Source organism: Barbus barbus (assembly GCF_936440315.1).
Source record: "Barbus barbus genome assembly, chromosome: 6".
Lineage (NCBI taxonomy): Eukaryota > Metazoa > Chordata > Actinopteri > Cypriniformes > Cyprinidae > Barbus > Barbus barbus.
The window spans coordinates 9,473,696-9,595,853 of NC_136734.1; the positions used below are offsets into that span (position 1 = coordinate 9,473,696).

Sequence of the window (122,158 nt, forward strand, 5' to 3'; positions counted from 1 at the left end):
ATGTAATAATATTTCACAATATTACTGTTTTTCCTGCTTTTTTTGTTTGTTTGTTTTGTTTTACAATTTGTACAATTGTACATTACCAACAAAACTGCTCAGAAGGCAAGTTTTCGTCTGAAGCAGAACTGTGTACATTGTGTTACTGCCTACAGAGAAAGACAGTAACACAATATCTGTACACGTTCAATCAAAGTGAAGTTAACCAAAGGCTTGTCTTCTGCTATGCAAAAAAAAAAAAAAAGTAACGGTTTGGGTTTGAAAAGTTTAGAATCTACCTTGTCCCTTGGATCATGAAAGTTTTGCAACAACCTTTATAAATGAATACCTCCTAAAATTGTATTACACCAATGGCACCAAAGAACGAGCCTTTTGGATGTATAAACTGTTTTAACATTGTAGAAGACAGATTCTCCTATACTTGGTGGCTCTTTTGTGTTGATTATGTCAAGGTTACCACTTATGCTTCCATGACCAAGTTTATCAGCATATACTGTCCTTGATCCTTCATACTTCCTTCCTTTTAGATCACAGCGAAATGACTCCACACTAGCTTCACACTGATTTCTTTAACACTGATGTGTGTTTTTTTTTCTGAGCAGCTAAAATTTTACACACAATATTTTTTTAATTATTTGACAATTTGGTTGTGATGTACAATAAAATTACTCTTTTCACAAATATGATTTTTTTTCTTTTTTTCAAACATCACATCTCATGTTTCATCTCAAGAATGTTGTTCATTGATATACTTGACTCCTTGTACATAAAGACCAAGTACACTAACTTTTGAAAATAACTTGTAAGAGGCTAAAATTTTGACCATGATTGTCATCGTACTGAGGGAGCAAACTGTAAAAACTGATATAAAATGAATTTCATATGATAAATATCGAAATGGTCTGATGGATTCTACATGTTAATGCTGAAAGTCTGGGACAAAGATAAAGCAAGAAAATCTATAAGTAGGGCATTTGAAAAATAAAATGATGAAAGTATGTTAAAAAAAAACATTTTCCAAGACTGTTTTAATGTGACATTTAAACAAAACAAAATCTGGAAAATGGAATCTGTAATAAAAATCAGCCCCTGCACATAAAAGTGCCTGCAGTTGAAGAAACATTCAAAATGGCTAACAAGCCGTGGTTAACGGAAACCTTGTGTTTTCCCCTCTCTCATCTGCCCTGTTCTCCAGTTTTTTCCATGTCCTCTCTGTCCATCTCTTTCTGCCTTTCTCTCTGCCCGACGTCCTTCTCTCGTCTGTTTTTGTTTTCCAAACAAGGTTCCCTTTACAGGAAATTGTGTATTCTGGAAGCATTCAGGAAGGCAGAGAGCAAGTTTCCTGTTGGAGCTATGGTCACAAAAAAGAAAAAGAAAAGGAGAGAGGAAGAGAGAAAGCAGGGTTGGGAGGGGGGGTAGGGTGAAAGGGGTTCAGTAATGTCCGAACTGCTGAAGAAAAAGCAGACACTTATTCCTCTCCCCTCCCCTCGCTCCTCTGCCCTCCCCTTTGCAAAAAGTTCTGACATTTCAAGCTTCCACTCAACAGCAGCACTATGACCTCCTGAACAACGTGGAGCAAAAAGCATAGATAGATAGACAGAGAACAGGAAACAGGTCTTCTTGGTGGGACAGAGGCTTTGTGTCATAACCTTTTCTGTCAGACGCTACACAGACTCTCACCTCACGGTCTGTACAAGGGAACGAGGGAGGAGAGACCCTGATGATGAAGTGACGTTGGGCGTGTACCGCGCTCCAGAATTCTTCGCCCACACTAGCTCTTTGGTGGCTCGGTCAAGATGTGAGTGGATGATTTCTTTTGTTTAACACCGTGGACTTCCTGATTTGGGGGTTTTCTTTCATTTTTTTTTACTTTGACCACATTTCCTACTTCCCATCCCATGCGTTGTGGGGCCAATGGTTGATTTGAAGGTGTATTTGCTCTGATCTGGATAAGTTACTGAAGCCTGATGAAGAATAAGGCTGCCAAGCTGAAGTTCAAAAGGAAAGGAACTGAAAATGCATTCGGCTGTGACTTGAATGAACATCTGCAGAATTCAGGACAAGACGGTAAATTCCTCTTTTCCATACTCACTCCTCCTCTTGCCATTCATATAACGGCTGCCCCTTCTTTCAAAGCCCTAGCAGTCATAATAAGTTTTCTTTATTACGAACCCACACCAGAGCAGCAGCCTGGGCCTCTGCGTAAACATTAGCTACGTGTAATAAACCAACACCCATTTCCAGTGCTGCTTGGGTGATGTGTCTATGCTTTTTGTGCTATTGAAACAGAAGATACTTTATGTTACAAACTTTTGAGTCCTTAGGGTGGACGCTTATCCTCATGCTTAAAACGTGTTACTTTAACTTTTAGGTGTTGTCTAATATATCTCCACTTGGAAATAAATCTGAATGTAATCTTAGCCTGACTAGTTATGTAGCGCTTTGATTTACCAAATACACATGAAGCCATAGAAGAAAATCAAGAGCAAAGGAAATGTTCAGAGGAAGAGGAAGGGGGAAAAGAGGAGGAGAAAGGGGGAGGACTAGATTTTAAAGATATACTGTTCATGGTAAATGCTGACATACTGTTTATGAAATATCATCAAAAAAGTAAGGAGCACATTCAAGGCAGTTCGTCTCAAAGTGAGTGTGTGTTATTGAGGATAATTATCACAGTAAATGCAGTATTTTGATAAACCATTGGACTTTCTGTATTTGTTTGCTCAGAGCAGATTTGTTCCCAACATAAATTCCAAAGTGTGTTAAGATGATGAATTTTGATGGATATTAACCACGACGGATCACATCTTTATGCAGATTTTCCACTCAATACCCTAAGCCTTAACATTACAAAAGACATCACAATACTGATCTCAAAACAGTGTGATGCCACCCATAGTTTAACAGATCCATGTGACTTAACCGAGTTCATCTGAAGTCTCTAACTGTGAAACAGACTTTTGTTTTAGATCCTGTATGCTCACGTTTTCATCATTGTGACAGACACAATTACCATAAATGCTCTCAAAATATTTTTCAGAAAGAATTTGGTTCATTTTCTGTGTTGAAGTAAAATTATACTATTTTTAAATATTCTAATACAGTTTTTTTAAACTAAGAAAACCCTATTTTTAACAATTAATTAATTTGTACATAATTCTTTATTGTGACAAATCAGTTATTAAAAAAAAATAAACACAATTAAACAATTGATTCCTCCATTACTTAAACATCTTGTGGAGACACCTTTGGTTTACTCACTGGCAACTTTTATACATTATATGAACATTAACCATTGTGTGATATCAAACCGTGTTTCCAAAAGCACTTTCAGGAGTGAATACAAGTCAGAATACATTTTGAATAAATTCACCCCGCTGAAAGGCCTGCTTATTCCACGCATTTCTAAGACAGTTTTGCAGGTATTGCTAAAGAAGCCATGTGTAGACACCAGTAACAAACCAATCTTGAAGACTAGCATCCAAAACATATGATAGTGTTTACAGTGAGATTTTCATGTCAGATGCCAGCATCTTACTAAACTAAAGCAAAATTGATCAATAACTGGAAGACATCTCTGCCGGCAAGTCAAAATGAGAGCTTTCCTCATTCGTCTTGGTCTCAGAGAACAATCATTCATTCATCCATCCTGTTGGAGGTCTACACTGCATCCTAAGCAGAATTTCTGAATAGCAAATGATCTGGGTTTTCCCTAAATCCCCCTTTTTTTTCTTCTACTTTATTTAAAATCTCTTTAATGTTTTTTTGCTTCGTTTAATTTTCTTTTAAAAAATTTTATGCTTTTGCTGAAGTATGTACTGTATTGTGTGTGTATGTGAGGATTTTCAATTACTAGACTGATCTCTCTAGTTATAGTTGATTGATTGATAATGAAAAGTATGAAAAGTTGTGAAAGTTCTTTTATACATATCTCTATGATACATTTAGATGAAAGCTTTGTGCTTCAGCTTTTAGATAAGGGTAGACTTCCTCAGACTCTGGATGGTTTATTGGTTCAGAGGTGCTGGCTGCTAATGTTTTGGTTACATTTTATTTTACAGTATGTGTACCTACAGTGTTTTACCCAAGAACTGGGTACTGGGTACTGGGTAGTATAAGGTAACCATATGGGGTAGGGTTAGGTTTAGGGTCAGTGCCTAGTATTTACCCAGTTATTGTAAATGCTATAATAAGTACATAATATGTACATGCGGTACAGGACTGTAAAATGTAAAAAACTGTAAAAAACGTGCTCCCAATGTTTTTTTCCTAAGAAGGCTATTTCATTACTTTAAATTAGTAGGAATACATTTTTTATAGTGAAGCACTTGTATTAGCCTACTTTCATTTCTTTTGCAAATGGATTATGACTCAGTGGTGCTCGGTAATTTAGAATTGAGACTACTACTCTATTTACCGTACTGTACATGTCCACATCTACCAAGCAAGAGAAACACCCTTTCTGAAATCCAGTCACATGTTATGAGAGCAAAATTTTATTGACCATCGCCAATAAAATACTAAAATGAAGTATCCGCTGTGGTCTAGTGTTTAGTGCACATGCTCTGATATATGGTGCTCAAGTAGGCAAGATGAGTTCTAATTTGGCTTCCATAATTTCCTGATCCTGTATCCTCCCCCAAAACAAAAACGGAACAACAAACCCAAGAAGCCGTGGTTTACAGTGAATTTATAACAGCTAAGTGGCGTTGATAGGCATGATGCGAAGTGGAGACAAAACAAAACAAAGCAAATATAATATAATGATCTTAATAAAAATATTATTCTTCCACCAAACAATGTAGTTCTTCAGAAATGGTTGTTGTTTCAATCATAGATATGTAGATGCCTCATTAGTGACTGTTTCTATGGGCCGTGATACATTAAATCGATTCAAAATTTAGTGTTTAAACCCTTTTTGAGCACTCCCGAACACTGTACAGTAACTGTTGTACTTCGGTGTAATTTGCATACATATTTAATTCTGAAATGCTGGAAGGTATTTAAAAGAACAATACTTCATAACTGCTCCACCACAGCGACTGGGAGCAGAAAGAGAAGCAAAGCACGTAAACATTCGAAATGGGTCTTTATTATGGAGGCAGCAGGTATGCAATGCAATTTTAAAATGTGTATTATCATAAACAGATATATACATAACTATATCGTGTATAATTATATATACAACTATAGCGCAACTATTTTCCTAATTTTAAACAGGAGAATAAAAATAATTAGGATTAAAAATGATAAAATATGCTTGGAATAGTAAAAATACATTTTTCATAATAACTATTTTTAAATACATTTTCCACAATAATAAGAATAAATTTGTAAATAAAATTTATTTTAATTACAGTAGACAATTATGCGACTGGCCACGTGAGCAGCGTGTTCCCGGGTTTGTAGGATCACAGATCTCGCTCCTCCACTGTGAATAAATTGCCGTCCGAATCCATGAGTTTTATCACTGAGGTGATATGTAAATGTATTTTTACAGACGTCCATATGAGAAACAATTACTGTCCGAATCGGGCTAAAGTCAATGGGGTCTAAAGTTTCAAGGTCCAAAAAGGACACAAGGGTAGTGTGAAAGTAATCCATACAGCTCCAATGGGTTCTGAACTGATAAAATGACTTTATCTAACGAACAGGCCAATATTTGATTATTCCCTTTAAAATCAAATCAAATGGCATTGCATTGATAACATCAAACCTCATTGGTTCTTACCTGCTGGGACGTCATGACACAACCCTACCAGAGAAACTACTGACATCACCGTGTTTGATTAGGGAAATAAGCTGATTGGAAAATGGATAGATGGATGGATGTACAGTATACTGTACACAGTGAGGCCCTCAACTCAAATAGTCTGTTTTCCTTTGTTTCCTTCAGTTTCATGTCATGACATGGTAGAAAGAAGCAAGTAATTTAAAGTGATAAATATCAGGGTTAACAATGTATAGGCTGTTGTGATATACCTTAAATACGTTAGCTCACTGTGATTATTTCTAAACCTAAACATATTAACAAATATATCTAAAGTTTAAAGATATCATGGCTAAAGGTATGGCAAGGAAGTGATGAAGTTGGGTGGGAACTTTCCAAAGGGCTTTTAGAATAAGAGGAAGTGTCATAAGTAATACCAGCTGCAAGGCCTGGGTGTGTCAGGTTTCCTCTGAAACAAACAAACCATTTTTAACTTCCTGCCCAGGCCCACCTTCTCCACAATAAGCGGCCTGACAGGATAAAGGAAGGACGGTGTAATAGTACTGTAGTCTACATGAAACACTACTGTTGCAAAGAGACAACAGAAATGTACATACAGATTATTTAAAAGGTTAATGCACAAAGAATACAGACTTTAGTAAATATGTTTCATATTTTGAAAAAAAAAAAATATAACAATTGATGACTTTCTGTATGATACGGAACTGTAAAAAATATCATAGAAAAGAAGTTCAAATTTAGGGTAGTTATAAGTCTCTCTTTTGCTCCTGGGTACATAAAATTGATATTTGCTTCAAAGTATTACCTTTAGGGTAAATGGAGTTGGTTTTTATTGTCCTTTTCTTTTTTCAGTCATCAAATACAATATCAAATGTGTCTCCTCTAGAGTTTTTCAACATTGTCTCAAACTGTGCTCAGATTCTATAAGCAACAGTAACAGATTTCATTATGTATAACTCCAAAACTGTCGCCCAAATGGTTCCAAATAATCTGAGATATCTTATACATATTAATTGTGTATAGCTAGCTAGCCTGTTCTTGTATGCCAATTGTAACTGGATTTGTGAAATTTTGCACACAGTTAGAAAGCAGTCTTTTTAAATTTTCATAAAAAATACTTTTCCATAAAGCTCATCGAGTCTGGAACTGATGATGATACACCAAACCGTTCACATTAAGTGCATCAAATAAAATATCTCCTTACATTTGTTGGGACTTGCAAAGTACAACAATACCAAACATAAACTACTTCAGCCAAATGTCGTTCGTCAGATCATAACAAAACCATTGAATTAATAACGTTTTCTGTACAATGAAGTAATGTTGAATTATTAAAGTTCATTTACACAAACAACAGAAAGCTGGTAATATTTTAATCATCATTAAGCATATGTTTTACTCCTGTTTACATGTGGTTCATTCAGTCATTCAGTTTTCTCTGAGACACTGCTGTATGGCATCTGAGGCTTATATTTCAATTTTTTCATTGCCCATCATTTTGCTGTATTTGATGTTTGACTCATCGCAGGTTACGTCATAAACCAGGGTCCTTTATGCATTTATGCACATGCACACTCTTTAAAAACAGGTCTGATTGTTGAGAGTTAAAATATAAAGAATGAAATGCATATATTTTTAAATGGAATTTAAGAATGAAATAGAATGCACTCATGTAAGCTTGCTTATTTTGCTCAAGAACATGATCTATTTAAGTCCACGCCTTATGCTAACAAGAAAATATGCATCCACGGGCTGAGACCTGTAGTTGCAGCTACACAACTTTGCGAATGTACGTATAGTTTCAGGGAACGACAATACATTAACTATTACACTAATAATGCTTCTGAGAAACGCACGCCTCAAAGGCTGATTCATATCGTAGGGAAAATTAAGATTTTTTGGGGGGTTTCTGCATACTGAAGGAATGCCGCCAAATGAAATATGAATATCCATTCATATTTTTATGAATTGGTTCAGTCTGAGGACACAAAGAAAAACTGGCAGGATTAGGCCATGCACTTGCAGCACAACAAAATATGAAAATGGCTACATTTTACAGTTGTTCCAGTTGACTTCAAAATGGACATGCGATTCTTTTAGTTGCTATCATATCATTGAACTTTTACGTATGTATATATACATAATAATACTCAATCATTAAACAATCATTTAAAAGAATAGTTTATAATTTACTCAGCCTCATGCTATTCTTAACTCAAATGACCTTCTTCCTTCTGAGGAACACAAAAAAATATATTTAGCCTGATCAAAATTTAAGCAATTATTCACTTGAAAACTGAAGAAAGTGTATCCAAATCTCACTAATGACCCCTATATTCAAACTTGGTGCATGTAGAGGTGTCAGGTGCTAAACACCACTGGTTTTTAGGTGTCTTGACTGATCATGACACTGTTGCCGATACTGTTATTTAGGGTAACACTTTAGAATAGGGAACGCTTATTCACTATTAACTATGACTTTACCCTCAATAAATTCCTAATTTGCTGTAGTTGGTAAGGTAGTTGTTAAGTTTAGGTATTGGGTAGGATTAGGGATGTAGAATAAGGCATAAAGATGTACTTAATTAGTACTAATAAATGCTAATATTTTAGTAATATGCATGCTAATAAGCAACTAGTTAAGAGACCTTAAAATAAAGTGTTACCTTATTTTGTTATTTTATTTATCATGTGGGCTCAGAAGACTTGGGATGTAGTGCACAAGACATATATGCTTCTATGATTTTTTTTCCCAGACATATATACTGCTAAATAACTTTGATTCTAATACTTTAACGGTATTGTATTTTTTTCCACTTATGTTTAATTTTGGGTGATTCATTTTAATACTTTTAATAAATACATTTTTATTGCTGAATCATGAATTTGTCCTTTCTTTCTTTTTGTCTAGTTCCTTATGTTCTGAAGATGTGTGCAGAGTTCATAGAGAAACATGGGATTGTGGATGGAATCTACAGACTCTCAGGAATCACATCCAACATTCAAAAACTCAGGTGGGCCGATTTTTAGACTCACCATATCAAACATTATACAATAATGTTGCATAAAGGGAACTGTTTCCTATAATACCTGAACTTGTGTAAACTCTTGCTTAAATCATTTATACAATCGTGTCTTTGTAGTTAATATGTGTATCTCTGTGTGTGCATACAGACAGGAGTTTTGCTCTGAATCCTGTCCTGACCTCACTAAAGAAGTGTATCTTCAGGATATCCACTGCGTAGGCTCTTTATGTAAGCTGTACTTCAGAGAGCTCCCCAACCCTCTCCTCACCTATGAACTCTACAAGAAATTCACAGTAAGTTTGTAAGATAAAAAAGGGATGGGCTAAACTAGAATAGCAGAATAACAGATTGCATATAATACAATAGCCTAGGATTTTAAATAAAAAGTTATTTTTAATCCCCCCTCAGATTATTTGGATATAATGTTTTCCCCCCCACAACAAAAACTACAGATTTATGTATCATCTTACTAAGACATTTAAATATTATTGGGAGATACTGTATATAGTAACAACTGATATTTATGTGCATTTTATGTAAGTCGTCTGTTATACTGTTATAAAGATCTCACTGATTTAAATTACAAGCTATCACAATTTCATCTTACATTTTGGTAATATAAATATCAGCATCTGCACCAAATTGCATATTTTTGCTATGTTTGAGCCTCTGAATAAGACTGAGGTGTTTCATGTAGTTGTACAAATAATAGTAAACAAGTTTAAGATTAGCTCCATCTGGACCACTACAACCACCAACTTAAGACAGTTATTAGCTTCCAGGTAATCTGTAGTGACCATAGTGATCCATAGACATTCATTAAAAAAATGTACCCATGGATCCAGGAAATAATGATCCTCCATTTGTATTTTCGTTCAAAGGATGCAGTGTCAGTTAAAGAGGAGCAGGAGCAACTCCGAAACATCAGGAGTGTCATAAAAGAACTTCCTGTTTCACACTTGAGGTATAGCTGACATTACTGAGGTTATTTTCTTCCATGGCTTTATTCTGTAAGCTTTATCTTTCTTTATTTACTGACATGCCATTCCATGTCACTCCCACGACTTTCTATCATGGAACACAAATGGTAAAAGTTTGAAGATCTATCTATCTATAACCTGAATTCCGGAAATGTTGGGACTTTGAATAAAATGAAAACTAAAGGAATTTCAAATCACATGAGCCAATAGTTTATTCACAATAGAACATTGATAACATAACAGATGTTTAATGTGAGAAATTTTAAAATTTTATGGACAAAATGAGTTTATTTCAAATTTGATGCCTACTACAGGTCTCAAAATAGTTGGGACAGGGGCATGTTTACCATGGTGTGCCATCTCCTCTTCTTTTCAAAACAGTTTGAAGACATCTGGGCATCGAGGTTATGAGTTTCTGGAGTTTTGGTGTTGGAATTTGGCCTTATTCTTGCCTGATATTGCTGAAGAGTTTGTGGTCGTCTTTGATGTATTTTTCATTTTTTGATGCACCAAAAGTTCTCTATAGGTGAAAGATCTGTACTGCAGGCAGGCCAATTCAGCACCCAGACTCTTCTACTACGAATCCATGCTGTTGTAATAGCTGCAGTATGTGGTTTTGCATTGTCCTGCTGAAATATACAAGGCCTTCTCTGAAATAGACGTCGTCTGGAGGGGAGCATATGTTACTCTAAAACCTTTATAGTTTCAGCATTCATAGTGCCTTCCAAAACATGCAATCTGCCCATACCGTATGCACTTATGCACACCCATACCATCAGAGATGCTGGCTTTTGAACTGAATGCTGATAACACGCTGGAAGGTGTCCCTCCTCTTTAACCCGGTGGACACGGCGTCTGTGATTCCCAACTAGAATGTCAAATTTGGACTCATCACGGGTATCCAACAAAGTTCTTCATCCTTGTCCCTTACGCACAGATTTCTCCAGTTTCTCTGAATCTTTTGATGATGTTATGCACTGTAGATGATGAGATTTGCAAAGCCTTTGCAATTTGACATTGAGGAACTTTAGTTTTAAAGTATTCCACAATGTTTTTCCGCACTCTTTCACAGATTGGAGAGCCTCTGCCCATCTTTACTTCTGAGAGACATCTTTTTTATAGCTAATCATGTTACAGACCTGAAGTCAATTAACTTAATTAGTTGCTAGATGTTCTCCCAGCTGAATCTTTTCAAAATTTCTTGCTTTTTCAGCCCTTTGTTGCCCCCGTGCCAATTTGTTTGAGATCTGTAGCAGGCATAACATTTGAAATGAGCTCATTTAGTGGATAAAAGTGTAACATTTCTCCATTTAAACATTTGTTATGTTCTCTATGTTCTATTGTAAATAAAATATTGGCTCATGTGATTTGAAAGTCTTTTAGTTTTCATTTTATTCAAATTTAAAAAAGCGTCCCAACATTTCCGTAATTTGGGTTCTATCTATCTATCTATCTATCTATCTATCTATCTATCTATCTATCTATCTATCTATCTATCTATCTATCTATCTATCTATCTGTCTGTCTGTCTGTCTGTCTGTCTGTCTGTCTGTCTGTCTGTCTGTCTGTCTGTCTATCTGTCTATCTATCTATCTATCTATCTATCTATCTATCTATCTATCTATCTATCTATCTATCTAAGAGCACATGCACACTCCTCAAAAACAGTGCTTTCATTCTCTTGACAAACTAACAGATGTTAGACCACATGCTCCAACCACAGGTCAAGAGCTCTAGTTCCAACCACACATCACATGCTGTTTGCAAATGTTCATTGGAACTGTGATTTCAGGAAAAATTATGGAAAAAATGGATCTTCGCCAGTTTATAGTTGGCTAGTGATACTTTTGGGAAATGAACCCCTGAACGAATCATTCACAAATGAGTCTGATCCGGTTCTGCAGGGGAAGATTATTACTGTATAATGATTTACATTTCAGTCTGTTAACCAGGAAAAGGTACCTGATGACTGAAAACTTGGAAAAAAAGACATTTTAACTACTTTTATTGTGCTTGCTTGAAAGCTCTATTCATTGTAATTGCATAGGAAAGAGTGATCAGTACATTAGCCAGATTGTCTCCTGTTTTCCACAGAAAAAAGTCATAGAGATTTAAACTTTACAATAAGGTGTTACATTATTTAACACAAACTAACTTCTACTGAACTAACATGAATATGAACATTTTTAATAACAAATGATGTAAAAATATATTGTTCATCGTTAGTTAATGAATTAACTAATGGTAATACATTTGCCTTTATTGTAAAGTGTTAATGAGTAAGTGACAAGATCTTAATTTCTGGTTCAAAAGGTTGAAATTTATTGTAATAAAAAAACATATCAAAGAAACTACATTAACTTACCTTATCTGAAATGAACAAATGATGTGAATTACTCTGAAGTAATAAGATTAAATATTAAGAGATTTGTTTCTATCTATCTATCTATCTATAGAACTTTGGAATACCTCACCAAACATTTGGCACATTTAGCTACCCTCAGTCACCAAACCAACATGCATGCTCGCAATCTTGCTCTGGTGTGGGCTCCAAATCTACTTCGGTGAGTCTTGCAATGGTTTTACTTTCATTTTATAAACCAGTTGTCCATTGTCTTCATAATTCTGTTCTCAAACATGATTTTAGTGATAAAAGTGATTATACAGTATATGACGTCTACAGTGAACTTGCAAAAGGTTAAACTATATACAATTATATAATTTTTATATTCATGCTATTATTATACTTACATGCGATCTGTTGCTGATTATTGATGATGAATGGGATATTTTCTTTAACGGCATTCATGCTACATGCTATAATTCCTCACAAAAAATGATTATTTTATCTATCACCATAAATCATTTTCTAAGTGCTCTCTTTTCATTTTGGTATAGCTCCAAGGAGGTAGAGGTGCCCTCCTGCAATGGTGATATAGCATTTCTGGAGGTGCGGGTCCAGCAGTCAATTGTGGAGTTCATTCTCAACCATACTGAGCAAATCTTCAACCAGGATGTTCAGCCATCCAAGTCCAGAGAAGGTATGGCTTGCAAGTAACTGGAGCAATGTAGTCACAGTAAACACAGACAATGCACTGTATCTCTAAACAAACTCAGTGGTTGGTAAAGATGCCAGATGTTGTTCATTTAGCCATAAAAACTTTATTAAAAAAGTGAAGCCTGTAATTTTTGAATGACAAGGGAAATAGTAGCAAGAAAAATTCTCATTTTTATTGTACATCTGGGCATATTCTGTAACCATGCTGTACAAATCAAAATAAAATACAGTAAGGTGAATTAGCATACAGTTGAGCAGAGCGTAGCTTATGCTCAGTCGAAAGCCATCCAGTCTTACACAGCTTGTGATGATTTGATCAGGGGATGTGTGTTTGGTTTAGCCCAGCCTCCTAAAGCTCCTGCTTTTACTCATGTTCCTAATTAGAAATCTGCCTAGGAGTGTGGTAAACAGAAATGAAGTATGCAATATTAGTATGAAAGCAAGTCAAATTTCTGAACTGCTACACTATAACATTTTCCTCTTTGCATAAATTAATAATAACTTGAAAATTTGTTTGACTGTGCTATTCGTGACAGCTGTGATGATAAAGTCAGGAAATGGGTCTTACAATTGGAGTAGGTGTGTACAATAGCATGAGATCTGTATCCAAAAATGTAACAACAAAACAATAGGCAAGACGTACAAAAAAAAAAAAAGCAAACAGCTCATGTCTGCACACACACATACTTGTTGATCACAGTGTTAAAGGTGTATTCAGTACATTAATTCTACCCAATGTGTTTTGAAAATTTTGAGTAGTGCAGTTTTATGATCAACTAATACTAAAACTATTAAAAAACTTTAATTTTTTTAAATAAAGCTGAAATATATAAATATTCATACATTAGAACTGAAATAAGCTTATGTTGAAGGACTAAAACTGTAAATAAATTAAAACTTAAAAAAGTAAAATACAAACCCATTTCCAAAAAAGTCGGGACATTTTTGTATAGAACAAGAATAAAACCAAGAAACTAATTTGTTAATATTCTTTCACATTTATTTAACTGGCAAAGTTAAATACAAAGTAACATTACTTTGTAGTAAAACTACAAAGTAATGATTTTCAAAAAAACTGTTGGGACAGAGTCAAAACATAAGTGAAAAGATTATAGAATTTTAAAGTTAAACTGTTTGAAACATTCCGCAATAAGCTGTGAATTGGTAATATGTGAGGGTATCATGATTGGGCAAAAAAAAAAAAAAAAGCATCCACCAAAATCTCTGTCTTTGCAAGCAAAGATGGGTTGTGGCTTACTGAACTTAATGAAAACCACTGAAAAATATTTCTCAATGCAAGATTGCAAAGGATTGAGGTCTTTCAACATCTACAGTACCGTAGGGAATCTGACAAAATCTCAGTCCATACAAGGAAAGGCAGGAAACCTCTGCTGAATGTGCGTAACCTTCAAACCTCAGATGGCAGTGCATAAAAAACCATCATAGCACTGTGTTAAATATAGCCACGTGGGCTCAGGAGTACTTCAGAAAACCATTGCCACTTAACACAGTCCATCGTTGCATCAAGAAATGTGACTGTAACATCTGTTAGGGAAGGAGAAAGCTGTACATCAATTCTATCCAGAGAAGCTGTCAAGTTCTCTGGGCCCAAACTCATCTCAGATGGTCTGAAAGCCAGTGGAAATGTGTGCTCTGGTCAGATGAGTCCATGTTTCAGTTTGTATTTGGGAAAAACAAACATTGTGTTCTACATGCCAATGACAGGTACCATCCAGACTTTTATCAGGTGCACAAGCCAACATCTGTCATAGTAGCCCCAGAACATTAGTGTCCACAGCGTGGATGATATGTGTGAAGATACCATTGGTACAGGCATATAGGGACTGTAAAGAAGACATATGCTGCCATCAAAATGACATCTTTTCCTGGAAAGTCCATGGTTATTACAGCAAGACAATGCCAAGCTTCATTCTGCAAATGCAACAACAGTGTGGTTTCGTAGACAGAGTGAATGCAATTGACTGGCCTGCAGTCCAGATCTGTCTGCTATTGAAAGTATATGGTAAGTCATGAAAAAGAGAATCAGACAGCGACGACCACAGACTGTTGAGCAGCTGAAGTCTTGTATCAAGCAAAATTGGGAAAATATTCCACTTGCAAATTAGCAGGTCAAAAGTGATTAAAAAGTGTAAGTTAATGCAACACACCTGTAAACATGCCTCTGTCCCAACTTTTTTGAAGTGTGTTGTAGCCATTAAAATCGTAATGTATTTACAAAATACAATTAAGTTGGTCGGTGGAGATATTTTATTAAATTTTTTGTTAGTTAAACAGAGGTTAAAGAGAATTAACAAAGCACAGATTTTAGTTTTGATTGCATTGTACAAAATGTCCCAACTTTTCTGGAAATGGGGTTGTAAAACAAACAAACCAACAAAAAAGACAAATACACAACAAAATGACTAAAAGTCTAACTAAAATTAAGACTGAAAATATAAAACAAAAATATTAATAAAAAAGTATATAAAGTATATGAATGAAAGTACATTAAGAAACGTATGCAGTCATTACTTGTTCAATCACTTATAAATGAAGTGTTCAGATGTAAAAGCCTCTAAGTGCCATTTGAAATGTTCGATTTTTTATTGTATTTCTTTATATTGTTATCAGGCTTCTATGTGTAGGTTCAGTAATTTCAATTTATTGGCAATGAATAGGTTCTTTTCATGGCCATTAAAGTGAAATAACTGAACGTAAACATAGGAACTTGAGAAAAATGCTAATTTTAGAAGAACATTTCAAACGGCACTGTAGAGGCTTTTGCATCTGAACTATTCATATACTGATAGAATGAGGTTTTGGCCTCTTTTAGTGATGCAACGTATGTTACTCTCAAGACAAGTTACATCTAACTGGTTTTTATGGTTTTGTAGGCCCTAGCATGGCTTGTGGGGAGAAGTACGCCACCTTGCCTGCCAGCACACAGTGTGGCCCCATGAAGCTCATGAGTCTCGAAGAGGCGCAGGCTCGCTCTCTCAGTCCCAACCACCCAGCAATGAGAGAGAGGCAAAGAGAGAACAGCCTTCCAGATACCAGCACTGCTGCAATGTATCATACAGTAATAGATCTGTCTGACAGCAGGTGTGATTTATGCAAGCCTACACACACTCAATATGTAACCCAGTATTGCTTGACCCAGAAAACAACATATCTAAAAGATTTTTCATTTTATTAAATTTAAATTTTAACATTTTCATGACACTGCCAAACATTCATTAACCTTCTCACAATACAGAAGAAAATTTTCAGGGAAATCTAAAAAGTGGAAGTCCATCTTCAGTCTTGGACGATCTGTCATCGACTCTAAAGGGAAGCTGAGTCGCAACGGGAGTGTGTTTATGAGAGCCCAAAATCCCTCAGGTAAGAAAGAGACAGAAAGGAACTTTCTAGTGTCTAGAAACACAAGTTCCTAAAAAAGGGAAGACACAAATGAGGAGGTGCAGCCAGAAATAAAATGCCACATCATGACATTTCGGGCCATCTACAGACATCAGAGCAACAATAATAGCACAACGTTGCTCTTGATGTCTAATGAAAGCCTTACAGATGGCCAAAGCATCATGAAGTTAAAACTATATTTTCACCTAGAGAATGAGTAATGCTGAAGGTAAAACACTGAATGACTGTCATTTAATTAAATGGATTTTCATATTGGTCTGTTTCTGCAAAACAGATGACTTTTTTTTTTTCTTTTTGCTTAAATAGCATTTTTACTTGTTGCTAGAGTCAGAAAACATGATGCATATTTTAAAAAGGCATCACCATAATAATGATGCATTACAGTAAGTTAAAAGAGAAAAATAAAGTAACATTTTGGCTTATGTCTAAAGAAATCGATTATGGTAATATTTACAATAAATAATCTTTTGACTTTGTATAAATGCTTTTAGTATTAGGAAAATAAATATCTTTTATTAACATTAAATCAAAATTTGAAGTTTGAACCAAAACTCTAACTACAATTTGAGAAAAACTAATGCATTTTACTGTAACACTTTACAGTTTTTTTCTTTTATTTAGTCCAAAGTATCTTTTTTTCAGTGCAGAGTAAAGAAGAATAACAAATAGTATGACAAGTTTTATGTTTGTTCTCTCTCTTAAACAGAAAAACCTGCTATACGGCCATCCAAAAGCATGGACTCTCTCTGTTCCTTCCAGGCAGCAGGTGGGGCTAGATCTCAATATCTACAGTACACTTACTTTACTATGCTGTCATTTTGCAGTTGGAGCTTTTTCTGTCTTCTTTTTTTTCTAAAAAGATTTAAAACTATTTTAATATATAATAAATGTATACAAGTATATATTTATATATAGATACATTACATATTAAGAAACAGTAAATTAATACTTATATAAAAAAAAAACAGCTACATCATCAAATTAACGAATTGCTTTAGAAAGAAAGTTTAATGCTTGATATGATTAATTCTACTAAAAAAAATTGTTTAATATTGTCTTATATCATACAAACACATTCATAATTTTTTATCTTTGGCTAACGAGTGAAAATACTTTTTGGGGCCGCAGTAAATTTGTGGCTTTTAGGTGTCACCACCAGTTTTCTCTTTTTCATTCCCATTTAGATGACGACAAAGCACCAACAGAAGGAAGCAATGGCATCTTTGTCCCAGTTCTAAAATCTCGAACCCTGGACTCAGATATCGACTACGATCTGAACAAGAAGGATCAAAAATGGGACTTAGATCCTCATACTGCATCCGGAGGATCCCTGAATGAGAAAAGAGAAGGAGCATCAAATGCCTCCTCTTCATCTCCATCTTTATCCCCACTGCAGAAAACTCTTCCAGAACAGCTGAAAGTTTTCAAAGGTGATGACCGCAGCGGCTGCCAGCCCACATCTCCCAAAAATCGTCGGATGCTGTATTCTGCATCTGCCAGTAATGGATCTAGACCGTCTTTTCCTGGCAGCCTGTTTCCAGAGTCATCGCCACGGCACCAACGGAAGGCCCTCAACATTTCTGAACCCTTCGCAGTGTCTGTACCTTTGCGTGTGTCTGCAGTTATTAACTCTAACAGCACCCCCTGCAGGGCACCAGGGAAAGAGCGGGACAGGGGTTTGGGGGGACTCTTTAAGCCCACTAAGGAGGCTGGACCTCTGGAACCCCATCGCAGTGAAAGTATTGGCACTGCTGGATTGCGAGTCCCCAGCAGTGGGAACTTCACATTCACAGACTGGGAGACTGGACTAGCAGGTCACACCAGCAGTACTGGGTACAGAGAGAACCCGCTCAGTGACAGCAGTGGAGGCAGCGGATGCAGTATCTATAGCAACAGCAGCTCTTTCCCCGTGGAAAATGAGGATCAGACTGGGGAAAGAGATACTACAGATGCGCTCACTCAGGGGACAACAAAGAGTATGACAATTGTAGTGTGTGCATGTGTGTGTGTGTGTGAACATGAAAGTATATTTTGATTTAGTGAGAATTATTTTAAATCTTCTTCTTTTGAACAATCAAAGTTAATCGCTGACATATTCTTTCATTATCATATTATCAGATTTACTAAGCAATCGCATAAAGTAGAAAATAATTCAAATCAAATTTGCATTTGCAAGTTGATTAATTAAATGTATCATTGACATTAATTAAATGTCAATGATACATTTAAAAAAACAAAGTTAATCACTCACATACTCTTTAATTATCATATATTATCAGATTTACTGAGGAATCAGATTAAGTAGAAGATATTTCAAAACTACATTTTTGAAGCAATAATGTAAAGGTGAAGTGTGTAAGGTTGTAAATACCGTGGTGCTTTCAGACATTGCTTTGTTTTAAATCAACCAGTGGTATGTGTGTTTGAGCAGGGACTAGATTTTTCAGTAATGGCATATTGGGGGAAGTGTTCGGGAATCACATTATTTTTGCAATTCTGTCTGGTGATGCTACTGCTGCAGAAATCATACACGGCACACTTAATTCTGCTACCCTAACTGATAATATTATATTGATTTCTCTGAATCCTCTCAGGCAAGGATGCAGAAGTGAGAGAGCTGATAGCCAGTGTGGAGAATTTTGAACCTCAGGTGTCATCTGAGACTAAAGAAATTAAGGAAGAACTGGAAACTACATCAGTGCAACAAGATATGGAAAAATTGGACAAACTGGTATGATTTGAATTGGTAAAACACATGGATTGTGCCCATGTAATTTTAAAAAGATTGAAATACTATAGTAGTACAATGGTTCCCAATGGGACCCACTTGGAAGCCTCAGAAAATGTCCAAGGGATCTAAGGCAGGATGATTTCCAATTGAATATATTCAAATGTATATTACATCAAAAGTCGGGGGAAAGCTGAATGGCCAAATAAGGGCCTTGAAAGTTAAGAACCACTGAGATTTATACATCATCTGAAAGCTGAATCAATAAGCTTTCTATTGGTGTATGGTTATGTTAGGATATGACAATATTTGGCTGAGATACAACTATTTGAAAATCTGGAATCTGAGGGTGCAAAAAAAAAAAAATCTAAATATTGAGAAAATCACCTTTAAAGTTGTCCAAATTAAGTTTTTAGCAATGCATATTACTAATTAAAAATTAAGTTTTGATATATTTACAGTAGGAAATTTACAAAATATCTTCATGAAACATGATCTTTGCTTAATGTCCTAATGATTTTTGGCATTAAAGAAAAATCAACCATTTTTAAATCAACCCATACAATTTATTTTTGGATATTGCTACATATATACCCCAGTGACTTCAGACCGGTTTATATATATATATATATATATAAGGGCCATTCTACAGAATTGGTCCAAAGTCAAGAAACATCTTGAATTGTTTTTTCCAAATTGTATAATATACAAGGTACACATTTCTATTGTGTGTACAATTTGGGGAGAGAAGTATTTGTCCTCTCCCCAAATTTGTCACTACTGAAACACAGTAATAATAATTTAATTAGAAGGGTCATATTGACCTATTAAGATTTTGCTTACACCTAGATTGTACTTTTTTTTTGTTGCTATTTTATAAAAAAAAAAAAAAAAAAAAACAGAGGTAAATCCATAACACTTACATTTTTAACAATATTTCAAGTGCAATTTATGAGACTTGTTGTATCTTGAATACATTTTTTCTTTGTAAAAGGCAAAAAGTTGATCATACTGATTTCAAAGCTAAGGATTCATTAGTTTGAATATACATTGAACCAAAAACTATCATAACATCTTAGCTGATAATTGAGTATACTTCTGAGCCTAGCTCAAAGATGCTAATCAACACATGGTTAGCCAGCACAGTTCTGAGCAGTGGTATACATATAAAAACTAAATGTAATGGAATAACTCCCAAAGAAATGTGCTTAATTGCAGAAAAAGGTGTTCTGTAGTGACGTTCTTTAAAGTTACACAGACATTTTAGACATTTGAACACATTTACCTCAAAATGTGGGTGGCACAATGGACAATGGAGGGCCTTGAAAATTAAGAACCACTGTACTATTACTAACTCCCAAGAAAAAAATAAGAAACTATTCTTGAATAGAACTACTGTTCTATTCAAGTCCATTCATTCCTAATAGGAATAAATTCAGAATTTATGAAACTACTTAAACTACTTTCTTGAAAATACATAATTTTTACCTTGGAAATATTATTGGAACAAATGTCTGTAACCAGACCCCACTTTTTTTCTCATTTTGGTTCTTTCTTTGTGTTTCACAGGAAGTAATCAAAAAGGTGCCATCATCTGGCATGCATCAAAAAGTTTCAGTCACTGAGGCTGAAACAAACATGCCAGATGAACAGGTAAAGCCCAGCTTCACCAAGATTACTGGAAACGAGGACTCTTGCAAGCTAAGTGCCCAAGCACAGAGAAGAAGTAGTTTGCCTACCAACACTGCAGCATCAAAGGGACTCTTTATAGACCTTACCAAAAATGTAATGTTTGATCATTCTGGTGCTACTACATTTAATTCTGTCATGAAGCATTTCCCTGAAAGATTGTTGTCATGTGATGGTAGCTGGAATTACTTGGATAATGATGTTGACAGGACAGACCACAAGAGCCTAGGGTTGCAAACCATAATAACAACCAATCTAGAACTTTCCCCATTTCTACACCTAAAGGAAACAGATATTCTCCAAGATGCAGAGCCATGCAGCGAAGAGGAACTAAGAACAGATCCTGGTAAGAAAGAAAACACTTCCAAAAGTGACTTGTCGGATAATTCAAGCTGCTATGCAAAATCGGATGTTCACACATCTCGTCAAGCGGGCACAAAAGAATCATTAGTATCAAAGGACATTTGTGAAAAAGAAAAGGAGGTTAGTGATGAACCCCAGAAACGTGACTTAGCAGGAAGAATCAAGGGAAGTTTAGAAAGACTCTCAACTTGTCCGAATGAACATCACCACACACTGGAAAGTTTTTATCAAGATGATGTAGACACATGGGGGAGTCATTTGGGTGGTTTGGATCAGGTTGAACCATGGGAGGACTTTTGTTCTGCCAAGCAGTGGGTAACCAGCCCTTTGCACTCACCAAAACTTGAGGATCACTTACCTACGCCAAGACAGACCATGCCATGTCTAGCAATTCACAGCCAAGTTCATGACAATCCAAAAGTGGATGACTTGCCCGTCAGCAAGAAGGCTGAAGCTAAAGAACCAGCTGTGCTTAATGACATTACATCATCTCAAACAGAGGGTGCTGTGACAGCTGCCTGTGAACTTGGAAACTCTGACTTCCCAACAGGAAGCAAAAATGCAGGCACAGATGTAGCTTGTTTTGCACAGATAACAGAGCATTTTGACAGTGATAACCTCAAGTGGATGGGAGACAAAGATGACAGCAAACTGGAGATTCCACAGGTTAAGATATTGAAGACATTCACCGATCCAGATGATACTACTGGACTGCAAAACATGAGCAAAGCAAAACGCTCTTCTCCATCTCAGAGGTTTCATCGACAAACATCCCATGAGTCCTGGATTGTGGAGAGAAGTCACGAAAACATTAAACCCAAACTCAGGCCATGCTCCCTTAACCTTGATTTAGGACACCAAGGTGTCAGAGACATTTCAAATAGTCAGTATCTGAAAAGTGCAAAACATTCAAATGCACAGGAATGGTTGACACCTGAAGCCAAGCATAGTAGCTCATCTCTAGAGTTGGAGCTATTCCTCAGTGGCTCCAAGGCCCCTGTGCGACGCAACTCGGCACCAGTTAGCGTGTCATCAGTTCGTACTGCATTCATGATCAAAACTTGCAAAGCCAAAGCTGTTCCTGTTATTCCACCAAAAATTCAGTATAGCCACATACCTCATGCTCTACCTGAGGGGAGCACTGATCAAGTCAGTAAAAGTACATCTGAAAAGAAACTTGCTAAGAGCAAGTTGGGAAAAGCAGGTTCTGCACTTCCCCTCCAGAAAGTCAGAGACCACAAGGAGGATGTGCCAAGCAGTGAACCACCATCAGCAATCCAAAGACAGATTCCCATGAGAAATGCAACATGCAATGAGAATTACAAACCAACCTCCATTCCAGACCTTCCAGTGTTGAGAAGGAAGCGATCGGCAAATGGGGACACATTTATGGATCGTCCTAGACCTGAGCGCTCATCGCTTCTTCAGAGATCGTCCTTCAGAAATCGTCCAAGACCTCAAAGTCTCATCCTGTTCAGCCCTCCATTTCCAATCATGGACTACCCTCCAGTAGGGGATGATGGTAAACTAGTCCTATCTCCTATTAAAGCTGAAGCGTCACCATTTGACGTCTATTCAAATGAACTAGCGGAAAACCTCAAAACTACTGAGGGGGTAACCTTGCGTAATAAAATGACTTTGCCAAAGAGTGGACAAAGGCTCGAGACCTCAACCAGTTGCTTTTACCAGCCACAAAGGAGGTCAATGATATTCGAAAACAGAAGTAACAGGCAAATTGAATGAGATAAGACTGATCCATTACTGGCCATCATGCAATAACTAGCAAATTCTTGCTTATTAATTGTGACCGAGTGTCAGTATACCTAAAAACACACAATGATGCTTGGAAATCAAGGTGCCGTTAATCCTGATAATACAGATTTATAAGTATTAAGCTTTGTGTAAAATGCTGCTGCTAAGGATTTATATCAGAGATTTTTTCTATATTTGCAAGGAAAACTGAAACATGTCTTAGGATAAACCTGGGAAACTCAGCAGGCTCCTCCTGTCTATGTAAATACAGACTGTACACGCATGTCTCAGTTTAAATTTACTTCATTTCCTTCATGTGGAACGCAAGGTCTTAGTGTCTGTTATTACTTTATCATGATCAGAAATATTTTGTTCACAACTGGAGTGATTTATAAATGATCTACAAATCCGCATGATAAGAAAAAAAAAGCAGTTTCAAAAAATGACAAAAAAATATATATATACTTTTATTTATTCCTTATTGTCTTGTTTTGTCATTGTCATACAAATCTGTACTTATGTAAGTCCATCAAGAGTAAAAATCAATTTGTACAAATGTTTAAAGTAAAATTCCAGTGGTTTGAAGATAGTTTAAGGTCAATGTTCTTGAATAATTCAAATGTTGTTTCAAGCTGTGTTTTCTCTTTTGTAGATACATTATTATATATTTTCAAATCTCCTGATTACTTGGTTAACAGAAATGTATGAAAAAAAAAACATACTGAGGTCTCAAAAAAATAAGAATATAAAAAAATGTCCATGTTTTATAGAAACTGTAAAGCATAGAAGTCTTGACCATGTATTTTGAAGAAAGGCAGAGACGAGGATGAAAGATCATGATGATGACATTGTCAGTTGTGTAATCAGACAACACTAACCTTGTAATATGCTCTTTTTGTATTCAATCAAATTGGATTTATTGTATGTATACTATTCTAAACAAAATAATAAAAGTATTTCACATGTAATGTGCACACTGTGACAAACACTTAAGCATTTCAAATGACAAATGAAGTTATTTCTGTATAGAATTGTTTAAAATTATAATGTCATTTATAATGCATATTCCTATTTACTTAATTTTCTGTAATAAAGGTAAGATAAGAATAAAGTAGTTCCTACATATACAGAGTAGGTTGTGCCACTTACAGTTGTCTAGTAGTCAAATATAAATCATACAAAACTGAAGCAATCATCTATAATACAGAGTCACAGAAATGTATAATTATATAAAATGTATATAATAAAACTAGTATATAAGTAAAGTGGTCCAGGGAACCAACTTGCCTCATGTTGTAGCTGTTTCGTGTCAAGGGTAAGTTGAGTCACTGGGGAATATAGAACAATTTACATTTGAAATTAAACAGTGGGCATACTGTCTATGACAATAAGAATCACGTTCATGTTATGCTGCAGAACAATATTCACATTTTCATAAACTAGCTAGGAAATACTTTAATATTCATAATATTTATAGTGAAACAATTTTCAACATTTTAATAGTATTTGCTGTAGTTTTAGCATTTCCCACAGTTGGAGGCAATGCTCAGTTATTACTAGATAAGTCACTGACACAAAAAATTATATATACCCTGAATATGTTGTAAGTCAAACTGAATAAGCGTCTGACTTTCTAAATGTATGATCATAGTCTTAGCTTTCTAATATGCAAAATATGAATGCAAATGAATGCAAATAGACAATGTTGCTGTGAAGATATTTTGAACTTATTTTTATTTACAAATGAAATGACTGCATGAGATACACCCGTCTTGAAACACCAGATGTTGCTCTAGAGTAAATATACAGTAGATAACTATAGAAACACACTGTAATAAGACCCTACTATAAACAAAGACTTCCTTTACTTATGCATCCAAAATCCACCATTGAAATTCAAGTACAGTGCAAAAGCCAGCTACTTTTGTCTAGCTAGCATTTTATTGATTTATTTTGGAGAAGACTTGCATAATGTCTTATACATTCATGTCTTATGTCTTATACAGAAGTTGCTTTATCTTATAAAACATAGTTAATTCATAAAACAGTAACAATCTGAGAATTATAATTCTCAGATTCTGTGTCTCCAAAATCCAGAGAAAGCCTGTCAGTAATTCCTCTGGTAAATATGTTTTTTTCACATTTAATAGCTCCAAATTGCCACTTGAGTACGTTCATTGAGATATTTAGGTCAAAGACAAAAACAAACTACATTATTAAGATTTCAGCATTGTTTCACTGAAAATTTATGCTTTTAGATATAAAAATTGTGACAAAACATGGTAAATTTGGAGAAAAAAAATCTGAAGACAGTTGCTTGGAAACAACCATGTAGTCACGGAATGACCTGCAGCAACCAATACACCTTATTTAAACAAATATATAAATAAAAGACTATACTTGGATTCAATTTGTTGCAAAGCCATTGTTAGTTTGCTTTAGAATTCATTATGATTTCACAAATGTGTTTCTTGACTCATCGCGGATTTTGATCTTCATTTGCACCTGCAAAAGTTTTTGTAAAATCAACTGTGATTAGGATGTTTTACAGCTATTCAAAAATGTCACTTCTTATTATTAAACATAATTTATTTAGAAAATTAAACCTGTTTATAGGGCCAGGTAAATCAGTATGCATTATATTTCACAAGCTCTTTCTCTTAAATCAGACAGTCATATGGTCATATGCCTCTTCAATATACTTTCAGCAAGAATTATTCATAAAAAACCCACAATTTCTCAAGTCAGACAAGACTTTGGATATCTATATAAAATAATCTATATAATGACAATGTGTTGGAAAGTGCAAAAACAAATCTTATTAAAAATACCTGTTCTAACATGAACTGAAGTGGATCGTCTGGTCTATCAAAAACCAGTTTCTCTGTGATGTCCTGAAATAGCACAAATGAGACTATGAGTGAAAAATACAACGAAGAGTCGTTTTTTGTCCTGGATGTCTCTTTTGTTGCTAAAATAACATTTGTAGTTAGTCAGAGCTCTTTTTGTTTTCGTAATACTCATAAAACAATATGTAGTTTTATTAAATAAACCGGAACAATGCAATATTAGCATGCTAAGTCTTTTTTTTTGGGAGGGGGGGAACTTCTATTAGTGCTCTGAATTGTCCTTCGCCATTTTGTGCTAAGCAATTCATCACTGTCTCCCATTTTCTTCGTAAGAAAAATATATCAGTAACTGTTGCTTTGTTCTTTCTCACCTGGAAGATCTGAAGAATACTGTGAGTCTCCATATAGTTAACAGAGCGTTCATAAGGGTCCGTGAACACTGAGCTAGTACGAATGGTCTCCGCACTCTCGGTGATAAGCGCTTTTTCTGATAGACCTGAATCTGCCATCTCATAAAGTTTATACTGTTGTAGTATAGCCTACAAAAAACGATATACACCAAAGGTGAGTTGCGACGTGTACTTTCTCGCAGTATTATTACTCAAATAGCCTAGTCAGCGTTCGCTCTTTAAGAAAGGATTTCAAGTGCATTACCTCTGTTTAAAATAAATACCAAACTTTGTCTTTAATCCGTTTTGTGTTAATACAGAAATTGGACCGCATATCTCGAACACATCTAGAGCAGGACTGTTTGAAATGTCACCCTGTAACCCCTAGCAACTGTATACAAAGGCGGGGATGATGTCATTGGGCACAGTTCCCCGGGACAGCGCCTTTGATAAAGAATCGTGAGGGGTCTCAAAAAGGTTTGTTGGAAAAGAAGAAAACTCCGTTCGCTTTGTTGAAACACCGCTTCTGCAGTTAATGCCAATTTTGCTATCTATTTTTTGAGAAAAGCAGACCTCAGAAGACCTCGGACTAACGTTTACAATAGTACTGACAAAGGGAAGGAGGGGCAAACCGCCGTTTCTAGGTTGCAAGTCGTCCTCAGCTGACACCTCGGCCTACAATGGGTGCATTTTATGTAGGGCAGACGGTGTTCGTGTCCCCCGGTGAACCTCTCGGTTAAACGTTGCTGTTCATGTTTATAACCGAAAGGGGGAACTCAATATCAAGAAAAGCGTGCTACCAAACCGGAAACCTCATACTAGGAGGAATGATATTATGGAGGCGAGGGATTGTTACATGTGACGAAATATTTACGTGAGCCAAGGTCGAGCAGCTTTTAACAAAATAATATATACGCAAGAAATGGCTTATTGCTTGTAAATGTGTCGCTTTGAACTTTTAACATCACAAAATCTGAGTGGGACGTCCTAAATTATAATTACATCGCTGCCAATATCCGGACACGAGAAACAGTATTCAAGATTCACTGTTCATCATAACACGATCAATCGTTTGAAGGATTGGTTTCTTCATATATATATATATATATATATATATATATATATATATATATACTGTCTCACACACACACACACACATATACACACAGAATTTAACAAAAGCAGCGCGCCTGAAAAAAATTACTTAGTCTCGAAGGTTGATTATTCCTCGTCTAGACTACAGAAGACCGCGCGCACGCGCACGCACACACCTGTCATTGTCTAGACTGGGGGGAGTCGGGGGAGGGGGTGCTCAGTGTAGCTGGGGACTCCTGAGCCACTATTGCATTATTTTGTGTCAGTCACAACGGCTCTGTCAACGTATTGGTGAAGAAAAAAGTTCGGTGTCACTTTTCACGATCTGATTGGCCAGCAATACCGTCAGCAACTCTCCTTACGTTTCATTGAGGTCAGCTAGGGACGTTAAAAAATAAATAAATGAGAAAATAGAAATGCGTAGAAAGTAAAAGGCACGGTGAACAATCTAGCTTGTTGGTCTTCCAACTGACAGACAGCGTCATCGTCCAATGTGGGACCAGATAGGATTTTGAGAAATGTATTGACATCGTCCCTAACCAATCTAAAGTAGGCTATCTATAAATGATCAACATGCAGGATTCTCGGATGACTGCCCTTTTGATTGAGGATGGGACATGGATTTCAGCGAGTTTAATTCGCGCTCATAACACCAAATAACATTAATGTCTTGGCAATGTATGCATTTGTTTATGCTCAAGAAGCAGCGCGTACAAGCAGAAACTCCTCAAAAGGGGACCACAACAAGCGCATCGAAATACTCAACAGAAAACGGTGCACTTGTACAGTGACCGATAATTAAGAAACTGAGGATGCACAGTGTCCATGCTGGTTCAAACACAACAATTGCGATCAGGCAGAATAGTTTCACTTTCAGAGCCACAATGGAGCCAGTTTCGACGTTCCTCGACGCGCGGAAGGGAGGGCGTGCGGCTCACCGATTGGGGTAAAGTCATGTTGAACGATTTATATCACAACCTACGTGCATCAAGAAAGTCCATTCTGTTCCAATCGCCAGTAGAAAGGCGTGGCTGCCCAAAATCTTCGACGAATAGTGAAAAAATGGGAGGGCACGAGTGAGCTGCGTGATGTCCTCTCAGAAGGTAGGCTGCAGCGTGTGTTTATTGATGAGATGAAAGAAGATGGAAGTGAGAAATGAAACAAAGTAAGGGACAATATTAATAAACTCAGTCCTTGCCTGGGGAAAACCGGGGAAGCTGTGAAGCGCTGTAGCCACTGGAGAAGAAAGACCCTTAAAGCAGCAGGTAAGAAATAGGGAGAGGGAAGGGAGGGGGATGATACTTATACTATTTATGTTAGGCTATTTATAAGAGTAATAGCAGTCATTCCCTTGATATGAGGTGAAAAAAAAAACTTAAGCATGAAGCATATACGAATAGCTCAAATACAAGACTTTAGTCCTTGTTCATCAATATCTTATACATAAACCAGCTTTGAAGAAGATACAGAAAACTTGTGAAATTACATGTAGTTGAAAAAGAACTGCCACTCCGGATTATAGGATCTGTAGCTGAGTTCTCTCAAAACAGCCAGTGTTTGTCTGATATTAAACAAAAAACACTCGTGGTTGCCCGAAGTGACGTCTCAGGTAAAATGACCATATAATGCCTTGCTTCTTGTAGTTTAACTGTTGGCAGGCTATGGAGACTTTGTCGGTAGTTTTTATAAGTTGTATTATTTTTATTTTGCGAAGTGTTAGACGTTACAGTGAACCATGACACGAGAAGCACAATACGACTCCACAGAGCCGCTAGGGACTTCCCTACGTACGACCAAAATATTTGATAGAATAACACCGTGTGTTAAGTGTCAAGTATCAGCGATTAAAGCCCGTCAGGGCTCCGACACGAAATGCTCTGTTCAGCTAGAGGAATAGACGAGATAGAAATGATGATTTGAACATTTCAGCCGCTTATCCGGAATCCCAGTATTTTCCAGGCTATTGCTAATATTTTATTGACCCCGGTAGATTTGCTCTCGGGATATCTGAGACAAACATAATGGTTACGCATGTTGTTGTTTTGTGTAGATGTTCTTAGCAGCTCGGACAAATTCTATAGAAACTATGGAGTTTTGTAGGGAGTGTTTCGGGCGCTTTAACATGTCCGTTATTTGTCATCATTAAATTAGGATACGCAGCCTAACCAAGTGACCGGAATTTTAGCCCTCGCTCTAAGTACGTAAAGAAGCCGAAATGTAGTTTTAGTTACAAAAGATAAATGGCCATCTGTTCCGTATTCTAATGCCTGTACTTACTGAATGACCTCTTTTTGACTCCGTGTTGTGAAGTGCCAGCTTGTTGCCTATAACGCACTCGTTTGTAGGCTAAGCAAACAATAAATCACTCGGCCATTTTAACACAAAAAAACTTCATATGGCAAAACATAGAGCGGCTCGTCTTCAGTTTTTGGAGGCAACGGGGCCTTCGAGCAGCGGTCCGATCACAGCGCTGATTGTATTGTTATCTCTAGTACGACACGGCGGGTATGGGGACCATGGCATTGGCCCGTAGTGGAAAAAACACCACAGACACATTTTTTCATTAATTTATCATATGCCCTCTGTTTCCCGACGCTGTGTTATAAAATGTCTGTCTTATATAATCTGTTTATTTATAGCAAATGACATGAAAAGGTTGTCATTTTTGTGAGGAGATTCTATTCGTTGTTGGCTACTTTGATTTTTGGAGTGTTTTATCTGAACGAATGTGCTGAAAGAAGGAAACCTTGTTATTTTACGATATAAACAAAATGTTTTTTTTATTTTTATTTTTTTTACACTGAGCACCAGTCTCTCAGACGGGTGGCAGTGCGGCCTTGGAAGTTTGATGGACTCCTTTACTTATTGATAAAAAACACACAAATTATATTTTAACGGTCAAATATTACTTCATTAAACGTTAAGGACTTTTTTTTTTTTTAAGTGAAGTGCGGGCGTATACAAGCGAATTGTTATTATTAAATAAATCTTGACCTCTGTCCTGGTAACCCTGTGTGCTGCTCTGCGTTAATGTATTTGTTGCTAGCTTTGCTGTTAGCCAGTCGTAAGTCTTCTAAACCTGTGGATGTCTGAATAACCACTTTTTGCCTTAGTCCATTTAATTCATTACTTCAATCCATGTCAAATGTCGTCAGTTTTGCGTTGAAAACTTGAATCTCTACCTCTGTATTTCTTTGTGTTTCAGACAGTTTTACGCCGCAATAAAGAGAGTAATGTATAGGCTAAGCATAGTCTTACTATAAATCATCATACATTATTACATTCTCAAGTCATTTTTAATTTAAATATTATTACAAATATATAGGCTATGCCAGAAACAGTATTTATGCGTTTTTATTTATTTATTTATTTTTTCACTGCATTTTTCTAAAGCTGATACTGGCCTCCTGTCATATAACTGTTTTGTAAAATTCTTCGTGGGTCTGCAGGGAAGGCAACGTCGAGTAAATTAACTCTTTCTATATTTATAGCTAACTATGTTTTCATTTCAGCACAATTAAGAAAAATACATATAGGCCTATTAGTCTATGGATCAAGCTTTTTTCCCCACACGACTGCTTTGCATACATTTGAACACGTTGGTCATTATGCACCTGTTTAATTCAGTTAGAAACTGTGTTTAGTCGTGTACAGTATGCGTTTCAATTAAAAACGTGTGTAGTTTTATGGCTGATTTGGACAGTAGTTAGAATAGGGAGGAGGGCCTTGGCTGTGTGAAGGGTGTTTGTCTGTCAGCTTTACCGACTTGAAAGTTACTGTATGTGTGAACAAGACCTTGAGAATGATGTTTTACGTTAGTTTACGACTGTGTATACCAAAACCGAAAATAAACTTTTTAGTTATACTTGAATGTATTGCAATACAAATACATATTTTGGAAGTCTCAACAGTCGCACTATGTCCGTGCCTCCTGCAATTGGTTTTCACGTGTTAATGCACTATAGTTTACTAAACAAGATTTTTCTTATTAGTACTTTTCTGTAATGAGCTACGTCAGTTATGTGATGCTTAAAAATATGTGACACTTCTGTCTGTAAAGACGTTAAACTTTTAAGACGTTATGTACCTAGACCAACCAGTGAGAGTTGTACATTCTTGAGTTGCTTTATGTTTCTTGAAGTTTTGAGGTATTACAATAAGGTATTGTTAGTAAGTGATATCACATAAACATTAACTAGGGGGACTCTAGTTTTAGAACAAAATGTGTAGGAGCTTTTCCCAACATTAGACTAATATTAATAAGAATGTATTTTTATTTAGCTTATCTTTCTTAACTTTTTTTTACTTATTTGTTTGCACTAAAGAGTAATGCGTTTATTGGTGTGATTATTGATCTAAGGTGTATATTGATTGTTGCTTATTTAACGATCAGCTCATTGAGTTTAACTATATTGTGCAGTATAAGAGGTCGTGATCATGTTTTCATACACATTCATGCCCCATCACTTTTGAATATTGTTTGCGGATGTTTATTGATACACCAAAGTTGTTTAATTTCTGTGCATGGTTATTTATTTCTTCATTTTGCTTATGATAGATGCGATATTAATACATATAGACTTAGGGTTAGTGTGTCTTAGGGTTAATATGAATTTATAATCCTATTCTTAATGTTTACTATAGTTTTAAAGAAATGTTAAACATATTCTTTTGTCTATTTTTGGTGAGATGGAAATGATAAATGTGACCAAAAAACAACAAATGAATCGTGATCTTAGGAATATTGGTATTCGTAGATCAAAAGGAGGCATTGTGTGCTGTTTATTTTGGAAACATCAAACCCTCTTAGTGCTTCAAACGTAATGCTCACATGCCACTGCGAGACACTTTTAAAGAGTTTCTCAGTTGGTTTGCAATTGATTATTTGACAGAATGACGTTTTAACAATGCTAAATTACAATTAATCAATTACAGGTCTACAGAATTACAATAATTTTGTAAGATGATTTGTCACAGTGGAAGGGCTGCACTAATTATTCTTAAATCGGTACTTGATAGCATTGTTTACTGTTATGCTATTTGCTGTACCGTTAGATTAGAGGTAACTAAGTCAGATTACAGGGATATCTTAACCATCTCACTAGTTTGGATGGTGACCTTTACTAATGTAATTAAATGTCAAGGTCAGAGTCAGTTAATTCCTCTTATGATCAGACAATGCTGTTTATTTCAGTACAACACATGTTGCATTTCATCGAAGTCCAAGGGTAAACCGTAATGATAGCAAAAATTTCAACTGTGGTTCAAACAGGAGAACAAGAAAATAAAACAGCCAAATGCACGTCCATATTAAGTGCATTACCTAGATATAGAGAGAATATATATAAACCTAGGTATGAGTGTTGACCGACATGCAGTGCAAGGGTGAATGTGCATGAGCCAAGCACTGGCAGGAATTGAAAATATTACATTTATGGTACCTCAGCTCAGAAGAATTTCCTAATACCCATTCTTATGCAATGTAGTATTGACAGTAGGGGAGGGTATTCATATTTTACGCATTATAGGCATTTGACCTTTTGGCTTTGCTTTCTTTATGATGTAGTTGCAAGACTTACATTTCAGCCTGTCATGTGCTATAATATTTCATTTCATAATGATCATCATTTTGATTATTCAGTTTTTTATTGCTTGGTATCCTGCATCAGGGGGCCTTCACATGGTTTGAGGAATTCCTTGACTATAGAATGTCCAATAGCACTCCATCCTGAACTGACATTGTGTAACCTATTATTTTGATATAATGTAGATTCTGGGGTTTTAATTACGTGAACATGCCTGACAATAATTCTTTATTTATTCTGATGTTCTGGGCCTAACCAGTAGGAGGAGTCATTTTACTTTAGGGCTGTTTATATTGGTTTCTGTTGTTTCCCAAAATAGATTACACTGTTCACTGGTATCATGTAAATATGGCAAAAGTTAATATGCATTAATATGTACCTAAAAAATACACACACACACACACACACACACACACAAATAAACAAAGAAAAACAATAGTCATTAAAACTAAAACTCTAGAACTAAGAGTCGGGACATGAAAGTGCTAACAAGATTCCATATTGAGTTGAGAATCATGGCTTATGTAGATCCATTCAAATATTATAACTCACTATAAGACTTTTAGTACATGATGATGTTTCTCTTACGTAGAGGAACAATTTTACATCAGAACTCATGACATAGCCTGAGGGGAAACCATGGTAACAATGGTCAGACACAGATGCAGGCAATTTGTTCACACTTTGATTTTCTCCTTTAAGGGTCTACAACAATAAAAATATGTGACTCTTCTATTCAGCCATTTTACAAAATGTAAAATTGATCAATATTTTAGTTTGCTTGTATGTAATGTAAAAATGGCTTGAGTTTGTTAAAGATAAGAAATGTCCCATGAAGACATAAAATATAGAGAGATATTATTCTCCATATAAACCTGGAAGGTACACTCAACCAAGTTAAAAATATATAAATAATAAATACAATGGCTATTTGCATTTCACACTGATCTCAGAACAGTTTTTGAGATCTCAGTTTCTGTTGATGAAACTTATGCATATGTTAACCCTTGAGAAAACTAGGTTAAAGAAAATTAGGTTGTAGAGTTTTTTAGTGAATGCTTGCAATGTAACTAAAGTACTTGACAGTTTAATCTGAGATATCTATCAGAATTAGTGAGCTATCCACTTTTCCTAATTGAGCTGAACATTCCCTTACCCTTAGGCTTTATCTTAGAAGAATAATTTCTATTATTTTAAACTGAATACGAGGTTAGTCTTGATGAGCGATTTCCTATTTTTATGGTATTTTTTAAGAAATGTGGAGATAGGTCTGGTTGGACTCACTAGATCTTTGATTCATGTCAAATTTCTGTACGTGTTTGTGTTTTACATGTACATTTACATTTTTGATTCAGAGAGTGCTTCCCACCAAGAGCGGGACTTTAGTTGTCAGCGGGAATGCTGCACGCAACAGCTTGCGGGTTTAAAAGGGAATTCTTAATATAGGCCTCGACTGTATGCTAAATCCAGGTCAAAATTGAGACCCCTTTGTCTTTTGCACATGAGCCTCTCTAAAAGTGTAATTGTGTTCCCTTGAATGGCAGCTGCATCAGCGCTCACTAGTGACAGAAACGTCCTCGTGTTCTCCACATTGCTCTCCCAATCTACTCCCAATGATGCATGCTTTCCCAGTTTTAACGCATCAGGTTGTACTGTGAACTGTACGTCGTTCACCTCAGATGACCTGAATGGGGCAGCGTCACCTACTCGCGCTATCTTATTCACACACCCACATTAGGAAAACCAGTTTTAGGCAGCAAGGTTTAGACCTCACCTGGCAGACTAGTAACATTTACATCAGAACGAAGAGTTGCTTTGGTACAATGGGGATTTTCCACACCGAGTGTGCCAACAACTCTTTCCCGCCCTTTTGCATACATAATTGTCAGTCATGTGTTGCAGCATTAACTTGGTGAATCTTTTTCTCCCTTTTCGTTCCTAAAGTTTGATTCGAAGTGAGGCTTGCGAAGAATTACGGATATATTTTCTGTATGACTTTGGTCACAACGTAAACACTTTTTGTTTGGCCACACGCTTTCTCAAGGTCTATCCCTATGAAATGTACCATTTGTTTGTGTGCATGCAAATAAAAGCCTTCTTGTGCTTTTCTCCTATGTTTTAGTTCATAGGCATACGGTAAAGGCACGCACACCGCGAGGATCTTTTCAGCGTGTCTCTTTAAATGCATAAACGAGTACACAGTCATTTCACTGATGTGAAAAATGTATCTTGGATTCTAATAGGGAAGTTGTAAGTTTGCCAAGGTGCTTTCGTGTCCTCAGCTAACCCCGGCACTCATATGGTTTTCTACAAGTCTTAGTGAGATCACTGCCATTTCTAAAGGAAAATATCTGGAAATGGTTTGTACAAGAGAGATGAAAAAATAAAACAGAGGTAGTCAAAGAGTTCTCTCTCAGAGTTTGGCCAAGTTTACTTCTTATTTGTTTACAACCGGGCTGTATAAAACGGGCCTGACGAACGCAAGGGAGGGAGCTGCTTTGGAGCACAGCAGAGCACTCGGAGATAGAATGTCCTCCATTTTGGAGAAAAGGGCAGCTCCAAACGTGTTCACTGTTCCAATAGGAGAAATATTAACAGACACATAGGCTAACAGAAACGGCGGCACAAATGCAGAATTGAGTAAAGGCTGTAACAACAAAGGCTGTTTAACACATTACCACTCCACACTGTTAACAAGTCTTTATTCTTACTGGCAAGGACTGGTTTTGAAGACGATCAGTGGTGTGCTGCACAAAACAGAGGAGGATCCAGTGGGACAAATATATAATGTATCATGTTTCTGGGAAGACAACAACTGTCATCGAATGCACGCACACACACACACACACACTCACACACACACACACACACACACACACACACAGTTTGTTTAATTCGGTCCAGAAAAAAATAATGCATAGATTTTTAAATCATGTAAGATTCCAGCTGCTAAAATCGTCGTCGTAAAGGTCTCGATTGTGTATCTTCATGTAAATATTTTTAAAGATGTATTCTTTTCCCTGAGACCCTGGCTTTAAACAGGATCAGTTTGTGTTGTGTGTGTTGCTATAGTTTGAGGACATTTGTCTTTGACTTGTGTCTGGTTCAGAGGGGAGGGAATAAGCCTCACGTTATTGCAGTGTCTTTATCCAGGTGTTGTTTATCATACTCTGTATTATGTGGCCATTTTGGAAAGAGCACTTGACGTTTTTATGGGTATGTATGAACTGGGCCAGCCTAAAGAGGACAGCTGCAGAACTGAGGAAACATTTTGAACGTTTTGAAGTAGAAATGGCCTTGAAAACTGTGTGCATAGGTGTACATACCTGTTGCCAGGACGGCTATTGTTGCCAAGGCAATTTGGCAGAGGGGCAAGCATGTGAATTGTTTGCTGGCCAGTCTAACATAATTTTTGAGATTTTTTAATCTACAATTTCCTCACTAATTGACAAAAGCAGAGAATGTGGAATAATATTTTCATACTAGGAATCATTTTGTAGTGCAGTTACTGCCAATGTTGTTACTTTATTTTGCCAACTGTAATTCTATAGCATTGTGTATTTTATCTATCTATATATATATATATATATATATATATATATATATTTATATATATAATGTATGTGTGTGTGTGTATATATATATATATATATATATATATATATATATATATATATATATATATATATATATATGAAATCATATTTTTATATGAATGAATTATATTGTATATATTTTATATTGTGCATTATATGAATAATTTTGTAGTGCAGTTATTGCCAATATTGTTGCCAACTGTAATTCTATTGCATTATATATTTTTTAACCTATATATATATGTGTGTGTGTGTGTGTGTGTGTGTGTATATAATTTATGATTCTGTTAGATGTACCTATGTCCAGGACAGTTGTTTTTATCAAGGCAGTCTGACAGAAGGACAAGTGGTGGAAACGTGGCTGAATTGTTTTCTAGCCAGTCGAACACAATCTGTAGTTTACAAAAAGCAGAGATCAAAGATATTTATATTGCCTAATATGAATCTTCTGGATTTTGACTAGGACTACAACAATGAATCGATTGACAATGAATTGAAAAAGTGTGCAACACAAGCATAAGCCTAATCTACAATAAACGTTTTAAAGAAGACTGTTTTATCAAGTGGTTTGACAAAGTGTTTGTATTGTTTGTGTTGTTTAAATTAGGGCTGTCGCGATTCGTCTATTTTAGTTGACTAGTCGATTATTAAAAATCGTCGACTTCATTTTGCTCGCGTCGACTAACAGGCAAAATACCGGAAGTGGCGTTTTCACGGACGAGAATACATAAAACACATTATTATACTATTTTCCAAGGCTGCATGATATATTAAACCCATTTATCAAAAATCATAATTAAGCATAATTGTAAATTCACAAACGCTATGATTTAACAAAATAATGATATGCGATGCAGTTCACACAGTATTTGCGCTTTAATTATTTCCATGCGTGTAGTTAAGCAAGTGCGTCTCACAGAGGCTCCCATAGTAACTTAGCTCCACAGAAACTGTTATCATTTACATGTGGAGCGTCTCAAACTCATCTCTGCATGTTGTTGTGAGTTTGGGTTTATTATAACGTTCATCTGGGAACGCAACGTTCGCCATTTCATCACATTTGTAAGATAAATCATTTATAAATATACAAAAACACAGGAGAATACATCGCGATTTCAAAATAAAAGTTCAAACCCTCACTCTGAGTTTACACGGTTTGATGTCCACATATTCATGTAATTACAGCGGCTGTAGCATTTCTGTCCTAAAGAAATGGCCAAATATTAAAGATTAAGTGGATATTTGAATTAAACGGTGCTTGGATTAGATCGCACAGTAATGTGTAAAAATAATTGTCGGGCCGTCGGCGCCTCCTGCAGGCCTTTGCTGTAATGCGTAATCTACATGAGCTCTATTGTTTGTAATACATTATGTATTTTAAGTTTTGCTCAATAAAACCATATGATTTCTTGCTTTTGATACTTTATTTGAACAAATTATTATTGCATCATTGCGTTTATATATGTATTTTAAGTCATTTTAAAATCTATTGTTCACGTACATCTATTTTATTACCAAAAAATAAAAATAAAAAATGATATAGGCCCTATGAAATCCGTTTTATTTCCAAATTCATTTTTTTTCCATTTTCATTTTTCTATACTCTGTTTTAATGGTTAAATTAAAATGTATTAATCAAAAAGTCTAATTAATTGAGTTTTACAGTTTTATATTTACCAAACTCTGTTTTCCATTATTTTCTGCATTCCATACACTTTATGTTGCTTGGTGCTTTCACACATACTGCCTTTTATGTACATTTATTGACATTTTAGAGTTTAGCGGTCATGTGTGTTGAGAAATACTGGTAAAAGAGTAGCTGTAACGTTACAGTTGTAAAACTGTAAAATTTGTAAAATTACAACTATTAATTTGTTATTACAACAATTAAAATTGTGATGCTTGTGTGAACAAAGCCATACAATTACTGGTATTGGCATGCAGAGCTGGGTAGTAACTGATTACATCTGGATTACGTAATCAGATTCCAAAAATTAAGTACTTGTAATTAGAGTAAGTTACATTTTAAAATATTCGTAATCAGATTATTGATTACATGATTACATATTATTCACACAATAGCAATAAATTATTCATCATTTATTGATTCTCTCTAATTCCTATTTTTTATCTTTGAAATTTTCCTTTCTGAAATAGTCTACCACTTATATACACTCAGAAAGTCCAGTTTCTGTGTTTCACACAGAGATCAGTCATTAGTCAGGTGGCGACACAGCATTTGATCAGTGGATTTACAAAATCATTTCAGGTTTAAGAAGTGTTTCAACATTGCATCAACTACTGATGAACACATTCATTTTTATTTGAATCATCACTCAGTAGGTTATTTAACCATGTATTATTATGTATTACTGAAAGGCTTTTGTTTTTGTTTCCAAATTCTCGTTTTTTCTTATTTGCAGACATTCTCAAACTTTTTGTCGTCTGAACCTCTTTCACCTGATATATTTACTGGGATGGTCAATCCGCAATTCTGTAAAAGACCATATTTCCCTTTGCATTGAACTTTGAGCATTGCTAATTTGCAGATGTTGTTTTTGCTCAAACAGCAACATTACACACTAACTAAAGTTAAAAAAGTAAAATCATAATCAATGACCCCTTTAAGTGCCCCTGAGATTTTCAAAATAAATATTTGAATAATTAAGTATCACACTTGCATGTTCACGGTTCTCTGACATTGGGTAATGGTCATATAGTGTGCAGGTAAACATAAAATATTTCTTATTTTTTAGTAAGTGAATTATTTTGATTGTTATTTTAAAAGAATTGATTTTACTTTGACATTTTTATGATTTAATTACATTTTTGCCTTTCATTAATCTCACAAACTCCCTGCAGTTCCTTTTCGAACCCCAGTTTGGGAAACCTTGATGTAATGTTTAATGCACTTCATGTTGTTAATTACAATGAAAGGAATATATTTTCTCACTCTTTGTATTTTTACATCATTATGGTACAAGATTATCCTGTTTAAATCAGTGTGATAAACGAGTTAGGTCAAAAGTAATCTGATTATAGTAATGTAATGGATTACGTTACTGACTACAATTTTTGTCATGTACTTTGGAATCAGTAACGGTGTACAATTTGTAAGTAATCTACCCAGCTCTGTTGGCAAGTACAAAGTGAGGACATGCTGACATGTGAAGTCTGCTTTGAGCCATTCATAAAGTTGGACAGAGATGATGCAATTACTGCAAAAATGCCTGTCACTAGGAAGTAAAAAAATATCAACAGATATTGGAAAAGAAAAGTGTCTGTCCAGGTGAATGAAAAAAACATTAGTGTTTAAAGGTAATTTTGGATGATTGAAATCACAGATTTGACCCGTATTTGGTGCTGATGTGTGAATAGTGTCTTTAGAAAGCTGTTACTTATGTGAACAGCAGATGTGATACATTTATGGAAAAAAATGCAATCCAGCAATTTTACAGTGTTTAGCAGGTTAGTTGTGTGAAAAGCATGTAATGATAAATTGTCCAAGAGTGTCCAGTATAAAGAAATGGAAAGATTTTTACTAACCTTGACTCACACAGTCATGAGGCTCTTTTTGAGGGGGCCGCTCACTGATATCTTTTCCTGTTTTTATGTTGTTTTCTTGCATGCTTTTGCATGTTTGTTGAACCTCATGACTTTTTTTTTTTTATATTTATAATATTTTACCAAAACTGCTTCACTTCTTTTTATTAAATAATAATTAAATATTTAAAATAATAATACTTAACCTTAAAGAATTTAATTCGATGAGATGGTTTACTTTATGTCCCAATAAATATCAAAATTCATTTTAACTGAGAAATTAAGAACATGTTCATCATACAAGATGGTTTGAAAATCACTAAATTTAAGTCACTTTATGTAGGAATTGAATTGTTTATGTATTTTCATATAAATTCATAGATTTGGAGAAAAGAATCGTGCCAGTCTGACACAATTAGACTTTTTGAAAAATTAATTTGCATTATATTTTCCCAAACCAATTAACCAGTTTGTATGTATGCATCACTTATCATGTTAATTATCAAAATAATTGTTATTTGTAGCCCTATGTTTTAACACGGTCCATGCTGCTGTTTATATTGGTGCTTATAATTGTATTATTTATCATAAGCACTTAAAAAAAAGTTGTTTTTGTTTTTGTCTACCAATATGGTCCTCATTATTGACACATTTGAAAAACTTTGGATGCGTTTTATTGGATTAGAAAAGCATATTGCAAATCTTTCTCACTTTATTAATTTGGATTTTCCCATATTATGCTCCCTTAAATAATAATGTGCAGTGTGATAACTCCCATCAAAATGATTGTTCAGATTTTCTTCTAAAATTAGTTTCAGTGTAAGTCTTGTGAAATGGAAAATGGCTGTTTTAACACGTTGCGATTGCAACATGGTTATTAATCTGACGACGTAAAGTTTCTAAAGGCCTTATATTCTGACACTGGAGATTTGGCACAATGGAGATACTTTATTGGAAAAGCAATACCATTGTTTAAGCAAGAAAGAAAGAAAAAAAGTTTCCAGTTTATAGTCTAGTGTGCTGACAGTGTATCCATTTTCTTGTATGTAAATATATATTCAAAAAATATGTACACAGTGTTCAAGGGGGATCCTATTTGCTATCATTTCATTCATCATTCTAGCTTGATTTTGTTTGTATCTAGGTAATTTTTCCACTAACTGTAATTATGTCTAACACTATGGCTGTTATGTTTTACTATTGTGTTTGGCTTTGGTTATAACTTATATTGTTTATTTTTCCGTGTTTATTATTAAGGCTGATTATTTGTCATTGTTTGCATAGCACATATCAATATAAAGGGTATCAAGAAATGACATCTAATATCTCTCACACATGAACGATTACATCTAGTCAGGTGCAATGGTGGCCACATAAATCTCTATTACATTAACTGCCAATAAATTACTGTGTTATTGGCATTGTTTTTGAAATGCGGCTTTACCTTCAAGAGTAAGGCCTAAATGGTTATCATTATTTTCCGTGCCTGTAGGTGACATCAGACAGAAAAGAGCATCGTTTTAAAGACTGAGCAGGTTCTTGTTATGAAGAGAAACATTTTTGTTCAGAAAACACCAGGAATGTCTATTGAGAAAGTGAACGTGTCAATTTTGATTGCATCTTTGATGTTATAAATTAGGCTAGTTAACCATTTTGGATCACCATATGTTGATTAGAAAATATTGATTGGCATTGTTACTTAAGGTCTGTAATGACATCCAGAAGACTGAGTAATATGGCGTTCATATAAACCTACAGTGAGCCAATTGTAATGGAGACTAGCTTTGGTGAACTGCTTATTTCAGAATCCATTTTCATAGGTTGAAGTGTGTTTGATGGTGGACTGATGTTGCAGATTGGGGGTCAAGTGTGATGTGTGGAGAAAGAACTGAAGCACTAGTCGGTGTATCACTATCTGATCTTTTTAAGGATTCTCACGACTTCCTGTTTCTACCGGCTATCCTCCTTTTGCTGATACTATGATTTTTTTTCCCTTTCTTTCTTCCTTTTTTTTTTTTAAATTTGGCAGTTGCCATGGACATCTGTACCAACATAAGACTGTAATTGTACCAATATCTGCTCCAGGGTTCAAATAATTTTGAAGACCGTCACATGAACAGTCAAATGGTCCATCTTGAAAATATCTTTGTGATATTATATTTAGTTAAACCGGCATAGAAACACGGCTGTCACATGGCTTTTTCACTCCCCCTTATTTCCTTTTACAATTTTACACCAAATAATGCAATATGACTACAGTTGTTGTGGTCATATTGTAGTCATGACTGAAGTGTTGGTTAAAAATGGGAAAACATGCATAATGAGGAGTAATATAAATGAACATAGGGATTTACACCTTAATGAAGGGGGCAAATGGTATGGAATTAGTTATTTCCCAAGTGTGTGATGCTTGTGATATTTATTCAGATTAATGTTTTTAAGTGTACTGAATGTGTTATTTGGAAAATTTGCGTCATATTTCACTAAAGCATGTCAAGAAGCAAAATCTCTAGATGCCAATATCACTAACATGTAAGAAGGACCTTTTGAATCAATTGTACGATATCATTTACAAAAATGGGAACATTATGCACAACATCAGCACAGTTGAGGTCTTTTCATAGTGCACCAACAAATAAAGAGAAACAAAACATATGAGCTTGCATGTTTGTGGAATTGCAATATAATACATTTGCACATGCAATTCGCATATATGCAGAGTCTAATGGGAGTCTGATTTGAAAGGAGGCACTGAATCACAGTAAACATCACACAGAAAACATCAGCAGAGCTATGTGATCTATGCTCATGTGATTTTATAGTAATGGTATTGAAAATCAAGCTAAATAAATGATTGATAATCCATTATTGATACAAAACCTACACTATCTGGACCTTTAGAGACCCTCTATGGGTGGTAATCATATAAGTCTACAACGGATATAAGCTAATATGTGTTTATGGCATTTGATTGAATACCAGAACCTGGAAAGCCAATTAGTAGTAATTTGCACAAAAGCAGGAGAAATGTGATTGTTAATAAGCGGTGACTCAGAAGTGCCATTTAGCATTTGAGATATTCAGAAACAAAAATGTCAATGAACAAAATAAACCAAAAAATAAAATGACAAAAATAAAAACCATCCACAGTATGAATCAGAGGTATCCCAGACCAAAACTTAAAATCTATATGTTATAATGCAGAGGAGTAGGACTAATTTGACAGCAAAACAAGAACAAGAGCTTCATAGAAAGCAGGAACATGCATAACTTTATGATTAGATGGCAAAAGGGCATAAACACGCAATTTAAGCTTCTCTCCGGAAGACTTTCTTGGCACTTTGCCTAAAGAGCGTGGGGTCGTTTCAGGTCAGGCCTGGCGTGTTGTTGTAAAGGAAGTGCAGAGCATTCGACTCGCTGTATTTCACTTCCTTGTTTTTCACGTGCCGGAATCACATTTGAGAAATCAGACACTGACAAGATGGCAAAGCAGTGAAAGGTTGAAGTGTATGTCAAAAATTATTTTGTAGGTTTTCATGCAAACATATTTTATGCATCTAAAATGCTTAAGGAGTCGCCATGCACGCTCACTGAGGAACAGTCTGAACAGGTCAGGATGTTTAACATGGCTTGTTGTTTTTTCTCCGCATTTGTTTATGCCATTATTTGTGTGCTTTAGAAACGAATGATAGTTTTGTTTTGAAGGTCTATTTATGTAGGAATTCTGCTTCTCACGTTTTGCATTTGAATGCTTTAAATACTTTCAGCTTGGTGTAAAAGCAAAGGACTTTTTCTGCATACAATCACAAACTCTTTAAAACATTTTTTTTTGCTCCATTAATGTGCATCCTGTACTCAATTTGTGCATTTGTTGCCCGTTAAAAGGGTTCCCAAAAGCAGTTGCTCTACATTTAGTGAAGCCTTCTATTCAACTCGAAATGAACGCTAGCTAAATAAATGAATAAATAAATGAATGATGAATGCCGTCAGGAGGACGGCACATATTTTGCCATCTCATTCAGCGACCGGTAACAGTCCATTGTTTTAGCTTGCTAAGGAATGTTTGTATTGCACAAAATCGTGACCAAAAAAAAAAAAAAAGAATGAAAGAAAGGAAAGACAAAAGTGATATTTTATTCATTAGGACTGTCTGTCTTTGTGTATTCTCATGCAGTCTGGTCTGCATTTATATGCTAACATAATTTACTCCTCTAACCTAAGGCAGAGTTTACCATCACCTCGACAGAGTGTGTGTGTGTGTGCAGTCAGTGTTACTAATATCTCATGATGAATGTGTGTGTGTGTGTTCATTTCAAATTTACTAAGAAACATGGGGAGCCATTTCAAAATGTAGTGCCTGTTGTTAGGATATAAATCTTTCTCTTGATTTAAATGTCACCTCTTTTTAACAATAAATATAAAAACTGATACAAAACAGTATTTCTTAATGTATGTAGTTATTATTTTCCACAAATGGAAATAGCTTCTTACAACTCATGCGCTGTGTAGGTGTTTTTAATGCAAACGGGTTCACGCAGTTGGAGCATAGGTAATTAAATGCTGAGATTGATTGATCATTTAGTTATTCTTTCATCAACCATGTTTTGATGGTATGTTATCATCTAATTTTAAATTGCAAGTATGTTGGGTTTTACAGGGCTGTTTAGTGATATGAGTATTGTAATTCGAGGATTGGTTATACAGTAGCATATGCACTGTCAGAAAAATAAAAAAAAATTGTACCTTGGGGCTACAACAGCTTGTCACTGGGGCAGTACCTTAAAGGGACACCTTTGTACCTTATTACCCCTAAAGGTGCATATTAGTACCGTATAGTAGTAATATTTACCCTTAAGGTACTAATATGCTGCTTTTAGGGGTAAATCAAGAGTATTTTCCCAGTGACAAGATGTTGTAGCCCTAAAGGTACAATTTTTCCACATTTTCGTTACTGTTGACTTGACTAATGGTATAAATGGAGGTTGAAGAATGAATGGGAAAAACTAGTTGAAAATGTATACTTGGTATCTGGTTGGTTTCACTTACAGGTGTTTGCATCAACCCTGCCAAACAAGTATGTTTGAACTACATGTTTTTTAAGGCAAATACTGATAATTAGAGAGAAGGGTGGACGATGACCAGTATGATGCACTTACACTCCAAACGAGTTCCAGATGTTTGACAGCACCAGTGACAATTATCTTATTCATTTATTTTTTTGTAATTGAATACAGATGTTTTCATTACAAATTATATAGATTAACATTAACTTCACAGTTAATTTGTGTTTGCAAAGCGGACGAGTTTGTGCAAAGTCTGACGATCCATGTAGTCAGTGTGACATTTTCTTAGTGGCCTATTAATTAATGCAGAATCATTTAATGTCATAAACCCAAAACTTTTATTACTGTTTATTTTCTAGGTTGATATAGGATTTCCTATCCTAAATTTTCAATGTGGTTTCTGAGTTTTGAACCCCACTCTATGTAGTATTTATTTACAGTTTATTAAGATTGACACAAAATAGCTGAATAAAGGCTTATTTTGCATGATGTTTATTACACTAAAGATATTAGAATATAGAAAATGAAGTAAATAATCAATAGAAAAGGCTACTGAACTGACAATCGGTCAAGCCAATGTCTCACAAGATTGTCCGATTGACCAGTATGGTAATGATTTTTGCATTCAGTTGATTTCCAAAATATTTTAGAAATATGGACCTCGCTGGTGCATGTGTGTGGTGAGGACATTTTGTAATTTTGACCTTGGCTAAAACCTACGAGCAAGGAAAAATATGTCACAGCGAGTATTGGTGATTCATTGGTTCTGAATTATTCTTGTCCACAAGTGCTGCCAAAATCTAGACAAGACAGACACTGTCAGTTTCATTTCCTGATTTGTTCCTTTCTTGCTTCCTTTAAGTTATTTTTTGTGATTTTTAAGCATACTTTCACTGAGAGCGATATGGCGTTAGGACACTTGTGTTGCAGGCTATTAACACCTATAAACAAACCGTATGGACACCGCAACATCAAAAAGCACTTAGTATTTGGACCGGAAAGCAGGTCAACGTACCATTCGCATCATTAATATATTTATGTAGGTTTTATACGAATATAGTTTGGTAGCGTTATAAATAAATTCTCAGCACCACCTCTCTCGCTTATTGTTTCTGCTGTGTGCCATTAAAGACCAGGCTCAGAGGCAAAGGACAATGTGTGAATGCCGAGCATTGTAAGTCACATTTGCATATTTGAGATTTATATTATTCAGATGCTTGACATCCCTTCCCAGAAACCCCCCCTCCCTCCTTCTCTCTGCCCGACACCCCACCCTCACCTTTTTCTTGCCTTGCCTCTCTGTCTTTGTTTTCCCCCCTTCTCCCCCCATCCCAGATAAAAATGATCTCCAGTCACCGCACGGCATGCTTTATGAGATGGCCGCCTCATTAAAAAGCGTCTCTGATTAACCTGAATTTCGGCTCCTTTCTTACTTTTCCTCTCTGCCTGTCCGTCATCCACGTTATTATTCTTTTCTTTCGTCTCCGTCGCCCAGTGCTCTTTGTCGCTGTAGCAGGGCACAGCCGTCTGAGCGTCTTCCAGACAATCTGACCTCTAGGGACGTATTGACAGTTTGTGTTACTGACTGACAGACATATAGAGCCACAGAGCGAAAGTGGAGGAACACACAGAAAACCGTTCCAGTAGTCTCCTGGCAGTCGTTTTTCTTTTTTGTCATAAAACTCAGAAGATTCCCTTCCAAGATTAGAGATTTTTGGGAGAGGGAAAACAAGGGTGGTGAAGGGGTGGAGGGGGGGGTGCATATGTGCAGTTTTTTTTTCCGGAAAAAGGGGGTGGGGAGGGATCTAATTAATTTTGAAGGATCATCGGCCCCTTTCGTCCAAGGGAGAGAAAGAGGCAGGGCGGGAGACGGAGGGGTGAGCGAGTGGGTGGAGCGAGTCTGAGGGAGAGAATAAGTGAGACAGGGGAAGGCGGGGGGGAAAGACAGACCCCTGGACTGATTAGAATTCTGGGCAGGTAGCAGGCGGCTGCTGTGCACCCACTGTGGCCAGGCAGAAAGGAGGGGAATGGCTGCCCGCCCGCCTGCCCTGTGTGTGTGTGTGTGGGTTGTGTGTTTGGAGAGGGGGGGGGGGGGGATCTCTGGGAGCAATTCTTGACGTTCAGGTTCCTTGCACTTTTGTTACCTAATTTCCCCTCCAATCACTCCGATATTTCAGCAGTGTTTATGAGAGAAACTACAAAACTCATCTCAGATCTCCAGTGTGTCCCAGAATTATAGAAACGGTGTCACTGCATCAATATAGCACCACAGTAGGTTCCCAAAGTAAAGTCCCATTCATTTTAAAATGTCTTTAAAATACTTCCTTCTATCTGTGCTTAATATGCAGAGACAACTACAAACGCTGTGGCTCTGTGATGCCTTTAAAACATTGTTTCGTTTATTTGAATCACCTTACCTGTCTGGCATAGAAACATGGCATATCCAGTGGACTCTCCAGGCAGACCAGGGAACCTTTAAGAAAACAGTCATTATTTTTGTTATTATATTAAGTTATTATATTACATTATATTAAGCTCATGAAACATAAAGCATACTTTAATGTAACAAGAACATCTGACCCTTTTGTAAGTAAAAAAAAAAACCGAACTAAATAAAAATAAAACGTCAGTGAAAGCTAATTATAAAATTGAGTCGCCATCGCTAGACTCTCAAACTGCTCTGTTTCTTCTATGCATCTAAATATTTTGCTATACCTTTGTGAAAAAGAGCAGTTTAGTACTTTATACTAATTCTTAAGGTAAGAATACACTAAAAGGAAATAAAATACTTTCAGAGAATATACACTGAATGTAATGGTTTTGGACACTTAACTGCATGTAAAACTGCAATTAAATGAAAATGAACTGAACTTGCTTTTTTCACCAACTTAGGTAAAACATTGTTATATAACATTTTGATAATTACTTCTATAGTCTTAGAAATATGGTTAAGGTGAACTGCTGAATGTGCTGACAGGCATTTAAGGCAAACTAAAATATACTTTCAAGGTTCTTTATTTGTCACATGTATTTAGTAGTGAAAGGTTTACCTTAGTTTCTCATCTCACACTGCAACAACTAACAGAACCAACAACAAATTAAGGACATACACGTACTCAATAAGACACAAATCCAGAATATATAAAAAAATATGTTGTAAATAAAAAGAAACATATCAAGACAGAATATAGTAGAGAGAAAGAAAGTGTAAATGATTCTTTTCTCCAGATATACAAAAAGCACTATATACAGCATTGTATGTATTTACTGCCATTTCTGCACGTGTCCGTGTGTGAGGTAGGAATATGTTCACTCTCTCAAGTGACTGTAATTGTGTTGAAACGTGCATGTTGTGTGTATGAGTATATTTGTAATTACACATTCGTAATGTTGAAGTTGGAATTTAGTGCATTTTTAAATTCAATTTAAATGTAAAATCTAAAAAACTAATTACAGTTAAAACTGCAATCAAGTAGAAAATGTGCTCATAAAAAGAAGTGTACTTCATTAAAGCATGGCAAACAGTTAAGAAAACAATGATTTCAAATTAATTTTAAAGTAAATCTTGCAATGTGTCATTTTTAATGTACATGTGTTTTAGGAGACAGACATAAAAAGCAAATCAAGTGCGCTGAAATGGCTTTTCATTTTATTAATATATTATCTGAAAGTACTTTTTCAGGATTTGAAGTACACTACAAGTGCACATACAATTAAGTGATCTTTGTTTCATAGGGAAAACTTACAGAAATATAAATGAACTAAAAATAACTTTTTATTCTCATAAGCAATGTCTAAATCAAGCGTTTTATATTTTACTGTCATCTTTGATTCCATGTCATTCACAATGCTTCATGGCATATGCAGGTAATTCTCAGTCTTTTGTTCTGACTTACATACTTTTTTGCTTCAAATCATAGTTGGTCATGTTGTGTTTCATTTCAGAGCTGGATGGTTTGGTTCAAGGCCTAGGACTTTTTTCTGAAGAATTTTTTGAAATCCAGAAAATACTTGCAAATTCAAGGCCACCAAAAAAGTGGGTGGCCACTTAGTATGTAATGTTACGCTTCACAAAATATATGAAATATTCGAGAGGCTAATGGAGTTTTTTGTGAAGCTTTTATGTCTGTTACATCTAATGTACCCCTAAAAAGCTTTTGAAAGATCTTCATACTGCGTGCCCTAATGAGCTCCTTTTATTAAAGTCTCCCTGCATGCACGTGTGTGCGTGTTTATCAGGAAACGTTTACCTCCTCTACCCGTATCAATATGCATGAAGTATTCATTGTCTGTGCTGTTTGTCATGCTGCATGGTATAGACAAAGCACCTTTCTTTTTGTTTATACTGAGAACATGGCTTTGATGATGGCCCCTGTTTTTTGGCATTAATATTCACATGCATATATTCTGGCAGCGTGGATGGTGATCAAAAGGATGCGCACACAATATATGCAGTAGTATGTATCTTGGACTACATTAGCGTTAATTCGTCACCTTTTGGGGTCTTGTTACCGTGCTGTTGTTAATTAATGAGTATTCTGATGGTGATGATATGAATAACAACATTACAGCTACAGTGTCTGCAAGATAGCACATGGCAGTGCTGGACTGCTTGCTAAGCAAAGCACAAATGTGATCATTGTGTAAATCTTCTGCATAAATGTTATCGTATATGCATCATATATGCTAAGAATATGAATGATTGTGCGGCTTGTTAAAGAGAGGAATGATATTACTTGTTTAAATGGTTGGATTCTCTCAAATGATTTCATGTGAAAAAGAAGTGCGCTTAATTGTATTAAATGCCCACTTGTAGTGCACTTCAAATCTTAAAAAATTGCACTTGCATATATTAATGAAATAAAAATCAAATACATTTTTTTGTTCAAAATGTATTAACAAAATCTAAATTCTGTCATGACAACTCTCGGAGGGATTGGCATGGTAATGTACATGACAGTTAGGGGTGGGCGATATGGGAAAAATATCATATCACGATTTTTTATAGAAATATCACGATTCACGATTTTTATCACGATTCTTTGTTAGTTTTACTATTTTGGTTTTACAAGTTGTCTGAGCATTACAGCCAAACTAGAAAGACAAAGATGCATGGCAGATATTTAGGCCAAAGTGGGCGAAGATAAATCTTTGTCATTATTTTATTTTTCTTATTAAAAAATAAGAACAAAGATACACATTACAAATACACATAATATACAAATAAAACAAACAGTGCTTTATTTTCAGGTATAATAGGTGTATTTAGCAGAGCATTCAATGAAATTGAATGAACAAATATAAAAATAAAACACTAGATAGACTGATTCCTAAAGCAACTGTATTAAAGTTTTTCAGTCAAGAATAGTGAGTGATTTTTCTCTTTGCGTTTTGTTGTTTTGTTAACGTTAAATGAATAGTTCCCCCAAAAATAAATATTCTGTCATCTGTCTGTCAATTCTGTCATAATGTTGTATTTTTATATCATCATTTACTCAAAAGTTGTTTTAAACCGGAATGAGTTTCTTTCTTGTGCTGAACATTTATAAATGCTATTTTGAAGAAGGTGGAAAACCAATCAGTTGCTGGTCCTCAGTGACTTCCATAGGATTTTTCTTTCCTGCTATCAAAGTCAATGTGGACCAGCAACTGTTTGGTTTTCCACTGAGTAAATAATGACAGAAATTAAATTTTAGGGTGAACTATCCCTTTAATGACAGTCGACAGCATGTTTAGTGTCCCGTCCCTTTAAGAGCTGCACGCATCTAATATACAGGCACGCATCCGTTTCTCTCTTAACTATTTACTTTCATTTTAGAGATAACCAACTCAGTCTGTATGTAAACCTTGTGTGTTTTGACAGTATTAGCGCAAAATATAACTTAGTTGAGTAATCAGGCGCTGTTAGACAGGCGTTTTAGTGCGCGTGCTTCAGGTGTATCCGCTCAGAACAAGCGCACGTCAGACCAGCGCGCGAATTAAACATTTACCAGCAAGGCTTGTATGCAAATAATGTACTTTTGCGATCGCGAATAAGTGCAGTGTCCTGTCAGAGTAACTCTACTGCTGTATGTCGTGTTGTACAGTATATAGAGACGGAGGCGCCAGAACTGTATTTGACAATGTGCGCGGTAGCGCGATACTACGATATTTCTTAAAAAGCAGATCGTGGAGACATTTTTATCGTCCACGATCAAAAATCGTCATATCGCACACCCCTAATGACAGTGTTAAAGGGATAGTTCACCCAATAATGAAAATTCTGTCATTAATTACTCACCCTCGTGTCGTTCCAAACCCGTAAGACCTCCGTTGATCTTCGGAACACAAATTAAGATATTTTGATGGAATCTGAAAGCTCTCTGACCCTCCCATAGACAGCAAGGGTCCAGAAACGTAGCAAGGAGATTGGTAAAATAATCCATGTGACATCAGGGGCTCAACCGTAATTTTATGAAGCTACGAGAATACTTTTTGTGCACAGAAGAACCCCCCCTGACTTTATTCAAATTTGTCTTCTCCGCATCAACCTAGCGCCATTTTGGAGAATATCCGCTGGATGGAAACTGCGAACTCTCTTCTGTGTTAGCCGCATACCAGATGCGCTGTTTTCATTCAAATCAAAATGTAAATATACGTAGAAGACGTTTCCGCACGGTGCGGCTGACATAGGCCCCATTTACTCTAGAGCGTTTTCATTTTAAAATGCATAACTTTTGCTACGGATTGTTTACACTACTCCAGCGTTTTCAAGGTCGTAAACTGAGACTTTTGAAGACGCTGCAGACCCCGTTTTAGTTTTGAAAACTCTGGGGTTGCGTTTCAATGTAAACGGACCAAAACGGAGACTTTTGAAAACGATGCCGTGGCTGCCCAAATTCACTCTGCGTATTAGTGATGCGTGGATGAGCTAAAACGTCATCCAAATTTGCAGCTTCAAATAAATTATCCACCCGCACCTACATTTTTGTCTGATTTAGGTAACTACACCCGAACATCAGGGTTCATAGAGTCATGAAAAGTCATGTAATTTTAAAACAGCAATTTCCAGGCCTGAAAGTTTAAGAAAAGTCATGTTTCACAATTCTCTGTACAATAGAATTATGTTTAATCAGATCCTGAATTTCAGTGCGGTATTGCGCATATATCGCATTACTCATTCCCGCAGCTTTCGACTTTAAAATGAGGGAAATTCCTGCAAAACATTTATTCAATATAGCGTGTAGGTTAGATGAGTAAATAAATTCACACAAACCATCAAATCAAATCAGTCATTTGAAAACAGCGTGAGTGGTTCAGCTGTACTGCGTCCTCTCTCTCTTACCTTCTCTTCACATCGGTGCATCTAGAGCTGCACGCTGCGATACAAGACTTTAGCTCGTGTTTCGGTACAGTTGACAGAATTGTCAGTTGTCTAATCGGTCATTATTGCATCATCACAAAAATTTATTATTTGCACGTCTTTTTAAGCCTTTCGGTACTCGTGCGCATCTGAGGCGCTTTTCTGTGCGCTTACAATAACATCCAAAGCGCGCGCTTGTTGCGCTTAAGTGGCCAAATACACACAAAATGACGTCAAAATTGTCGTCCTGGCAAGTATCCTCATAAGCACTGTCGGTTTTGTCTTAAGTTAATGTAAACAGTTGCGAATGAAAACGCATGTGTTTTAGTAGACTATTGGATCCGTGAAATAGGTCTTGTGACAGCAGCCTAATAAAGTTGTGCCATTTGTCATTAATGTTAATCAAACAACAAAAGACTGAGAAAATCCCTCACTGCTCTTGACTAAATGTTTTGTTGAATAACTTTAATATGTTCATTTCCAGTTTATTCAACTTCTGTAGCCTATTTAACACATGTTCATATTTTAGAAAATGTAGTTAATATTTGCATCAGTAATGATTTATCTTAATTTTTTATTACCTGACCCCGCAGATTATCTGCAGCGCCCACGGATCTAACCGCCATCCGCGCATCACTACTGCGTATCCTTGACGACCATGTAATCGATAACATCATGCTCGTTATTGTACCCATAGATATGTATGGGTAGTTTTCCCATTCGATCGCTCCAAGCACGCAGACGCATCCGGCATCTAAATAAAAGGGAATCTACCTATACATATCTATTGTTGTACCTGCATGAATGGTCATGTGACATGCGTTTTCGGTTGTGTAGTGTAAACAGAGATCGTTTCTGAAACGCAGCAGAAACGCCAGTGAAAACTCCGTTTTAAAATGAAAACGCACTAGAGAAGACAAACTGTTGAATAAAGTCGTTATTTTTGTTTTCTTTGCATACAAAAAGTATTCTCGTAGCTTTGTAAAATTACGGTTGAACTTCTGATGTCACATGGATTATTTTACCGATCTCCTTTCTACGTTTCTGGACCTTGATCTTGTAAGGACCCTTGCTGTGTATGGAGGGTGTGAAAACTCTCAGATTCCATCAAAAATATCTTAATTTGTGTTCTGAAGATGAACGGAGGTCTTACGGGTTTGAAACGACATGAGGGTGAGTAATTAATGACAGAATTTTCATTTTTGGGTGAACTAACCCTTTAATGTATTTGGTCTTGGCGGAATAGATCTGCTACGCTGCTGCTGCTGCTGCTGTTGCAGCAGAGCAAGTACCAAGACTTGCTACTGCCAACACATCCACAACATGCTGCTGTGAGCATGTAAGAGATACTGCTGCTGCACATATAACAGATATGAATAACCACCTATAGCATGAATCACCTCGTAGCAGATCTATACAGGTGGAGCTGGGGAAGGTGGAGGGTTTCTGAAGTGTGCAGCGAACTGCGCTGCGACTGCTACAGCAAAACAAAGCCAGGTATTTGAAAATTGAGCAGTGAGCTCATTGGCTACTGATACAGAAGAAAACCAATCAGCTGTGCCATGAGATAATGATGTCATTGGGTCAGATTTAGTTAGACCTACGAACTGTGCCAACTAGAGTTTCATGCCAGAACTCTGTATTAATGAGCAAGTACATCATGAAACCATCTTTCAAACCATGTCTTTCACTATGGTAAGTCTATAATAATACTTAGATTTTTGAGCTGTTGGGATGGATTTCTCAGGAATCATTTGTTCGCGCTTGTTTATGTCATAATCAGTAACGTAAAAAAAAATGTCAGGCTACAACTATATATTAACTAAAAAAATCAAACAAACAAACAAGCAAAATGAATGCAACAGCACCCATAGTAAATCACATATCAATATAGTTTACATAGCATCACATATGCTATGCATTGACTAGGTTCACAAAACAGTCTTCATTTTGGTAGCAATGCCAATTTCTAGACCGTTTAGTGCTTTTGGTCTTTCTATAAATAGCTTTAACAAGTTATATTCTGCTGTTTTACTTTATATGATATGAATAGACATCATTAAATTTAATGTCAGTGTAGCCAAACAAGTCAAAACAACAGTCTACTCACCTATTCATAAGACTTTTTTTATATCTGTCTTTTGACTATTGGGGGAGTTTTTATGTTGTTTAGTGAGATTCACACGGATAAGGCTGTAACCATAAGCACAATGCTGTCATAATAACCATAATAACCAAAACAGTGTTTCTCCGCCAGTATTTTTCTGCCTTAACTGCTAATGGGTCAAAAGTTACAGCTTTAAGTGTACTTAAAGAGTGTTTCTTACCACACTTTAATACACATTTGAAAAGTGCACTTAGTAAAGTCAAATTAAATGTTTTATTTCAAATTCATTTCAAATCATTGTTTTAAAAATATTGTGTCATGCTTTAAAGAAGTAGATATTTTGATGAGGACATGTAAAGAACTTTATTTAAATTTTAATTGTACATAATTGTAGTGCGGTATTCAGTATTATGTGTAAAGTTATATATTTTAAATGTACTAATTGTTTACATAATACATGTGTGTGTACTGTGTATATTTATTATGTCTATATAAATACACACACATACATGTATATATTTAAGAAAAATGTTATTTATTTATTAAATATATTTATCTGTAATATAAATATAAATACATGTAAATATTTTCAAAATATATACTGTATGTGTGTGCATTTATATATACATAATAAATATACACAGTACACACATATATTATGTAAACAAAAACTTTTATTTTGGATGCGATTAATCATTTGACAGCACTATATATATCTATAAAATTAGAAATATATTTAAACACATGACATACAAGTTTCAATATAAATGACATTAAAGTGTATTTTAGTTTAATATAAATGCATGTTAGTACATTCAGCAGCATAGTTTAACCATATTTAACCATTTAAAAACAAGAGAAGTAATTATGAAATGACATAACAAAGTACCTAGTCCTACTTAAGTGGATAAAACAACAACATTTAATTGCATTTAATACAAATTTAAACTATAATAATTCATATTGAATTTCATTTAACATGCAATAAAATGTCTGAAACCATTATATTCAGTTTAGGGATCTGAGCCTTATCTAGCGACCAGAATATCAAAGACTAGTTTGCACAAGCAAGCACCACTTCTATTTTTCTTCAAAAATTTTAAATATGCATTAAGCTGACAAGTGAGCTATTTTTAGCTTTTAGTAGACGTCACAACAAAATGCTGTTTTATCACAAGGTAATTTTATTTCAAGAAAATCTTGTGCTTTGTGAATGGGACTAGTGTCACATGCACGTTGTCGTCTTTGTTATCGGCATCATAAATGTAATAATTGCTCAGTGCAGAAATGTAGACGTCCCGTTCCCTCAAGTTGGCTGGCAATAAAACTGATTACACGTTCAGGGTCACTATATTGTCTTTTACGATACATCTGACAGGCTTTTTCTCAAGTGATGGACACTAATGTGGAAGTTGTCAATCACTGACAGACATAGAGCTGTTTCTGCTGGAGTACATCTCTGATCAAAGTAAAAAACAAATGTGTTCATCTGTGATGCTGAAGAATTGTGATAAGTTTTTGCAGCCTCCAGAATAATAAAAACAATGTTGAGCACACAAAAAATTAAGTCATGATCACAAGAAAACATCGTTAATGCCGATATCACATCGAAAGGTCCCACTTTATATTAACTATGTACGTACATTAAAAAATCATTTGATACAACGCACTTATTGTGTACATGCATGTTTTACATAGTACTTATATTTAAAAAAAATACCTGCATGTAATTACATCTGTCATTAATTTCTGTAATTACATTTATAGTTACACTGTTGGCCCATCCCTTACACCTTAACCCACCCTTAAACCTACCCATACCACCAAACCTGTCCCTAACCTTACCCTTATCCCACCGCAATAGCAGAAAAAGTGTTTTGCAGTACAATATGAACACAGTAAGTAGTTGAGGCCACGTAATATAAAGTGTTCGAAAGTATCGAAAAATTTTCGGTAATGAGACAAAGAAATAAAATGCATGGCTTCAGTAAAAAGTCTCATGCAAATGAAACCTCTTTTACCGGGGACAGCTATGGCAATGTTAATATCAGGCTGATCTACATTGCCTAACAAAATGAGTTTCTATCAAATTATGTCTTTTAGCATCAGCGTCTGTCTGGAATGACGGTGGATGGATTGGGGTCACTGTCATGAGTACTTTGTTTTGTCTAACAAACTGTTAGACAGATCATCTAATGTATTTATAAAGTAGCCTGATTTATTATTTAATTTCTAATATTTATCAACTAATATTTCATAGTGAACATCAAGAGGTACAATATCCAGAATGTAGCTAAAATCAAGCTCTGCAATGTATTAATACTACCATAAACTGCACTGGCCCACAATTTGCTAAGTTATCTATGTGACATATTGTGTCCAATTTATTTTTGCTATTTAAAGAAATATTCTGGGTTTATTGCAAGTTAAGCTCAATAGCCAAATGTTGGTTTCCTTTATTAAATTATAAGCTTCACATTTCTGCTTTTAAATGCTCCAAAAATTGGCCCATTCACATTTTTTTAAGTGCCTGTTTTGTTTTTTGTTTTGTGATGATCATTATGTGACAAGTACTTATTGGATTGTAGTCTTGGCCGTATTTTCATTTACCTTGCATTGTTTAATTTATGGTTTACTCAGTCATCCTTTGTTGCCATCTGATTAAAATGTCTAGCTTCTTCCAAGTAGCACCAAAATTAGCGCCACGTTCTGAATAGATGCGTAGCCTTTAACACCAACAATGAGAAGTATTGTGAGCATCTGTTTATTTTGCGATCCTACCTGTGCTCAGTACTAAGGTTCATGCATTTTAAAACTACAGTTGCATAGCATTGTTCTCTTTTTCCCTATCAGAATAAACCGACAACACATTTTTGGGTCATGACCAAACAGCCGAAAACACTGCCATTGTGTACCATGAAATTAGTCATCTGCTTATTTGTATACAATGAGAAATGTTTTACGTTCAGCAGTGTTGTAACTTGCATTAAATGTCTAGTCATAACAAGTCATAGGCATCCGTTGCACCACAATTTAGCCAACACTGCAGAGTAGGTTGGGCAAAATGCACCATGTTGATATATACAACATTCATAGCATTGCAAGTCAGTATAATGGATGACAAATTAACCTTCATTTATTTATCTATCTTGCTTTCTGGTAGTATATATACAACATTCATAGCATTGCAAGTCAGTATAATGGATGACAAATTAACCTTCATTTATTTATCTATCTTGCTTTCTGGTAGTATATTAAGCTTGAACGTGATGACGTATCACTAGATGAAGGGTTAATGCAAGACGTATCTGGGTTATGTTACTGACTTCTGAAGTTCATGGGCATTTTGTAATGTTATCTTAGCCAATGGTTGTGCCATTGCAGCAATATGGGGAGGATTACTTTTGTAGTTATAATGCAAGGGCAAAAGCTCCAATAAAGCTCAGACTGGTATTTCACAGGTTTAACAAATAACAACCCTGTTGATCAGAACACAGGAGAATGAATGGCTAATACTGTATGCCTGAATGTTAATTGTATATCACATTCATAAACAAATGCACTATAATAGGATAAATCTGTGAGGTTTGGTAATGCATCAAGTGATAAGACAGTCATAAAAACCAAGGTCAGTGGCGTTTTGATCTATTGAAGACTTCTTTAATGGTCATGTTTATTAATTTCCTTTAGTGCAGTGTTGTAGGAAGATATAATATACTGTAATGTGTGTTGATTGTTTATGACTTTGCTGTTGTGAGATGTGACATTGTAATTTTAGCATGCAGGCACTCTAGTTAAACAGGTCTTAAGGGGGGTTCATACTGTCAGTGATTCTCCAAGTGACCGAACATCATTTATTTTCAATAAGAGTTGACAGCGACTATTAGTGATGCCCCAAAGTTATCAAAGTAGAAATTGAATGCAGGGACAGATTTTAATAGTTTTTTGCATATACTGTGTGCTCTCACATGGCTATGATAGTAACAAATTTGGTGTCTCAAGGATGGGATAATGTTAGCTATAGAGAATGCAACCCATACCTGCAATGCATTTTGAATTGTGGTCTGACACATTTTGAAATGCAACAAATGTGAGCTTGTGTACCTAAGAGTTTGCATGCATGTGCTTGCATAAAGGATGGGCCTTACACAATGACACATTTTAAATTGTCATATCTAGCACTGCTTGTCACATAGCTATGTTAAAACATCCTACAAAAAATGTGTAAAAATAGTGACTAATATTACTTGTGATTCATTTGTCCACACTACACATGGAAAGTCAAGTTGAGACAAATTGTGGGATACATTATAACAGAGTGTGCTCTTTTGCTTACTGCACATTTTGACAAATGTATTATATGTGCATACTGCACTTATGTAAACGGCAGACGTACAATGAAAAGCAAAGCTTTGTTATGACAAACGTAGCCCATCAATTTAAAAATAGATTAAAAATGAACAAGTTATACAGGTTTTAATTTTTTTTTAATTCTACTAAGCAAAATAACACAACATTGTCTGAGATTTCTCGGTTTTGGTACAGAGCGTAATTGATATTAATCATGTTTTTTCACTCTTACATTCACACGAGAATATAATACATTCTAGTTGTTGGTAAGGCTGATTAGCGAGCGAGTTTGATGAGTAAGAGGGAGGTTTGGCACCTGGCATGTGTTGACGGTTACTGGTTACTCTCCACACAGACACACTCGGCTATCAGGCAAATATGGTGTGGTCTGGCAAAGAGAACAACTTGTACATTCCAGCTTCAATAGTTATCACAGACAAGGCTTATGGCATTGTAAAGCCTTCCATGTTTTTTTTCCATTTACTTTTTGTATTTATGAAAGACACCAATAAAAACATCTAGAAAATAGTCTTGTCTTATGGGCACATGAAAAATTGATGAGATTTTGAGAATTCAAAGACTGCATTGTTTGTGAAAAGGTTATCTGTGAAATTCGGTGTTGCATCTCTGAAGCAAAAAAAAACAAAACATTTTTAATTGCATGCATCTGTGCTGTCTGCTTAAGGCGTGCAAATACAATGGAAAATAGGCATTGGGTAAATAAAACCAGTATTTGAAGAAACAAACATCAACCTTTTCTAAGGATACTGTGAAATATTAAAAGAAAACGTAGATACCTAAAATTGTCATATGCCATGTCTGATTTTTCCCTGGCAGAAATTAATCTTTTAATTGGTATGTTGTTGGAAATTACTATTTGTCACAGTTCAATTATAAGCTATTCATTAGAATAACATGAAGAGCTTTTTAAAAGATTGATTAAAGCAATAAATGGACCCACTTTACATTTAAGTGTTGTTAACTATGTACTACTAAATCAATGTTTTATACAATGTACTTATTTTACATAGTACTTATATTTTTAAAATACCTGCATTTGATTACATCTGTAATTATTTGCTGTAATTACATCTCATTTCTGTAATTACACTGTTGTCTGTATGTCTACCTCTTAACCCACCCTTAAACCTAACCATACCATCAAACCTGTCCTGGCCTAACCTAAACTGCTGCATTCCAGACGAGGTCGGAAGTGGGAACATTCGAGTTAAAATGTCGCAATTCAAACTTCAGTGAGTTTGAGTCAATTACATGATGTTAACATACTGACCTCATGGTGTTGCCATGACCCAACAAGATAATTTTGTGTTTTTTGTGACAATTATGACAAAAACAGAAAATAAATCATATAAAATGCTGGTGTTCGTTTTGAAAATAGCTGATGAAAAGCAAAAATTAAGGTATCATTTTATAAACTATGGCCCCTAGGAAGTGTTTTTGCTACTTTCAGCCCGACGCAGTTCTCATTTTCCAGTCCTGTGCCACATTGTTTAAAAAGCAAATGCATTTTTGACTAAAATACAATGGCGCAATTTTTTATTTATTTTTTTTATGTAAAGAGCGCTTTAGTAGAAAATGCACCTCTGGGTGGGTCCACAACTCACGTTCACTTTGCTTATTACACACAGGGCTGCGCAGCAGCACACAAACATGCCAAATATTAAACATTAAAGGATTACAGTGTAAAATAATTTTATTGTGTAGGCTACATAAATATAAAAATGTCATATGTCATAATGGATAGTCATTGTGTGTATCAGAATTAGCCTACCTATTTGCTCACGCATGAACAGATCTGCTCTCTGGAGACGAGTTCAGTCTGTATGCCTTAAAATTCCGCTGTTTAAATAGCAAATCTGCCATGAGTTGGCGAGCGCAACTCGCTCTTAAAGGGAATGGGAGATGAGACTCTGATTGGTTTATTTTGCACGTTATGCCCAAACAACACACATTACTCATTAAGAGAAGAGGGACAACCAGTTTAGACCAGGGGTTCCCAAACTCGTTCCTGGAGCCTCCCCAACACTGCAGATTTTGCATGTCTCCTTTATCAGTCACACCTGATTCAACCCATCAGCTCATTAGTAGCAGCTCCAAGACCTGAAATGGGTGTGTCAGACAAAGCAGACATGCAAAATGTGCAGTGTTGGGGAGGCTCCAGGAACGTGTTTGGGAACCCCTGGTTTAGACCATGCACCTGAGCGCGCCGACCGTTTTCCCATCGTTAAACTAGCAAAAGCGGATTCGGAAACGCCATGAGTGCACTTGCGCCGTGCGCTTTAGACTATGCGCTTAGATCGTTAAAATAGGGCCCTTTATGTGTAATGTTTTTAAGTTTGATACGAGGTAGCTCGACACTATGCTTGTTGGATGCAGTGACGTCAAATGATCGCGGAGTTCACAGATCGAATGTCCGACTTCAAGTGGCGTCTTAGGCTTTATTTCCAAGTAGGAGATGGAATTTAGAGTTGTCTGGAACGCAGCATTTGTCCTTAGACTTATTTTGACAAACTAAAATAAACTATCCCTTTAATGTAGACTGTTACGTTCAATCCAGGCAGGCAGACAAAGACACGGTAGGCAGGAATATAAAAAACAATAGGCTTTAATAACAAGAACTAGAAACGTGTAACATCAAACAATAACCGACACAAACTGAACTGAACGGAGACATTAAGTAGGAAGTAACTTAGGCAAAACACAGGTTAAGGGGTTTAACTAATAATGAACTAACGAGCAGACGAAATGAAAAAAGACTAAACTAAAGTCCATAATCTTAACATAGACATATAGAATATATTAAAGCGGAAATTTAATATAATTAGTATTTTATTGTGATTAAGCTATAGCATTTATAGTGTGCATTTAGACTACTGTTTTTTCATACAAATACCTAGAAACCATATAGGTATATTTTTACCATGGTATTGATGTGCTGTATGTGTGCTTTTAACTGTGCTTATCATGATCTAAATGTATGCTACTATGGAAGATCAATGGTTCATTTTAATAAAACTCAAACAGTCAGAATAATTAAATTTCACCATATAAAAATGAGGTTGTTACAATTTTTACAGATATTACTGTTTTTGCTAATAAACATAAATTTACATCTGCATCCTAACTCAAGCTACTACTACTGTCAACTCAGGCTACTGTCAAATGTGCATTTCTAAGAGACAAAAAATGTAATATTACTAATATTGCAGCCTGCACTGCAGACTGTGCTGAAGATACGCGTTATCAAAGTCAGGCACTACAATCCTGTTTCATGATTTGAAACAATATCACTCATTATAACTAAGAAACAAGAAAGTAAGTAAGAAATTCATAAGTGTAAAGAATTAAAAACTGTGGAGTTTTTGTCATGTTAAGACCATAAAGAGTAGTTTAAAACCAAATGGTCAGGTTTCTACAACTTAGATAGTAATGAAAATGTGAAATTGATTGTGATAATTATCGCTATTGACTGATATGAAAAATTCTATTGTGATCATTTTTGGCCATTTCTCCCAGCCCTACTATAAACACAGACCATAGCTTTGTTTAGAAAGAAACGCTTGCTGAAGTATGAACTTTTTTTTTTCAGTTGTAATACCAAAAAAGTCATACTAAACTGCTTGTCATATCACTGATTATATGTGCATGTTTAATTTAGTCATTTAGCATTTTGTATAAAACGATCAAATAAGTAAATAATTTTATCGTTTTAATGGAAGTGTGCTATTTTGTGTATTGCACATCAATTAAAAAATTGTGCAGGTGGAATGCAATAATGTAGGCTGTTTATGGTTGCCAAGCAACAAGGCAACTTGCTGCATTAATATAGAATTTGACTGATGTGTTCACAGGTGTGCGAATATCGGCGTGCGAATTTTACAGCATCTTTGGAGCATGGCTCATCCAGAGTCGGATCTATCTATTTAATCACATGTTCCACATTATGTCAGCATCTAAGATGTTTTTTTGCTTTCAATGACAAAATTATTGTCTTTTGTCATCGTGCAGAATAAATGCTGAGGATACAGAAAGAATAAGAAAGAGAGAGAGAGACGGAATAAGGTTTGCGAGGATAGCACCACAGCTGCTGTTTTGACTCGATGGATGGTTGCTGTGGATCCATTCACAGAGCCAGAACATGGGAATGACATACTGGTCTAGACGGAGAGTAAATCGAATCTCAGCCTAACCACTTCAACACATAAAGGGGGATGAGAGAGGGAAAGGAGAAGCAGAGTTGAGGCAATGTAAAGGGTCATCAAATCTCCAAGGACTGTGTCTTTTTTAGGCCTTTTAGTCACGTTTGAAATGCTGCGGTCTGACAGTGTCACACTGTGCCTGTCCTCTTCCTTGTTTTGAATGTAGGTTAAGCTTTCAAAATCAATCAAAATGTATACTAAGCTCTTCTTGTGGAAGAGCATGGCCTGTAAAGCGCTTGTAGTTTTTGCATGATGGTAAGGCAGCATCAATGTTTCCGAATCACCCAACAGAACGGCAAATTTGACTTCAAAAAGACTGAAAATCAGGTCAAAATTAAAATTATGTGAGTAAAAATTTGCATCAGCTAGTATATGAGACAGTATTATTGTCCGGTAACTTTTTTGTTCATTCTAACAATCCCTGAGGATGAGATATGGTTTAGTGTGATTATCAAATTGTAAAGACTGCATTGTAATTATATAAATATGTAATCTGATGCGCTGCACTGTGATCATTTCACGTGAGCTGCTCATGGTAACAGTGTTTTCAGTGTCTCGGAGTGGCTTGCGGTGAATGCTGCTCCACACAATCTCCATCTGTGCAAGTGCTGTGAGTTTGGGTCACTTATAACGTGCATTTGAAAACGTGACATGCACCAAACATCTTCCCAAACCTGTGATGAGAATTTATAAATCTGTTGTGAACAAATGAGAATCATTTCAAAAGAGAAGTTTCCACCAAAATAAAAGCAAGAAAAATAAATAATTATAAATATGTAATTTTACCGTTGCTATGTAAAATAATAATAATAATAATGATAAATGCAATTACATGTGTTTTCTTCTGCCTGTTTTGTAATTGAATAATGCACTGTTTCAGGGTCGGTACAAAAAAATCTGCCTTGAAACTTTTCTCAAATCACCGAACATTGGCTGATGTGGCAAAATGTTACTTTCAGGCCCTGCTTGGAATAACACTCAAATCATTTGGACTATATGTGTGATACCTTTATGTTCCTCTTATGATCTTTAAAGCTTTACTCGTTGCAATTGCATGTAAAAGAGTGACCAGTACAACTCTTTAATATACTACCCTTTTGTGTGCCAAGGAATATCTGGATCATGAGGGTTAGTTAATATTGACAGAATCTTCATTTTTGGGTAAACCAATCCTTTAAAATAGAGTGTGGCATAAGACTGTGCATAATGTTAGCTGTGTAGAGAGGAAGAGAGAAGATGCCTGTGTTCAGAATAGAATACTAGTGTATTTCATGTTGTGATGATTTCTTTAATTGGTCATCTTGTAAATATGATTGTTTTGACACTAGTGTGCTGGTGTACTGGTGTGCTTTGTCAAATGACCTAACTATACATTCCTTGTTTAATTCAGAAAGTGGCGCTCAGTTATCTTATGCTAAAATTTTGTGTGTAAATCTGTGTGTCAAATTTTACAGTGCAATTTAAGAGAAAAGATGTTAAGGTAAGATTGATTTAAGATGGCCACCTCCCTTAATTTTTTTCACAATTGTTTTGATCACATATGGCACAAAATCTCATCTTGGCACATTTGATGAGCTCCTCTTTTTGTCATTTTATCCAAATATTAAAATTGCTAATATTTAGTCAGTCAAGTTAGTTTTAAGGTTAATTGATCTCATTTTGCATCTCAGAAAAATAGTTATTTGTGACATTGTGTTATGTTTAATATCTTTTTTTGTGTCTGTTCGTTAATGAAGGATTTGTGGATTCAAATTTTTTATTAAATTGTATTATTTTAATTATGGGGTAAAAAAAATGATTAAATTAATAATTATATATATATATATATATATATATATGACTATTTATGTATATAATTATAATTATATGATACACACACACACAAACACACTTGATATATGTTTCATCTTACCCTCATCTTACCATAATAACTACTATATATATATATATATATATATATATATATATATATAGTATTCCATGTAGCCTATAGAGAATATTTGTATAATTTGCAGTATTTGCATTGTAAACATAACACATACTGCAAAATATGTGAAATAAAAAAGGCCAGACTTCTTTAGTTTCATTGATGAAATAAATCAGTAGTCACTTTTCTTTACCTCAGAGAGAATGTGTGTGTGTGTGTGTGTGTGTGTGTGTGTGGAATGGGAATATGATCGGCTGTGGTGTGGAAAGGATGGGTGTGGCGGGCTGACCATTCTTTCATCTCTTTCTTGCATAATAACACCTGGCCCAGTGAGCATATGATTTCTTCTTCAGCAGTTTGACCCTGTAATTGGTGGTAAAGTGTGTCCACAAGTCTGTCACAGATGTGTCTTTGTGATAAGCCAGAGGGAACTGCTTCCTGCCTCGATGGCAATAGACAGGAAGTTACAGCATTACAACCATCTCTTGATACTGTAAGTTCACATAGTGCAAAATATGGAGAACTGGTCTGGTGTTTTCTTATGTGATATACTATATGGAGGCATGATGAAACGTTTTGAGTTGTCTTATGTTGGGCTTATGCCAAGGCTTTTCTGAGTAGTTTTGCTTTAGTGTTGCATAAATTCTGGTCAAATAAAAAAAATCTAATTATGTGCATTGTGTGCATGATTTTAACCGCAATCATTTAACTGCAGTGTTCGATGCTGTTGTAAAATACTCTATAAACACACACCTGTGACCTCATTACATCAACATTACAGCACCTGTCTCTGTTGCTTGGTATCCATTCTGCTAAACACTGCTGAGGAACTACATTACTTGGAGGAAGAATATTATTTGTTATCAATAAATTGACCTTTTTATTTCTGCATGTTTATTTTATGAAACATTACCAGGTAACCTTTTTATAAAAAAGGTTGACACCAACCCCTACGATGACTCTAACTCTGAACCAACTGACCAGTGAACCAGTGGGGGCACTGGGGTGCCACCCCATCAAGTTAGCCAGGGAAGAAGCCTACTTTAACATGATAAAAATAAGTTATATATACGTATATATTGCAAAATAATCACAAAATTGCATTATTTAGTCATACTATTTGACTGGTAGTCATGTTAGCACCTATTAAAACTAAAAAAAAAAAATTTGTTTATTTCAATGTCCTGTCACCAAAGCGTTGCGTTCTGTGTCGTTGCCCCTGGTTTGTTTGCGCCGCCCCTAAAATTTTTAGCACCAGCCACCACTGCGATGAACCAATTACATGGCAAAGCTTTAAGTTTAATAAATGAACTAACGTGTCCCGTTAAACTATTTAAACAGTTCCATGTAACAAATATAGATAATCTTAAAATTACTGTTGGTTTTTTACATATTAAAATTCATACCAAATACATAAATGCAAAGTTCTGTCATGAAACTCTAGATGGCACATAATGATATCATTATTCACATGACACAGCTGATTGGTTTCTTTTCATATCAGCAGCCAATGAGCTTGCTGCTCAGCATTCAAATAAAGTCTTGCATTTGTGTGCAGGAATAAAATACTAAGCGTATAAGCAATAGCTTTCATAAGCATTCACGTTTGAACTGGGTTTTAACTTTAACCGGGTTTGCCATATTTAGTTTCATAATCTCAATGTCACGTTCGCTTATTTCTAAAGAGGATGTTTTTAGTAACTGTGCTAAATGTGTAGTTGATTTCAGCTGCACACAGCCTCTGAGTCACGGTCTTTTGATCGATCCTAATGACTTTACTATACAAAAAAAAAACCCAGCAGTTTATATTATACACTAAGCCCCTTGCATATATATTGGCTTGCATTTTTCATTTCTCTTTCTCCTAATTTGTTAGGGGGGTTATTATTTTATACTATATGTGCAGCAGCAGTATTTGTTACATGCTCACAGTACTATGTCTGTGGATGCATTGACAGTAGAAAGTCCCAGTACTTGCTCTGTCGCAGCAGCGTAGGAGATCTATTCCACCAAAGACCAAACATATTAACTTTGACATGTATATTACCATGCTAAACTCACCAAGAGTTGTCATGACAGAAATGCAAAGACCTGTCATGCAGCTCTAGATGGCGCATTTCGATAAGTTCTAAATCAATCTGACATTATGACATCATTATTCACATGATGCAGCTGATTCTTTTCATATCAGCAGCCAAAGAGTTTGCTGCTCAACGTTTAATTAATCAGCTAGTGCTTGCTGTAGCAGTTGCAGCAGACTTCAGATACTCTCCACCTTCCCCAGTTCCACCTGGATAGATCTGCTACGAGGAGATTTCAAGTATGTAATATAGCCTATAGGGGTTATTTTATATGTGCTATATGTGCAGCAGCAGTATTTATTACATGCTCACAGCAGCATATCTGTCACTTAGGGGTCGGCGATCTTCCCATAATATCATATCACGATCTTATCACACAAAATCTTAACAATTTTGAGATTAACTAAAGAGAATATCTAGACTGGAACAAGCCTTTGTCTTATCTATTTGAGCGATTTAAGCACAATATTGCATTAAACAACCAAAATGTCTACAAATAAAACACTGCTTTTATGAAAATATATAAAAGATCACAATCTGCTTGAAAATCACAGACTTTCATAGATACAAAAGTGTCAGTTCGCTCACCACTACTGTGGATGTATTGGCAGTTACAAATCTCGGTACTTGCTCTGCTGCAGCAGCATAGCAGATCTATTCCACCAAGACCAAGCTCATTAACATTGTCTTGTATATTACTATCTGTAGAAGGCTTTATTTGTGATAAGGTCTTAGTTACAATAATAGTAATAATAATAACAATGATAATTAATCACTTAATAATTTCCTAAAGATGCACTGTAGTTCATCCATTCCCCCAAAACATTGATGCTTCAAAAAGTTAATAAAGAAATTGTAAAAGAAATCCATATAAATTAAGCAGTTTAATTCAAATTTTTCTTTTAAAGTGATGCTCACTTTATATGATGAACAGATGTAATTTAGGCTTATATTCACATATAAACCTTGATCAATGCGCAAAAATAAACACTAAACCTGAGCACCATGAAGCACCACGAAGGCTGTCTCAATTTAAAGGATCCTTGGAATTCAACCATCATTTCATTTCCTTTATTCAGCATATTTTGAAGTCATCATGTGTATCCTTCACATTCTGTAATCACAAATCATTCTGGTTGTCAAAAAGCTTGTCAAATTTCATTCTGTAATTTAAGACCAACAAAATCTGTTTTGGAAACATAATTGTAACCATGCAAAGGAGTCTAACCCTGGGAGCCTCAAAACATGCCTTCTGATTAAGAAGCACCCATGGTCAACGGGGAAGCTCAACCGTGTTTGCTTGACTTGAGAGGATCCGTGAGCTTAGTTCTTTCTTGTCACTCAAGCACGTTTGAGCTTCTGCAGGAACCAATGAGGTTTGTTCATGGCCAGTTTGAAATATAAAATGAGGTTCTGTACCATTCTCTCTGAAATTTTAATTGGTCAGTGGATGTCTACATCATTGCACTTGCAAGGGAGTTGTAGGTGGTCACTTGGGTGTTGCTATGAGATTACTAAGGTAACATAGATGATTGTTAGGGTGTTGTTATGTAGTTACTAGGGTATTCTAGATGATTGCAGGGTTAACGTTTGTGTTTGTTTGTTACTAGAGCATGAGTGCCATATGATTTTATATGCTGATATATGATTTTATACAATAGTTTACAGAACAAATAAACAAGGAACCCCCTTGCGTGTAACAAATTTTTTCCGCTACAGATTCAAATCTGTAACCGCTGATATGCGCATATGCCACTGTTACATATTCCGTTATGTAAAGAAGTTCTGTGGTTTACCGTCCTTGATAATGACTTTGTTTTATCACAAATAAACACGGCTACTAACCAGTCAGCATCAAGGACAGGAAATATTGTAGTACTTTGTTGAATAGACTACATTATGAGAGAGAGAGAGAGAGAAAGAGAGAGATACTGAGCATGTGCGATTATATGCGCCTGTCATAAATATAGACAAAAGGACAAGCCGCATCCTCTGAGAAAAGCGATATCTTTGTTGTAGTATCCTTTTAATGGTCAAGGGGGATTTATAGTGACTGGTGTTAGTGCTGCATTGATCTCTATGAAGTGTTTCAGCGATGTTCCAGTGTTGTGCCCATTTTCGACTCCCTGCCAAATTACCCCCCCTCGTTGAAATCAGCGTTGAAATCTGATTGCCTAATCCTAACCTCACCCCTAATATTAACCCCTCCCCCACACCTAACCCTAAACCTATCAATACTAGGGGGGTAATAATCTGGCGGGGTCAGAATTCGGCACAATACCGGCGACACGTTACTTTCCATCTGAGCCTAGCTTTTGAATGAACGGTCTGATAGCTCACTCTCACTCTTTAAAACAGCCTCTGGCTCCCACCTACTGATCAACAATGAAACCTACACTGAAGTCGCTGTAAAAATCTGTTACTACACAGACTGATGGCCAACTGTGGATAATCCCAGTGCTGATACTTGTGGAATATTAGCACTCTTCGAAGCCTTTTGTCCAATCAGATTCGAGGACCAGAACTTACAGTTTAATATTTTATTAGGCTATGTCACTATTTCATTTTTAAGCAGTCCTATTTTCCACCTTTGTAATTTGGGTACTTGTTGCTTGTTTGTCCGTTTGATTAAAAAAATATATATAAATAAATGGAGCTTAGTCAGAAAAGGGTCCCATGTTGGAGAACTTGTCTTTAAAAATCTGCATACAATAATTGTTCTCTCTGCTTCTTTTTGCAGGGCGACTTTGAAGATTCTGCATGAGGTTAGATTGTGGCCGGAACGAAATGAAATGAGTGGCTAACGACTGACCTCTTCCGCTGCACCACCACCACCAGCAACCTGTAGCATCTAACCAGTGCCTCTTCACCAGCCTGATACACAACGCACCCACATACACACAATTACCTAACAGAACACCATCAGACTGTAAGTTTGCCCAGCTTCAATTTATTATCTTTGTACAAAAATCAGGCTGTTGTCATACTTGTTTAGCAATCACTCTTTCTCTTTCCTTCTTTCTGATATCTAAAAAAAATACACCACAACCTACAGAAGAGAAACCCATCTGTTTGCTTGCACCATATACTTTGTGTGACACATACACAGTAGACTTAACTGTACTGGGGTGAATCACATCAAATCTGTAAAGAACAGGCTCGGGTCATATTTCAAATCGAAATCAAAAGAATTTTTTTTTTTTCTAAAAAAAATAATAATAATAATAATGAAGCCTATTTTATAATCATCAATAAATTATATTTATTTTACATTGTGACATTATTTACAGTTGAGCACATTTCCCTTCCAAATTCTCAATACTATAATGAGAAAAAATCTCATTATTAAAAATGTATTTGACATTATGATGTATATATTTTATCTCTCCATGTTCTGTCTAAATTCTCAATTGTGATTGGCTGGAATGTGTGGTGTGGAGGAGAAACTGACTCTAGACAAGCAATTACAAGCAACATTATCCCAGAGCTATATTCCCTGTCACCTGACATCTGTAGTCATGTATACACACGTCATGCCGTGGTCAGAGAAACCTTCAGCTTTCGCCAGCCTTGAACACACTCTGCCTATATTTATTACAGTAATGAGAATATAATGAAACTCATCGTTGAAAATAGTGAGAATTCTGTAAAATCTCAAAAGTAAAATGAATGCATTACAGTAATGAGAATTTGAGGGTGGGGGATGGGGATGCACTTAATTGTCATGAAAATAATAGCATAATGCTTAAAAATTATTGTTGTCCTAAAATATGGCTCATCTTCTTTATGCATAATATGTTATTTTAGAGTTACATAGGTTAGATAAATTCACTCATCAACATTGTTGTGCTCTTAACAGACTTCACACTTGCCTAACTGTTATCAAATTGTCTACCAGTTGTATTTCTCAAAGAGATACCCTTGTGAAAAAGAATTCAGCTTTAGCATACTTTCAAAAAGAGTGCTTCTTAATATATATATATATATATATATATACATGTAATGTTTTTGGACATTTCATTGAATGTTAATCGCAGTTGAAAATATACTATAATTTATATTTGCATTTAATGCAAATAGCTGAAGTTTAGAGTGCTTTTTCAACTTGAATTATCTCTGTATATAATTTCATAATTACTTCCAAATATACTGATCAGTATTTATGGTAAACTAAAATATACTTTAATAATAATAATATGTAATGTTAATTTCATTTAAAAAGATTTGTAATTACATGTTTAAAATAATGAAAATGTAATTTAGTAGTTTTAAAATATATTAACTTTAAACATAATATTAAAAACATTAAGTACGTTACATGTCCTTTAGTAAGTCATCACATCAAAATAAGTGCGCTTCTTGAAAGCACCACATATTTCAAAATTAATAATTTAAAATGTAAGGAGAAACTTAGTCATGACAGGGTATTCTGTTAAGTACACACATTTCATTAATATAATATTATTTGCAAATACAATTTATTTTAAATATATACTATTAAGTTATGTACACTATAAGTGCACATTTAAAACAGTTAAGTGTACTACTTTTTCACAGGGGATCACATTGCAGTGTCATATGAACTACACAAAATACCCTAGCAACTTCATAGAACTCAGAACACCAATTAAAAAAAAAAGATTTAGGCCTATTATTTATAAAAAATAAAAAAAACTACACAGTTATGTCATATTGTGTTGTCCATATATGTTTTGGGTCCAAAGTAATTTTGCATGCATAAAGTCTCGCATGACACAGCCTTACTTAGAGTGCCGAGGCACACTTCAGTATCATTTAGCAGACTGACATCACACCGAAGGAAGTCTTTAGCTGTCTCTTACTGTACTTATGTACAGTACCACACTGGTCTAATAACAAGCTTACGCACTGTGAGCCACGTAAACATAATGCGATACTTAATAATAGTAAGTAATATCATTATTCCTGGTTCAAATAAATCATGCTGCTGTAAAATCATCCTCAGTCACTTGACAAACTTTGCAGATCTAAAGGTACACGTCAATAGCTACATTTAGACATTTTCTAATCCAGATCAAACTAATTATTTTGCAAACCATTCCAAATTTTGCATTACAATTCAGACTAATACTGAATAATACGTTTATTTTAGGAATTTAGAGCAAGACTGTCTTAAAACTTCTCCCTTCTTTTTTAAAGGCACTTGAAACTGATGTCATTATCAATCCTGAATCAAAAGCAGACCCCTCTTTAAGCTTGCCTTCAGGAAATCAAGCCCAAGACTTTTAGGAAAAAAAATAAAATATATAATAATATCTTGTCTATTTGTCGATCACCTTAATGTGTGGACCCCTCAAAAATTTAAAGAGAACATTACCTATTCTGCCACTGTAAAATTCTGGGCTATGCATGTGTAGAATTGGAATCGGACTTTAGAAATAAAGCATGGAATTTTTATTATTATTATTATTTATTTAACAGTCTAAATTTCCAGGGTCTTGCTGCATACCACGTACCACTTCATGAGAACTACTTGGCTGGACTGTTTCACACAAACAAAAAAAACGGATTCCTTTTTCATCAAGATATAACCTCAACACACATAAGTACATCGTTTTCTTGTACAACACTTTGCCTCGATAACCTTCAAAACTGATGCATATTTCTTTGCGGTATCAACCTTGCAGTGTCATCCTTTAAGTCTCAGAGGTTGCATACTTGAAATCTGCTGTTTGCTATGGATCCTAAATGAATGACCTGCTCTGCTAACCCGTCTTTTCACATCCTTTTATGCTGCACTAACATTTAAATGCTCTTGAAATCATATGAGTGAAAAAAGGACATTTTAATGCTTTCTTAAGAATAGTAAACACTCTCTATTTGAGAGTTTGCTATTATAATGAGCTAAGGGAGTAAGACATGGTACCAAAATGATAATGCGTAAAACTGAGAAGTGCTCCGAGAGGAATGCACGTGGAAAGGGGAGAGAGAAATATGAAAAGGAGCAAACAGTGTGTGCTTTCAACTTTGCCTGTGCGGGTTTCAATACAACAATGTTTTGCAAAGGGAACTGATGTTATTGCTGTCCGTTGATTTTCGAAAGTGTTAAAACTCTTCTAGGCATTTTCAAGTATTTCAAAGCCTTCTGTTGAAAAAGGGTGTAGCACCTCACAGAAAGTAGACATTTTGTGTTCTCTCCAAAACTGTTTGTATAGACAGTCACGTTCCTTCAAATGCAGAACAGCATGAATGTGAGCTTCAGAGAGGTCTGAAAATAATTCATTGCATGAATAATGATCCCATGGACCCATCGTGGCTTGATTGATTTCATTTACTTTTTTTTGGTTTTTCATATGTAACACAAAAGCGAAACACATGCTGCATATTCAGACTAGTTCACACGTTAGCTCAAGACTGCCCTCTGTCTGTGAGAAGAAAAGCTTTTTTTGGTCACTCCACTTTTAATAAATAATGTCTCCAGTGTGCTAATTTGTGATACTTTAATGCGGTTTGGTAGGATGTACTGAAATTGCCCTGGCGATGCCACCTGTTAAGTTGTAAAGAGCGACATTGATTATTCAGTGTGTTTTGCAAGATTGTTGCTATTAGGCTAAAAGTACATGTTTGTAATTTAATATCATCTCATGACATGTAAAAATATCTGTAGCTGTAAATCTAAAGTACGGCGCCCCGAACTAGATGTGTAAGTTATAGATTTAGAAATGTAGAATTCTATATTTTGACTGGCTTTGTCATTTGTTTTGTCGTGATATTTTGGATTATGGTGTGTTCAATCCTAAAATTCTTTCCCTTATATATAGATAGTTGAAAAATAACACGGACATTACCGTTTTCAACATTTTAGGTTACAGTGTATATTATGTAAAGCATAGTGTGTATTAAATGTAGTAAGTGGGCACCACTTGCTTTCATTTGCATTCTTTACTTCCTTTAAATGGTTTTGTGGTGTGATAATGTGAAAAATACAAATATTCCATGCAGTACTACTTACAGCCTGAGAAAAGTAAATAAAAATAGGGCCCATTGTGCAGTTAATATGCAGGAATTATCCTCTTAAATGCTGTATTCATGCAAATAAGTAAAGCTTTAAAGGTATGGTTCACCCAGAAATTAAAATGTTGTTTTTACTCACCCTCACGTCATTCCAAATCTGTATGGCTTGCTTTCTTCTGAGCAATGTAAAAAAAATTTGAGAAGTGAATTATTATTATTATTATTATTTTGTCAATGCAATCAGTGGTCAGCAAAATGGTTTGATTCTCATTATTCTTCAAAATATCTTGTTGTGTGTCAGGTTTGTAATAGCATGAGGGAAAGTAAATGATGATCGAATTTTCATTTTTGAGTGAACTTTTTTTCTGTGCCTTTTGTTATGCAGGTGTTACATTATTGGACCGAATAAAGGAACATGAAACAGTTCCATTAAAACATTACACACTGAATTAATAGTAAGAGATACACACTCCCACTTCCCAAATTCAAAGCTTAAATGTCATATTTACTTCCTGATGGGGTTAATTAACAACATTTCTTAAATCCTCAAGAAATTAAAATACATTTTCTTAGTCACTCAACAATCATTTTTTTATATGACCAGTCATTTTGTGAAAATAGGCCTCAACTAGGCAATGTCAGTATATTTAAATATAAATATACAGTACATTTTAATTGTAATTGTATCCATTAGGGTTATATTTACTGTTCTCTAGATTTTTTTAAACACATTATCTGTTCTTCAAAACCATAGAGAGAGTAAAATTCTCAAACATCAAAAAGTAGGTCACATAGACACATTTTGTGGCCAAATATGTAAAGAATAGTATGTGAAAGTATATGTGACCGTGGACCACAAAACCAGTCATAAGGCTTTATTGAGACTTATAAATAATCTACAAGCTGAATAAATAAGCTTTCCATTGATGGTTTGTTAGGATCGGACAATATTTGGCTGAGAAACAACTATTTAAAAATCTGTAATCCGAGGGTGCAAAAAAATCCTTTAAAGTTGTCCAAATGAAATTCTTAGCAATGCATATTACTAATCAAAAATTAATTTTGATATATTTACGGTAGGAGATTTACAAAATATTTTCATGGAACATGATCTTTATTTAATATCCTAATGATTTTTGGCATAAAAGAAAAATGGATCATTTTGACCCATTGTTGGCTATTGCTACAAATATACCCCAGCGACTTAAGACTTAAGGTGTTGTGGTCCAGGGTCATATATATTATGCACTGAATATTTTAAAGAGTAGTAGGCTACACTACATTGATGTCCTAACCATGTGTATACATTTATTTTGATGAGAAATGTCCAGTATGAAGGTAAATATTTAGCATTTTGAAATCCAATAGTATGTATGAGAAAAAAGAAAAAAACTATTTTTGCGAGTCTCATTAAAAAGACTTAAGGTGGAGATATTTCAGTTTATATTACTTCAGTTTCATTCATGGTGGAGATGATGAGTAAATTGCGTTGTAGGATACAATATTCTGGGAGTGGTTGTTGGAATGTTTGAAATAGAATACTAGCTTACTATTTAATGAATACTGCACACTAGCCTATACACTGTATACTATCTACAGATTTTTTAAAAGAGTAGGTTATTCCTCAGTAAATGGTTTTGGACAGTACTATGCTACTTGGTAATCACATGACCTCACTATATTTGTCAGATAACCTCATTACATTAGCAAGTGGTGTCCAGTTACTTAACCTTGAAAATGTATTTCTCATTTTGACAAACTCCTCTATGTATTATATCTTACAGAAAATGTATAATATGCTATAATATTCCAATCCTGTTTCTAGAGGGCCACATTTCTGCAGAGTTTAGCTCCAACCTACTCCACCAAAAAATATTGCTAGCCTGCATTAAGTTATCATATGTAAATAAAAACACTTCTCTTACTCTTGCTGCAGTATAGTGCAGGGTTGTACAGTAGTATAGCTGTTAAATAAATTCTTACCATTTCTGAAATACTTCACAGTGTATTAACAGGATAATATACATAACATAACATAATCCATTCCTCTAAAATCACAGTGATACTCTCTGCTGTTGGCTACATGCTGGAAAACAACATCCCATGACCGTGTGGTCCATAATGGGGAGACAAATAATGAATACACATTGTACAGAAAATGTCAATGAACAAAAGCAATAAAAGGCCATAGACATTCCATAAGATAATGCAAGATTGAAGCACATGCCTATGTTTATCTATGGTTTATTTGTTGGTTATATTCAACCTGTAAACACACAAGATAATTAACATGCATGCCTAAAGCAATAACAATTTATAACTATATATTTCACATACATGAAGAAAAATATAGGGAATGTACATGGTGATGGGATCAGAGAATGATCAAAAAGGGGGCGAATGTGATGGAAATTTAAGTATTTTTCTTTATTTACTATTTTCCATATTGTATATTCTTTGTTTCCCATATGTTCTGTTTGGACAGGTGGCCTTTAGTTTTCTCTATGTATGTGGCTAAAACTTCTGTCAGCATTCCTCTAACAGGGGAATGGTTATGACCAGTTAGAACTAATCTCAACAGTTGAAGGTCAAAGTCGATCCTTGAACAGCCTTTATCAGTATAAAATAGACACATTTAATAAAAGATTCAGATTTTTCTTCACAACAAGACTAGGAAAGTTCTCTCAGGTGCATACCTAAAAGAAACGTTGTTGTAGTTAAAGGTTTTTGAAATATTTGAGTTTGTACAAATAATAATCCATTTTGAAAATACAATGACCCAGCTCTCTTTCCAATACGTCTACAAAAATTATGTTAACATGTTCATTTGCTGGAAAGGCATCATCTGCAAAGCTCTAGCATCATATTTTTTAATTTGTTTAATTTGGATCTGAGCTGGATGGAGATGGATGTCGCATCTGTTCCTCACACAAATCAATTGTTTTGCCCCGGAAGACTCGGAATAATAATACTTTTTGCATAAATCGTGACTGTAGTTGTATCTGCCTTTTATCCTGTGTTTTACATTGACAAAATGATTAGGTTTAGGGGTAAGTGAAAAATGTATAAATAGTGTATAAATAGTGTAATATAATGTAAATAAAATTGTTGTGACCAGTTAAATTTAAAACCACACCCCAACATATGTAATAGTGGCAAAATTATTACCAATATTGTATCTTTTTCAATAAAATTCCTATGCCCTTCGCATCGGCATATTGATGCCAAAGGTAACGGAGTACTGTGCACTTTGAAAAATAATGCCAAAGGTGTTCCCTGTGTGTTAAAATGTGACGCCCAAAGGGTCCCGACCAAGCTTGCGTCAATATGTGACGAGTTAGGAGTGAGAATGTGTTGTAAGTGTAGCTAACAGTAGTTGTTAAAATATTTTTCTATATGGTCAGCATTATACTAAAGTGCTTGAGAACATGCATAAATCATGTGCATGACTTTTTCTGTTTGTGTCTGCCACACAGGTGACATCAGGTGCAAGGGGATGACCGAACGCATTCACCACATTAATCTCCACAACTTTAGCAATTCTGTACTTGAGACCCTCAATGAGCAGCGAAACCGCGGGCACTTCTGTGACGTGACTGTTCGGATCCATGGTAGCATGCTGCGAGCTCACCGTTGTGTGCTGGCTGCAGGCAGCCCCTTCTTTCAGGACAAGCTGCTCCTGGGCTACAGTGACATCGAGATCCCCTCTGTGGTTTCTGTACAGTCCGTCCAGAAACTGATTGACTTCATGTACAGCGGTGTGCTGCGGGTCTCCCAGTCCGAGGCCCTGCAGATCCTCACAGCTGCCAGCATACTTCAGATCAAGACCGTTATCGACGAGTGTACCCGCATTGTTTCACAAAATGTTGGCATTGCTGGATCTGGCAGCTTTTCCGTAGTCCCAGGAGACTCGGGGCAAGAGACACCACGGGGAACTCCTGAGTCTGGCACGTCCGGTCCCAGTAGTGATGCCGAATCAGGCTACATGCAAACATCTCACCAGAGCCTTGACCGCGTTTATTCCTCGCTTTATTCCAGCTGTTCTGGGTTGGGCCTGCAAAACGGTACCCGTGGAAATCGCTCCCACTATGCCAGTGCCGCGGTGACAGCCAGCTACGACTCACCCCTTCAACTACAGCAGAAGGAGGGAGGGCAGGACCCTGCCTGGATCACACGCATCCACGAGCGTTCGCAGCAGATGGAGCGCTTCCTGGCCACGTCGGAGACTACACACTGCCGTAAACAGCCTCGTCCTGTGAGGCTCCACACAGGTGATATTCACATCAAGCAGGAGCAAGGGGACGAGTACAACTGCTACGGGCTTGAGGACTGCCGTGAGGACAGCGAACAGCTGGAGTGCGTCGAAAGTGAGCCCAAAGGTGAGAGCTTTGACTCCGGCGTCAGCTCTTCCATTGGTACGGAAACGGATTCTGTGGAGCAGCCTTTCTTGTCTGGGTTCGCTCGAGACAACTGTTCAAATAAAGGCCAAGGTGATCGTGGAACCCCTGTGCAGATCGAGGTCAACGATTCATCTCCTGAGCAGACCCAAGAGTCAGTTGAAGACGGGAGTAGAAACGGTCCTTCTCAAGAGAGTGGTGAGCTTGGAATCCATCAGCCGCCACAAGCCAACCTAACATCACCCCAGTCCATACCTGGTGGGCCATACCTGCGGCCAGGTGAGCCACTTACCAGCAACCTGCGTATGCCCCTCACCCTGACCAGCAACACGCAGGTAATGGGAACTGCAGGCAACACTTACTTGCCTACACTCTTTGCAACTCAGTCAGCCAGCGACAACAAGCCTTTCCTCTTCAGTCTGTCCCAGTCCATTGGGAGTCAGCAGCCCCAATTTGTGGCAGTGCCCTCTCCCAGCATGCCTCCATTCTCCAGTGTGCCACCAGGTGGAAGTCAGCAGCAAGGTGGTGCTGCTGCAGTGGGACAGCATGGGGAGAAGAAGCCCTATGCATGCACTCTTTGTTGTAAGACCTTTACTGCCAAACAAAACTTCGTGAAACACATGTTTGTGCACACAGGTGAGTTCCCTTGGCCTTCGTCTCTGTATGGTTAGCTAGTGAAGTTGTATCCGATTATATCCATAAGCTAGTCTGAAGCACTTTTGATTCAAGGTGAATAATTGGTAACAATTATTGCGAATTTTCCTTGTTGGCGGTCTTCTGTGGATTAGGTATTATAAGCAGCCCAGTTAATTTTAGCAGTTTGACTAGTATCTGCCAGGACCTCAAAATTATTGATATGATTCTTCAGTTAATGGGCTTTTACTCAAAGCTTAGACTCAAAGAAACGAAAGCTTTGTCTAAGGCAAATTCTCTAAGCTTTACACAGAATGTACTCAAGCTATTTGCCAAATGCATGCTAGTTCCTGCTTTGCCATTGTATGTGTATATATATGTAGATGTGATCTTGTTTTATGAAAAAGTCTGGACCCCTTTTTTGACATGCCACAAAAGCATTGACATTTTGGGAAGGTACTTTATCTAAAACAACTTTCAGTATATCCTTAAGCAACCTGGCTTTGCCAGCGACATTCCCAATTGTGAGAAGCTGAGTTTTGGAGTCATCTCTTCTGGAGACTGATCTTGCGATTTATTAGCAGAGCATATTAAAAATGGCTTAATGCTTCTGAAGCGTACAGTAAAATATCCTGCCTTCGAAAGAGCATTCAACTATGGCAGTGTTAAATTTAGTAAGATAATTAAATTTGACACTGTGAACTCCTGAAGTAGATTACCAAGCAATAATGATCTGTCTTCAGGCCAAAACCATGTCTGTGTAATCTTATATGTTTATTAAAACAATGAGACTTTGATTCTTGGTATGTCTTCAAACATGCTGCCATAATTGAATCACAGGCGCTTTTATCATACAGTGTAGTACAAAAGATATTTTACAATAACGACAGATGTTATTGCCTGTGACCTAGAAGATTGTGGTTGCCAAGAACTTAAATATGTAAATAATTGGCCAGTATGGTCTTACAGCAATATACATTTACTTCCTTGTGATTTTTACTTTTCTACAATAGTTCTCTTTATTTCAACCATTTTTTTTATAAATTCACTTTTCTTGTTTTCTGTTTCTTTTTCTCTTATGGAGTTGTTTCTAATCAATTCTTTATACCTAATTAAATCAGTTTTGAGTTTCATTTTAAAACTGGTAGAAATTACTGCCTCACAAGCTTCACATGTGATTCCTGATTGTAATAATGACCATGAAAAATGCCCAAACTTTTTCCAGATCAAAGTTTAACCAAAAATGTATTTATGGGCTGATAAAATGACAGCCAACCTAGCAGATTGAGATGAAATGTTTTCAGATTTTGAATGAATTATTATTAATATTTTATATATGTTTACATACAGTAAAACCACACCAAGATTTATTCATATGTTTACTGACATTGACTAAAAATTGTTAATGCAACTTTAGATTATTTCAAGAGACATCACTGGTGCAAAAAATCAAATATGTTTTTGATGAGAAAATAAATGTGAATGGAATTTCAATGTAGCGTAAACATGTTGGCTGTGCTGGCCTTTTTAGATTTAAAAATTTGACATTACTGTTGCTAGGCAACCACAGCACTAATTAATTCCATAATTAAAATTAATGCATTTAGCAACATTTATAATCTGCATACAAAGTTCAACTCTTAATAAAAAGAGGAACGTGCGTCAAATTTCAGGTCTTTAACTGTCATATTACATACTTATAATTACTGAAATGATTTGCCTGCAAAATACGGTAACATTTCCTCATACTATCACAAAAAGAAAAACCTTCTCAGCTTTGCTGCATGGATCTACAATAGCATGATCAAAATGATCAGTGATATGATTGACAATGGTTCCTATCTAATGAGTTTGTGCTCTGTGCTCTTTCAGGTGAAAAGCCGCACCAGTGCAGTATCTGCTGGCGTTCGTTCTCGCTGAAGGATTATCTCATCAAACACATGGTTACACATACAGGTGTCCGAGCATACCAGTGCAGCATCTGCAACAAACGCTTCACCCAGAAAAGCTCTCTCAATGTCCACATGCGCTTGCACCGTGGAGAGAAGTCCTACGAGTGCTACATCTGCAAGAAGAAGTTCTCCCACAAGACCCTGCTGGAGCGTCACATGGCCCTGCACAGCACTGAAACCGCGGTCTCCGGGGTCAGTGCCGCTGGGACCGCTGGAGGCCCCACGTCCATCCCGGTTCCGATGGCTGTTCCTGAGCCGGGAGCGGGAGTAGTGGCTCTCGCCATGCCGGTGGGAGCAGGCGGAGCAGGGGGCGGAGTCGGAAGCACCGGAGTGGGCGTTGCTGCGGAAGCGAGCTGCCAGGAGGGGACCACCTACATGTGCTCCGTGTGCCCTGTCAAGTTTGACCAAATCGAGCACTTCAATGACCACATGCGCAAGCATGTCTCCGACGGATAAGTACAAATAAAAAAAAAAAACTTGCGTAAACATGAAAAAGAATGAAATGATAACGAAAACGGCACTAGATTTTTTTCTTATATTGGGGCATGAAGAGTAATGAGTATAGACACTGGCACATTAAGATTTCTAGAAAAAAAAGAAGCGTTTAATTTCTTTTCTTTTTTTTTTGTCCTTGCTATTCTTAAAGAATAAAAAAAGATGGTGGCCTTAAGGCTGTGTAGTTGGATAATGATCCACTGGCTGGATCCATACTACTGGCCTCTAAATGTATGCTTTCCTTAAATACTGATTTATGTGTTGAACACTACCGAAAGGCCTGCGAAAGAACACACAAGAAAAAAATTCACATGCGCACACCCACTCAGACATACACACAAACACAAATACACATACCCATGCATGCACTCACACGCACAAACTACTTATACACACTTATATATGGTAGAGGTATTTTGTACGTATGTGTATTTGTGCATGTGAGCGTGCGTGTGCACAAACATAAATATTGCAGTGAATTTTTTAAACTTGTAGATCTTTTCCCATGTAGACCGTATTGGACACTATAAGCGTCCAAGCTTACTGTGGTATAGATTCAAAAAAAAAAAAAAAAAAAGATTTGGCTCTAGATTCATTCTAAAATAATAATGGTCACGTGTTTGCCTTTTTATGTGCGATAAGAATAGGAGAGTTGTTCAATTTGACACTGGGTTTTTATTTATTATTATGGCATTGAGGGATTATGATGTTGGTGTTGTCAAGGTACAAGCCAGTTTTACTAACTGTACTAAAATGGAAATTTTGGCTTGATGAATGAATGATTGTTATGATTATGACATTTTCCTTTTCTCCCACCACACTTTTTTTCCTGATGGTTCAGGTCAAGTTTACAAAAAAAAAAAAAAGTTTATCAATGACAGTATTCGAGCAAAAACTTTGAATGCCGTTAATAATTTCCAATTCGTTTTGCATACACTGCCACTAAGAAGATGACTGTTAGTTGACCTCTTCCGCTTCAAAACGAAATGTGATATAAAGTTGTGAGCAACTGATTTGTTCTTTTCATTTGCTCCATGTTTTTTGGGGGGTTTTTTGACAAAAAGAAAAAAGGAAAATGGCAGATTTTAGTATGCAAACAGGCCCAAAATCCAAGTTAATTGCTGCTCCTCACGTGCTCACTTTGAGACTGTTATCAGCTGTAGAATCCAACATTATGTGGATATTTCTCGAATTATTATTATTTCTCAGTGAACATGGGAAATGTTAAGCTATTTGGAGCCATGGGCTAGATTAGATCAAAAGTGAACTGGACAGAAATAACCTCCTAAATGCATAAAAATGATGTATTTCCTGTTAGCGGCGACTACTATGACTCAGTTGTTTGGGCCGGTGGGGTGACTAAAATGCACTACTCCTGTTCCTAATGCCCCACCTAGTGGCTCAAACAGCCGTCCTTGTTTTCTGCCTGATGGGATATACGCATGGTGCGAGCGAGCAGGTGAAGGATATAGGGACGCAAGGCAACAGAAAAAGAAACATCTACTGAACCACAATAAATTCAACACGGTCATTCTTCTTTAATATACCACAGGGAGAAAACTCTCCAAACAATAAGAAACATTCCCAATTTTACCGATATCTAGACATTGTGTGTGTACTTCGGAAGTGAGTTGAGAAGGTTGTATTTTTGGTGTTACGTCACTCAGAAGCTCTGTGTTCATATTTGGCTTTGTTATACATGTATTTTATGGATATAAAAAGACTCATCTGCCGTGCAACTGCAATCTGGCAATTTTGCTCACTTATCTGAGTAGATACACTTTTGAAGTGTAGTTAAAATGATGGCAAAATGTATCGATCACAATTTATTTCGACTTTTTCCATTTTGGAATTTGGTCACATAAGTTGTAGGTTTGAAAAACAGTGCTACTTTGCACATTTACTTCAAGAAATTAAGAAATTAACTGTTTTACTTAAGAAATTAAATTCTATGGTTTTCTTTTTTTTCATTGTTTATAAAGGAAATATCTTTTCTTAAAAGCTTGATAAGAGGACTGCATTGTTTTCTTGCATATATGTTGCACTGCTTAAACCAATAAGTGCACTACTGTTACCAGAGATGTTCTAGTTTTTAGAGATAATCATTTTTTATCAAATATTTGGTTCTATAGTTCACTTGTGTTTGAGTAGCTTTGTTCTTTTTTTGATTAGATGATTAAATTTTCTCTTGGCTTTGTTATCATCACTCGCTATTGTATTTACTTTGTGCTGTTTATGCAAGCATTTTTTTCTTCTTCTTTATTTATACTTAAACCATTGTGAGCTTATCCCTGGTCAGATCCTAATGATGTATTGCTTACACCACTTCCATCCCTTCCCCCATCCCAACACTATCCCAATGCAGTTAATTCATTGAAGCAAATGCGCGGTTTTCTTCTCATTCATACCAAACTAAAAAAACAAAAAAACAAACAAACAAAAAAAAAAACATCAAAATCACAAAACCACAAAAAAAGAAAAGAAAAAAGAATTGTAGTGTGTGCCTAAATATATGATAAATGTCTTTTAGAACAAGTACGTTTCTACGAGAGGGTCGTTGTGCAAAGCTTTTTAGTGCTGTCTAGGGATCAAGCACATTTATGTATGTGTTTGTATGAGCATGTGTGTGTATATTCCTCTGGTATGTCTCTATGTGTGTGCTGTACAATTTGTGATGCCTGAACTGTAGGTCTTCCTTTGCAATATGCAGTACAGGTACGGCAACAGTGACATGTTATTTTACATACTTAGGAGTGCATTTGGTAACTTTCTCAAGAACAATCATTACTATTTTCCCTACAATAAAAGACACAAGGTACATGATGCTGTTAAGGCCCTTGCTTTAAGTCTGAATGATATGATCTGGCCTAACCCAGTGCTGTCAAAGTCAATTCAACGGCTTGAATACGCCTGTTGAATATTCTGTATCGCTTTTTAACTCAATTATGCTGCAACGTTTGGCCACAGGCTGTGTTGTATCACTCTGAGGTGTTGCCTTAGACTAGCATACGTGTTTGTTGGGGTTTCAGATCCCCATCTAGTTTTATTTCAGCTTGGCGTACCATTTTGACGGTTGTGTTGAGTAGCTAAATGATCTGTTGGTGGTTTGTGGTGGTGGTGGTGATGGTACAGTTGATAATCGAAAGAGTCCTGTCTCATCCATTTGTAGTTTTGTTGGTTGTGAATTGTTTGTTGGTTCTAAATGTCATTTTTCCCATTCAGCAACCGTCTATATGGATTTCAACTGCAGAAACATTATACCAGAACATACGCTAAAGAAGCGTCAGGCCAGCATAAACGTTAACATTTCGACACATTAAAGCACTTAATGAGCGCTACCAGAGCGCTGGGTGGGAGGGGGGGACTTGCATTGGCCATCAGCTGTATCTTTACAGATAGCCTTAATCATCTTTGACTCAAGCGACCAAATGCACCATTGCCTGTGAAGATGCTGTTGCAATTTCTAGTGTTTATTTACACAAGGGATATATATTTAAGAGAAAGCAACCTTGCAATACAGTATTGGTAAATTGTCTAGTGAAGGTTATGAAGGACATACAGCTACATGCAAATCGCCGATTTCTCTTGTCATTTTGGTCTAGATTCATTGAGCCATGCGTTTTAATCGTGCATGGAGGCAACGGCGTCACCGGTCCTAGTATCAGGCTTCATATATTAAAGCTGTCTCATCTCGCTTGTGTTGAAGTGCTATGAGGCTTTAATGTCCGATATTACTGTTACTCTGTGTTTGTTCATATGTAAAAAGGAAAAAGAACTGCGACAAAAAAAATAAAAATAACGTTTTATTTCACAGAGACTTTGTTTAACAAAAATTGTGTAGTTTGTGAAAGTGTAAAAATCTGCACGAAGATGTTTAGACACAATTCAGATGCTTAAATGTCATAGTCTACTATCCATTGCATCTAGACTGGACACCGTTCTCGTGGGTAAAAAGCACTATGACGATCACTTATATGGGTAGTTCAGATAGACTTTTTGCATTACTTACAGTATATATTTACAGTTCATAAATGTAGAGTTAGCTTTTTATTTTTGTTTTCTGCTTAAAATTGTAATTTTACAATACATATTAATTTTCTTCAATGTACAGTATAGATACAGCATTCTCTTTGCTATTACCGTAAGTTTTTGTTGTACTACCACCTTCTTCTCTACTTGCTTTTTAACAAAGGTACATTTAAAAAAAATCTTAATTTATAAAGAATATCTATTCCTAGAGTATAGGCTTGTGGGCACAGAAAAGACCTTGGAAAACATCACCAATAATCTACGTAGGAGCGGAAGAGGTTTTGATCGCTCGACAGAGTGAATACTACTTGGAACAGTTGAATGATTGGTTGTGTTGTATGCTCAGAGACTAAGCTTTTTCATAACACACAAAATATATCATGCATCCTATAATACTAGTCTGAGAAAACCCCAGTCAGATACTTCAGTCAGATTCAATCAGCCCATTTTCCCCATCTCCATATTTAAACAGTCCGCTTCAATTTAACATCGCTGCATTGAAATCTTTCATCTTGCAGTTGTTTTCTTCTTCGAACAAACAGAGACTTAATCTTCTCTCTACACAATGGTCAGACTAATTCAAAACAAGCTAGAGATTCCATGTCTTCATCAGCATCTACAACAGATAGTACTGTAACCAAAACAACACCTAACACTGTACATGTGGAATTTTACAATGCCTCTCCTTTGTAGAAGAAAAAAAAATGATGAAGTGCCTCTTTTTACAGATCCAAGCTTAATAAAGCTCACAATAATACTGTTATTTTTATTCTGTAATAATAATACTTCACAAAACAGTCAAAACAAAACAATATTCACTGCCTAAAACAATACACATACGCACACACACACAGACATAGTTATTCAACTGTCGACAGATCCCTCTATGAGGCAAGCATGAGGACTACCAGCAATAATTACAAAATAGATCTGAAATGTCACAAAAAGACTTTGACTTGTAACATTTAAGGACAACTGACAAGTAAGGGTGTTTTGTGTTTTAACCCCTGAAATCACCAAAATGAAGCTTATTTTATACTACAATATACAGAGTTATATTGTGTCCAAAGTGCCCCTGTTAAAATTAATTACAAAAAAAAATGTTTGCATATGTTTTGTTCATTTCATATTTTTCAAACCTGCCTTTAGAATTTTATAAGTCGCGTATTTTAAATGCCCTGTTGAAAAAGTCTGCCTTTTCAGTATGCATTTTATTGGACATTTGTGTATGTGAACAAAACTAAACAAAAAAAAATTGTTCTTCCTATTCTATTTCCTCTTCTTCCTCTCTTCTTCTCGGTTCTTTCCTATAGATGCTGAGATTTGCTTGAGATGACATCTTTCCTTTCAAAGATGTTAATGCTATATGCTTTTGAGCAGTTGTTGTTATACATAATCGGCATAATATTGTGTGCGCCGTAATCAATATTGCAATGGTTTATGTGAAAAGAGGTCATTGTTGTTCTGTGATAAGATTTGCGAGATTTTACAGACTACTCTGTAAACTAGAATATAGAGACGCAGTTTTTTGAAGAATATAACAGAGAAAATGAATACCGTTTTAATCTTTGTAGTCAGTAGACAAGCATATCACGTTCAATACCAAATTTATTGAATCCTTTTTTTTTCCGCCAGAGGTTATGCTATGTAAGCATGCTTGTGATTACACACTTTTCTAACACTTCTCTTTCTGCGTTACAGCTCTGAATGGTATTGATTATATGATATTCTTCTGCTTGTATCATAGGCTCAAATCCAAAGACAAAGCATTTACTCTATTTATGACTACAGAGTTTGTTCGTTTGTTCTTTTGTTTTTTCAGAAACAATAGAAAGTTATACATATATTTACAGGATAAAGTACAATACAGATTTTAACAGGAGAAGCAAGCAAACATAAAATATCTTTAGATGAATCATATATATATATATATATATATGTGTGTGTGTGTGTGTATATATATGATATTTCAGATACAGATACTCCAGTTTCTTTACTAATCACACAAGGCATACTTTTAATAATAACGCTGACTACACAGTTTTAAAAGATGGTTTGCATGATTCCCTGAAAACACAAGTGTGCTCATGTCATTTGCATGTTGAGGATTACTTTTTCTTGGTCACTGAAACCTGAAATGAGCGTAGTTAGGATTTGGACTGAGGAAACGGCTAGTTTGCATGCTTTTAGGGACACCCACAGCTTGCGACACAGCCATTTGCAAAAGTACTCAGTGGATTGCATTTAAGGGCCGGCAAGGAATGGAGGGAGAGGTGGACAGATGGTGATGCTTGTGCTGGGCTGAGAGGAGCGGTGACACTATTTTTCTTATCTGTTAGCTACATGTTTTGTGCTTTCGCTATTTTCCACAACCACTGTATACACCCTAAAGCATCAATCTGTCCTGTTAAAACTGAATCTGATCTGCCTCTCTGCCAAGGTTGATACATTACACCTCAGTTCACCCCTAACAGTGTGTTTTTGTATAATTAATCAAAACAATTAATCAACTAAACAGTCAATTCATGTAACAAATTGTGTTCTTCTACTGCAGTTCCAGACTATAATGGAGTCATAATGAAGAATTCGTAAACTAATACATTTTTCTTGTGGAAAATAACCATGTTGGGCTAAATTCAAGAATACATTTTTCTATTAGACACACAATCTTCTACCAGATGTCTACAAAATGTTTTCATATTGCATTATAAGATATACTTACATAACAATTTGAACTGATTGATTATATACCTTATATTTGACAAAGTGTGTAGTCCATAACATGTAATACTGTACATAAAATGAAATATAAATGTCTGTGGGTGGTATCCAATGTTTCTTTTTTCCCCTATAATGATAGCATGTTTAGAGTTTAAACTAAAACTGCTTAGCGCACTACAAATTTCTTTGAATTTTATTCCATTGTAATGCTACTTCCCTAAATGAAAATGACACCTCGTTGAAATTTTGCATTCTAAATGGAGCCAATTAGCTTAAATTTACCAGATATTCTAAATTAGATTCTGAATGATGGATGGCCCTGCTGTCACTGGTGATCTGAGATAGGGTTATGGTCGTTTGATTTCTGCATTTATTCCAGTGGACTGTGTTTGTGGAAGTTAACACACATTTGTGTGTGGTTTGCAATATACAAGTATCATTTCTTAATGAGAAACGGCAAATTCGAAATGGTAAATTAGGCATATTTACATGTATTCCTTTGATATACAATTAGTGTAATAGGTAAAGATAGATAATATTTGTACCTCTTTGGTCATATCTCCGTAATTTACCTGTTTCAAGGAATCTTTTGTACTTTACATAGTTCACCATTAAACAAAACAGGATTTCAGCCCAGCAGAAGAGCAAATCTGTCCATTCCAAAGGTTAATAATTTGATTTAGTCTGTTTCCAAATTCATTTAGATTGACCACAAATCACAGCTTGGATTTCCCCCCAATTATTCAACACACAAGAAAAGATTTCATACTAACTGCTTTGACACTACTCATTTAGGAAGCACTCACTTCTGATTATTCTAATGCCATTCTTAACTGAATTTAATATAGATTTGAGGACCTATCATACAGTTAAACACTCCTCTAAAATATCTAAATGGTTTAAATCTAGTGAGCTTTTTCACCCTCGTTCAATGTTTGAATTTATTTTCTTTAAGTATTTTACTGCTTAGAAATGTAAACTTAACAAAATGTCATCACTGAAATTTGAACGTTTTTGAGAATTTAATATGGAAATGCTGCAATTCAGCTGCTCATTTGAACGCAGATGTTTGGGGACACTCAATTGTATTAAAATACAATATGTCTACAACAAAACATTTTTATAAAAAAAGAAAAAGGCTTTGGGGAGATTTTTCATCATATGAGAAGTTTTACTTGTTTTTTTACCCTTAATTTGAACCATTCTTATTGTACCAAATGTGCTATTGCTTGAGAAACAAAAAGCAAACAAATTGAATAGTCCAAAGCTTCTAAAGTCATCTGAACATAATTCATTAAATTTGGATTTTTTTTATATGTATATTTATCTTGGACTCCGTAAAAGTTAAGTTCGTTAACACCAAAGAATTATGCCAATGTCAAAAGAAACAATGCGTAAAACATCCTGAAGCTGGTTTTGACTAAAATCTGATTGAAATATTTGCATCATTTTTCATTATGTGCTATGATAACACTGTTGATGGGTAGAAAAAGACTCATTTTTCCATTCCACATTGACTCCTTTAATCAGTTTTTGATTTGTAAAAGTTAATTCTTTGGTAAATATTATTTGCTTCATTAACGTCAAACATGATCATCAATTGCACTGATGCAAGATAAACTAATGTGCTGTTTTTCCTCATATTTTTCTTTCTTCATTATTTCAGCTGCTCCGCTTCATGCAATGTATGTTAAGATTCGCTTGTTATTCGTCAGCATGGACCAAGCGTTTTATTTCTTGTGTTTGCACGTAACTGTTTTTTTTTTAAGGTTAATTTACCAAAAGCTGACTTTTATAGAACAACTCTCCAACGGTGATTTTTCGAACATCAAATTAAATATTAAATCAAATTAGTAATGGTTTCTTTTCGCATAAATCAATGTGAAAGTATACTATTAGTACCACCATTTTATCTTTAAGGACCAAATTCCCATTTTTTTCAAATTTTTTTATTTGTAACATATAGTGATATCATATAATCAATGTAAAAAAGTAAAAGTGTAATGTGAATATTTGGATGGAAACGCTCATATCATAGTAGAATTTTGCCCCTTGACAATAGACAATGTAGTCAAATGCCATGGGATACTTTACTAGCTTATTTCTGCTAATGTATTTTGCTCTGTTGGTTTAGATACACATTAGGAAGTCTTTCATCCCTATTTTGTGCTATAAAACATTTCGGTGACTACATAGAAACCTAGCTGATCTAAAAATCAAAGTTTTCAAAAAGATTTGGTATTTTTCACTGTTTAAAGCCATATCTTAAGCCTCGTTTTATTCTTGCACTAGCACATAATTTATTTTCACAAATTTCATTATCTTGTTTTTCATATTGAAACATTCAAACTGAGCGAATGTGGAGCTGTTGTAGTAAAGGTATTAAACATCTTACAGTATTCAAACAACAACCTTAAAATGAAAATCTGCAGTTGTGATTTTAAATTGTGTTTAAAGTTAGTTTGTCCAATTTCTATAATTGTTATGAAAAAGTTTGTTTGCTTTATAATACCTGCTGTTTAGAGATATAAAATAAGGTTTTTTTAGTGTGTGTACAAGGCCATTTCCTTTTATTTTTATATGTCAAACACTGGACTAGAATAATTTTAAACAATTTGTGAGACATCGGTTAAGCCAAGTCAAATTATCATTTGATTTGTATAGGGCTTTCATGAACACAAAGCAGCACAGAATATGGTTTTTTTTTTTTCTCCTACCAACACATTCAGTTTGTTCAGCTACACAGGGTTGTCTACACTCAACTGTCTCTAAAATTAAATTGACCCCATTTTTGTAGTTTTTAATCACCCTCATTTTTTCACAAACTTTTTTAAATTCCACAAAACTTACGAAAATTTACGCATTTTAAAGAAATCCCCTCGGCAAACTAACGGCATGATAAAATGTCAAAAGGCAAACCACTTCAGCGAATACAACAACTGAGAGAAACCACTAAGCATAAACCACAGTTGATCCCTGTAGCAATCCTCATTGACTTCAACCCAAATACCACTTATCAAACCAGAAAAGAATTTTGCACTAAAATTATTCTTGGTCTTCTTTGATAAATAGCAATAGAAAACTTCACATAAACACAAACCAACCACGTGTAACGACAAAAGCTTTCCGTGCTCTTAAAAGTTGCTATTTTGTTTTTTAAAAAGACGTTTGCGTTATCTGTTTATATAGAAACAACATTGGAGATGTGTGGTGATGCTGAGGCTGTAAAGTTGGATATTAATACTGTTAAAGAAAACACATATAACATGTCTGAGTTTGAGGTACATTAAAGTATATGCTTCCTGTTTCCTCTTGTGATTTTTTTTACAAGCTCTGAGGAAAAGAAGAACGCTGTCCCAGAAACTTTTTTTTTTTTTTTGTGGTGTTTCAACACTAATGAAATATTTAGAGGGGAATATTCACACAGGCCAACTTGCTTGACTCTTGCGAGAGATGTGAGACTCAGAGACCTTCAACTTGAGTGCAAACATATTGCTTCTGGTTATCATTAAATGAGTTTTTGATGATCTTTTACAAACACTTTGTCAGTACTACCATGTTTCTGGGACTGGGATGTTTTGTCATTGCTTGATCAAAAGTCACGGTCTGGTTTCAAGCTGCGAATAGGAACGGTTCTTTTGCTTTTCCACTGTGACATCCACACACAAAATCTACTCAAAGTCAGTGTCCATAAAGGAAGAAACTGAAACTGGAGCATCAAAAGTTTCCTATGCCTAACTATAGGTGATCAGTAATAACTTCTAGCAATTCTACGTAGTGATGGCTTTTGGTTTCTGGAAATAGTGGCTTTCCTGTTAAAACTGCTTTGTGGTGTTGTTGAAAGGTGTTGCAGTTTGTCTCAATATGTTGCGTGTTAGAGGAAGCATAAGTATGTGCCTTCATGTAATCTTCTTGGTGAGCTTGTTTTTATTAAGAAGCTGAAGCCAGCCAGTTGTGTTTGCACTAAAACCAAATTGCTTTTGTGATGTTGGTTATTTGAGCAAGCTTGTTGCGTCACTTTAGCAGTATGCATGAGGGTGATCCTTGGTAAGTTCTAGGGATAGAGCTGGTGTCTTTTAACTTCTAAACTAGTGCAGCTTAGGAAATCCCCGGAATAATATCTCTGCTTTGTTCCGTTTTGTTTTGATCAAATCATCCAACGACGTCATCGTGTCTTGCAGTGGCATATTCCATATTGAAAAGAAACACCAAACACGCATATACAAACAAATATAATATTGCATACCATACGATATTAGAGTATTTAACATGTCTGTGGAAAAGACTGTCACACATTTCTCTGAATCAGTGGGAGTGCATGAGTTCATGAGGTCGCCTCAAGACTATTGGTCATGTTAATATTGGTTCCTTTTCTTTTAACTAAGTAAGTTTGTGTTGCATTTGTAATTTATTTCTGTTTATTGAAACCTAAAAAAGGCCTACATGCTTTTCAGTCTTACAAATGCACCTTATTCTCACCTGTCTGGAACAGACAGGCCTTGTAATATCTCTAATTTAGCACCTTACTACACAGCATGATTTCACTTTATGCCAGTTTTGCTATACTTCCATGCATATGATTTGAAAGAAAAAAAGAAAACCTTATATATTTTGTGAAAATATTTAAAGGGATGTGCCAAAGTTTGGAGGCGATCTCCCTTGTTTGTATGCTTATTATTACTTTTTTCTTTTCCTTCTGCTTCAGTTATTTCAATGGTATCTCATGTAACCTTTCTTACAAATGTGTTTAGAAAAAAAAAAATTATTTCAACAAACAGTATCATTACTTGCCATTTTACAGTAAGCCCTGTATTTTCACGTATATTTACCAGTGATGTGTATTTGTTATTAAACAGAAAATAGCCGTAAAAGCTTCATTATGTTACATAATATTGTGACTTTTTTCGAAAAACTGTGAAGACTTGCATATACTTTATACAGAAGTATTAAGCCTTAATGCAAAAGACTAAAAAAAAAAAGAGTGGAAGAATAACTGATTGTTGCAAAGTAAGGATGATTTTTTTGTAAATGTTACCAGCACCTTTTTTTGTAATTTTCACTCTCTGAGGTATTGTAAGTTCACTCTGTTTGTGAAGTTTGAATATGAAGGAATAAAAAAAATAGTACTTTCCTGTACATTAAAGGATGGGATGATGCGTGTGTTTTTATTTCTGGACCTGTGGCTGTATTATAGAAACATCCTAACTCTTTAGTTACCATAATCATTTCACTTTTTTTAGAATGTTAGAAATTTTTCAAATCATATGATAAGAAGTTTCTGTAACACAGCCTTCTGGATTTTGTTCAAATATCAATATCCATATCAACATAACATAAAACAACTAACACATGTCTTTCATTTGTGTATTTCTACATATCCTTTTTTCTCTATAATTTTTTCTGAGCAAAATAGTTATTGTAAAGCAACAGTCTATAATACTGAATCACCTTTTCATAAATATGAATCACTATTAAACAGGTTTTCATACATTTTTCATCAGTGCATCAACACAAAGCAGAATAGACTACCATGGAAAGGAATCAATCCAGAGGTCAATCACAGAGGTCATGGAGAAAAGGAGGCAGAGGACTGTCCATGATTGTCCATCATGTGGCATGCAGAACCTGAAAATATCAGCTGTCAGTTCATGCATTCATTAAGAACATTCTGAAGAGAAAAGCAGTAAGTTTTACAGTATTACTGTATACATGACTTGCAGGACAAGTACTTTAAACATTTACATGAAGTATCATATTGACCATATATTCTTTGCTCAGAATTGACATTTGACATTGAATACATTCACACTGAATACTGTAGCAATGCTGGATTTTATGTTGCTTTGATTGGCCAATGTATTGTATGCGTTTTCCCGAATGTGACAACTGTACATTTTCAGAACTGATTTGAACTGATAAGAGCCACAGCTAAAGTACAGTTTCTTTCACATGCACACACACAAGCACTTTTTAAATCAGTGGTGTGGTTGTGACTAAAGAGGTGTGTACACTGTGAATTTATCAAAACCCCACACGCCTACATAGACTGTCCAAACAACCTGGCCAAATCTCTGGGCAAAAACCAAAATTTAGGATTTTAAATTCAGATGTCCTTGATTACAATGGAGAGACAATATGACAGCTAGTCTGTAAGTCGGGACTATTCAGTTCCATTCTTGAAGAGCCATGACCCAGAGGTCTTAGATCCGACCCTAAATAGCTTCAGAAACAACTAATCAAGATCTTAAAGGGATAGTTCACCCAAAAATGAAAATTCTGTCATTACTCACCCTCATGTCGTTCCAAACTTGTAAGACCTCCATTCATCTTTGAAACACAAATAAAGATATTTTTAATTAATTCCAAGAGCTCTCTGACCCTCCCATAGACAGCAAGGATCCTTACCCGATCAAGGTCCAGAAACTTAACAAGGACATCCTTAAAATAATCCATGTGACATCAGTGGTCCAACCGTATTTTTTACGAAGCTACGAGAATACTTTTTGTGCACGAAGGAAACAAAAATAATGACTTTTTTTCAACAATTTGTCTCAACCGCATCACCCTATAGCACCATTTTGGAGAGTATCACAAACATATGCGACGTATGTATGCGATACATTGTTTACATTCAGATCAAAGCGTAAACAACGTATCCGTGTATGGTGCTGCTGACACAGAACAGTATACATTGTTTACGTATGTGATACTCTCCAAAATGTTGCTATAGGGTAGTGTGGAGGAGAGGAATTGTTGAATAAAGTCGTTATTTTTGTTTTCTTTATGCACAAAAAGTATTCTCGTAGCTTCGTAAAATACAGGGTTGGAACGACATGAGCCTGAGTAATTAATGACAGAATTTTCATTTTTGCTTGTACCATCCCTTTAAGGATTGCTTGATTATTATAGTAAGATGCGACTGGTTAGACCTTACAGGCTTATTTACAGTAAAATAGTCACTGAAATGGATCTTTAACAGTGACTAACTAGCAAAAGTGTTGCCAGTTAATTACTGTAACCGAGCCATTATGGTGACTAACTGGCAACAATGTTGACAGTTACATACTGTAAATCAAGAATTATAATGAATAACTGTCAGAAGTGTTGGCAGTTAATTACCGTAACGCAATGAAGCACACTTTGGATCAGAGTTGAGCAAAGAGTAAACTCCAAGAAGGTCAGTTACAAAGTAGACATCGTTTGGACTGAGTATTACTGATATTCTTCCTAAGATATACCCACAGCTGTTGTGGTCTACAACAATAACGAGGCCATTGGTATATTTGGTTCCTTTATAAACAACCACTGATTACTCTGAAGTACTCCGAGTGACTCGGTTAGCTGCCCTTATTGCATTTTGGTTTTTTGTGTTGTATAACTGGCCATTGTGTTTATGCACTTCACTGACAGACTGAATCTTAGGAGGAAATAACTGGCCACAAGATAGGACTGGAGTCACAAAGCATGGAGGGAGTTTAAAGCGGGATTGAATTTGATGCTTTCTACTACAGATTGATCAATAGTTGTGGGTGGATCAACACTATGTGCATAATTTGTTTGTTCTTTTTAAGCCAAAATTTAAAGGTTGTTGGTAAAATGTTTCTCTGTCAATTAGACAGTACCAAAAGAAATACTTACTGGCACTGAAAAAAACAAAACAAAAAACACCTATGCAATGAGACAAGATGATATGATCCCCACAAATGGCAATAAGCCCTGCTTTAATAATAGTGCCATCAGACTGAAATCCAGACTCATAAGAAATCAGAAATATTTCAGATTAGCAACAAGGCTGGAAAGGACCTTCTCCTGACCAATCTGTTTAAAGTCTTCATCTCTATGCAGTAAAACAAGATGCACTGGGTCAACTAAGGAGTGGTTGTGTGGCAGAATCTCACCTAGGGTCATGTACACTGCCAGGATTTATTATGTTTTTACCCGAGCCAAGTGGATTTACTTCAAATGCATCCTGGCACAAGATAATTGATAATGTTGATGGATGCTCATGAAAGATGGCATTTTGCTTGATGCGTGTGCTATCCTTTTTAATCACTCTGTCAACACAATCAAGCATTTTAAAAGATTTATTTAGGCATTTTCACCTTTTATTATGATAGGACAGATCATAACTGACAGGAAGCAAAGTGGGAAAGAGAGGGGGCGGGATCGGAAAAAGGTCCTCAAGTCAGGATTCGAACTCAGGACGTCCGTAGCGCAATGGTGCTGTATGTTGGCACAAGGCTATCGGCACCAACTCAATCCATAATTTTTGACTGGTTGTACTGTTGCCTCACTGATGTCTGCCTAAACAGAGATGAAAGGGTTTCTTTAACTGGCACATACTGACTAAAACATTCTTTACCAGCTGTGTCAGTGCCCTGGGAGGTATTCCAGAAAGAAGGTTATGTGACATACTTGGGTGTGTTCAAGGGTAAGTAAGTGCATGAACTCAGCTTTCAGTTAAAAAAAATGGAGGTAACTTTCAGGGTACATAAGTAGCCAACTTATAACCTGCTCCGGAGGTCGTCCCCTCAGAGGAGTAGATGCTCCATCCGCAAACGCTTCAGAGAATCTTGGGCAAAACAGAGGTTCAACCTCTTTGCCTCAAAAGACAGCTCTCATCGGACAGGGCCTATGACTGAACAAACCTCCTCCTTTATGCTTTTCCCCCGATTGCCCTGATCCCCCAGGTATTAAGACGAGTCGGGGAACACAGACACAGGATCCTCCCACCTTTGATTCACAGAGCTGTCTCTGCTGCTGATAGCAGCCCCATGGCCCATTCCCCTGAGACAAGACCTTCTCTCTCAGGTGAACAGGATGATTTGGCACCCCCAGCCCAAGCTGTGGGTTCTGCACATCTAGACTTTCGATGGGAGCCTGCAGAACTCCCCAAGAATGTCCTGAATACTATCACACCAGCTAGTGCCCCGTCTACGAGACACCTCTATGCTCTTAAATAGGGTTGGGTATCATTTGAATTTTATCAATTCCAATTCCGATTCGGATTCTGCTTACCGATTCCGAGTCTTTTCCATTCCCAGTTTCAATTCCTGTGTGATTAAATAATGATATCAAACATTTATCCTGTGTCTCTTTTTTGCAAAACATTTAGTTGCAGCTGCATACCATGAACAAAAATCAACAGGCTGGACTTTTTAAGTATGGAATGCCAATCCTGCCATAATTAAAGATAAATTAATAAATGTACAAAGAAATAAAAAAAAAAAACTAAAATAAATAAATAAATAAATAAATATGCAAAGAAAAGTAAAATAAAAAGCAAAAATAAATATTTATATTTTAATTTTCCATTTATTTATGGAATGGAAAATTTTATTTATACATTTATTTCCACTTTTATTTATTTTCATATTTATGTATTTATTTACATATTTCTTTATAATTTATTTATATCTATATTTCTTTGTCCATAGGGTAACGAGGAGGGCGTGTTTTACCTCAGGAATAGCAATCGAGCCAGAGTAGTCGAGGGGTAAGCTTTGAGGCCACAGGGATACCTTGTGGTGCCAAAATGAAGTACAAGAAGTGTAGCCTACATGACGCGCCTGTTGATAGTGTGGGATGAATGACTTAGATGGGAAGGATATTTTAAACAAATGTCAGGCTTCTGAAAAGTATGTTCATTTCTATGCACTCAATACTTGGTTGGGCCTCCTTTTGCATGAATTAGTGCATCAATGCGGCGTGGCATGGAGGCAATCAGCCTGTGGCACTGCTCCGGTATAATGGACGACCAGGTTGCTTTGATAGCAGCCTTCAGGTCATCTGTATTGCTTGGTCTGGTGTCTCTCATCTTCCTCATGACAATACCCCATAGATTCTCTCCAGCTTCAGTCCACTCCTTGTGAAGCTCTCCCAAGTGTTTGAATCAGCTTTGCTTGACAGTATTCTCAAGCTTGCAGTCATCCCGGTTGCTTGTGCACCTTTTCCTACTCAAATTCTTCCTTCCAGTCAACTTTGCATTTAATATGCTTTGATATAGCACTCTGTGAACAGCCACACCTTTCAGTAATGACCCTCTGTGACTTACCCTCTTTGTGGAGGACGTCAATGTTCGTCTTCTGGACCATTGCCAAGTCAGCAGTCTTCCCCATTATTGTGGTTTCAAAGAACAAGAGATACCTGGAATTTATATTGTAGGGATGGTCATTAATTGAAACTCAAATGTAAATATTCTAATGTTTTGAGATACTGATTTTTGACTTTTATGAGCTGTAAGTTCTAATCATCAAAATTAAAACAAACAAAAAAAACTTTACATGCAATGAATCGAAAATATATGAAAGTTTCACTTTTTAAAATAGGTTACAAGAATTTTTTTTTAACTTTTTCACGATATTAATTTTTTTTGAGATGTACCTGTAATGGGTTCTCTTGGTGTAGACACGCTTTAGATACGGATTAAATCACACATCTTAGGCTGGAAATATCCAGAGTTAGGTCAAACAAAAGGTGTCCGTGGGAAACAAAACCGTAAACTTATGTCCAGGGGCATTTTTTTAAAAAACGTATTAAATGCATGCATCATGAATATGGAATGCCACATTCTTAATTCTAATCGATAAATTCAGTTAAAATAATAAAGGCCTATTACTAGTAAAAATCCAAAATCCACTCCAGAGCGGTATTCGAGGCTAAGTGTATTCCATCATGCATCATGTTCTGGAAATAAATCGTGAGACTTTTTGCCGAGATCTCGCGAGAAGTCACGGAAACCTTTCCAATGTAAGTTAAATATTAATATAATAATTAGATATTACAAATAATTTGGTAGAAAAACAGTGTTTTTACGTTTTATTGGTGCAAAGATGAGTGGTGATATTTATTTTGTACAATATTTGCAACGTCTTTATCATTTAATTAGAAGCACCACAAATTAAAATTGTCATGTTATAGGGACTACTGAACAGACATTTAGAAGTTGATTTTAAAATGCAAAGTATTTAAAATGAAAATGAAAATAAAGCTGTGTAAACTTGCACTTTTACAACACTATAAGTGTGTTCCATCAGGTAATGAAAAGTTTGACACACACTTGTGGTCTTCATCCTCATTTGAACACTTGGGACAAACACAGGAAATACATTATATAAGTGGTCAAGTGCAAAGACCGCAAGGGTGGGTATTTGGACAAGGCATCAGTTTGGTTACTTCCTATGAATGAACAGGCTTAAAGGTGCTGTATGTAGGCTTGACCTAGTGGTTGAACTAGGTATTGCAGTTCAAATTCAAAATATTGGAGAGGGTTTTTTTTCCCCAGGCCCCTCCTCCTCAGGCTTGACATACAGGCAGGTTGCCAGATTAAGACACCAACAGGAACAAGCACACGTGACGATAAATGACATGAAATACTTTTTTTTTTTTTTTCGCCAACCCGGGGTGCCGAAATACAGTTGGGTAAACTGGCAGTGGGCGGGTTTCACAAACCAAAACAGAGACCGACATTCCGGCCCAGAATGCACATTTTCAAAGGAGATTAACCCTCTGGGGTCTGAGGGTGTTTTGGGGGCCTGGAGAACTTTCGACATGCCCTGACATTTGTGCTTTTTTCAGTTGCTTATAAAAATATAAATGGCTAAAGTCGAATAACACTGTAAACAGCACAAACTGGGCTACAATATGTTAGCAGCATTTATGTACATGATTGTGTTTTTGAGAAATCAATGTTTATGCGTGGTTAGTGAAAAACTAAAATTTTGAAGTCACTGAAATAAGACCATAAAACACATACAGAACAATTGTTCACAAGACTTTTGAGAACTGGATCTTGTAGCCTAGAATTTTTGCTTCAAAATTATGTGAAAATCATCTTGTTTATTTGCTCACAGAAAACAATACATTGATTTAAATTTTTAAAAAGACATGTTTTGTGATTGAAAGCCAATATGCGAGGGAGTGGTAATGGCTTTGAATATTAAGTGATTCTCACCTGAGAGACAAAGGGCCCTCCCCTAAAGGCTGCTAATGGGCCATCAGTGTGACTGTGGCAGGTAAGAGAGAATGTGAGGAGATTGAAAAAATGGGTTTTTAAAATTATTTGTATTTTATTTACAACACAGTATACTCAAAACATACATAATGAAGGTCAAAGACACATTATTGTGCACACTGATCTAACCACAGAGATGTGAACAGACTTTGAGTCATTCCTGAAAAACAGATTCTGTTCAACAAGTGAAACAAATAAATCATACCTGATATTTACGTGTTTAAGTGTTTCTGCTACTTTCCATGGAATCAAGAAGAAAAAAAACATGATCAGTAGTCAAGGATCTTGTTTTACCATAGAATATCAGTGGAGGTGAACTTCTGATGTTGGTGCAGCGCTCTCAGAGGAAAACTGTTTGAAGAGACTGAAAGTCAGCAGGATTCATCATCTGTGGTTCAGGTATCTGATTCAATAAAGTACAAACAACCAAAAAAAAAAGAAAGAAAAAAACATTTGTGAGCATGTTTATATCAGGAGCATCTATCTATCTATCTATCTATCTATCTGTTTTGTAGCCATAGATTCATGCATGCTTTGTATTATCGTAAAAAAAAAAAAAACATTTTATTTTTGAGTAACTAATTATTATTGTTTAACATGTTATTAAAATTATTTTTGAACAGAGTAGGCTATTAATCATAAACATGTTTTAAACATACTTAGACTCGTAGCATTCATCATGTTACAATGTACTCTCATATTTTTTTTTTTTTAATTAAATTTTATTTCGAACAAAACATATATATATATATATATATATATATAAAATGTATATACATTGTATGTACACACACATATATACAGGTCCTTCTCAAAATAGCATATTGTGATAAAGTTCATTATTTTCTGTAATGTACTGATAAACATTAGACTTTCATATATTTTAGATTCATTACAACACAACTGAAGTAGTTCAAGCCTTTTATTGTTTTAATATTGATGATTTTGGCATACAGCTCATGAAAACCCAAAATTCCTATCTCAAAAAATTAGCATATCATGAAAAGGTTCTCTAAACGAGCTATTAACCTAATCATCTGAATCAACTAATTAACTCTAAACACCTGCAAAAGATTCCTGAGGCTTTTAAAAACTCCCAGCCTGGTTCATTACTCAAAACCGCAATCATGGGTAAGACTGCCGACCTGACTGCTGTCCAGAAGGCCATCATTGACACCCTCAAGCAAGAGGGTAAGACACAGAAAGAAATTTCTGAACGAATAGGCTGTTCCCAGAGTGCTGTATCAAGGCACCTCAGTGGGAAGTCTGTGGGAAGGAAAAAGTGTGGCAGAAAACGCAGCACAACGAGAAGAGGTGACCGGACCCTGAGGAAGATTGTGGAGAAGGACCGATTCCAGACCTTGGGGGACCTGCGGAAGCAGTGGACTGAGTCTGGAGTAGAAACATCCAGAGCCACCGTGTACAGGCGTGTGCAGGAAATGGGCTACAGGTCAAGCCACTTTTGAACCAGAAACAGCGGCAGAAGCGCCTGACCTGGGCTACAGAGAAGCAGCACTGGACTGTTGCTCAGTGGTCCAAAGTACTTTTTTCGGATGAAAGCAAATTTTGCATGTCATTCGGAAATCAAGGTGCCACAGTCTGGAGGAAGACTGGGGAGAGGGAAATGCCAAAATGCCTGAAGTCCAGTGTCAAGTACCCACAGTCAGTGATGCTGGTGTTGGTCCACTGTGTTTTATCAAGGACAGGGTCAATGCAGCTAGCTATCAGGAGATTTTGGAGCACTTCATGCTTCCATCTGCTGAAAAGCTTTATGGAGATGAAGATTTCATTTTTCAGCACGACCTGGCACCTGCTCACAGTGCCAAAACCACTGGTAAATGGTTTACTGACCATGGTATTACTGTGCTCAATTGGCCTGCCAACTCTCCTGACCTGAACCCCATAGAGAATCAGTGGGATATTGTGAAGAGAAAGTTGAGAGACGCAAGACCCAACACTCTGGATGAGCTTAAGGCCGCTATCGAAGCATCCTGGGCCTCCATAACACCTCAGCAGTGCCACAGGCTGATTGCCTCCATGCCACGCCGCATTGAAGCAGTCATTTCTGCAAAAGGATTCCCGACCAAGTATTGAGTGCATAAATGAACATAATTATTTGAAGGTTGACTTTTTTTGTATTAAACACTTTTCTTTTATTGGTCGGATGAAATATGCTAGTTTTTTGAGATAGGAATTTTGGGTTTTCATGAGCTGTATGCCAAAATCATCAATATAAAAACAATAAAAGGCTTGAACTACTTCAGTTGTGTTGTAATGAATCTAAAATATATGAAAGTCTAATGTTTATCAGTACATTACAGAAAATAATGAACTTTATCACAATATGCTAATTTTTTGAGAAGGACCTGTACATATAAACAACAAATTATTACCAAATTAAAGAAAAACCACATCCCAAAGACGTTATACATAAAGTGTCCGAAAAGGAGTGGGATGAAGCAAAAGCTTATTATTATTCCCACCCCTATACAATTCCATAATATTCCAGTATATCTTTTAATATTACATCAATCCCTATATTATTTTTATATATTCCTCCCAAATTAACAAATCCACAATAAACAAACCCCAACCACATTGTTTTCATCCAAAATAACCCATCATTCTATGGTCACCTAACACAATGAACCTTATAACCCTCTCAACCCTCACAATCACCCTATACATCCACATATCCTTTTAATAAAGAGTTTTTATACAATGTTTTAAACTGCTTAATATTTATACAATGCTTTAACACCTGCTCCAAACCATTCCACAACCGCACCCCACAAACAGAGACACACATACTTTTTAAAGTTGTTCTTATACGAATCTTTTTGAAGTTTAACTCTTCCCTTAAGTTATAACCACCCTGCCTTTCCAAAAATATTTTTTGCAAGTTTCCTGGAAGTAACTTATTTCTTGCTTTAAACATAATTTGTGCAGTTTTAAATTTAACCAAATCAATAAACTTCAATATATTAGACTGTAAAAATAATACATTTGTCTGGTCTAGATATCCCACATTATTAATAATTCTAATTGCTCTCTTTTGTAATATACTTATTGAATGTAAATTAGTTTTATAAGCATTTCCCCAAATTTCCACACCATAGCTTAAGTACGGTAATATAAATGCATTATACAGAATATACATTGATTTATTATCCAAAATATATCTTGCTTTATTCAAAATTGCTATAACCTTTGCCAATTTTGATTTAACATACTTTATTTGTGGTTTCCAGCATATCTTGTGGTCTAATATTACACCAAGAAACTTATTTTCATATACTCTTTCTATATTTACATTATCAATTTTCAATTCCACTTGAGGGTTTATTTTGTATTTTCCAAATAACAATCTTTGTTTTACTTATATTTAATGACAATTTATTTATATCAAACCATCGTTTTAATTTATTAATTTCTATTGTTATTACTTCCAAAAGCTGTTGTAAATTATCCCCACCACAAAAAATATTTGTATCATCTGCAAATAAAATAAATTTTAATATCTCTGATACTCTACACATGTCGTTTATATAAATTATAAACAATTTTGGACCTAGAACCGATCCTTGAGGTACACCACAAGTTATGTTCATATATCCAGATTTATGTTGACCGATTTCTACAAACTGTTGCCTGTTTCTTAAATAACTACTCACCCAGTCTAACCCAACTCCTCTAATACCATACTTCTCTAATTTTTGTAATAAAATATTATGATTTATAGTATCAAATGCTTTCTTTAAATCAATAAAAATTCCTACTACATGTTTCTTTTTCTCTATACCATTTGTAATTTCCTTAATTAATTCCATTAATGCTAAAGATGTTGATCTATTGGTCCGAAATCCATATTGATTATCAACTAGAAGGTTGTGTGTTTCAATGAAACTATCAAGTCTTTTTGTAAAAAGTTTTTCAAGGACTTTGGAGAACTGGGGGAGTATAGAAACAGGCCTATAATTTGTAAAATAGTGTCTATCCCCATCTTTATATAATGGTATTACTTTTGCAATTTTCATTTTATTTGGAAATTTACCCAACTGAAAAGACAAATTAAAGATGTAAGTCAATGGCTCCACAACTTCTTCGATAATATTTTTTACTATAATCATATCAATATTATTACAATCCAGAGAGAATTTACTTTTACACTGTCTTACAATATCTATTATCTCCTCACGATCTACTGCTCTAAGAAAAATAGAGCTTGAATTTCGATACTGAAAATTATCCACCCCTTCTATTGTTTCTGGATCATTTAATGTTTTTACCAAATCTGGTCCCACATTTACAAAGAATTTATTGAATCCATTAACTAAATCTGCCTTGTCATTTATTATATTATCCGTGTAAATATAATACTCTGGGTAACCTGTATTATTATTTTTAACTCCATTTCTGATAATACCATTTAAATATTCCATAAACCTTTCATATCATATTATATTATATTATATTACTTTTGTTTTATAAAGAGCATGAAAACATACTCGCGCCGTAAGAAATTTAAATACAATGAATTGCCCATCATATTCAAAATGTTTTACTGGATTTCAAACATTTTTGTCAGGAATTATTGTTTGGGGAAAACTCAACTATGATTTTGTAGTCATATAGCCATCCTGAACATCATGTATGATTTTATAGTATAGAAGATATGATTCTGCAGTCATAGACTCACACATGCTTTGTACTATAAAAGGATGTACTTCATACTATAAAAAATATATTTTATATCTGAGAACTAATTGTTATCGCTTAGCACGCTATTAAAATATAATTGTGAACAGATTATTAATAATTAACATGGTCTAAACTTTCTTAGATGAATAGCACTCATCGTGTTGTAGTTTGGGAAAAACCCTACTAGTAATGTGTTCAAGTTTATGTCACAATAACACGTTAACTAATGCAAAAAATAAACATTACTTACTTATCAGATCGATCTTCTCTACTTGATGAACTCTTGTTCTTATTTTGAGAGAAATCCAGCCTTTACTCAGCCCGTCTTCTTCCAGAAACGAACAGTAGCAGCGATGAACTCTTCACTCCTGATTCTTTATGTTTGGCGTCTCCAAGCGCGCGCAGATCACGTGGTGATTTACATGTGAACACGAGGGGGCGGGATCGCATTAAAAATAATGAGTTAGATGGGACAGACTGAACATCCTGTTGGTTTCATACGGATTACTTCATCACAGAATATTTGTTCTACTTCATTTGAAAGTAGACACTTCAAGCTTTCTATAGTGATAACTCATGTCTGTGTGTTGAGTATTTGCGGAGTTACACTTCATTTTAGTGACGCGTTTCTGAAAACAGTTCGTGGAGACTGAGAAGACAGAGAGCGCACCCTGTTTATTTTCTTTATTCTTCAAAAGCACAAAGTTTAGTTGTTATTATGAGTATACAAATAAAAGTAGACCCCTTACAGATTCGAATGGTGTATTGCTCTTATCTGAACGATCAAAAATGACTTGTTTGTCGGCCCCAGAGGAATAACTGACTTGCATTGTTTTTCAGATAAACAAGTATGTTAACTTAGCATGTTTCTTAAATATCTGCAAACATATTGTGGTATATTTATGCTTTAGTAGAGTCAAAAACTTGCATACTGCACCTTTAAAGAACAATTCGTTCAGGAATCGAACATCACTACAGTGATTTACATTTGTGTCAGAGTCCGTGGAATTGCTGTTTTGTTCTGGAGCAATGGTGAGTGGTTTCTTTATTTGCTATTCACATACACTGATATGATATTATAATGCCAATATGCACTGTGGCCTGGCCCCATGTTATCAAATTATCCAAGTACACGTGCTAGCCAGGTACATGTGAACCAGCCATCTTGGCAGCTCAGCCAGGAACACACTGTGGCTGTAAGAATGATTATGAATGTAATTTGTTAAGAATCGAAAAGGAGTCACCAAAACAACACCAGAAGCAGAACTGAAATGTTTGTGTCAAATGCCAACACCAAACTGAAAATAAATCAAAATAAACAAGGAAACTGAACTGTAGAAACACCTTGAAAGAAATAAAAGATGAAATTCTACATGTTTGTGATATTACTGACTAATATTAGAGAACATTTAAATAACAGTTAACACACTAAACATAATGAGTTTAACACAATGATATGACAGTGGTCTCACATGGTGAGCTCACATTATAAGCACACAGTGAGTGCGCTGTGACCTCACACTGACCATAGTATGAGCACAGTGAGCGTGCTGTGACCTCACATTGACCACAGTATGAGCACAAAGTGAGTGTGCAGTGACCTCACACTGACCATAGTACGAGCACACCTGTGAGTGTGCTGTGACCTCACATAGTGAACATACTATGAGCACACAGTGAGTGTGCAGTGTGGTTACACTTTTAGCTCACTGTGACCCATACACTGTGACCACATCGTGAGTATCATGTGAGCTCATGGTGACATCATTGTGAGGTCAAATTGTTGACTGGGTTGTCATGTTGGTGGTGACATCTCTCTTGCTATACGTTTAGCTATCACAGATATTATGCTTAGCTTTTTTGGTTTCTGATCGCAAATGTAGCCAAACTTTGGAGCGATTAGATTAGCGTGGAAGGTCCTAGCAGATGGCTAAATCGGTTCCTCACAGATGAAGAAAAAAAAAAAAAAAAAGCGCATAGGAATCGATAGGCAGAATCGAAATTCTAATTTGACAACAAGTATCTGATTCCTGAACTTAAGTATCTGGTTCTGGAATTGGAATCAATTTTCGATTCCCAACCTTATTCTTAAATGGTCGGTCTTCTCCACCTGGTGCACAACCTGTGGCAAAGACCCAACTACTTGTGACATATCGGAGATATTTAATTCCTCCAAGAGCTGTTGGATAAGGACCAGCAGTGTTTTCCGCTCCTATAACTGACCAATCAGTGGGCAGGAACAACTTGGTTGTTCGATTTCTGAAGGGATACAGGATGCTTACATTTTTACATTTACATTTATTCATTTAGCTGACGCTTTTATCCAAAGCGACTTACAATTGTTATATATGTCAGAGGTCGCACGCCTCTGGAGCAACTAGGGGGTTAAGTGTCTTGCTCAGGGACACATTGGTGTCTCACAGTGGATTCGAACCCGGGTCTCTCACACCAAAGGCATGTGTCTTATCCAATGCGCCATCACCACCCATCCATGCTTAATCCGCCCCTGCCCCTTATAGTCCCTATGTCAAGTCACTATTATTTGTATAGCGCTTTTAATCATGCAAATTGTGTCAAAGCAGCTTTATATCAGCTTGATATAAAGCTGGGTGCAAAGGACTCATCTGGTTCCTGTGGTGATGGCTGTCTAGGAGACAGGGTCTTCACTTGGATTCAGTCTCTGTGGCTCATATAGTTGTCCTGGTCTCAGCTGACGTTCAGGGCTATAGAGGTCATCTCTAGGTGCTGATCCACCATCTGATCTGGATACGGACTGGATCCGGGTGGCTGCAGTGACCATCTGATCTGGATACAGTCTGGATCTGGGTGGTTATAGTGACCTCGGAATAAGAAAGAAACAGACTAATATTAGCGTAGATGCCATTGTTCTTATGATGTAACAAGTACATCGGGGGTTTTGGGAAGTGTTCCTGGTTCTGGTTGACCTAATTAATGCAGCCTAACAATCCTTTAATGGATTTGAATTATAGAAATGTGATAGTGTATTATGTGTAACTCAGGTTAAAGAGATGGGTTTTTAATCTAGAGTTAAACTGTCAGAGTGTGTCTGCTTCCCGAACAGCATTAAGGCTAGTTCACACTACAGGATTTTTAGCCCAATTTGCAAGTTAATGAGCTCGCCGACAGGTCGGGCTGTAATCGGGGGAAAATCAGCGAGTGATCGGTGCTCTGCAATCTTTAAGTGTGAACTACACAACGATGCATCGCTTGCTGATGTGACGCCGACACCTTGTCAATGCCAAACAAATATCTAGCATGCCAAATATCTGGACCGGTCGACCAACTCGACATCACGTGGTGTCAGGTGTCGTGACGAGCTACAGCCAATGAAAGAGCAAGGCATGGGTTGAGGTCACTGGAAGAAAAACAATGCCGCTCTCACACTACACATGTTCTCAAAGTCTTCTAGTGAAAAATACAATCGCAGAGCAAAGAGGCAACTAACAACACACCGACAGAGAAAACAGACCAGGTTACAACACGCGAAACACACCATTTTTCAAATTGAAGTCCACCTAAGTTAATCTGCTCTCCTGTCTGATTTGTGGTTAAGGCTAGAAGAGATGCGGCTATTGGGCATGATCATTTAAACATTTTCCGACCCAACAACGTTAAACCTATAAAAATGGTTTTAAAAAGCACATGGCGCCATAATTTCATCACTTTAGAGTGTTGCAGTGACCGTCTTTTTGCAGTAAAGGACCTGTCATAGTTTAATGAGTGGGAAGATGTTATGAAGCATCGCGGTAAACCTGCACTGAAAACAGATGAGCTCCCGATTGGGGTAAAGTTCACGGGATTTTGTCCACAGAATGATAAGAGCACACGTTTTAACATAATTTTATTATTTCTCACTCAGTATTTAACTTAAGCGCTGCAAGCCATGCATTCAGCGCCAGACATGACAGATTTCTGGTACGCAAAACAAGTACTTCAAAGGAGTACCTTAGCTTGTTACCATAGCAACCAACAACAGCACAGCTTAACCCTCCGCACATATTTATATTTAGTTATATTTAAAAAGTTTAAATTCAGTCTATCTTTTTTACCCCGTTTTAACATGTATTTCTATGAAGACTGGCCGTAGCTGTTGGGCAAGATGGCGGATAGCAGCTGCGACACAAAATATACGCGTTCTGTCCTGTCACGGCTAAGGAGGCCGTCTGTTAACTCTCTGCCTGTCCTGTCACGGCTATGGAGGCTGCCTATGAAGCCTCGTCCTGTCCTGTCACGGCTATGGAGGCCGCCTATGAACCCTCGTCCTGTCCTGTCACGGCTATGGAGGCCATCTCCGAACTCTCATCTTGTTCTGAATCAGCCTTGGAAGCTGATTGTGATCTGTCTGTCTGTCTAGATGCTGATTTTGAACTCTCTGTCTTACACTTTTCTGTCAATCTATCGGACCAGGAACTGTCAGTCTATCCAGGGTCAACCTATGAATCAGTTTTTGAATTGTCTGTCTGTCCCATTTTCCCTAATGAGTCTAATTGAACTGTCTGTCTTGCCAGTTTCTGTCACTGAACTGTCTGCTTCAGCCTCTGTCAATACCTTTGATTGGGAGTTATTTGCCAGTCCCATTCCAGCCAAAGCATTTAATTATGAACTGTCTGTTTGTCCAGTTACTGGCAGAGGACCTGATTCCGAACAGTCTGTCTATCCAGCTTCAGTCCCCTATCTGGCTGCCAATCCACTACCCATCAATGCATCCAATTGTGAACTGTCTGTTGGTTTGAATTCTGCAGTCAAATCTGCTTATGAACTGTTTTCCTGTCCAGTTCCAGTCAATGAGTCAGATTTTGAATTGTCTGCCTGTCTAGTTTTAATCAGTGAGTTTGCTTATGGACTGTCTGCCCGCTCAGCGGCCACCAGGGAAAATATTGATGGACTTCCTATGTTCCCTGCCTCAGTCCTTGAGTCCGTACATGCTCTCTCTGTTTCTTGTGTCTCCGTTTTCCCTAGGTCCCAGTCCCTACCAGGGGTTTCTGCTCCGCCTGCTTTGCCATGGTGGTCTTCCGCTCCACCGTGGAGGGCTTCTGCTCCATCTGTTCCGCCCTGGTGGTCTTCTGCTCCGTCTGCTTTGCACTGGTAGGCTCCTGATTGGTCTGCTCCACCGTGGAGGTCTTCTGCCCTGTCTGCTCTGCACTGGTGTACTCCTGCTCCGTCTGCTCGGCAGGTGCAGGCTGCGGTGGTCGGCTGTCTGACTCTGGTGGTCTTCTGCGCCGCCATGGGGGTTTGCTGCCCCGTCTGCTCTGTCGTGGTGGTCCTCAGTTCCACCTATACTGCCGGATCTGTCCTGGGTTCCTGCACTGTCAGCTACACCCTGGCTCTCGGTTCCTTGACATCCTGCTTTGCCTCAGTCACCTGTCCCTCCACTTACACATGGACCTGGCCCTCCATCCATCCGCCGTTCCGCCTCCGCTCCACCAACCTCTTTTATTGTACTATCTGGGGGCTCTGTCACGAATCCGGTTCATGGCCTTCCGTCCACTTGCCATCGGAGGTAGCCCATTCATCATATTGACTCTTGCACCACACAGACTGTTGCACGTCACACTGGACTGCATTTACCATCATCCATTACACTGATCACACAGCTGTCATCAATCACACGTTGCACTGATCACACAGCTGTCACCAATCACACGCTCACCTGAGAGCCATTGCACACACTACATAACACTCTCTCAGATCCTGTTCAGATTGCAGAGTATTGACTAGCATTTAGCACTCTCCTAGTGTCAGCTACTTTACCAAGCCATTCCGTATTTATTTTCTGTTTAGTCTCCAGTATTGTTATGCGTTTATCGCTCTCCAAGTGATAGCCGCTTTACGGAGCCATTTCCCTGTCTTAGTTTGTAGTTCCTAGTTCTAGTCTTAGTCTAGTCTCAATGTGTTTCCTGATTTCCTAGTTCCTGATTCTTGCCCACCTATTTTGGATTAACCCTTTGCTTGCTGTTTCGGACTGTGTTTGCTTCTTGCCTGGAGTTTTGTTCACGTTTACGGATTACCCCTCTTGTCTAGCCCTCTGGATTATGTTTGCTGTCGTCTGAACCAAGCCCGTTTAGGATTGCTTTTCTGTCTTGCCTGTGCCATACCTGTTTGCTGTTGTTCGACCCTGCCGGTGTTTGTTGACCACGTCGGTCAATAAAAAGCTTGCACATGGATCCGCACGTCTCACGTCTTGTCTGCCCTGTTACAATTGCATGCAAAAGGTTTTGGTCCAAAATTAACACCTGTTTTTTCAGAATTTAGCAGTAAGAAATTGCTAGTCATCCAGTTTTTGATATCAACTATACATTCCATTAGTTTTGCAAATTGGTATGTTTCATCGGGTCGCAAAGAAATATATAGCTGAGTATCATCAGCATAAGAGTGAAAGCTAACACCATGTTTCCTAATGATATATCCCAAGGGTAACATGTAAAGCGTTAAAAGTAAGAGGCTTAGTATTGAGCCTTGAGGTACTCCATACTGCACTTGTGATTGGTATGATACCTCTTCATTTACTGCCACGAATTAATGGAGGTCAGATAAGTACGATTTGAACCATGCCAGTGCACTTCCTCTAATGCCAATATAATTTTCTACTCTATTTAAAAGAATGTTGTGGTCAATAGTGTCAAACGCGGTGCTAAGATCCAGTAGCACTAATAGAGAGATACAACCATGATCAGATGATAAGAGCAGGTCGTTTGTAACTCTAATGAGAGCAGTCTCAGTACTATGATATGGTCTAAAACAGGACTGGAAATCCTCACATATATATAATTTTTCTCTAAGAAAGAACATAGTTGTGATAATTCTACCTTTTCTAATATCTTTGACAGAAAAGGGAGATTCGAGATCGACCTGCAATTAATTCTTTGGGGTCAAGTTGTGTTTTTTAATGAGAGGCTTAAGAAGAGCCAGTTTGAAGGTTTTGGGACATATCCTAATGACAATGATGAGTTAATAATATTCAGATGAGGATCTATTACTTCTGGAAGCACCTCTTTTAGGAGCTTAGATGGAACAGGGTCTAACATACATGTTGTTGGTTTAGATGATTTAACAAGTTTATACAATTCTTAATTTCCAATAGAAAAGAGTGGAATTGTTCTTCAGGGGATCTATTGCATTCTAACCAATGCAATACTGTGGCTGTCGGCTGCATGGTTACAATTTTCTCTCTAATAGTTTTGATCTTGGAAGTATAGTAGTTCATAAAGTCATTACTACTGTGCTGCTACCACTGGTGATCCACTGATGAAGCAGAGAATATCTCTGTGGATAGTTTATGCTATTACACATACTCCTACCTGGGCCTGCAAAGCCCCATAGGAGTAAGAGCCCATTCCACAAGAGGCTTGCCCTTGACTTGGGCGTGGTCTAGTGGTGTGTCCATAGCAGACATTTGTCATCCATCTTTGCCAGGTTCTATAACTTGGATGTTCGGCCTTACAGGCCAGATTTCTTTCTGCTTAAGTGGGCACACACCTGCCAGAAGGCAGGTAGAACCCCATAGGCTCTTGCCTTACTTGTAATGCTCTTGTCACCTCTGAAAGTGCCAAGGCTGTCTAGGGTTGTTTTTGGAACGATTATTCAAAGACAGTCTGACCTCTGTGAGTTCAGCCCTCTTGCCTCCTGCGGGGCTTACCCCACTTATACTTGGCCCCTCTGAGCCCTGAGATGCTTAAATGGTTACTGCACCCCAAAATGAAAATGTTGTCATTAAACACTTACCCCCATGTCGTTCCAAACCCTTAAAAGCTTCCCAAACTGCGATCACTCTTCTGTACGCCCATTTCTCACGTCCTCCACTTTTCCCTCACACACATGGACAGCAACAATGGGAATTATGTATCCTGCTATTCACTGGCTATAGCTCAGCTTTCAACACTATAGTCCCCATCAAGCTAGCTTCTAAACTCACAGACCTCGGCCTAAACTACTCATTCTGTGACTGGATTCAAGACTTCCTCCCCGGCAGACCTCAAGTGGTGAAAGTTGGCCAGTTCACCTCAAACTCCATCACTCTGAACATAGGAGCCCCACAGGGCTGTGTCCTGAGTCCCCTGCTCTACTCTCTCTACACGCATGACTGCGTGTCCTCTCACAGCTCCACATCTATTATCAAATTCACTGATGATACTGTGGTTCTGGGCCTCATCTCCAACAACGATGAGACCGCATACTTGGATGAGGTAGAGAGACTCACATCATGGTGCCAGGACAACTGTCTCTCTCTGAATGTGAGCAAAACTAAAGAGCTGATCGTGGACTTTAGGAAGAGACAGCAGCAGCCCTACACTCCTCTTATGATCAGTGAGACCCCTGTGGAGAGGATGAGTAGCTTACCTCACCCTGTGGATAGGGTGAGTAGCTTAGCTTACCTAAGTACCTCGGTGTAAACATCTCCGAGAGCCTGACTTGGACTACACACATCCAAACACTGGTTAAGAAAGCCAGGCAAAGACTGTACCATCTGCGACAGCTGAGGAAATTCAGGGTCTCACCAGCAATCCTGAAAACTTTCTATTCAGGGACCATAGAAAGTGTATTGACTCAGTGCATCTCAGTGTGGTATGGAAACAGCTCCAATCAGGACTGCAAAGCACTACAGAGAGTTGTGCGCTTAGCTGAGCGCATCTCAGGGTCTGCTCTCCCCTCTCTGCTGGACATCTACCTCAAACGCTGCAAAAATAGAGCTGTCAAAATCATCGAGGACTCAAATCACCCTGGTAACCGTCTATTCACTTTGCTTCCAGCTGGTAAGCGCTTCCGTAGCCTGATGGCAAAAACTGAGAGACTTAGGAGGAGCTTCTTCCCCCAGGACATCAGGCTCCTAAACTCTAACTCTGTGTCATAACATCACTTGACTCCATGTAAATATCACCATGTCAATAAGCTATTCATAATTGTTCTCTACCTCATATTGCTGCTATTTACATACCCTGTACAACTTTTTTGCACATTCCTCTTTATTACTATTTAAGTCAACAACATTCTGACCTGCACATTTATATTTATATTTTATAAAAAAAAAATCTGCTTTTCTTTTTCTTAATATTTGTATTCTATATAATTGCACTGTCCTTGGAGTGGACCTGACCTACATTTCACTGCTGGTTATACTGTATAACTGTGTATGTGACAAATAAAAATCTTGAATCTTGAGGGCTCACTCTAACTGGAATGTAGCCTCCTCCTGGGCTTTGATGCACAGCGCCTCTCTAGTATACATCTGCAGAGCTGCTGGCTGGGCGACACCTAACACTTTTGTGAGGTTCTATAACCTTTGCGTAGAGCCGGTAATGGCGTTCAGTGGTTGTGGTGCTTTTCACAGGACCCCTAATGTTGTCATGACATAACTCATAGTGACTAGCAGATAGGGAATGGCTCATTATGTACATGACCCTCATTCCCTGATGGAGGGAATGGAGACTTTATGTCCCCTTACCACAACCCTGAACCACTTGCTGAATGCTGGGACACGGTCTTGGCTCGTCAACATAAACCTGAATTAGTGGATGCACTCCGCTGCCTTATATACCCATATATCCTGGGGAGTGGCTCGGCATGCAAAACCACTAGAAAAGTCTCAATGGCCTTTTCTCTTAAACTCAGAGGTGATTGAGGCTCCCAAGTAGACCCTAAGTCCCCTAATGTTGTCACAATATAATGGCTCCGTTCCCTCCATCAGGGAATGAGGGGTACGTACATAACTGAGATGTTACCTGCAAAGGGTACATTTTATATTTATGTCAACTGAATTATATTCCAATAAAAATTAAATATAAAAGCAGACACTCTCTTATACCACCCATTACTAACTCTGTAAATCTAATCAACGTCTTGTTCCAATTGCCATAACCCCTGTTGTCTCTATGTATGCTCTGTGTTAAAGATGTGGCAGTTCTTGTTTGGTTCATAGTCCTGATTGGTACCTGCCTCTAACTGGTGCTGCTGAATCCAGCAAGCTTTTAAAAAATTTGAGATGGCCACAAAATAAATGCTGACATTCTGAAGTCTGTGCTGCCACCATGAACTATTATGGCCATTGCTTGTGCCCATTATTAACTTTAAATTATCCAAAACAAAGTTTCACATCTGTCCAGGTAGCTTGATAACAATTTACTTCAATTGAAATTTAGAACAAAAAGGTGTGACATCATTTCAAACTAAATCTGGCCAAAACAAAGGTGCAGAGATGGATCTCTTTGCATCAAGTAAGAAAACTTACTGCCCACTTTGGTTTTCTCTGGCACCTCCATCACAGTTTTTTTTTCTGGCACCTCCATCTCTGTTACTGGTAGCTTAGTTTTTGCTGTCTCAGGTGTGGTTCTCAGATTTATTCAGACTTATACAGTGGTGTCCTTGGGAGATTCTTCTCAGACCATGCCTATTGTCCCAGGCACAGGGCACAATCTGTCACCCTCACCTGGAGCTGTGGAACATTTGGGTTTGGCCTCTGAATGGAGAATCTAGATTTATTAAGGCCTCTTCACTGAGATTAGAAAATAAAACAAGATAGAACAACATGGCGCCGCACACGGCAGCCATGGTGCTTCGCTATCCAGTTGTTTTAGTGTTTTTGTTTCTACTCTGGTAAAACACAATCAGTTTTACCAGAGTAGAACTGCTGAACATTTGGCAGAACACACCTCAAAATCTCCTACCAGTTTTCAATTATTCGGATGTTTTGCTGGACATATTAGTCAGCGGAGCTGCAGCGCTGTTCAGACGTTTCAGCATGCGCAGACGGGGGAAGTGAGCCAGTGCACTCGTGAAGCTCAGACAGTGCGGATTTCGAATGCCGTTGCTTAGCATCTGTCTGGCAAATCTCTGCTCTCTACCCAACAAAACAGACGAACTCCCAGACAAATAAGGATTTTTCAAACTCTGCTGCTCTGTGTTTCACGAAAACCTGGCTGAATGACGCAATTCCAGACAGCGCGCTTAATCTGCCGGGCTTTCAGCTGATCAGAGCAGATCGTGACGCAGAACCAACAGGGAAATCGTGCGGCGTGATTTTACATCAATGAAAGGTGGAGTACAGATGTAACTGTGTTAAAGAAGATGTGCTGTTTCGATCTAGAAGCGCTAGAGAAAGTAATATACTGTTCCACCAGAGAAAGTAATATACTGGACCATTGTTACACCACAATAAAGAATGCATACCACTCTGTTCCACGGGCAGCTTTGGGGCTCTCTGATCACTTCCTGGTTCATCTTATACAACCTAGAGGCAAAAACTTAAATCTGCTAAACCTGTGGTAAAGACTGTAAAGAGATGGACCAATGAGACAGAGCGGGTTTTACAAGCCGGTCTCGACCTTACTGATTGGAATGTTTTTGAAGCTACTGCCACCAATCTGGATGAGCTCACAGAGACTGTAACTTCATATATCAGTTACTGTGAGGATATATGCATTCCCACCAGGACTTATGTAACATTCAGCAATGATAAGCCATGGTTTACAGAAAAACTCAGACACCTCAGACACCTTCGTCAGGCCAAAGAGGATGCCTACAGAAATGGGGACAGTGTCTTTTACAATCAGGCCAGGAACACACTGAATAAGGAGATTAGAGTGGCTAAAAGAACCCATGCAAAAAGCTGGAAGATTAGTTCACTTCCAATGACTCCACTTCAGTGTGGAAAGGCCTGAAAGCCATCACCAAGTACAGGACACCATCCCCCAGCACTGAGGGGAATCAACAACTTGCTGAAGACCTGAATGAGTTTTATTGTAGATTTTAAACCCCCCACACCCATCCTGACCATCTCTCTACACAACCGTTAACACCTCTAGCAACCCCCCTCCTGTACTTCAGATCAGTGAAGAACACGTGCGCCAGGTCTTCAGGAATAACAAGAGAAGGAAGGCACCAGGCCCAGACGGTGTATCACTAGCCTGCTTGAAAACCTGTGCTGACCAGCTGGCCCCCATCTTCACACAGACCTTTAATAGAAGTCCCTTCCTAATTGAAACGCTCCACCATCAACTCTGTTCCAAAGAAACCCAAGATAACAGGACTTAATGACTACAGACCTGTGGCTCTAACATCTGTCGTCATGAAGTCATTTGAAAAACTGGTTCTGGCTTATCTGAAGGACATCACTGGACCCCGTGCAGTTTACTTACCGAGCAAACAGGTCAGTGGATGATGCAGTCAACATGGGACTGCATTACATCCTGCAACACCTGGACAAATCAGGGATAACGTAATGGAGCTGTCTATGAAACCCAACTAATGGGAGGCAGCTTCACACCTAAGTACAGTAGATGAAGGATTAAGTCAACTTCATAGCAAATGAGAGGGGGAGGCAGCTCACCTTAACTCACAGATTGTGAGAGCTTGAAAGCTGAGACGAGGACCTTACTTGAAGACCAGAATGGGGGAGGGGGGTGCTACTTGCTCTAATAGCTTCAAGGGGGGCTTTCGAAAATCTTACCCAATATCTGGGGGAAGCCCACACCTTGGTAACACACATGGGAGCTTCCTGCTTAGGGAACCTGACACTGGGGGAGGGGGTATTAGGGAGCTTTCTACTTATAATGCTTCCCTTTAGGGGTAAAGAAGCTCCACTAAACTCCCATGAAGGAACTTCCTGATTAAGCCATTGGTGCAGGAATTTACACTTCACAACCCAAGGGAGCTGCCTACATAAGAGACTGGGGAAGTCGTGGCCTAATGGTTAGAGAATCAGACTCGTAATCCAAAGGTTGCGGGTTCGAGTCTCGGGCCGGCAGGGATTGTAGGTGGGGGGAGTGAATGTCCAGCGCTCTCTCCACCCTCAATACCACGACTGAGGTGCCCTTGAGCAAGGCACCGAACCCCCAACTGCTCCCCGGCCATAAATGGCTGCTCACCGCTCCGGGTGTGTGTTCACGGTGTGTGTGTGTTCACTGCTGTGTGTGTGCACGTTGGATGGGTTAAATGCAGAGCACGAATTCCGAGTATATTACATATCATGCCTCACCACATAATCACACAAAGTCCTTCACCTAACCATCAGAAAGCAGGGATTGCTTTTAATGTGCACTCTGCTATAACATCATTAGTTCAGTTTTCCTCACCCAAAATGGGATGATGAGTGAAAGGTGGATTGGTGAGATTGAAGAGATGTTATTTCTTCTCAGGGACCGGAGGCTGCTGTTCCTTTTCAAATTGCCTCCTCTGGATTAATTAATTAATTCATGCAACTTTATTTTCTAGACTCAAGGTACATTAGCAAAACAATAAAACAGACAGTACAAAATAATAATAATAATAATAATAATAATATTAATAAACAATACAAAAGACAGTTATACCGATTTTTTTTATAGGTGACTGGTATTGCACCACAGTAAGCCTAAGATTTGACATCAATATTATAATGTGAATCATCCAACTGCAAACAAATTGATACATCAAATTTCTCATTAAAGCTGGAAAGGATTGTACACTTGCCTTACAAAATAGATTAAAAGTTAACTCACCTTGGCTGTGGAATGTTCTGTGACAGCTACGCCTAGATCTGGTGAAGTGTCATCTGGGTCAGATAAAGGAGGAGTAGTAGCATTTTTTGTTTGATTATGTGTATCAATCGTAATATAAACAGTGAGCAATCTTGGCGCAGGTGCAACACTTAGGTGCCACATGCTTCTTGGACTAGAAGAGAGGAATAAAATGGAAATAAAAATAAAATTATCATAATTCTGAGTTGTGTAACTGACTTCTCCATGTTCCCAACTGGCCTTAAATCTTCTGTGGTTGCCACCAATTCTCAAAATACCCCAGACAACTAGTGATGGGATGATTGATACTGGGGCTCTGATGCTCCGACACAGTTTTCAAACCACTATTGCATCACACATTGTGCTGATGCTTGTATCGAAATGACAATACCATGTGATGTTTGAATGTGTGATGTTTGAAGCTTCGAACGTCATGCAGTATCGGAAGGTCGGGACAGCTGGTTTGAAAAAAAAATTGGTGCTTCATGATCCCACCTTTTGCATAAAAGGAAAATGATTATTCAGTCACTTTGGGGGCTGTCAGTAGGACATTTAATCATGTTTTATAGCTGGGGTCTTAGAGACCCCAAACAGAACATAAGAGTAACAGCTCACCCAAAAAAAAATTTTCAGCTACCTACGTCAATTATTATGATCACATACTTGTGTATTTTATATTATCGATAATATGTGAATCCGTTGACCAAGCTATACTTGACAGTGTCAAGTTGACACGAGTTGTGGTCTCATTGGCACAAATTAATTTAGATGAGATTACATAAGATTAGATAGAATTGTATTGATCCCAGATTGATTCTCTTGTGTCTCTTGTCACAGACTTCCGAGGCTTTGTTTGGTCACATGCTTTTCAAACCATCTGCTCAGTGATGATTTGTCAAATGGTAAAGAAGACAAGTCCAACCACCAGATGTTGCTAATGTGAATTATATTGAAAGCACCGAGTAACATAATTTTTTTAATTAATTTTTTGAAAAAAAAAGCCTCTGTTCCCCATCACTACAGACAACTCAACGCAAGCCTCACATTGATGTAATAATTGACAGGTCGGGGCGTGATCAGCTTGAAATGCCTTTTGAAATCTTACAGGCAGGTTCTGGTTATGATGCATTACCTTCCCCTCTTAGCGGAGCTGCAAGTGCCTGGAGAAGTTCCAGAAATCCAATGACTTTACCAGCTCCATCTTCCATTGCAATAAGGGTTCATCCAGACAGAGGTTAAAAGTGATTTTAATGTCTGCATCCTTGCAACCCAGCCTTTCCGGCCTTGTCCAGAATTTCTGGGCAAAGGCCCACACCTCCATTCCCTTCTGGCAAAGTATTGCCAGACCTTGGAGATTGACTTGTCTCTCAGGGAGCAGAGTCTTGTTTCTCATGCTGCTGGATCAATGACTGCAGTATTATGTAACGGAATGCTCTTGAGGCAATACTGAATATCCAATTGCAGCTTATTGTAGTTCCAAAACAGTAATCCACTTCAAGGCAAAAAGCTGAAAACATTGCTTAAGGTAATCCACAAACACAAAGTAACATAAGCAATAATGCAGCAACCAAAAGACACAGACCAACAGGGTATAAATACAGGTGAGCAGAGTATCTCTTAAAATCACACACAGCTGAGGATAATGGACCAATAATCAGAGCAAAGGTTGATGGGAACCGAAGTCCACAAGCAATGGGCAATGATCGAGGAGGAGTGCCCTCTGGTGGCTGTCATGGACACTTCAGCAGATGGGTGTGACAGTGGTATTATGATGAAAATGCAAGTGTCCCAAGTGTCCTACCCGTACGTCTAAATGCATTTACGAATTATAGCATTTAAATGATCATTTTGCTAAAGGTTTTGCTTGGAAATTTTAAACATAACTAATCTATTTGGGTAATGCATTTTAATTTTGCCACTTATAAAGTTTTAAAATATGTATTTAATTTACATATTAAACCTAGTGTAGGAATTGGCAAATGTAAAATTTATTATCGAATTTTCTTTTTCATTTTGTACCAAATGTTGCACATATGTATGCGAAAATGTACATTTAAATACAGAAATACCTTGCCATTTTACATATTACATTTCAGAATGAATATTGCTGCCCATATGCTTCCCCCAATGTCACCCCTGCCACTTCTATTTATACTTCATATCAGCAGCTATCCCTACATAAAATATGATATTTGTATCTCTACAATATCCAAAACACAATTGTGCAAAAACAAAAATTGTGCAAAACCAATTGAGGTCAAAAACATCCATGTGCATGTTTAAAACAACATATGAACTCAAAAACACATTGTATTTGTAAGTGACTCACATTTTAACAGCAAGATGTGATGCAGAGGCCATGAATGTATTCCAGATAGAATATGAGATCCATTGAATAGAATAGGCAGAAAAACAAAAACGAAAAAGGAAAACAAAAAGAAAACAATTACAATAAATGTGTGTGTGTGTGTATTGCCCATACAAATATTAATTTTTAATATCAATACTTGATGAAGAAAACAGGACAGTTACCACTGACCAATCAATTTTGATTTAAAAAAAATAATCATTTACTTCATATTTGGGGGAAGTCGTGGCCTAATGGTTAGAGAGTCGAACTCGTAATCTAAAGGTTGCGGGTTCGAGTCTCGGGCCGGCAGGGATTGTAGGTGTGGGGAGTGAATGTCCAGCGCTCTCTCCACCCTCAATACCACGACTGAGGTGCCCTTGAGCAAGGCACCGAACCCCCAACTGCTCCCCGGGCGCCGCAGCATAAATGGCTGCCGACTGCTCCGGGTGTGTGTTCACGGTGTGTGTGTGTGTGTGTTCACTGCTGTGTGTGTGCACTTTGGATGGGTTAAATGCAGAGCATGAATTCCGAGTATGGGTAACCATACTTGGCCACATGTCAAGTTACTTTCACTTTCATATTTAACCTCAGAGGTATAATAAAAGGTCTGTCTGGAGAGGTTTATACATTGTACTTCTAAATTTATCTTCTTTGAATGGGATTTTACTTCCAGAACCATACATTTATTTCAACGAGGGATGAGCAAATCCTGCATGCCCTGGATGGGGACATTTACCAAACCATGGTTCGTCTGGCCAGAGGAGAACTGGCCACTCAAACGAGCCTTGTTTTTCCCAGGGTTTTTTCCCCTCCATTTCTGTCACAGGTGCAGTTTGGGTTTCTTGCCACTGTTGCCTTTTGGCTTGCTTAGTTGGGAGCACAACTTGCAATATTAAAATTTTGCAATATTATGGACTTGATTGCACAGACGCTATTGGATGAGAACTGAACTGAGCTGAATGATGACATCACAGTTTTTTACAGAGCTGCTTCATAGAGGAATTGAACTCATTCCATAATAGGTAATAATATAAAAGGTAATGTGACTTGATTTATTACTAAATAACCCAAAAAGCCTGATTGGAAAATAACGATCTGTCCACCAAACTTCGAATCACCAATGTAAAAATGTAGCAACTACTTGAAATTAAAATTGAAAGATATCTTAAGGAATGTAATTAAATAAAAGTACAAGTATTCCGTTTAAATTGCACTAGATCCTCAAAATAATACTTAAGGATAGGAATCAAGAAAAATGTCTCTGTACATTCTGTTTTGAACAGTTCACCTTATACATTAGGAAATTGCATACAGTACCCATATAGTAAAAAATAAATAAATGCATTTTAAATACATTTATTTCATGTTAAATACATTTACATATTTATGTACTTAATAAAAATACCCAGCAGTTGTACTTACTTAAAATCTGATAAACTGGAACAACTAATTTTGTGCACTTTAACTGTGTG

General features: G+C 36.6%; 3 protein-coding genes across 8 annotated transcripts; 2 read left to right on the forward strand and 1 right to left on the reverse strand.

Annotated features, from left to right (window-relative positions):
• The first annotated feature begins 1,768 nt into the window (after positions 1-1,768).
• On the forward strand, positions 1,769-23,747 carry arhgap31 (Rho GTPase activating protein 31). Its single transcript, XM_079418273.1, has 12 exons — positions 1,769-2,067; positions 8,643-8,745; positions 8,906-9,050; positions 9,639-9,721; positions 12,194-12,301; positions 12,636-12,778; positions 15,690-15,897; positions 16,052-16,176; positions 16,922-16,981; positions 17,400-18,191; positions 18,810-18,946; positions 20,513-23,747. The coding sequence occupies exons 1-12, from the start codon at positions 1,968-1,970 to the stop codon at positions 22,736-22,738; spliced, it is 4,230 nt and encodes a 1,409-aa protein (XP_079274399.1). The 5' UTR covers positions 1,769-1,967; the 3' UTR covers positions 22,739-23,747.
• On the reverse strand, positions 12,882-26,594 carry tex55 (testis expressed 55). Of its 3 annotated transcripts, XR_013784291.1 has the most exons (5): positions 26,251-26,594; positions 25,968-26,135; positions 25,579-25,641; positions 24,035-24,075; positions 12,882-13,187 (listed from the first exon to the last, which is right to left on the reverse strand). XR_013784291.1 is itself a non-coding variant. In XM_079418292.1 (4 exons), the coding sequence occupies exons 2-4, from the start codon at positions 26,103-26,105 to the stop codon at positions 25,196-25,198; spliced, it is 258 nt and encodes an 85-aa protein (XP_079274418.1). In that variant the 5' UTR covers positions 26,106-26,135; positions 26,251-26,382; the 3' UTR covers positions 24,456-25,195. The 3 variants fall into 3 exon arrangements, 2 of the variants coding, with proteins under 2 accessions (XP_079274418.1, XP_079274419.1); XM_079418292.1 differs by lacking the exons at positions 12,882-13,187; positions 24,035-24,075 and adding an exon at positions 24,456-25,252 and having other exon boundaries at positions 26,251-26,382; XM_079418293.1 differs by lacking the exons at positions 12,882-13,187; positions 24,035-24,075 and adding an exon at positions 24,457-25,252 and having other exon boundaries at positions 25,968-26,371.
• LOC306870842 (zinc finger and BTB domain-containing protein 20-like) lies at positions 26,306-83,772 on the forward strand. Of its 4 annotated transcripts, none has more exons than XM_079418276.1 (4): positions 26,306-26,462; positions 69,635-69,823; positions 77,364-78,920; positions 80,790-83,772. In XM_079418276.1, the coding sequence occupies exons 3-4, from the start codon at positions 77,384-77,386 to the stop codon at positions 81,323-81,325; spliced, it is 2,073 nt and encodes a 690-aa protein (XP_079274402.1). In that variant the 5' UTR covers positions 26,306-26,462; positions 69,635-69,823; positions 77,364-77,383; the 3' UTR covers positions 81,326-83,772. The 4 variants fall into 4 exon arrangements, with proteins under 4 accessions (XP_079274402.1, XP_079274400.1, XP_079274403.1 ...); XM_079418274.1 differs by lacking the exon at positions 26,306-26,462 and adding an exon at positions 27,622-28,345; XM_079418277.1 differs by lacking the exon at positions 26,306-26,462 and adding an exon at positions 27,627-28,183.
• Positions 83,773-122,158: the final 38,386 nt, after the last annotated feature.

Coding starts and splice junctions, on each gene's coding strand:
- tex55 (XM_079418292.1), bottom strand. CDS start 26,105: ATGGCAGATTCAGGTCTATCAGAAAAAGCGCTTATCACCGAGAGTGCG. Junction 25,642..25,967: donor GTATTCTTCAGATCTTCCAG/GTGAGAAAGAAC, acceptor GTGCTATTTCAG/GACATCACAGAGAAACTGGT. Junction 25,253..25,578: donor TTCAGTTCATGTTAGAACAG/GTATTTTTAATA, acceptor AAACTTTTGCAG/GTGCAAATGAAGATCAAAAT.
- LOC306870842 (XM_079418276.1), top strand. CDS start 77,384: ATGACCGAACGCATTCACCACATTAATCTCCACAACTTTAGCAATTCT. Junction 78,921..80,789: donor ACACATGTTTGTGCACACAG/GTGAGTTCCCTT, acceptor GTGCTCTTTCAG/GTGAAAAGCCGCACCAGTGC.
- arhgap31 (XM_079418273.1), top strand. CDS start 1,968: ATGAAGAATAAGGCTGCCAAGCTGAAGTTCAAAAGGAAAGGAACTGAA. Junction 9,051..9,638: donor AACTCTACAAGAAATTCACA/GTAAGTTTGTAA, acceptor TTTCGTTCAAAG/GATGCAGTGTCAGTTAAAGA. Junction 16,177..16,921: donor GAGAGCCCAAAATCCCTCAG/GTAAGAAAGAGA, acceptor TCTCTTAAACAG/AAAAACCTGCTATACGGCCA.